A 144,179-nucleotide genomic window follows, 5' to 3' on the forward strand; every position below is an offset into this window, starting at 1 on the left:
ATCAAATTAAGAAGGAGGAGGACAAATCAAAGAAGGATAAGGAAAATGAGTCCACTTGTCACATCAATAGCAAGACATGTCACTAAAAGAAGGATTTCCTTGACCAGGAGCAGAAGGAAAGGAAGAAGAAGGAGAAATCTTCAATGGATTTTGGAGCGGTGGCTAATCCCTCATCAGCCGCTTTCCTCCACTTGGAGGTGGTTGAGGAATCAACCCTAACGGCTTGATGCTACGTTGATAGCCCCATCCACTCAAGAGTGGATTGCTGACAATGGTGCCTCATGGCACATGACTCCTTCTTTAGCAAGTGTTGCTTATTTGCGGCCTTCATAGATTCTCATTGGTGATAGCTCTTCTATTCCTATTCAAGGATGTGGTGACATGCATCTTATTCCAAGTGGGTGAGGTGGTGCCCTTACATCTGAGGTGATTTATGTGCTAGCCTTGGGATACCATCTACTTATGGTGCACAATATTTGTGCTCTTGACCTCTTGGTCAAATTTGATGTGGATTATTTTCGGATTCTTAATCGTGGATCGATACATGTTTCTTTCTTTAGGTTATGAGGAGAATGAAGTCTACAAATTGTGGTCTTCTTCTGCCTTGACTTCTCTTCTTCTTGCCTCTCAAACTTAATCCAACTTTTGGCATGCTCAGTTTGGCCACCTCAATTATGATTACCTTCGGAAGGCACCTGAGGGACAACTTGTTTGAGGTTTGCCAGATATTGCGGTGAGCTTGCAGCCTTGTGTATCCTGCATTTGTGGGAAGGAAACTCACGATACTATTCCCAGCAAGGCTTCAAGGTGGTCTTTAGCACCCTTGGAGCTTGTTTCTATTGATCTTTGTGGACTGATGAGGATGGAGTCCCTTAGAGGGAGCTTGTATTTCATGCTAATTGTGTATGATTATAGCAGGATGACATGGGCTTATTTCTTAAAGTTGAAGTTGGAGGCTTTCTCCAACTATATAGATTGGTTGCTCTTTGAGGAGAATCACTCAAGTTGGCAATTGAAGACCTTATAGCCAAACAAGGGTAGAGAATTTGTTTCTAATGAGCTTGCTTGTTTTTGTGCGAATTGTGGTACCAGGAGTTTGCCAATACAAACATCCCTTATGAGAATGGCGTATTGGAGCATAAGAATTGCTGTGCGATTCAAATGACTTGTACCATGATGGATCATCATTAGACACCTCAATGTCTATGGGCTAAGGCTATGGCTACTGTGATTCACATTCTTAATTGATTCCCTACCGCCGTTGTAGTTGGTGTGGGAGCTTTCACTCAACCCCCAAGACCCTTAGACCGCTTATTGTTTCAAGCGTTCCAAGCCGAGCACTAATGGCTACGTCTCACATAGCTAACACGCCATCCATATCTATGGGTATAGTGAGCTTACCTCCATGCCGATCGAGTTACCTCCTCTCCCACACACTCCGGTAGCTCCACAATCCAATTGCAAGCTTCAAGCAAGCTCCATCCTCAAGCTCCACGCTCCAAGCTCCATAGTCACGAGCAAGAGAAGAGAAGAGAAGAAGAGAGGGGAAGATGGAGAGCTTCTCCTCCCCGATCCCTAACCCTCACCCTCACACACTCACCCCCTCACACTTTCACACTCCCTCTCTCAAGCAAGCAAGCAAGAAGAAGAAGAAGAAGAAGAAGAAGAAGAAGAAGAAGAGGAGAGCCACTTTTGGTCACACACAAGAATGAGCTTCTCATTCACTTTTCAACTTTATATATAAAACCCTAAATCCCTTTTGACCGATCATCCCCTTATCCCCTTTTTTCCATGGCCGGCCATGGCCTAGGCCCTTTTTTCCATTGTCCTTCTATCTTCCTACCTTCCTTTCCACGCTACATTTACAAATTGCAAACGCTCCTTAAATTAAATCATGATGCGCTTGCACTCTTTTACAAAAGTATTGACTTGCACTTTTCCTTGTGTGCATTTGTCGTCTGTTTCACTTTGCCTTGGCCTTTGTCTTCTGCTTTAGCTTTTCCAGATTTTTCACCTTGTTCGTCTACTAGTTAACATTACCCCCTGCCTAGATGAGTGCCAGTCCCATGGCACTCACCATCATAGGTAGCAGGCTTTGGCATGGCATTGAAGACGTGGGTGGTAGGGAAATCGGTGGTTGCCATGGAGGAGTGTTGGTGGTGGTGTGGAGGAAGGTTGTTGGGGGCAGTTGGCGGCCTAGGTGGCTAGTGGTAGGATTGTTGGAGTTGGTGGTAGGGTTGTTCTTTGTTGGGGATTGCACTGATGGCCATCACAAGTGTTGGTTTGTTGGGGATTTTGCACATGACGATTCTTGGCGGGCTTGCAGGATGATAAAGGATAAGAATTCAGAGTTGGGTGTCGATGAAGAGTGAACGACACTTTCGTTGGAGTCTTCAATACTTGCAATTGAAAACCTTTCATAGGTGGTCTCTCCCTAGGGTAGTGCTAGTCTTCTCTATCGTGCACAAGACAGAGTTTAATTAGTTTGGGGGATAGGTCAAACTCTAAGCAAGCTGAGAGTATTGTCTTACACTTGAGGACCTAAATTGTGTGTATATTTTGGTGCAGATATTATGTGAGTGCTCGTGTATACTAAGATATTACGTAGTTAGAAGACCGCAGGCTAGTTTCTCGTAACAATTTGTGGATGAAGCAAAGTTGTCCATGTTGAGAAGAAGTACACGTGAAGGTGTATGAGACATCCTTTGCATTGTGATTGCATGATGTAACATAATTGAACACAGGGACACCACACTTTCAGTAGAGATGGGAGCTATTGGACTTGCTTGATGAGGACAATGTACTTTTCATGGCCATTCGTGCAGTGCTAATTACCACAATTGATTGCAATGGTATTAAGGCAGAGTGCAAGAGGGAATCGTGCAAATGGGTCAGGGTGACAGGTCTAACTAGAGGCAAGACAAGCTCCCTAGGGATGTCCTACCCTTGATGTGCCCTGAACAATTGTGGGTGATGCTAAAGGGCCAGGGGACTAGGGACGGAGCCAGCCGACCAAGGTCACTGGACGTACCTAATTTGAGGACCCGTAGGTGTTGTTCTGCGATCGTGGGTGCTTCGTATCTTTTCATTCTTTTCTTTTCTTTTTTCCTTTTCTTTTTTTTCCTTTTTTTTTTCTTTCTCTTATCTTTTCTCCTTCTTTTTTTTTTGGGACTTACCTAAGTACAATCATTGCAATATGTTGAGGCTATCAGCCTTTCAATGGGTTGAGAAATGTCAAACTTCGAAGGCTCAGGAAATGGATATTACATTGATGATTGTGTCCTAGCCTCGTTGATAGAGAAGTAGTTGTTGAGATGGGGAGATACACTTGAGATATTGCAACCCTCTTTGGAACATGTGATGTGGGTACAATTGAGGTAACAACTGCCATGAGTGCCTGACGTAGAGTGTAACCTAGAAAGAGGAAGTGGTTAAGATCATGCTTTGGGCCATGTGACGTGGGCACTCGCAAGGGTGATTTTTGCTTTCGGCAGCGTGGCCTTGTTGCGGTTCTTTGTGACGTTGGTGGTCTTGCGGTGACTTGGGCATTGAACACGTTTGTACGAAGACCTGCGTCGTCCTGCATCCACTTGTCACTTCATGAGAGTATATGCAAGTTGCATGCATCAAGTACAACGAATAGATGCAATCATGTCAAGATATTACTTTATCAAAATCCTATGATGTTGATTGCGATGCATATTCCAATGCTTGTTAAAGACATGGCATATGTTAGCAATAGGTAAGGAAAGTGTATACAGGTGGGGAGCCTGCCCCTTTAACCATTTAAAGACAAAAAGTTATGGCAGGATGGCCTTTGTTAAGTTTCTTATAGATCATAGGGGCTACTCTATTTGCATGAGGCGGAGCGAGTTCGGGTGGTCGAGCGACTGAGGCTCTGCTGATGAGGGGCTCCTGTGAGGCTGGGTGGGGAAGATGTCGGATGGGACCCGAATGGTATAGTCCCTGGCTCCAACTGTTTTCAGAATGTTTTAAACAATGCATCAAATTCTTGCTTGTCTTGAGCTGCCCTCTCCTCTTTCGAGCACCTGGTGCCCGAGCGTCTGGTGGTGGGGGCCCGCACGATCAATGTTGCCACGCCCCATGTGCTCCCTTGCGCTTTTATTCCCCTGGCCTAGGGATTTTTTGGCCTACGTCCAGGGCGGTGTCGCTTGGGGCCTCTTTTCTTTGGATACCTTTTAAGGGTAGATACGTAGCGTTCCGACGGAGGAGCTTGTGCTGCATGCTCCCTTTGACGGCGGATAGCATCCTTGCAAGCCAGCTGCACTGGGTGCTCCATGTCGGCTATCGTAGGGGAACTTGCAAAATGCGAATCAAGGATTAGGCCTTGAGGCAAGACAAAACTATTTGGATGGAAGGGATTATACAGTGGGTTATCAAGCGCATATGATGAGGAGGGGAGAGGTGAGGCAAGCGGTGTTTGTTGTAGAGGGATGGCCCCCATGATGATGTTCATTTTGACTCCAGCCATTAGCAGATCTTGGCTTATGCTAAGTTGCGTGGATTGGTTGTCATGGAGTGGGGCAGGGCTCATCCTCGGAAGGATAGACTGGAAAGGGGGAAAGGTGTATAGAAAGGGACAGTACCCTGTCTACACCATTAGAGATGTTGGTTAGGGCTTCCTATGGCGGTAATGAGGGTTGCATGCCCTCCACCTGGAGGTGGGAATGGTCACACAACTTCTAAATGTGTGGTGAGAGGAGGACATGAGGAGCTTAGCCTGTCAAACCCAACTCTTCTCCCTGCGCTTGACTATCATTGCTTGTGTGTGTTGATATTGTCTATACAGGGTCACAAAATTCATTGTTTATTTATATACATATTTACGAATCCATGTCATTTCACGAGGATAAAAGCCAATTGTAGAACTCCTGATTGTACTAGAGTGTGGCACACACATCTAGTACTTGTGGCAACTTACTCAATAATGATAGATATTTTGCAACATCGAGTAGCATGGAACCTTGTCCGAGTTTGTTGGCAACATGTAACTCCTCCTCAGTGAGAACCTTATCAGACAGAGAGTTCTCTTGGCTAGTTTCAGCTAAGTTTGTACCCTGAATGGCAGTCAGCACCACTCGAAAGGAAGTTGGTGCCACATAAGTTGGGTCTATTGGAGACCGCCATTCGGCCAATCGCTCCTCTAAGACTGTCATGATCTGGGCTCCTAGTTCGGCCATTGCAACGCAGTTTTCAAACCAACGTTGTTCAAATTGACTTCGACCCTCTGATTGTCGCTTTAGTTGCTTTATCTCTAAGAGATTTGGTTGGCAGAGCACATCATTGAAAGTTACAGTTAAGCGTAGTTCGTCGGCTTCCTCGTTAGAGGTGAGTCACATGCGTTCATGCAAGTAAGAGCCTGTGATAGTGCTTGTCAAGATGTTCTTGCTCTTCCCAGGATAGGGAAATGGCAAGTATTCTTCAAGCTGCTCTTTAGGGAATGCGCCCATGTCTGCTAGGACATAGACACTTGCGAACACTTTGAGCTTAGCATCCAACTCGGTTAAGCATTCTGTGACACTTCTATGTTCAATGAGGGCTTGCTCGGTTGCTATCTCATGCAAGGTTCTAGGAGTTTGCCTAGGCTTTAGTATAGCTGGGGGCTCAGGCCTAAACAAGCAAGATTGGTCAATGCTAGGATTTCTTATGCTCTTGGGGTTTCCATGTTTCTCCTGAGGCTTTGTTATTGTGTCATGGTTCTCCTTGGATGTGACTGGTATAAATTTGTCACCCTATTGTGACAGCGTTGTATCCACTCTTGATTGGTCAATGAGAGTTCTGTTGTCGGTGGATTGAGTGTTGCAAGCAACCGTTGATGATAACGACTACTTTGATTTTTCAGAGCACACGGATGTGCCTAAGGTTTCACCACTATTAGGAGAGACATCAATGGGTTCATTGGTGGATGGACTCAATGCTTTATCCCTCAGCTTTCCAGTGCCCTTGGTCTCAATGTTCTTGGGGTCCAGAACCACCTGTAACTGTTGTTGTTTTCGTTGTTTTCTCCTCTTTTTCTTGGTCAGTGAAGGTGCATAGCTTAATGACTCAGGACCATGAACTAGGACATCCGTTGATGTGCTTGGTTGGGCCTCAGCTTTCCCCTTCTCTGGTGTGTCCTCATGGGACGTAGCTGCACCCTGTTGGACAGCCTTGCTAGGTTGATTGGTCAGATGCGCCATCTCCTTGGCCACATCTTTGAGAGGTTTCTCCTCAAACCTAGGCTTTAGGTGCTTTGGAAGTGCTGGAGTTGTTAAGGATGCTGGTTGCGACACCTCCTCTCCAGGTGAACTACTAGGGACATGTTCCGCAAGGGTCGTTGTCACGGCTAAGGGCTGTGACTGCTGTGATCCTTGATTGGAACTCGTAGCGGCTAGTCCAGTGGGCTGGCTAATCTTGGTGGATTGCGATGTCAAGTCCGTAGGGCTATCGGAAGTGGCCGTGTCTTTTGTTGCCCTTTGAGCATTCACCTGTGTAGATCGAGCATGAGTTGATCTAGTCACATTAGGGTGCACAGGCATATCCTTGGGTCGAGAGCTTCGGATGATGTCATGTCCCACCTCTTGGACATTCGGAAGCTTAGATGGAGATAGAGATTGGGATTGAGCAATTGCACTTGATCACTGCTGTTGTGCTTACTATGTCCATTTAGGAAAAGAGGGTGTAGGAGACTTGGGACTCTTAAGTGGCTCCAACACTGGCTGGAAGATTTGCTCATGGCTATTAGATGATTTTACCATTTGCTTTATTGAGCATTCAACCTTGCCATGAGCAATGTTGTGCCTATGATGCCTGCTATTCTCTTGGGGAATCAAAGGCTCCTTGGGCACTAGTGGCTTTTGCGTATCCTTTACATCTCATATTTGCTTGTCAAGCATGCTAGGCTGAGGATCTACCCCCCGATTGGTCCCGTTTGGTTTCTTGATTTCAACCGTGAGGGGTTCGGTCACTCCACTGTTATTGACTCGAGACTTGGTTTTTCGTTTAGATCTCCTCCTATGCTTCTTTGCTCTTGATACGATCTAGCCTTCGGTCGACAAAGGAGGTTTAGCAGGGGGTTATGACACCCAAATCCATCGGTTACCTGCGTAATGCCCTTGAGCACGTAGCAACGATTTGGATATCCATCGCGGTGTTGTGCTGACCCTCCATCGATGCCTTTGTCTATAAGGCTTGGGCTTCTTTTGGCGTCTTCTACGATATTTGTAAGTCCAAAGGCCGTCCTTGGCATTGTCTCCTGACCTTCTTGTTTCAGGCATGGCCTCACTCACCGATTCTCATTGTTCGACATGTGCCTGTATCAACTCTTCCAACAAGTACTTGCTCTCGTTAGTAAGCTTGACTATTATGTCAGCACCTTCATTGCCTTTTCCTCGAGGTTCGATGAGGTCACCCTTGCTAAAGGTCGTGACTATCCTCGCACCCGGTAGTGTCAGGTGTATCCTTTGTGCTACATAGTCAGCCTCACACTTGGTCGCCCTTTTGAAGGGTCTTCCAAGGTGTGTTCCCTTCTCGTAATTAGCACTATTTGGAGGAACATGAAATAGGATAGGCAAGCTTTTAGTTTCAATTGTCGCAAGGATTTTGCACTTCCCTATGAGTGCTTGTGGGTGTCCCCTATAAGGGCTAAGAGTTGTATTAGTCGGTGTGAGCTCTGGTTGGCCTAGTAGGGTCCATGCTTCATAGGTCAAGACATTAAAATCTGCTCCTTCATCAATCAGAGTATCGATAGTATGCTCTCTTTTCATGGTGAGTTTGACCCTAAGATAAGCAGGTGGTACTATGTCTTCATCTTCCAGGTCTTGGCTTGTAAATTTAAGCCTTCTGACAAATGCCCTTGAGTCCCCAACTGCACGACCAGATGTGGATTCTCCAGTGGTGTCTTGGATCGTCAGTGCAATGCTATTCAAGGAGCATCTATCATCAGGACTATCATATCTAGTCATTCTCGCTATTGTAGCTTGATGTTGTTGCTTTCCGCTTTGACTAGATGCAGTCCGAATGCAACACGTATGTGTTTTTGCTGTGTGGCCTTTTTGCCCTTGTTGGCTAGATGGGCCCATTGAGGTTCTAGGGTCTTTGTTTGTCTCTGTTCAGGTACGAGCTTTTGGTTGCTCTTTTGCAAGTGAGAATCCATGCTCGTGTAGAGCCATTACTACACTAGGGTCTGTTTTAGAGGACCTGTCATGGCACACATTTTCTCTCCAACCTACTCGGGGGAGGTGCAGAGGGGGTAGAGCCCCCTCTGCGGGGGTCTGGGCGGGGCAGTCCCCCTAGCCCGCAGGGACGTTATGGTAAATGCCATACATGATTTGAAAGACTGTTTATAGCCAAATTTTGAACTACTTGCTCTAAGTTTCGGCCCAGTGATTGATCTATGATATGGTTTCGGCTCTATATGGTCTCTCGGTTAGTTTCACTGTCTTTAGGTTAAAATTTGAAAAAATCTAAATTCGGCCCAACATGTCCGAATTGCAGGGGCCGAGTGCCCGATTCGGCTCGTCCGAGGGCCGAACGTAACTGGTCAGAATGTCAAATTCGACCAGTTTGAGTCAAGTTGTTCGAGGGTTGAGTGGGTCGAGGGCCAAATTTCAAAGTTGGTCCGAATGCTCGATTCGGACGGGCCGAGCGGTGGGTGTTTGAGTCAAGTGGGTGGAGTCAAGTGGTCCGAGTAGTAGTTGGCCAAGGGCCGAATGGCCGAGCGGTCCAAGGGCTAATTCTAGGACTCGGCCCAGAATCACCGTCACTCAGACACGCCGAGCGCAGCGCGTTTTTTCACCGGACTTCAAAAAATTTGCCGCGTCGAACGTTGGAGATCTTCCCACTGGTCGAGCAGCTCCAGATCCAGCCTACTCATGTAGGGGAAGGTGTAGAGTTACGTGGGCTGGGTAAATAACTCCCGGATGGCCAAATTGAAGCAGATCCACTCAACAAGCTTTCTTCCTTTCCCTTGCTCTCTTGAAACCCTGCAATGCACAATGTGGCCTTTCTTGCCACTCTTTGCCTCTTATCACCTTATCCAGGCTTGCACTCACCTTAATCTTGCTTCCCTTACTAACATTCAACCCAAAACTTCATTTTTTCCCCTTCTTTTTCATGTTTTAGCCTATTATACAGCAACAGAAAACCCTAGTGTTTGCTCCAACGTTTTTCTCCTATCCTTCCCAAATGTAAGAAAAAACTATAAGGAAAATAGCTACACTACTCCATCATGCTTTCCCAAGTCCAAAACAACAAAAATCTATCTACTAAGGAGATCGAATACCTCTTCAAACTCCCTCGCTTCCTACCTATCTACCTCAAGCATTGGTTCAGGGAAAACCCTACTTCAATGCTCGATTCAAAGTGCTTAAGGCTTGAACCCGTTGGTCTCAGCAATAGAACCAAAATGTGGGAGCTTTTACTCAACCGCCAAGACCCTCGGACCGCTTATTGTTTCAAGCGTTCTAAGTCGAGCACTAATGGTTACCTCTCACATAGCCGACGTGCCATCCATATCTACGGGTGTAGTGAGCTTACCTCCATGCCGATCGAGTTACCTTCTCTCCCACGCACTCCAGTAGCTCCACAATCCAAGTGCAAGCTTCAAGCAAGCTCCATCCTCAAGCTCCACGCTCCAAGCTCCATAGCCACGAGCAAGAGAAGAGAAGAGAAGAGAAGAGAAGAGAAGAAGAGAGGGGAAGATGGAGAGCTTCTCCTCCCCGGTCCCTCACCCTCATACACTCACTCCCTCACACTCTCACACTCCCTCTCTCAAGCACAAGCTCAAGCAAGCAAGAAGAAGAAGAAGAAGAAGAAGAGGAGAGCCACTTTTGGCCACACACAAGAATGAGCTTCTCATTCACTTTTCAACTTTATATACAAAACCCTAAATCCCTTTTGGGCGGTCATCCCCTTATCCCCTTTTTCACATGGCCAGCCATGGCCTAGGCCCTTTTTCCCATTGTCCTTCTATCTTCCTAGCTTCCTTTCCACCGCCCGTTTACATTTACAAATTGCACGGGTGAGAGCCCGGTGCTCCTTAAATTAAATCATGATGCACTTGTGCTCTTTTACAAAAGTATTGACTTGTGCTTTTCCTTGTGCACCTTTGTCTTCTGTTTCACTTTGCCTTGGCCTTTGTCTTCTGCTTTAGCTTTTCCAGATTTTCCACCTTGTTCGTCTACTAGTTAACAGTTGGTATGACCCTTATGAGTCATACTTTGGGTCTAAGACAGATGATTCTTATTTCTAGGTTTATCCCCTACTTTTGATATTGTTGGTATAACCCCTTATGAGGTGCACTTTAGGTCTAGCATCACACCCAAAAACACAGCATGACAAATTTGAAGCAGCTTTCAAAAGACAGGTGTTTGTGGGCTACAACTCACATTCTCAAGGTTACCGATTGTATGATCTCATGAAGGGGAATGTCTATAGGAGCCGTGATGTTCGGTTCATTGAAATTCCAGCCTCAAATGGGGTGAGGAATGCCCCATTCTTAGAGAGCCTGGTGATAGCTAGGCACTTGTGACTATTCCTGTGGAGCCTGTGCCTCTTGAGGACTCTTCTTTGGATGAGGAGCTTAGTTCTTAGCCCCCAAACTCACCAATTGTGACCCAGCCCTATTGATGGTTGTGACTAGGCGGATCCAGCCTCCTCCTCATTGGGCTTAAGACACTCTTTGTGATGTAGGGATTGAGGGGGTCCCTAAGGAGTGGTAGTCGAGGAGGATGGCTTGCAGTGTTCTCAGAGAAACCAAGCACACCACATTGAGATTGTGTATATTAATTATTATTTGATGACTCATGTCATGTAGGATCAAGAGCCCACCTTCGTGAAGGAGGCTTTATATCATGATCATTGGCAGAAAGCGATGGAGAAGGAGTGGGAGTCAATTGAGAGGAATGGCACTAGGTACCTTGTGTCGAAGCCTCCTCATAAGGTCATTGGAGTCAAATGGGTCTTCAAGTCCAAGTATCATAGTGATGGCACGTTGGACAAGCACAAGGTTTGCCTTGTTGCTAAAGGTTTTGCATAGTACCTAGGCTTTGATTTCCATAATACTTTTTCCCCTATAGCTCAGATGGCTACTATTGGCACAGTTCTTGCCTTGTCTAGTCATAGGAGATGGTCGATTTATCAACTGGATATGAAGTTGGCCTTCTTAAATGGGAAGCTGAAGAAGGAGCTCCATAGGAGATGGCTGGTTTATTAGTTGGATGTGAAGTCTACCTTCTTAAATGGGGAGTTGAAGGAGGAGCTCTCTGTTGAGCGGCCTCTAGTAGGCTTCAGTTCTTCTGATGGTAAGGTGTATAGGTTAAGGAAGGCTCTCTATGGCCTTAAGCAAGCTTACTGTGCTTGGAATGAGAATATTGACTCATTCCTCCAAGAGAAATTGGGATATTGGCATTCCAAGGCCAATGACCCCCATGTTTATATTCACACCTCAGGTGGAGGTCGTGTGTTGTTTGTCCTTTATGTGGACGACTTGATTTGGGATAGGTGACCATACTCAAATGGTCAAGAAAATGAAGAGAGCACTTCATGTTGCGAAGTTTGAGATGACGGATATGGGAGTTCTTCATTTCTTCCCTAGGTCATGAGATCTTTTAGACTCCAATTGGGATCTTTATTTCCCAAGAGCGGTATGTAGAAGAACTCTTGACTAGATGTGAGATGGAGGGATACAACTCAAAGGATTGTGCACTTCCTACGGGGGACTCTTGAACTTGGGATCTATTATCCAAGAGGTACATGTGCTACAAAATTGGCACTTATAGGATGGAGTGATTTCGATTGGGCTAGTGATGTGGATCATCGGAGGTCCATGACATGTTACTTTTTTACATTGGGTGAGGTTTTTATAGTTAATCATACTTGAATCTTTCCATTTGTGTGCACTATGCACAAACAAGATTTCCCTTTCCAAACTATATATGTGTAATGTTAGCACCTTAATTTTCAACTTATTATGATGATTTAACCAACAAATTAAGTGTTTTGAGGTTTGAATTTCACTAGTTTGGGTGGGCTTTTAGTTGGATCTTCCTAATTGTGTGGTTCACTTCTTTCAATTGCTCAATTTCATGCTATTTCCCTTTTTGTTTGTGTACATGCCCTTCCCATTTTCGTTGTTGTTCTTGTGACTTATTTGATTTTCTTGGTTGTATGAGGTTATGCACATGTATATGGTGTGGTGATGTATTGTTTTTTGTGGATTATGTGCCTCTTCTATAGGTGAGAAAGTGCATTGTGCAAGTGCATGCATGTATGGGTCTACATGCAGTAGTCGTGCAATAGATGTAAGGTTTTAGAGGTGGTATGCAAGGGTATCTTATGATGTGGGAACGTGCTCTAAGCTAAGTGTGTGGGGAGTCGGCTAGGTATACTAGTGCACCATAGGTTATGTATGACGATTGTGCGTAGGAGGGTGTGGAAAGTGGTTGTGGGAAAGGTGAGCACACATGCACAAGTATGCATCATGCACATATGCACTATGTGCTAGTGTAGATGCACTATGCACTATGCATGTGTACATGTGCATGTGTGCATTGGGTTAAATTAGGGTGGCTATGTGCAATGAATTATGTGTGGATATGTGTAGATAAATGTCCTTGGATAGTCTAAGACAGGGTGTACTCATGCAATGTGCACTATGCGCATGCACTATGCACTTTATGTTAGTATGTATGCATATGTGCATATTCTCCAATGCATGCGCACTAACGTGACGTATTAGTGCACAATGTAGCACACCATGGTGCAATGAATTGAGTGTGGGTAGGTAAAGCTATAGGGATAAACAAGGATGATGCACTTTAGTGGGTTAGGGATTCATGTGTGAGTTTGTGTATGCTAGAGAGGGATGGTCACATTCTATTCTAGATATTTTGGGCATTTTATATTTATCATTTTCATGGCGTTTAGGGCATTTATTGTTGGCCGGCCTATCATATTCTTGGCATTTATTGTTCCCTATATTAGGCACTTCTCCTCCACAATCATCATCATCGTTCACCTCCTACAGGTTCTGGTAGAGAGAGGGAGCCAATGCTAGTGCCTTGACAGCTAGTGACTCATGTTGGATCTATATCGTCTCATATCTTGGTATATGGATTCCATTTCTTGAGCATCTCTTTGATTCTGAGTTCTCTATGCAATGTTCTTTTCTTTTTCAGTGTTTCTCTTTCCTTTGTCTCTTATTGTGTTCAATAGTCTATTATAGTATTTTTCCACACTTCCATCACTGCATCCACTTCTAACATGGTATCAGATTTCAAGATTATAGTTCCAACTCTATTGTTTTCTGATGGTTTATGTCTTTAACTTTTCATCTGCTACTCTTACCTATTCTTGTTGTTGTGACTACTTTGCAACCTGGTGACCATCCTATACCCATTTTCGACCTATTTTTATGTTTTCTTTCTTAGTGTTTTGTTATTTTCTATATGCATTTATAGTTTTTTGGGTTGTTTCAAGGTTGGGAACCTGTTTCTAACCCTTTCACATCTACATTTTGGGGATAGCAAAAGCAAAGGGGACTTGTTTTCCTACAGAGAGGAGGTCAGCTGCATTTAATGTAGTTCTTGATTGCATTTTGTCATCAACATCTAATATTTGCTATTTTGCTTTTGTGCAGGGTTGGGCAATAGTATTTTCAAGTTGGTTTTGGCGGGAAGAAGAAGTATTAGTGCTATTCTTATGGCAACAAGGGACACCTCCAAAAAATTGCTCGATATTAGCAGCTTTATGATAGGAGTAGGAGTGTATTGTGAAAAAGGGCAATGACTCTCTCGGTATATGTTCAAAGGCTAGACTAGGATGGCGACATATATTCAAAGCCATTTTTTTAGAGGATGGTCTTGTATGCTACTGTGAGACATTGTTGACAGATATTGAGAGCTGCTATGATTCTTCTCTATTTTCAAGAGCTGGTACAATTGACATTGACATTGGATTCTCTCTGAGGCATCTTGGTGGTGGCCTTGCCACTCACTACTTGGATATCCATGGTTCACTTATGGTGCTTATTATTATATGGACTTTGATGGGTTCTTATCATTGTATCATTCCATTGTACTAGCTCACCCATGATCTGAGAGAGGGTGTTAGCAGATATGTTAATTCATGTGTGAGTTTGTGTATGCAAGAGAGGGCTAGGCATGTTCTAGATATTTTAGGCATTTTATATTCACCATTTTCATGGTATTTAGGGAATTTATTACTAGCCAACTTGCCATATTCTTGGCATTTGCTGTGCCCTATATTAGGCACTCCTCCTCCACAATCATCATCGTCATTCACCTCCTACAAGTTCTAGTGGAGAGAGGGATCCGATGGTGGTGCCTTGACAACCAGTGACTCATGTTGGATCTATAGTACTGTCTCGCATCTTGGTATATGGATTCCATTTCCCAATCATCTCTTTGCTTCTTAGTTCTTTGTGCAGTATTCTTTTATTTTGCAATGTTTCTCTTTCCTTTGTCTTTTGTGTTTAGCAGTGTATTATAGTAGTTTTTCATGCTTCCATCAGTGCATCCACTTCTAACACCATGTGCACTAGTTCATTGTGTAGTCCATTGCGATTATATAGGTAGAGGATATCCTAAGATGGTGTGTATCAAGATAGATGCAAGGTGAGTTGATTAATTTGACTAATGCAAGGGCTAGGGCTAGTGGACTGTGCACGTGTGCATTATGCACTATGCACTAGCACTCGTATTATGCACTACGTGGTATGTGAGCTTAGAGCTAATGTGCTAGATGGGCCATAATGTGGAATGAAAGTGCATGTACTAGGCATGGTAAACAAATTCAAGTGCAAGTATTTGTGGGTATACATACTAGTATGCATGTGCACATGTGCGTGTGTGTATTGTATGTGTCCATTGTGCACTAGGATGAGACTAGAATTGGAGTGCAAGGTAGGCCAATGTATTAGTAAGCTAAATTAGAAGTCTAGTGTAGGATGAATGCCTTGGGTGATGCTAGGCAGGTTTACTAGAGGTGGACCAAGGGTAGCTACACAAGCGCATGTGTATACTAAAGAATGTGCACCAATATGTGTGCATTGTGCACTATGCACCAATGGGTGCACTAGTGCATGGTGCAATTCACTAGGTGAAAGATTGAGTATAACGTAGCAACAACCTTGTGCACTACGTTATGTGAAAGTTAGTCTAGTATATTAAATGTAGTGAACTACGTGCAGTGTTAGATGCAATGTACTAGGTCTAATGTGCTAAGTTGGGGTGCAATGTACATGGGCTAATGTTCACTGCTACATTGGTTCGATGTACAAGTGCACCTGGGTGCACAAGGATGCAATGGCATATTGGTATGTAGTATAAAAAGCTCTAGAATGACATCCTTGTGCATTATGTTATAAGTGCAAGGTTGTCTACATGTGGTTATCCTAGATCAATTGGGGGGTCATACACAAGTACACCACAAGATAACTTCCTTCTTCCTCACTCCCCTTAACCCCCCATTACGAATGGGTGTTGGGTGAGAGAGAGAGAGAGGCAGAGAGAACAAAGAGACAACAAGTAGGTGCATAAGGATGCATCCCTTCTTCGTGCATGGTGTGTGTGTATATGCATATGTGCACTAAGGTGAGCACACAGTTGGGTATATAGTCCATCATATTGTATGGCACTTGTGATGTGACCTAGGCTAACTGACTAGAGTCCATTACATTAGAGTGTAGTGAACCTATGTGCATTGCACTTACGTATAGCCTAAGATGAGTGCAAGGGTTGTGTAGTGACTATGATACAAGTTTCAAGTGCAAGGATCTCTTTGCACATGCAAGATCTAGCACAAGGTGTGTGTAAACTCGTGATGTTCTTTAATATGACTCCAACTACATTACTTCCTACATGGATTGAATTTCAACATCCAAGTGTAGTTGAGTAGTATTCCTCTCAATAATATAGATACTACCATTACACGAGCGTAGGAGATAAGAGTCATGATTACAAGCGGCCTATGCATCCAATAACCCAAGACCAATGCACCATTGATACCAAGGAAGGATCAATACTAAATCACAATGGATCCCCAAGACATTATTGTTCACCCAAGGTTACCATGCTAAAAACCAATGGATTTGGTGACCCAAGCTTCAATGACTATCTTTTCCTTCCCAACCTATCGAGGAAATCTTCAAAAGCAACTCAAATGATTCCACACCATCAACAACTACCCCAATAAAGCACACAATCTTAGGTGAAAATCCCTAATCCAATAAAAAGAAATAAATTAAACATGTAATTGTTTATAGAAAAAAGAAACATATAATTCCAACAACAAATACATTGTTGCAATCTCGTGTTTCATAGAGTCCTAAATAATGGCAAGTACTCCAACCATAATTGTTAAGCACAAAGAAGCCAATACCACAACAACCTCTACTTGTTGTCAAAACCTCAAATGTGCAAGAAAAGGGACCACTATAGTGACTAACCACCATTGCCAGGATGCCAATCATCAACTCAAAGAACAAAGAGAGAAGACATATAGTGAACAAAAAATTACCACCAATTCCCCCTACTCTTCTCATTATTCAATAACCTCTCCCTTTGGAAGGTGGAGTTGACAAAAACAACCACCACTAATGGATTAAATATTATTTCAATAATTTTTGTCTAGGCCAACTTCTTAGTCACTGATTAAATGTATTACTAGGCCAACTTCTTAGTCACCTCTTGCGAGGTATGAGCTCAACGCTATGGTGTAAAAGGCATGATGATAAGAAGCTCAATTTTTCATCATATTTTTCGATCTTTTGAGCTAGAATCAGTTGCATGATTATCTCAAAGTTTCACCAAGTGCGTGTGAGATAAAACAAGTGGCAAGCATTAATGACTCAAAGCTTGAAGTTGGCATTAGTAGAGCATTAGAACCTCTCCATGAAGATCCTAAGTTGTGAAATCATCAAGACACAAGACTAATTGGGGGCCTCAAATGGTCCAAGACATGCAAGAACCATGAACAATAGAGTCATAATTTCTTCAAAAAAGTGTATTTTACCTTCTACTTCAAATGACTTCTTTCTCAAAAGAAGTTACAATATGCTCTAATAAGAATAGAAATCTTTACCAACAATGAGGGTCCTTCTTCAATAGCATTTTCCCTTTAATATTTGCTTGGATTGAAGACAATAAACTTTGTTTCAATTGTTACTAGTTTGGTTGATTCACTAGAGAACCTTGCCCTACAAGATCTACTTGGATTGACTCAAAACTTGTCCATCCTATCCTTCATGCCTCTCCATGATATTCTTCAACCATCTCTTTTCCTTAGCAATGACAATATTTTCCATCTTCATCATCTTAAATTTCCTTGCTTCATCAACACCATCATCACTAGAAAGAACCCCATGAAGCTATCTTCTAACTATGTAATAGCCTATATAAGCATGTGCACTGATAGTGATTGCATCATAACCTATACAACATTTGGATCCTCAAGTTTGGAGCAATACTCTAGGCTTTCTTGGAGTTTGACCCCTCTACCAAGCCAAATAACATATATTGTGTGCATAAAAGAGAAGACCAATACTCCCCTAAGAAGAGAATGCATGTGAGGTTTACTTTGTCAGTACAGAAGTTTGTGGAGAACATTGAGCCGTTACCTCTACTCCAATAATAAATCTCCCATCTCTTACAACCTCCAAACCATTCCCATGCCTATTCAAATGCTTTCCAACAACAAGGAATCATTAGTCAAATGTACCAACATCATCCATGCCATCCTCTACAAGTCTTGTCACCATACAAAGAAGCATTCTTCATCCTCACAAGCAACAATTATCACTCCTCCAAAGAACCACCTCGCAATTGTTCCAAGAGTTCCATATCTATAGACCATGCAACATGCTACCTTTGATGATGGGGGCTAAGGGACTAGCACTCAATAGTGAGCCAAGAGAAATGTCCTTGGAAGCACTATCACTCCTTGATTTTTTTGCCTATTCCCAAGAAGTTATTATTATTTTTTATCTCCACATGAAAAAACACAATCACTTTGTTCTATTATTGAAATTGGTTGTACTCCTCATATGAGATCAATAGCTCTATCTCTTTCTCTTTAGCTTTGTCCACACAAAGTGGCAAGGCATCACATGCATCGATGAACTTGTCATCTAAAGTTTGAGTATCAACTTTAAATATTTCCTCCTTAAACTCTCTTTTTTTCAAGAAGCTCCTTAGACTCATTTTCAACATCAATGAGTCTATTAACAACTTCATAACCCTTCACAATTATTACCAAACAAAAATATTCTCTCAAATGGAAGAGCTTATGAATATTTGACACCAAAAAATGCTCCTTATCCTTGAGAAAGCTTAACAAAGTAGGCAAAATATAGTTTGGGTATCAATGTTTTCCACATCCATAACCATTTTTGGCATATCTGCCTCCCTTTCAAGATCAATCTTCTTGTCTATGTCATTTAGCTCTTCCACGTCCTTTAGGTAGAAACTAGAAGGGTACTTCCCCTCCTCTAGCTCTTCATCTCTTAGCAAATACTTCACATGAGCATAACCAATAAATGCAACAAACTTTGACTTACGTTACATATATTTTTGTGAATAGAATGGATTGCATCTTGTGTAAGAAACCTCTCTAGAGAAAAGAATCTACATCTTGTAAATGGGAGCTTCCAATTGAAATCTGAACCAAATCCTATGAAATCCTGAAGTCCAATTTCACAAAAGTTCCTACCACATGCTCAAACTCATTATAATCCTCTTTGCAAAAGTCTTTGCAATGCTTTAACACTTGATTATGGTCCCTCTAAAGATTAAATATGTGCTTTGAAATTGAGTAAAAGGATAAAGTCAACATCATTCTAAATTAGCAATTCAAGAAGCCTCCTAAAAGAAGAGACGTTCATAAGAGGCCTTGGGTCTTTGGAAAGGCTTCGACTTTCTTAGGGTTCTCTTTATTTTGCATGCACTTGGTGGAGAGCCAAAGGGTGGCCTAGCCAACATCAATCTACATGGTAGATTTAAAATCCTCTCAATGGGACAAACCTTAGTAATCAGGAAGAGGCTTGATGTCTTTGGGGAGGCCTTGACTTTCTTGGAGGGTCTCTTATTTGGCATGTACCTGTTGGGGGTAAAGGCACCTCTGCCTAACTGCTTGTGTATTCATTACACTAATAGTACATGTACACCTGTACACTGCAAGTAGCAGGCATCCATCATTGTCACTTCATTCTTTATTCTTTCAGTGACATTTGCATAAGGGAAGCCCTGTCACACATTGTGATTGTTGGAGTTCCCACATATGCTCTCTCTCTCTCTCTCTCTCTCTCTCTCTCTCTCTCTCTCTCTCTCTCTCTCTCTCTCTCCATCCGCCATAGCTCTTACTTTGCTTTTGCTTCTGCTTCTACTCTTCTACTCATGTGCTATCTTTCAACTACTATCAAAGGTAACCATTCAAGGAGCTTCTTCATCCTTTGCTTCAACTCGGATTCAAAGCATCAACTCCAGGTTTCGTAGCAACCATCGTTTCTTCCTCTCAAGGTATACATTGATTCTTTCCTTCTTCTAGCTTGTTCCAACTTGCTCCACACTTGTTGAGGAGCTTTCCAAGGCTTAGCTGAGCCATGTTGAGTACTCATTGAGCTAAGGAACAGTCATTTTATCCATTTTGAGTGGATACAAAGCATGCTATAGAAGTCATGGACAACTATGGCAGCTTGACTGCATTATCATATTTTGGCCATAATTTTTGCATACGATATTAGATCTAGGTGTTGTATAGCTAGAAACAAAGAGTGCAATGAGAGCTACAGATCTGTGTATTCATAGTTGATTCTATGAAATTTTTTGTTCTCTATTTCACATAGAACACAATAGTTCTTATATGGACAATAAATAATAAATTCCATAATGCATATTTGATGTTTCGGGAATGCTATTTTGATGCTCGGATGGTACAATTATGCTTTTGGAACTAATTCGATCTTGGAATAGCTCAGATTTCATGACATTTTAGTGTTGTAGTAATAGGGCAACAATCATTTATCAGTGAAAAGCTTATGCATAATGCTCATTGATGCTTTACAATTCAATTGTTATGTATACTTCCCAATATGTTATGGCATGCTTTTGAACTGAGATTTGGGATCTGTTACATTGATCTTGGCTATGGTTACATGCATTGGTTACTTCAGTGACTTATGCAGTTACAAGCTTGAAGAATCTATTGGGTTTTATGCTCCTAGCTTATGTTTCATGTACCTTAGATACTTGAATGCCATGTACTTGATATTTTGAGCTTGCATTGCTCATTTAGCATTTGATATTGTTCCAATGGGAGCTATCTACACTACTTTGGATGTTACATAGAGATTTGGATTTATGCACTTGAGCTTGAGCTTACTTTTACCAAGATCGTGGGACACTCACTACATGTACATGCTCTCTTGATATGTATTGGATACAATTATCCTACATTGGACTGATTTGATCACTTCCTTTGGGCTTGGCACTTATGTTTGTCATTGTGTTGTTGGTGATATTTATATGCTTCTAGGTTATGTATTGAGCTTTGCTCAATGGGTTATACATTTGGCAGCTCTCCTCTCTTTACCCTAAGATCTCCTATGTGCATGATGCCTATGCCTACCACATGTATGGTTACTGACACATTGCAATTGTGATAGCCTTCAATGACAGTTGCTCCTGGTCTTTCTTTCTTGGTTGCTCACACCTGGTTGTTAGCATATTGATGTAGTTTATTATAGCATCCTATTATTTTGCTTTTATGATTTCTATCTTAGGGCACTCACTTAGATTTGATAGTTACTTGATTACAATTAGTGGATTGCTCATCCTTCTGGTAGTTTCTCTTTCTCAGCCCTAGATCTGGTTGTGATATTGGGATTGTTTTATTGTCATTTATACCAACTTATTTGTCTTGGATTATGCTTTTATGCTCTTGTATTATGGCTAATGGGTTGAAGCTGACACAAACTACAACTATTGGAAGGCACAAAACTAGCATGTTCTAGTGCAAAAATTATAGATTAAGCAATTGAGGCATGAGGGCAAAAATCTTGAACGCTTTGATGCAGAGGATTGGGCTGAACTAGATGAGTTATGTAAATCTACAATCATTTTGTCACTCTTTAAGCAAGCTTATTATAATGTTGTCTATGACAAGCAGGCTGCATGGGAGTTATGGGGTAAGATTTGCAATATCTATGCCAAGCAGAGCCCTGTTTCTCAAATGTATTGGCTGAAGCAACTCATGGACCTTTGTATGAATGAGGGGACCTCCATGTCTACCTACTTGGATGAGTTTCATTCTATTTTTTGCCGCTTATCTTCGCAAGGAATTGAATTTAAGGATAATCTTCCTCCCTCGTTCTTGTTGGCTACATTGCTTGAGTCATGGGACATATTCCATACTACAATGTGTACAAATATGCCTATTGATGGGCTGAAGTTGTAGGATGTAGAGGGTGCACTCTTGAATGAAGAGGGTAATAAAAAGAATGTTGATGCTTCCCGCACCTATCATACTTGGACAGCCAAAGGCAATAATAGTAGGAGTGGTAATGACCACTATGGAAGAGACTCTCAAAAGTCTCATTGTCAGTCACATGGGCAGTCTCACAAAAAGTCATGTGGGACTGTAAGTCTACATTGACTTATCACTATTGTGGAAAGCAGGGTCATATTTTGTCACAGTGCCATAAAATATGTGATGACAAGCACAAAGAAAAGGGAAATGATAAAGTGCAAGAAAATAATGATGATTACATCATTGTCCCTAGCAAGTCCAATGTCAAGTTTGAATAGATTAATGTCATGTAGACTGATTCTGATTATGACTATATACTTGCAACTTCTTCTCTTGATGCTTCGCAATTGACAGATGCCTCATCTACCTATGATCAATGTTGGTTGCTTGATTGAGGGTCTTCATTTCATGCCACCCCTCATTGAGAGTGATTCCACTCCTATCGCAGCATGACAATGTCTGTTAGATTGGATAATGACTTGGCCTTAGATATTGTTGGTATTGGAGATGTCCAGTTATAGTTTTCTTAAGGGAGTATGTTTACTTTGCATAACATTCGCCATATTTTGGCTTTGACCAAAATCTTGCTTTTGGTTGGACAATTGGATGATGCATGTTATGTTGTATCTCTTAGTGATTCCTCATGGAAGCTTATCTATGGGAATATTGTCCTAGCACGAGGTGCCAAGTATGGCACTCTTTATCCTTTACTTGTATTTGGTTCTATCAACCATTTTTTAGCAATGGCTACCATACCATATATATCATTATGCCATCATTGCATTGGACACGTGTCATTAAAGGGAATGACAATGCATACTCATTTGCAATATCATCTGTCCCCCCCTTGACCATAAGTGTTTTGCTTCTTGTAAGCATTGTCTTTATGGCAAGCAAATTCATAACTTGCATAAGTAGTCTACCCATTATGCACATGGGTGAGCCTCTAGATCTTGTTCATTCTTATGTTTGTGGACCTATGCCCTACAAGTTGCTAGGTGACGCGAAGTATTTCATTACTTTCATTGATGATTACTCGCACAAGGTCTGAACATATCCCATAAAGCAAAAATCAGAAGTCTTGGCTATCTTTCAACATTGGCTTGCTTTTGTTAGGAATCAATCTAGATATAGCCTCCTAGGATTTGACAATAGGGGTATGTATCTAAATCCTTTCAACAATCTTGTGACGAGAGGGGTATTGAGTGTTAGTTGATCCCCCTATACACCCCACCCCAGAATGGTATGGCTAAGCGTATAAATATGGTGATTTAGGAGGAAGTTCGTAATATGCTTGCTAGGAAGACTTACCACAATACTTTTGGGCTAAGGCAGTTACTACAGTCGTACGTTTAATTAATCAATCTCCATGCATTGCTTTTGACTATCAGGTTGTAGATGAGATATGGCCTAGCAAACCTCCATCATATACTCATTTGTGTATCTTTGGTTGTAAGGCTTTCTACCATATTTTCAAGAACAAGCGCAATAAGTTGGATCCTAAGTCCATGAAATGCATCTTTCTTGGTTATGGGGATGCAAGTGAGATGGACTATCACCTATGGGATCCACAAGCTTGGAAGATCATCTGCAACCATGATGTTTTCCATGAGAAGAAAATGCATAAGCAACCTCAATAAGTTGTTGAGATGCACAAGGTGATATCGTGATGTTAGCCAGGTGATACAGGCCCCACAACCTATTTTGTGGTAGTCTACTAGATATTAACATTATCTTGATCAATTTGCACCCCCTATGGATCATGTTATGGTGACAGATGCTAGTGAGTCTCTTACCTATGGTGAGACTATGTGCAGAGGTGATAGTCACTCTTGGGAGAAGGTCATGCAATCAAAGTATAACTCGTTAAAAAATCATATGTGGGATTTAGTTCCTTTGCTTATTGAAAAATGTGCTTTGCCATATGTAAGTGGATGTACAAGTTGAAGAGTATCCGTGGATGCCCCAAGATAATCTATAAGGCCATATTAGTTGCTAAGGGTTTTAAGCAAGAGCATGGTGTTGACTTTGATGAAGTCTTCTCTCATGTCATCAAGATGACTATCCTACACTTGGTTTTGGCTTTGGTTGCACAGCTCAATCTAGACCTCTATTAGATGGATGTCAAGATGGCTTTTTTCCATGGGGACTTGCATGATGAGATTTATATGCAGCAAACTAAGGGATTTAAGAGGAAAAAGGAAAGAAACACATAGTGTGCAAGTTGAGAAAGAGCCTTTATGGTCTTAAGTAAGCACCTAGGGAATGGTACCACAAGTTCAATGCCTTCATGCACTAACACGGATATACCCACAATGATACGGATCTATGTTTATACACAAAGAAGGCTTGTGATGCCAGTCTTATGATTTTGGTGCTCTATGTTGACGATATGGTGATTGCTGGGAGCACTCATGAGGAGCTGAATGCCTTGAAAAATCAACTCAATAACAGCTTTGAGATGAAGGACATGGTACATACCTCACATATTCTTGGGATGCATATCACGTGCAATCTCTCTAAGGGTTTTCTTTACTTGTCACAGAAAGAGCATATCTAGAAGGTTCTTTAGTCGTTTCATATGTAGGATAATAAGCCTATTGGCTATCCTTTACCTTCTCATGTGAAGGGTAGTTAGGCTGATTGTCTGTAGTCTAATGAGCAAAAGACTGAGATGGCCAATATCCCTTATGCATCTACAATGGGCAGTTTGATGTATGCCATGATAGCACTCATCCTAACATAGCGTTTGCAATGGGAGTTGTGGCATGCTATATGGCTACATCTGGTAAGCACAGCATTGGGATGTTATGAAGGGTATCATGAGGTACCTGAAGGGCATTACAGATACATGCATATGTTATGTTGGCCAAGATACATAAGTCGTGGGGCACACTGACTTTGATTATGAAGGATATGTGGACAGTAAGAAATCCACCTCTAGCTATGTCTTTATCTTTGCTGGAGGCATTGTTTCTTGAATATCCAAGATGCAGAAATGCACGGCTCTATCTACTACAAAGGCTAAGTGTGTTGCAGCCATTGAGACTTGCAAGGAGACTTAGAGCTTTGTATTATTGATGTGGGCCCTACATTGCATTCAGATTTTATGAGTGTTATTCACTAAGCCGAGAATCTGATATCCCATGTGAAGACAAACCACATTGAGGTGTGTTACCACTTTATCCAAGACATCGTTGAGGAGAAGACCATTGAGCTTGTCAAGATCTCAACTGACCAAAATTCTACAAATCTACTCACTAAAAGTCTCTTAGTGGAGCATTTTGGCTTCCTCAAGAAGTTGATGGGCATTGAATGAGATTACGTATTTCCTCATCCTATTGTACTTTATGTACATTTGTATTTTGTCACTTTTTTCTTGTTCTCCCCTCACTAGGGACACATTCACCTTTAAGTGACAGGTTGTTGGAAGGCACATGTGCCTAACTTCCCATGTATTCATTACATTGACAATATCTACACATTTGTACGCTACAGGTGGCAAGCACCCATCACTATCACTTCATTCTTTATTCTTCCACTAACATTTGAAAAGGGAAGGCGAGTTACACATTGTAATTGTTGGAGTTCCCACATACAGTATCTCTCTCTCTTGCTCTTTTCGCCATAGCTCTTACTTTGCTCTTGCTTTTGCTTGTGTCCTTCCACTTAGGCTCTACCTTTCAGTACCTACTACTGGAGAGATGGGAGAAGAGGGTGGCTTAGTGCTTTGAAGGCCCTTTGGAGAAACAGGTGAAAAGGGGTAATCGGTCTTTGGAGCCTTTATGAAGCCTATTTGAGAGCCTCTTTCTTTTCCCTACACCTTCTGTACAATATGATTTTAGTTTTGGGGGGGGGGTTTTGCTTTTTGGGAACCTTTTGAGAACTTGGAAGAGAAGATTGGGTTTGAAACTTCGGAGCTCTTCCGTGCTAAAGCCTAGATAAAGAGACCAAGAATGACATTTGGGCAAAAGGTCAAAATGACATTTATTTTTTTTGGATGTTGCTGGGGGGAGGGGGGCTGTGAAGAGTAGAGATTGCCTCTACTATTTCTATTGTTAGGATCTTAATGGCAATTGCTTTGAAATAGGGAGGGAGGAAGAGGAGGGTCAAAAAGGTGCAAATATAAGGGGGTTATGACTACAAGCTCTACATATCGTGTTGTTGTGACTTTCAAATGTCACAATGAAGAGTGCAAATAAAGGTTTTGAGGGGCTCACTGCACCTTTAGATTGGAAAAAACAATAAATCATTTAACCAATCATATTTAACCATGTGGATGCATTTGTTTTGAAGGATAAAAGATCTTGGGCCAACATATAATATTCACCATGTGGATGTAGTCATTGGAGGGACAATCAATCTTGGGCCAACATGTCATATTTCACCATGTGGATGAAGTCATTGGATGGACAATCATTCTTGGGTCCATACATATAGCAACCATACACAACCAACTAGTGGATGACATGTCAACATAGGCATGGGGCATATATTAGCTCAATTAGTCCGATTTCCTCATAATTTGCCATAAGCACAAATGTGTGACATCTTATTTCTTGTGATTTCAAACTTTCCCTTCCTCCTATCCTTCTCAAAGCTCCTTGTAAACAAGGTCATGATGGCACAAGATACATCATACCCTTCACACCCCTCAAACCCCTAGTTCATATTGTTTTATTTCCTTTTTTACTTGCTTACACCCTTCAAGCCACTTCTAAAGAAATTTGCAATGATACAATATAGTAGGCACATTGTAGCCTTCACAAATCCAAACCACCAAGCCACTTCTAAAGAAATTTGCAATGATACAATATAGTAGGCACATCGTAACCTTCACAAATCCAAACCACCAAAAACATGATGTTTTGACCTTTTGCCTACAACCAATTTTACTTTGAATCTTTTGCTATTTCAATGTGAAAGGCCCATCAAGAATTAGAAAAAAGTACAGCTAAGAAAATTAAAGCACAAAGGTCATGGCAATGAAAGTGAGTCATTGACTAAAGATCCTATCAAACCCCATAAAAGGGCTCTAAAGACATGATTGTAAAAATTGGGAGATGTAAGTCAAAACAAAAATAAAAGCATCCATAGTATACTAAAGGAAATGTTTTACTTTATTAAGTCTCCATCCATTGGAGTTTCATTGCAATCTTCTTGTATGATATGACTCCCTCTTATTTGAAGGGATGCATTTCAGATAGATAGGGTCTCTAGAATAACAAGATATAATATACACTGTAGGCAGTAAACTTGAAATAAAACACTAACAATTACAAAGGGATAAATTATACATTAGGTAGGCCCCCTGTACAAACAGCAAGATCTGCAGATTGTGAGCAATAAACTTTTGCTAATTGCTAACCATTACATAGGGAGCTTTGTAAACTCCCTCAAGGCAACACAAGTGCAAACTCAAGACTAGTCCATCAACTCCTTCAACTGTAGTAACAATCATGCCCAAATCTCATTCTGTCCTACAAGAGGCTTATGCGTGACTCTGCATTCCCAACACATTTTCAATTGCCCTTGTTAGCTGCTCTGCCCTTTTGGACAAGTGGTTCCTTTTCATTAAGTAGTCAGGTGGTTCCTTTTTATGCTTGATAGTGTAGCTTCAGGGAGCTTGCTCATATCTGATTCTATCATAAACTTGTGCATAACTGCATCGCAAACCCATTTTCCAATCCCCAGCTTGACTTGGCCTTTTTCTACATCAAGTACTTCAAATAAAGGCTTGATATTCTAACCTTGAGCAACTTGCTCATGAAACACACAGACTCCAATTAAAACAGCAACCTGGGCTTTCTGTGCTACAGAAAATGAGACTTCTGGATGGCATAGCAGTTCAGACTTTGTACATTTTAAAATGTAACATTAACAATGTGCTATATACATAATGGGGCACTCAAAGAGTAGGGTTTGCCTCATGTTATCAGTTCAAGGTCTTTGGACGTAGAAGATGTGAATACTTGTTTTGATAGCACAACTTGGTTTGTGATGGATGCAATCCCATTTTTGCATGGCTAAATTGCACACACTGGCTTAATCCCATTTGAAAATTTTGATTTGACTGCTAAAAGCCAGACAACTCCAGGCACTTGTGGATCAGAACAGATAAGGTGATGTGCACCATTTGACAAACACACTGCAAGAATAGAGGAGAATGGGACCTCTTAAGAAAAGCTAAAATACACCACATGATTGTGAACAATGTGGAAAGGCTAACATTTCAAGCATTATATATTTCCTCGTTTTACACTATTGATATCCAAGCAATTGCAAACCTTGTAACTCAAATCCCTCGGATGAGTCATATCTAGTAAATTAGACATATCTCTATCGAAATGGTACACTGGTGATTTTTGGATCTCTTAGCTCTCCTCGACAAAAAAGTCCTTTCCAACAGAAAATTAATTGGTAATTAAATTATTGCTTTAACTTGCTCACACATGGAAAGCACATTCTACAGCATTCAATGTCATAGGACATGCTTGATTGTAGTATTATCCTGCAGCTCAGATAGATTTGTAGCCTCCCATTTCCAGCTGCGTGGCCAAAGAGATATCCCCTGTTTTTATTATCCGTCCATTTTCCTGATCATGCAAAATCAGTTCAGAACTTGGACAACATGCCATGACTAAGAGTCCAGAGTGTTTTTAAAAAAGAAAGCCTACCATGATATGAACAAATGTAGGTTTGATATAGTCAAGCAGACGCTGATAGTGTGTAATCATCAGAATGGCATTGTTTGTCTTTCTCAAGCCATTTACTGAATTTGCAACATCCCGTAGGGCATCTATATCAAGCCCAGAGTCAATTTCGTCTAGTATGGCTAGATCAGCTTCTAGCACCTGCAAGATGCATACATTGATTTCCTTACAAGACTTTGCATATATTTCAGAAGACAGAATGCACAAAACCTTCCCAAGAAGCAGCTACATGCATCAAGATTCAACAATTACCTGCTAAAATAGATTGCTGTGTAAACCTCGTTTATATTAGCATAATATGTTGCACATCAATCATCACTTGCCACATCTCTCCATTTATAGCCTAGGTCTATAATTAAGGCTAATATGGTATGCTTATATATTCTTAGAGATGTACATCCCTGACATGGGCTTTGTATGTAAGTAGAGATCATGGCTGTACACTCTGAAGAAAAAACAGCAGCATTCAAATCGGAAAAGTAGAAGACTCCACATGTTATATCCGATAGCATTCCACTTGTGAGTTATCCAATTATCATCCCCCCCAAGAAGGTGACTGACTGTACAAAATTGCAGGGAGAGAGCATACGTTCAAGGTGCAAACAAAGTGGCCACCAGCAGTGAGAATGCATCCAGCAGAGGCAAGAGTTCCAAAGTTCATAACTCAAGAATCGAAAACAGACTTTGTGCGGAGATAAGCTAATGTTTGCAAACAAAAACGGTGTAGCTGGAACAGTGAACACAAACAGTAATGCAAAACACAAAACTGAAGGATGAAGATATAAACCTAAAGAATGAAAAGTGCTGAATAATGAATGAATAAATAAATGAATATGTCACAATGCTCAAGGGCAGATGTTTGTCCATAGTTGATAGCTCCACTGGAGCGAGGTGTCTGACTGTGCCATCCACTGGAGACAGATCTTGAGTGCAGTAACCACCGGTCAGTGATGGATTTTGAGTGCAGAAACCACCAATATGAGCAAAGGATGATGTAGGAGTGGATTTTGAATGCAGAAACCACCAATATGAGCAAAGGATGATGTAGGAGTGGGTAGGCAGCCAAAAGGAGGAGTATTAGAGCAAGATGATCCACCAGGAGAAAGATGACAGCTGTTGGCCCTGATCAGGAGCAAAATGCACCTGTCCATCAAGGGCAGATCGGTAGAGTGGCAGCTCGAGAAGGCAGAACAGGTGCTGGAGATGTCGAGCATGCATTCCAACAGGCAGATGATGACCAGCAACCAGGCAACAGCTGAAGCAGCAAAAACACAAGCTGGTGTTGATGGCAATAGGGGCTGGAGAAGCTGGCAACACCAAGGCAGGATGAGGGGCAGCTGCTGAAACAGATGGTGCAGAAAACACAGCTACAGCAGTGCACAGACTCCAATAGATCAGGCCGGCAGCAGATGGGCAGCTTCAACAGTAGCAAACTGATTATGTCAGCAAGCTGGGAAAAAAGGCAGTCCACTGGACGATGACGGATAGCTGTAGGATGTCCCTGGCTACCTGGCAGTAGCTGAAGGTGGTGGGCAGCTACCAGTTGAAGGAGATGCCAGTCTCCATGCTCCTCAAGGATAAGGACGCAATATTGCTGGGCAATACCATTAAAAAAACCAGAAACCGACAATACAACCATTGCATATTAAGATGCTTTTAGTACTGTGCTAAAGCTCAAAATGAATCTGAGTGAGTGTATGAAGATGTAAGTAAAGGAATATGCAGTGGAAGACAAATAAAAGGATACTAAAGCAGGACTTAGTCTACGGTAGCCTAAAGATCTAGCTAGACTTCCTAAGAAAAGATGAGCCTAACATATCCAAAACAAGGGTAGCCTAACTAGCCTAAGGATTGTAAGGGTAGCCTGGAAGTCCTAAGACTCTAGCCTAATGATAAATAATGACTAAACCAGTCAAATAGATCGTAAAGCATTGATTGAGGGGAAAGATCTAGAATCCATTGCACCAATGGCCAGCCATTAATGAACACAGATACAAGGGGATAGTACAAGGGAATGGAGAAACTACGCTACCTCCCTAGGGAAGACCTATCCTTAGTTGTGTATGGTTGGATTTTAGGTGTTAGTCTAGGTCTCTTTGCCTTTGAGTGACAATTGTAATCTACATGGCCGAGTTTCCAGCAAAATGTACAATAACTGGTCTTTTTAGGCAAGTAATCTAAAAAAGATATTTGTGATGTTTTAACTTTACCGCCCCCTTTTCCTTAAATGAAGGAGATTGATCATAGGCTTGATGTTTAGGATCAACACAAAATTGGTTCCAAGTGTCTAGGTGATTCCTTTCCACTCCTTACTTTCTTCAAGGCATAGTCACAAGTGACACAAAATGGGATGGGGAATCGAATGTTGGACAAAAAGAAGGTACCATCCCTTCAATCCTCAAGTCCCAAAATGGCCCGTCACTAGTGACTATGCTTCAAGGAAGGAGGTGATTCATCCACACAAGAGGGGGCTCATGCTTTTAAACAACCAGGAAGGGTGGTACAGTACACTTGCTGGAGATACCCCACCCAACAAGAGGGGTTGGCATTTCCAATAACAAAGCACCAAAGTGCAAAGTGGTACATCTATGGGTGTCTAATGATGGCCTAAAGCCTAAGCGTGAATCAAAAACAATATGTGCTAAGATGGGACACCTTATTATTCGTATAAAATAAGGCCCTAAAGTTAATGTAGATGAATCTAAAAATGGATTCAAGAGTGGGAGGAAAGGGCCAGAATTGTGAGTGTAAAGCACCAAACTCATACTCACATGAAACAAAAGAAATAAAAACTTAGCTTTAGAGTATCTCTTATCATGGCTTTCTTCAAGTCCACATTGGTATCCATTTGGATCTTCACAATGATTTGTTGAGCTAAAAAAAGTATTACATGCTGAATTAACCTCTTAAACAGCCCCAAATTTTCTTAATTAATGAAAACCCTAAAGTGGTGCGGAGTTCGAGAGAGTTTAAAACAATGCATTGTACGAGGTCTTGAAAATTTCTACAAATAGGTAGGGCAGCTTCATGCCCTCTAGCTTCATTGCCCACACCCCTTTTACAAAGGACATCTTGGCTAAAGCTGGCCAACACTATCTACACCCTCTCGACACTTGTTTCCAACCTTCTCCACATAGTCTTCATTGTCCATCTGCTGCGAACGGCTAGATGACCTGTCCTACTGCAGTATTTGCTGCAGCCAGCTGCCGCCCTACTGCCCATGATCATCTAGAGTCTACATTTGTTGAAGATCTGCTGTGGCCCCGCTGTGACCCACCTCTTGGTGCTGCTGCCACCTAGCAGTCCTACACCATCTAGAGGCTGAGTTTGGCAATTTTCTCTCTATTTTGATCCAACATCACTGTTTGCTACTATCTAACATCTTGGAGGCTGCCTTGTTGCATTTCAAGATCCATCAAGAGTACAACATACTCTCTTGCTCTACACCTCGGTCCTTGAGACACGAGAGTTCAAGGTACAATTCTCATTCCCTGCACGGTTTGTTTGCTACATGAGCACTGTATATTCAATATTCAATCATTCGTACAGATTTTCACTATGTTCAATGACTCTAAGTTACCTTAACCCTAACTATATTTTATTGAGTTTATGCTTTGTCATACACTTTCATTTATGTTTCTGCGTTAGGGTATTTCTTCACATGGTAACAGAGCGAGGTTCTCTTTGACAAAACCTCAACCTTTGATCTCAAAGCCCTTTGCAAGAAGCAGGAACAATAGGAGGGCAAGATGATGACTTTGAACACATCTTCACCACATCATCATGATGCTTCCAAGCCTAGCACATTGAGACACGAAACGAAGTGGGCCTCACAACTTGCAACTCCTACTTTCGACATGGGGACTACCATGGAGTCCATAAAGACATTGATAAACATGGTTTTTAGCTTATCTTCCTCTGCAATAGCCATTTGGTTGTAACCAACAAAGCAATCCATGAATGAATAGATTTCCCTATCCACTAATTGATCTAAAATCTGATCAATGAATGGTAATGGATAGTAATCCTTAACTGTTTGCTTATTAAGCTTTTTAAAATCTATGCAAAGCCGACTTTGATTATTATTCTTCTTCCTGATAATGATTGGTGAACACACTAGAAATATTAGGACAACTTTCCGTAATTTTGTCAATTTCTCAAATAGCCCGTCTCTTAGTTCAAAAGGCATATGCCTTACTTTTTGATGCATAGGGCGGCTACCTTCCTTTAGGGGAATGGTATGAACAGCCAAGCTGGGAGAAATACCTATCAGCTCATCATAACTCCAAGCAAACATGTCACAGAATTCCTGATGGTTTTTCCCTTTAGATTCGGTACATCAGTCTAGAAACTGACATGGAGTACAAACCATTTTTCTCTCTACCGCAATCATCTCTATCTCTACTTTTTTCATCTTCTCCATACACTTTTCGACCTTCATTCACTCTTATGACAAATACACATATCAATACTTCTCAATCTTTTGAATTTACCTCCTCTTTTCTGCAAGATATTGGTGATGCTCAAGATAAAGGAACTCTTCATACCAAGTATTGGTTCATAAGCCCCGAAGAGGATAGATTTTTCCATTTGAACACAGGAAAAGATAAGCAAAAGTTGCAAGATTCATTGGTGAGTGCTCCTTTTTCATCTTTTCCTTCAGCTTTTACATCTCATGGTCAAATTGATTTTGGTAAATCATCTTTTTTTTCATTCGCATTTAATACATAAAAGGAACCTAACTCATTTCCCACTACTACACAAATGACAAATCCATTTAATCTCCCACCCATCACATCCACTAGTTTTGTTGCAACTTCCTTTTAGCCTCCCTTAAGTGCACCTTTCATGTCTTCACACATCACACCAAGGGTGTCCTTCACCCTTATGCACACCCTTTAGGACCTTGTCTTTTCCTCAACCAGGTGATGTCTCCATGATGGAGGTTCATCCTTCCATCCACACACTTGTGGGTTTTTCACGACTTAGGAATACCACCCAACCATCACCGAGTGTGGATCAGTTGGTACCACAATTTGCCTCCATGGCATTACCTAGTGAACCTTTTGGTCATTATACTATACCCCACCCAGCTGTTGGACAGGTTTACATGTCTCGGTGTCTCCATCGACACTTTATGGAAACATTCAAGTACCAGTACCTCTGCATCAATTAGCACCCATTGGACATTTTCAGCATATTTGTGCCTATCCCCCTCTACCACCTCTTTATCCATCTTATTTCACATATCCGACGTCTCATGGTTCTTCCTCCTCTCATCAACCAAACATGCTTTTAGTGACAAGACTCATTTTAATGGGTCGAACTTCACTAGTTGGTTAAAAACCTAATGAGATATGTCCTTGACTCATAAAACCTATGGAATCTTGTGCAAGGGTTGAAACCCCAACCTGATGCCACACTAATTTCATACAAGATTGTCTACTCGTGGAAGGCTAGGAATGCCTCCGCTATTGTCAAGTTGATGCAAGGTCTATTACTTGAATTTCCTTCACAACTTCAACATTTTGACTTAGCATCCGAGCATTGGGCACACTTGATTGATCGTGTTGCGACTCGAGATAGAACCCATCGCATCAATTTTGGATCATGAGCTCCAAAATTTTAAAATCACTAACCAAGATGACTTAAAAGTCAAGTTGCCTGAGTATACCACAGGAGCTCCTAAGTCCTCTCACAATCAAGTCACATTGTTTCTTAACAAGCAGCTAAGAAAATAATTTTATTTCCTACTGCTAGTGATCTCACAGCCCACTATGCCCACATTCTATGAATTTAAGTGTCATCTACTTCGTTACGCTCGACTATTCGATCAGTTTCAAGTTTGACCTCTGTAGAGGGGGCTCTTGTTGCTTCTTCTCACAAGGGGCAACAAGAAAAAAATAAACAAAATCAAAACTCTAATCAAAATTAAAAACAAACTCAAACTCAAAATCAAACTATGAGACCCAAGGAAACTCCTAATCATCTCTAAAACCCGGGTGGCAAATTGTACTAAAGAAAAATGGATATTGTCAACATTATCAAAAGTTTAGTCACTTTGACGACAAGTGTTGATCAAAGGCATGAGGTATAACACCAAAAGCTAAGACTTAGACCCCCTCCCCTTAGTCGGACAACCCCTAACAGGAACGGCAAGGTGGTAGCAACCCTCACCGGGGGCAATGGAGAGGCCAAACCCACGCTACTACTCGTCAACCATCACAATCGACAACATTCTCAATGCGAGAGGGCTTGTTTGATTGGTCTACAAAGGCCCACATTGTCTCCATAGAGACAATTGAGGATGCCAGTCTCATCTACATTTGCGAGTTGCCTCCTAATGAGGTAACCACAAAGACCCACTCGTCAGAGTATAGTACTTCAACTACTCCTTGGATTGTGGACACCAGAGCTATTCACCATATGACCCCAATCTAGGACATTTTCATTTCCCAAGCTCTTGCAATCAGGCAAGTCCCGATTGGAAACAACTCCTCGATCAAGATTCAAGCTCATGGTCATGTCAATTTGCCACTAACCAAGGCCCGGATCGCGCCCTATGTTGAATGATATATATACTATGTCCTCCAACTTGGGGTGAACTTGTCATCCATTCAACAACTTTGCCGGTTGGGTTAAACAATCTTCTTCATAGAAACCACAGTTGAGGTCCTTCACTCTTAAGACTGGTTTAATGATTGCTCGCAGTGAGGCGCAACCTAAAGGCCTATACGACATGACACAATTTCTTTCTAAGCCAACAACTGAGGGCTCTGAATTCCACCACTTCCAAGCTTTAGCCGCTACAAGGAGCCTACAAGCACTGAGCATCTTTGGCACTTTCATTAGGACATCTCTGATATGCCTCTCTTTATGAGTTGTCACATTGACAAATGGTTCATGGCCTTCCACATCTAAGGCTATTGTGGAATATCTGTAAAGCTTGTAAACTCAGTAAGCAACAACATAACCCATTCCCTCAACCATCTACATATAGAGTTGAGACGCCTCTTAGATTGATTCATGTTGATCTTGTGGGCCAACATCCACCAGTGCCTCAAACAATACATTGTACTTCTTTTTTATTGTGGATGATCATTCTAGATACATATGGGTGTACCTTCTCAAGCATAAGTCTAATGCCTTCACATATTTTTCTCCTTGGGGTGATGCTGGTGCATAACCAAACCGGTCGTCGTGTAGGATGCATGAAGAGTGATAGTAAGGTGAGTTCACCAAAAACCCCCCCCCCAAAACGTGTTTTCTGAGTTCCTACAAGAACATGGAATCTTATGTCGGCTTACCTTTACCAACTCTCCTTCATAAAATGGAGTCATAGAGCATAGGAGTCAAACCATCATGACCATGGCACGCTCTATGTTGTTTGCAGAAAAGCTTTCTGAGCATCTTTGGATCAAGGCTATTAGCACTTCAGTATACATCCTCAACTCGTACTCGACTACGGCTGTCCCTCAAAGGACGACTCCATACGAGGTATTTTTTGGCTCTTCGCCTATAGTTTCCAACTTTAGAGTCTTTGGAAGACGTACCTACACACACCCCTCCCCCTGATGATAAGATAGGCAAGCTCACTCCTTGAGCTGATCTCCTGATTTGAGTAGGATACTCCTTTGAAGCGAAAGCCTATTGTTTATTCGATCCTTGGACAAACAAGGTGATCATTAGGAGAGATATAGTGTTTGATGAGAGGGACATCACGTACAGTTCTACACCAAACTTCGAGCCCTTTCCTCCTATCATTCCCTCGAATATAGTGCCTTTTGGGCCGGCTAAACTATTGAACAGTGCTTCTGCTTCAACCACTCTCTCCCACCACTGTCAATCTATCTAGCAACTATCAACACTCCAGAATCCACCAACGTGCTTTCCAAGAAGCAATCAGTATCCAAAAATTTGGCCCTTTTACCTAATTTGAGCTCCCATATGCATATCTCCATCGAAATTGCCAACATTATGCACTTTCTTCAACATTGGTACGAGAAATTTAGGGCTTTTCTAATTTTCGAGTCCTACTGCCACAATGAAGTGAAATTTTATTGATTTGCTTAGAATTTAATTAAAAATTAATCAAATGTACAAATGTGACTTAGATATATGAGGTGTACGTCAATTATTTCACAACATGGGATCCAAGACCTTGAGATATCAATTGGTATCAAACACAAAAGTTGTAATAAGTTATGCCTGATAGATACTAGGTGATACCTAGTGTCGGATTTGGGCCTAGACCAATTTATGGGCTACTAATGTCAATGGTGACATTAGAGACTAGGCATTAATTAATTAATGAATATCAATCTAAGAATCAATAACTACTCAAGGATACTTGGGAAACAAATTGGCCTAGCTAATATAATTATTATTTGATAAAATTAATTTTTTTAGTGCTAGAATAATTATTAAATTAATTTCTTAATAAGATGGATAATGCTAGAAAATGGGATTAAAAGGCTATCACTTGGCAAAACTTGCCCATTTAAGTCAGAAAAACGTTTCTAGAGGCTAGTGAAAATCTATTCCAACCATTGTGAGGAAGAACGAGGTTGTTGGAGAGAGAGAAGAAGCTATTAAACTATTCTACAGCATTGGAGACTTGTCCAAAAACTAAAACAATTGTTTGAAGGCCTCCAAAATAAGCAAGTGACAGAAGTTGGAGCCTAGTGACAGCCTTTTGGACTCCCAAACTAAAGATGACTATAGGTTTGACTCTCTTAATCAAAGTAACGACAAATTGGAGGAGGTTTTTGCAAAAAAAATCAAAAATTTCTCTGTCTACAACATTCTCTCTATTCCTCTAACTATTTCTCAAGTTATCTCGACAAAATCCAATCATTAGAGATCGAGATATTGGTTAATATCTATTGTAGACCCTAATTTACACTAGAAATTAGGATTTGACACTTTTCTCGCAATGCGTGCTCAAAATTAAGGGCCTAAAACTCGGATTCCAACAATTGAAATTGAAGATTTTCAAGGAGATTCAAGAGACTAACCAACCAATATCAAATTTGGCACTAAATTTGTCTCACAAGGAGCAAGTTGAAGACCAATCCCCAAGCAAACCAGGGGGCAAATTGGTTTGAAAGTTGCCGGTTATTTATAATAAGCACTTGGATTAGCAAAACCAATCAGAGAATCTCAATTGTACTCCATCCATTTACAATTGAAGATAAAGAAATATTGCAAGAGGTGTCGATTTTCAAGCCCATATGCCATCCATTGTCCAAGATTAAAGTGGTGAAGTGTATATTTCAATTTATGTGATTTGTTTACTTGCTATAATTATTGATTAAGTAGGTTATTACAACAATTTCCGTGGAGAAAGGCTCATTTCATAGTTCCATTGCCCAAGATACCATCAAATCCCTTGACTTGGAGAACCCAAGGCACCTAATTCAAGGTTAGAAGTGTTGCTCTAAGTATTGGAATTGTGTTTAGCTGAGCATTTACATCAAGTATGTCATCTTACAATGAGATGGGGTCAAGCAGTGATGATGTATCCCATTCTAAAAATGAATATAATAAAGGGAAAAATGCAATGTCTAAATCTTGCAACAAGCCTATCACATGGACAGTGAGAAGAAAATGTGGTTACTGACCAAGAAGTGATGCAAATGACCAACAAGGAGATGAAAAATATAATAACCAATTCAAGGCTCAGTTGAAGGCAACAATTGACATCTTTGTTAAATTGGCCAAAGACAAGGTGGAGTAGAAAGAGATGGAGGAGGAGGAGGAGGAGGAGGAGGAGGAGATGATGGGGCATGTGAGGAGGAGGATACAGAAAAAATGTGGATTGTAATATAAAAACAGCATGCATGTTTTTTTAATAAAAGAAACTATTTAAAAAACTTTCTCATTTTGTGACCTTGTTTCTATGAGAGTGTGCAACAAAAGAAGGAACACGAACACAAAGAGAGAGCAAAAAATAAAGGAAGAAATATTGCACTCCCTGAAGATGAATGCTGAATACAATGATGTGGACTGATCAGTCCTTGCATGCAACCCAAGGCATCAGTGAGGGCACCAAATTAGACTGACATGATGGCAACACCAAGTCGGAGAGTGTCTGGGAGCCAAAGTGTAAGGCCTCTAAAAAATCTGGCTAACCTGCTGAAATGCGTGATATGACTGCAATAAATGCAGTCCAACTGCACATTAAAAAATGGAAAAATAATGACAATATATCCCAGGCAATCATGGAGCAAGTAGACACTGTCATGGGGTGGAATCCAACTGACAAACAAAGAAAATGCACAAGGAATGTGCCTAAAATGGAGGAAATGCATGGAAATGCGCACTAAATTGATAAAGCTCCAATGTCTCCATCAAACTCTGATAGGAGCTTACAAGCAAGAGATGAAAGACTGACATGACTAAATAGGGCAGACTAACACCCCCTCTTAGATCCTAGGAGTGTCTAAAGACCCAACAATCTCATATGATGAAGCATAGAAGCCTTGGGCAAAGGCTTCGTGAAGAGATCTACCGCATTGTCCTCCGTGGAACAATAGGCCACTACTAGCTCAAAATCCACGAAATGCTCACGAAAATAGTGATATTGAACCTCAATGTGTTTCATGCGGGCATGAAACACCAAGTTTTTTGCCAGAGCAAGGGTACCCTAGTTGTCCACGTGTCGTAGATCCTGTCTGTGGAAAGCCAATCTCCACCAACATAGGATGAAGCCAAATTGCCTCCATAGCTGTCGAACAAAGGGCATGGTACTTAGCTTTTGTAGAAGAAAGATCCTCAATAGGCTGCTTCTTGCTACTCCAAGAGACAGCTCTCGATCCAAGGGAGAAGGCATAACCTCCATAGCTGTCGAACAAAGGGCATGGTACTTAGCTTTTGTAGAAGAAAGATCCTCAATAGGCTGCTTCTTGCTACTCCAAGAGACAGCTCTCGATCCAAGGGAGAAGGCATAACCTGTAGTGGACCGTCTCGAATCCACACCACCTACCCAGTCGAAGTCACTCCATCCAGAAAGAGTAACCCCCTATCCATACGTGATCCCATAGGATCAAGTCCCCTTTAAATACTGAAGAACACGCAAGGCTGCTCTCTAGTAATCCTGTGTAGGAGTCTTCATACAAGACAACAGAGCCATCACAAAAGAAATATCCGGCCAAGTGTGGATGAGCCACATAAGGGAGCCAACAAGGCACCTATAGCGGGTAGCATCTAAAAGGGAATCTTCTACTACCACAAGTCTGGACTTAGGGTCTGCGGGGCAAGGGGCAAGAAATAGACTAACACTCTACCATACCAAACTCCAAAAGTAACTCAAGATATATCTATGCTTCAAGATAAAGATGCCCTATGCCCAATTGATAATCTAATCAACCTCCGTAGAAGCGCTCTTTGTGATGATAAGTCCATCCACATATAAGATAATCAAAACACACCTATCACCCTCAACCTTAGAGTAAAGGTTAGGGTCATAAGTTGATCTCTGGAAGCCACTGTCACTAAAGAAGCAATCAATCCTCTGGTACCAAGCTCTTGGAGATTGCTTCACGCCCTAGAGAGCCTTCCGCAATCGATAAGCATAGTTCTCCTTTCCTCGCACAAGAAAACCTGGAGATTGAGGGACATAAATCTCCTCTTCGAGGAGACCATTCAAGAACGCAAACTTGAGATCCATCTAATAGACAAACCAATGTTGATGGGCTGCAAGAGCCAAAACAGCTCGAATGATAGACATACGAGTCGTAGGTGCGAAGGTCTCAAAATAATCCAATCCTGCCCTTTGTGCAAAACCCTTAGCAACAAGCCTAGCCTTATGCTTATCCAAGGAACCATCTACAAGATACTTAGTCTTAAAGACCCACTTCACACCAATCACCTTCCACTGCAGCCTGCTGAGGGCGCGGAACCAACTCCCAAGTCTAATTTTGCTCGATAGAATCAAGCTCATCTTGCATAGCCCATGTGTCACGTGTAGTGACGAGAGAGGCACGAAGATCGAGACAATCAATCGTTACGCGCAATGAGAGACAAAGAGAGTGAGATAGAGCAAAGTAGAGAGTGAGCACGTTGGTAGGTACAATGACGAGTGTGTACCTTTAGGTTTTTAGATAGATATATATGTGTAAGTACAAGTGCTAAGGGTGTGTTCACACCCGAGCACATTTAAAGTCACAAGGCCTTTATTCCCAACAACCTCCCACCTAAAGGCAATGTACCTTTAGAGGAGAAAAGAATCAGCTAAGTCTAGGTATGTACAAAGCAAAAATACATATATCTATCCAACTCCCATCATCTATCGGCAATGAGTAACCGCTCTGCTAGAAGACCCTTCGTGAGAAGGTCTGCAGGATTATCATCTGTATGCACTTTGACAAGCTCAATGCTCTTGTTGTCAAGTACATCTCTAATGAAGTGGTACTTCACATGTATGTGCTTTGTCTTTGCATGAAAGACAGGATTCCGTGCTAGCATGATAGCACTCTGACTATCACAATGGAGAATAAGTAACTTTGTGATGTCAAGCTCTCCCACCAAACATGAAAGCCATAAAGCTTCCTTGCATGCCTCAGTAGCAGCCACATACTCTACCTCTGTAGTAGACAATCTTTTGTAGCCTGGAGATCCAAGAGACTGCTCCTCTTGTGAAAGTAAACACATACCCAGAAGTGGACTTTCTGCAATCCACATGACCAGCATAGTCTGCAACCATAAAGCCAACAACAGATGTTTTCTGCTTCCGAAAGTAGATGCACAACTCCTTTGTGTCTCTGAGGTATCTCATAATACCTTTCACTGCATCCCAATGCTTCTTACCAGGATTTGCCATGTATCTGCTAACCACTCCCACTGCAAAGGCAATGTCAGGACGTGTAGCAACCATAGCATACATCAAACTGCCAACAGCTGAAGCATATGGTATCTTGGCCATTTCAACCTTCTCATCATCAAATGTAGAGTTGTCCTCTGCACTGAGCTTCACATATGGAGGCAACGGAACCCCAATTGTTTTCCCCCCCTCCATACTGAGCTTCACATATGGAGGCAACGGAACCCCAATTGTTTTCCCCCCCTCCATATTGAAACACTGCAAAACCTTGGAGATATACTTCCGCTGAGATAAATAGAGTAAGCCTTTTGATCTATCTCTGAGTATTCGCATGCCAAGAATGTGATTTGCATCACCAAGATCCTTCATGTCAAAGCTGCCATGAAGACTTTGCTTCAATGAGTCTAAGGCACGAGTATCCCTACCAACAATCAGCATGTCATCAACATACAAAACCAAGATAATCAAGCTGTCATCTGCTATCTTTTTGGTGTACAAGCAATGATCCACTTGACTTCTATGAAAGCCTTGAGACGCATTAATGTATCAAACTTATGATACCATTCTCTTGGCGCTTGTTTCAACCCATACTGTAGTGGGAGCTCACGCTCAACCACCAAGACCCACGGACCGCTTATTGCTTCAAGCGTTTCAAGCGAGCTCTAATGGCTATCTCTCACCTAGCCGATACGCCGTCGATCCTACGTGTGTAGTGAGCTTACCTTGATGCCGATGTGAGTAGCCTCCTCCCTCGCACACCTCGGTAGCTCCACGATTCTTGATGCTAGCTCAAGCATCCTCAAGCCTCCTCCATCTCCAAGCTCCATCCTCCATAGCCGCGCGCGCGAGAAAAGAGAAGAGAAGAGAAGAGAAGAAGAGAAGAGAAGAGAAGATGGTGAAGAGCTTCATCCTCTTGATCCCTCACTCCCACACACTCACTCTCTCACACTCTCACACTCCCTCTCTCAAGAGCACACACAAGCAAGAAGAAGAAGAGAGCTCTTGTTAGCCACACACCAAAGAATGAGCTTCCATTCACTTTTTGAACTTTATATACAAACCCTAAAATCCTATGGGCACCCATCCCCTTTTTTACATGAGCGGTCATTGTGGCAATGACTTTTTTCCATTTCCCTCTTCTAGTCTTACGCCTCTAGCCTATGCCTGTCTAATATTTTACAATTGGCATAGGAGGGAGCCTGGCACTCTTTTACAAGAGTTTTCCAAGTTTTTGGAGGCGCCTTTCATTTAAAATTGCGCCTTTGGTCTCGGCTTAGCTTTTAGAGGTCGCATGTGTGTCTTTGCTCTTCTTCCATGCTTTTTCCGCTTTTTTCTTCATTTTCTGCCATTTCGACTTGGGGTTAACATTACCCCCCTCCGAGACGGGTGCCAGTCCCATGGCACTTCTGTGTTGTTGTAGGGTGGTAGGCACTTGGGCAATGATGGTGTAAAGGGAAGGGCCACATGTAGATTCAGGTGCATGTGGAAGCTGATGTTTGTCGAGGAAGCCAGATGGATAGCGAGTGGTTGACGGGGGCCTCCGAAATTGGTGGTTTGCCGCTTGTGTGATGCCTAAAAGGAGAAGGTGCGGTGCTCTTCCTAAGGGGAGTGTCTACCTTACTGTGTTAGTGCAGTGTGCTCGTGCTAGTGAAATGGGGAGGTAGGTCTAACCGCAGGCAAGCCTGGGTGATGTCCCACACTTGAGGACCCCATTTGTGTTAAGGGAGGTGCGGTGCAAGTGGCTTAGGGTGACAGGTCTAACCATAGGCGAGTGTTAGCTCCCTAGGTATGTCTTGCCCTTGATGTGCCCTAAGCATGAAGTGGAGAAGCAAAAAGGGCTAGGGGGTTAGGAGCAGAGCCGACCAACCGAAGCCACCAGGCACGCCTAACTTGAGAATCCCTAGGTGCAGTGATAGTGATCTATGTGGTGTTTAAGTGCTTCTGCAAGTGAGTGCTTGTATGCTTTTTCTTTCATATTATTCTTTTATTTGCTTTGACCCCCTTTTTTTTTTTGCAATTGTGGAATGACAGCCAAGCCTAATTGTCTTTATCTGAATGAGGAGGGGAAGGGGGCCCGATGGATTTGCTCAAAAACTGGTGATTTTGCATGTAATCTTTCAAATTCATCCGGACATGAAGAGAAGTGGTGGAGAGGAAAGGGTGATTGCATCTAGTGAATTGGCTGTCATTCATATCTTCTAGGAGGGCTAGGCAAAAAGAGGGGAGGAGACTAGCCCTCATCATAAGATGAGCCATGGCGCAGCTGTCAATAGCGTTAGGGTCAAAGAAGAGGGGAGGTAGGCCACACTCTTGTGGAGTCGGGTCCTACTTAAGGAGTAGCTTAAGTAACCTAAGATAATTACAGGTTGTTACAAAGGCGGGGTCAGGACATGAGGAGAAATCCGCAAGAAAGCATGTCATAGAATCATCTAGGCTTTCGGAGGTAAAGAGAAAGGCATGCTCGAAGGATACTACATTAAAGTTATAAATAATAGGGAAGTCGTACCGCCCGTGGAGGGTGACATCAAAATCCACCCCTACCCTTCGAGTGTATGCCATGTAGGTGGGGTTGTTCCGCTCGAATGGCAGGGTGTTACAAAACGCCATCCAGGTGAGCATACTGATGTCGCATACTCGCCTCCTCCACAGGGGTTGGCTTTTGTAGCCCTGTACAGTGTGTGGGACTTCAAAAACTTTGTTTTGCCAGTAATCACCCGCTTCGGTGCCCTAAGAGATCGGGGTTTTTTCTCGCTCTTCTAGCCATCTTTGCCCCAACCTGCCACCGATCGCGATCACCTCATCCATTACCTTGAGCGGCAAGACCCTCCGCAGACTGTTGGGTAGGAGAAAACTAAAGGTGAATGGATCCTTTCCTTGTTCTTGTATCTCCCACAGCACCAGTTCTACGTGGAATCCCGCGAGGATATCGTCAGGGCAAGGTGGGAGGGGTGCGGACGGCAGCATGGCTGGTTTGGCTCTCAGCTGTTTCCTGGCTTCCTCTACTAGCTTTCTGCGTCTTTCCCTAGATGCGGCTTGTCTTTCCGCAGATGGGTCCTCTTGTGGTGGCTCTTGAGACTGCGGCGAGGGGGGTTGTGGAACTACATCCTCCCTGAATCGGTTCATGTCGATCTCAAGTTCTGCTTCCTCCCCCTGCCGTTATCCTTGTGGTGCTTCCTCTTCGAATCCGAGGGCATCAATTTCCAGGGGGGCTAGGCCAGCCAGCAATAGGTATTTTCGTTGCTCGTCCAAGCTCAGCCTAACCTCCGCAGGTAGGGGTGGCATCTGCAATCCAGCATATAAGGCTCTGCGTGCGATGTTGAGCTTTCTTTGCGTCACCTCCAACGACTCTCCTTGCGCTGAGCGGGTGGAGTCCAAAATGGTGTCGATTCCTGCTATTGCACTATCAGGAGCTTGTGCTCTCTTTGCATTTTCACTAGCTCCTGTGTTTCGTTCTTCAGTTGCTGTCTCCAGTGCTCCTCCATGTCATCCTTAGCCTTCATTTCTTGTTTGAGATCTGCGATCTCCCTTTGCTGCATGGCTATCATCCTCGTTTTATCTAGCTGGAAGGCGGCTACTGATTCCTTCTCAGATGCCAACTCAGCCACGGCTATCTTGCGTTCCTCCTTAGCTTTCTTCAATTGGGAGAGCAGCTCGGCGACGTACTCGTCGTAGTTAGCCGATGGTGTCATCGTTGTGTGGATGGGTGAGGTTGAGGCTTCTCCCTGGATTCCGCATCAATAGCTGGCCTCTTTTATCCTGTGGCCGTGGTTCCTGTGCTCTGTCCCTGGGTCATCTCTTTGTTGATGAAGTATTGCATCCATGCCACGAAATTTGACACGTCGGCACTGGTCGGGATGCTAGGGGTGATGGTGGCGGGTTCAGTGGAAGACACCAAGAGGATAGAAATTGGATGAATTGGGGCCTTGCCCTTGCCCTCAGTGACTGCAGCTGGCACGATCTCCAGCACCTATGTGCTAGACCCTGGCCTTTCTTCTCTCTGTGGGCTCCAGTTCCCCAATTCATCAGCTCGGCTTTGTTGCTCGATGGACCGACGTGTGGCTTCAGCCAGGTCCTCTTCCTCCTTCCTTCTTAGTTCTTCCTTTTCCTCATCCGCCTTTCTTCTCCTTTCCTCCTCCGCTTTTCTCTGCTCTTCCTTCTTTTTCTCTTTTTCTTCTTTTTCCTTTCTTTTCTTCTCCTCTGCTTCCTGTTTCGATGCCTTTTTTGCTTTCTGTAATTCTTCTTTTTCCTTCTCTTCCTCCTGTCTCTTCTTCCTCTCTCTCTCCTTGGCCTCTTTTAGGGACTCTTTCTTTGCCCTTTCCAAGTCTTCTCTCTCCTTCTTTTTGCCTTCGTCGTCCTTCTTCTTTCTCTGCGTTGTCTTCTTCTTGGGCTTCTTGGTTGTCTTTTTGCTTGTCTCTCCTTCCCCTTCTTCCTCTGTCTCAATTCTATCGGTGGACCTATCCTTGTCCTAGTGAGGAGGCGACCTTTCTGGCGTTTCTCCTTCTCCTTCTTCTACATCCTGTGCTTCCTTCACTGCCTCCTGGATGAGCGCAGTCAAGACACCTCCATACCCGATAAAGGAGGCTTTGGAGGAGGCTTTCTTTCTTTCTGTAGCTTTAGAGGCTGGTGATTCTCCTCCTGCTGGTACACTTCCTAGGGCCAACGCTTTGGCTGCCTGGTCGATCGTTTTTCGCACATACCCGTTCCAGTCCACTACGTCTAGGGTATGGGCTGCTACATTCTCCAGCACAGGTACGCTAATTCGATGCATCAATGAATTGTAGCGCTGACTGGAGAAGAGCACATGTATCAGCTTGGCTTGCATCATGGCTTCTGCGTCGGAGATGTCTTGGATGCTTATGCCGTCATTTGTGAGCACATCTTCCTTCATTTTAAGCATGGCATAAATATCCCTTTTTTGTTTCCTCTCCTTCTTTGGCTCCAACCCCAAAGCCTTCTCCACCAAGGCTGGGTCTAAGCGGACCTGTACCTGCTTTGCATCTTCTCCTCTGTCCACCGTCACAATACCGCATTCTTGATCTGGGTTGTACGTTCTGAGGAACTCCACGCACTTCAGGTGGTCCGGCTCCTGCGAGAACTTTTCAAGATACTTCGTGAGGTTGCATTGTTCAACCACCCTCCTGGCTGCTTCCTCCTTGGCCACCACAACTTCTATGTTGTGGATGGTTCGAAATTTGAGCTGGCTGAAGGCGCGGTTCTCTAGGTGGATGCGGTATTGCTCTCTCTCCTCGTCTGTGAACGGGAGTCGGTGGACGCAATCTTGCTGCAACATTTTATGTTCCTGCCATAAATCGTAACTTTCATTAGTGCTTTCCACCTATTAATTCGCTGATTGCTGGAAAAGAAAAGCTCTATGCTTTTTTAATGAATTCATTAAGAAGCAATGTAGATTTTTCTTTTTAGACTTGGACTTTTTGCCCTTTAGTTCAAAGTTTTCATGCCCATTTTCCTATCCCATCCGTTTTTTCATAATATATGTTCATGTTTTTCACTGATTTTGCTTTGATTTATCCCCTTTGATTTATTTCTCATCTGATTCATTTCACCTTACCCCCTCCCCTTCCATCTTGAGAAGAATCCTTCCTAGGATTGAGGGTCAAAGGGTCAAGGGCTTTTGGCATGTTGGGGTAGGAGTTACTTGTGAAGGAGCCAAGTATAGAAATTTGGATTATATTCCAATTGAGTTGCGCGGTCCAAATCAAAGGGTCGAATTCCCACGTGCCTGATGTATGTGAGAACATCCGTGAGGAAGTCACCAGAGTCGACACGGCTAGCAATGTGTAGCTCTTCCTCAGTTAACAAGCGATCGAGGTAGGGGTGTCCTTTGAGGTGTTCTTCCATGGGTCGGCCCCGAAGAGTGGTTAACACTCTATACGAGGTGGGCACGACATAAGTGGGATCATACTCTGTTGTTTTGATGGCGCGGTGTTGCTCAACGTTGGTCATTATGCGACATCCGTCAACTTCCCATTGCAACCTAAGAGCGTACCACTGCCTCAAGAAGGGTGAGCCAGTATCAACGAGTTGTGATAACTCCACGATTTCTTGGTCAGTGATAGCAGAAGTGGTTCGTGGATCGTATGACGTGATAAGGCGTTTGATGATGGCTTGCTCCTTAGAGATTTCGATGTTAAGCAACTCAGCCGCGGAGTGAGAAGCTTTTGTGAACGCGAATTCAAAGGTTTCCCAAGAGCAAGGCATATTTCGCACTTCAGTTGCAAAGGGTTCTTCTAATAGACCCAAGTCCAAGCGGTCGTAGCTTAGCGCGAGTAACACGAAAGTGTCATCTAGTCTTTTAATACAATCCACCACGTCATCCCCGGTGTCCTCAGCGAGATCAGCGGCTAGCGCTAGAAAGGATTTCCGTTCATAGGAGGGCGTAAGGCCGACAGGTGGTTGAGGTTTGACAGAACAAGAGCTTTTGACAACGAAGATGGGCGGTTAGGAGGGTTCGTGAGTTTGTGGTTGGGCCGCTTGGATATTGAGTGGATTAGGAGCAGCCACGATGGACGGGCTGCTGCATTCCGGTTGGAGTCGGGGAGGCGGATTGACTTCGGGGGGTGATGACTTGTGACAGAGCCTACGGTTCGGGCTGGTAGGCTTGTGGGACTCTCTTGGGCCTAGTCGTGGATGAGGCGGATGGTTGTGGTTTGGAAGAGCACTGCGGCTTGTGGTTTTGAGGGTTTGTGGAACGCGGGTTGATCAAGCTTGAGAACAGTGTATGAATAGTGCCTTTGGCCGTGTGGGCCTTAGGAATCCACAGCCAGGTATTTCCCTCGTAGTAGCCTTGCGCACGTAAGAAGGCTTTAGGGACCCATCTTTGCTTAATCATACGGCGCTTTCTGTGACTGCGTCTTGACCTCCTAGGGTTAGAGTTTTTTGTCCTATGAGGATAGGAGTGTCGACTCCTAGGCGGCGGTTGCAGCTGCTTGGGCTTCCATTGAAATCTAGGCTGTTGAGCCTGATGTTTTGCTACTGGGGGCTGTGATTCCTGAATTCTGGGAGGTGGCGGCCACGCACTACCCCCCTCCGTAGATTTGGTCATAAAGAATTCTATCGGTGGCTTTGCAGACGGTGATGAAGTCGCGCAACCCTTGCTGAAAGCTGTGACAATGCGAATGTTGCCTATTGCGAGGTGGATGCGCTGCGACTCATAATCGACATTGCAGTGGGTCTGCTTTTTGAAAGTGCACCCTAGCAGCGACTCCGTGCCTGCGTCTTTAGCATTTGGCAACACGTAAAAAATCATTGCGTAAGTCTCAGACTCGATAGAAACGGCTACTTTGCACTTACCGAGGAGGGTGTAGGAATGGGCCCCATAGGGGCTTAATTTAGCATTCGTGGGCTGAAGTGGTGGTCTGCCAAGTTTGGTCCAATGATCGTGAGATAGGACATTGAAGTCTGCTCTCTTATCGATCAAAGCGTTGAAAGCGCAGGTTTGTTTTGCAGTGACCGTTACATGGAGGTATGCCGGCTCTACGGCTTTCTCATCCTCGTCATCAATCTCAGTAATTGTGGCCACTCGTACTTTGACAGGCGGTTCTAACATCGAGGGCTCGTGCAAAGGATGGGTGGGAGGGTAGTACTTCTTGACATGACTGCCATTGAAGAAGCCTATTCCCTCACCGTCTAAGGTTTCGAGTTCGACATTGCCCATGCAGCTGATTGCACGAACTTTGAAGGGTCCAAGGCCTCGAAATTTCATTTTCTCTTTATGTCCCTTAACGGAGTAGAGGAGCACTAAGTCGCCCTGTTGAAAGTCGCGCTTGACATGCTTGTCAAACCAACTCTTGCGACGAGCCTTCTCACATATAAGTGCATGGGTGGCTAGAAGACGAGTCTCTGATAAGCATTCAAGCTCGACTAGGTGCTGCGTCCATGCCTCCTTCCCTTCCCATCGTTCTTGAAGGGCTATTCTCAAGCTAGAAACAAAGAATTCTAAGGGTAGGATTGCTTCTGTTCCATAGGTCAGCCTGAACGGGGTTTGACCGACAGCCGTTTTATAAGCTGTACGGTAAGCCCACAAAGCCGCCATAAGTTTGTTGTCCCAGTCGCTACGTGAGGCTGAGACTACTTTAATCAGGACATTGACGAGAATCTTATTCGTGGATTCTGCCTGACCGTTCGCCTGAGGGTAGTATGGCGATGATTTACGATGGATAATGAGAAAGGTGGACAGGAGATGCACTATCACTTCGTTGATGAAGTGCGCGCCTTGGTCACTGACCAGTTCGATGGGGCAGCCGAATCGCGAGATCACTTGCTCCCATAAGAACTTGGCAGTGGTCCTCGCGTCGTTTTTACGTGTGGCTCTTGCCTCCGCCCATTTCGTGAGGTAATCCGTGGCCACAATGATGTACTTGGCTTGTGAGTATTGCGCCGCAGGACTGATGGGTTCTATAAAGTCGATTCCCCATTTTTCGAAAGGTTGTCGAGCAATAATTGGGGTCAACTCCATCTGATCCTTGCGAATCGGAACTTTTGTCCGTTGGCACTCGTCACAATGCGTAACGAATCGCGTGGCATCGCGAAAAAGAGTGGGCTACCATAGTTGGGACTGCAGCACCTTGCGTGATGTCGTGTCTCCGCTAAAGTGTCCTCCCGCAATGCCGCTGTGTACCTCCGAGAGCACATCGTGCATCTCATGCTCACATACGCATCTACGCAGCAATCCGTCCTGCCCCAGCCTATAGAGTTGGCCTGCAATCAGCTGATAGGGCTGGATCTTAAGGATCAAGCGCCTAAGTCGGGCTTTTTCTATTGGTCGCTCAGGTAGTCCGTGCTCAAGCACTTGGACTATGTCATCCGCACAATATGGCGTTAGATCAGCCTTAAATAAACGATGCCTTGTCCAGCAGCTTCTCCCGTGGGAATGCGTGACATATGGACAGTCATGTAGTGATGCCTTCCTTTCCGCACAACCACGGAGAAATCGAATTCCAAGAGCAAAAGGAGCCATCGACCTATGCGTCCTGTAGCACAAGGTTTGTTTACTAGATAGAGCAGGGCTTGATGGTCCACGAAAAAGATGAAGGGTGTGACCGATAGATAATGCCAGAATTTCTTCACAGCGAACACCATGGCTAATCCCTCTCTTTCTGTTGTCGAGTAGTTTATTTCTGTCTCAGTGAGTTATCTGCTAGCAAAGCTCACTGGATAATCTAAGTTGTGCTCACCAGATTGGCACAACATTGCCCCCACGGCAAACTTAGAAGCATCGATGTGCACGTGGAAGGTAATGGTCCAATCTGGGGCTCGTAGAATTGGTGCCGTGGTTAGAGCCTTTTTCAACTCTTCGTACGCTCATTGGCATGCCTCAGTCCACTCGAAGACAATCAGCAGCTTGTACAATGGTCTGGCGATCAACGCATAGTTCAGTACGAACCGCCGATAGTACCCCGTATGGCCTAAGAAGCATTGAACTCCCTTGTAATTAATTGGGGGTGAAAGGTCAACAATAAGACTTTCAAGAAGTCAGTGGCAATGCCGTTCTTCGACACCACGTGCCCTAAGATGCATCCGTGCTTTACCCAAAACTGGCACTTTAAGGGGTTCAAGGAGAGACGATATAAGCGACACCGTTCAAAGACTGTGCGGAGTTTGTCTAAGTGTTCGATCCAGGTCGAATGGACACACAGGTCGTCAACAAAGACTTCTAACTCCTTACGAAGCATGTCCTTAAAGATGGTGCACATGAGGCGTTGTCAAAGAGTTTACTGTTCATAATATAAATTATGGGAATCTTATAAACACAGAAGAGCTTCACTAAGAGTTATATGAGAAATTTGCATACAAAATTCAAACATTGTTATCCAATAACCACCTTAGTTACACAAGTTCTTTTGTATTTAGCATATAATTTTCAGTTATACCATGTATATTTATGAAAAATAAGTCTATGGAAACCTACAACTTGGTCAACTGGAAGTAATTGACAGTCTGCAGGATAAATCACATTAATACAGGTGCAAAAATATGGTCAGAACCCAAGAAGAATGCCAAAAGTTGCCAAAAGTCCACTAGGTCCACATGGAACCTGGAGTAAAAGACTTAAGTGACCAGCAAGTGACTTGGGTAGGTCAAAAAGTGACCAGGGGCTGAGCAGGGAGCAGCCCGCATTTTTCGGCGCAAAATGCGGGCTGCACAGTCTGAAGCAAATTGGAGAGAGCTGGAGCTATGGTGCATGATTTGGAGCATGCAAACTGAAGATCAACAGGCCCAACTACTGAAGATGTAAACATGGTGAGAGCTCCACTTCTCTGCCTCTTTGGTCTGACGAAAATGCATGCTGAAACAGTCTATAAAAGAGGGAAATCTGAGAGAAAAGTATTCAGCCTGCTCTTATGCACGACTTCTCTCATTTTGTCTACCATATTCTTAGTCCAATGAAGCCCGACTTGTACCCAAGTACTTGAGTGACTTTGGGGCAAGCAAAGGGTGAGGATATTGAAGGCATACGGGCTCTTATGGGCTGAAGTAACCAGTCATAAACAGGGCAGCCCACTGTTATGGTCCATTTTTATGAGCAAACATGGGATTTATGTGATTGTAATGGAAGGAAATGACCTCTTTTCATCAGGACATTGTTCATCAATGATCAGAAGTGCTTCTTCTTGAGTTTATGCACTCATTTTGAACTTGATTATGGGCTGGAATTTTCTGTTTTAAAACAGGGCTGAAGCTAAAATTATGCTTCTTCAATTCATTTCATGTATCTTTGGCCCAAATCTTGAATGCATTTGAATCTATCAACAAAATACTTGTCCCAAAGGGTTGAAATCCATCCATGTACTTGAAATAAATGCCATTAGATCTTGCATTTGATATTCATAAATGAATTGAGGATCTGAAAATATCCTTTATGATATGATGTATGTAACCAGAGGCATTTGATGTAATCAAGATAGACTTATTTCTTCCGTTTATGTATACTAAGTACATAGTGTAAAAGCTTGAACTCTTCTTCCGTACCTAAATCATTTTTAAATCCCGAATCTTATTAAACCCCAATCTATTTTCCCCTCCTGAACCTTGAATCCTAAACTCCTCTTCTACACAAAGGCCCCGGTAGTAGACCTTCAACCCTTAACGCGACGACAGCGTTGGAAAGTGGCGGGGACGTTAGTCAACCCGAAGGGCATGACTATGTAAGCAAAGACGCCCCACTCAGTGGCCAAGGCGGTCTTGTGCATGTCCGCAGGATGCACTTGCACCTGGTTGTAGTACCCTGAGAAGCCGTCCAGAAAACTGTAGGCTTCCTTGCCTGCCACCCTCTCAAGCATATGCTTGGTGTACGGCAATGGATAGTTGTCCCTCTTCGTAGCAGCGTTCACCTTCTTGTAATTGACACACACTCGGATTTTTCCATTTCTTTTTCATCACGATGACTATGGGTGATACCCAGTCTGTGTACTCAATTTCGTAAATGAATCCCGCTCTCATCAGCTTGTCAATTTTCTCCTTGACAGCATGAGCATATTTTGGATTCATAAAGTACGGTCGCTGCTTGACCGGCGTTGCATCTGGCGTCATGGGTATGTTGTGAGTCACGACACCCGGATCTACCCCCTTAAGCTCTTCCAAGAACCAAGCGAATACGTCTATGTAATCTCGCAAGAGAGCGACAAGACTAGTTTCTTCTTCCTCAGTCAAGTCGTCGGCAATGAAGACTGGTCGGGGTGTTTTTCCTTCCTGGGCCAGATTCACCTCCTTGACCTTGACTGGTCCCTCGATTGGTTCGTTGGTTTGTCCTTGACGTTTAGTACCTAACAGAACCGCTACCCTATTCCCTTTTTTGAATTTCGTGAAGCGCTTAGGGAGGTCCTACGGTTTTCATTGTTCTTCCGTTCGCGTATCCCTGGGTTGTTTTACCTTTTCCTTCCTTAACCGTCTGCACCTCAGGTGGACGGGTAGGTCCCCCTTCGTGCGTCTAGTCGTGGGCGGCCTAGGGATTTCTGGATCACTGTCCGAACTAACCTCCAACTTAGAGTCGAACTCCCCGTCCTCGCTAGAAGAGGTAGTCTCCCTTGGTGGACGAAGTTCAAATGGTGATTCTGTCCTAAGGACCGGTGTCGTCCCTGGCTGGGCTAAGCCTGCTTGTTCAAGGTCTATTGCTCCTACATGTTCCAACCAGGCGCGGTCACATTTCCTGCGCATGACTCCTCGCTCTATCCTAAAGATATTTCTCTTCTGCGGCTCGGAGTCTACTCGTATTTGCTCTATTTCTTGTCCTTCAGTGTCGTATTCTAGTTGAGCGTGCAAGCTCATTTTAGTTGAGCGTGCAAGCTCATTTAACTCATCCCAATCGTCCTATTCCATATCTGTGGGCTTTACCCCTTGTGTTTTGATTGGCTTTGCCTGCTTCTTTTGCAACAGGATATTGTAGCAGTGCTTTTGCCAAACTGCAAAGTTATGTGCTCCTTCAAGCTTCTTTATGTGCATCAAATTACTATTGTCATTGCTGCCAGCCATGATTTTCAGCCCAAAAGTGACCAAAAAGCAGCAAATACAAGCCCAAAACTGTCACCCAAGTGACTAAGGTACAAAAAAGTAACAACTAGCAATAAATGACCACGTAGAAGCACAGATTTCAGATCTGTAATTAAATTTTCAGAAGCACCAAACCCTGTGCTACAGCATTCCACAACTGATTACAGCTGTTCCAAGGGCATATGCATCACGCTACATGAGAAATCCCAAATTTTAGCTGCAATTTCTGTTGTACATGTACCCACAGGCATAAAATTTGACACGAACGGTCAAAAGCCCCAAAATTTTGTGCTCAAAGCATCAATCACACATCTGCATTTTCTCTATTATGCATAGAACAGGCCAATTTTGCCAAAATAGAGAAATTTCAGCAAAACCCCCAAATTTTACCAAGTATTGATGCCCAAATCGCTTGAAATTCAACCTGCATGTACATAATCTGACCAAATGCAGCACAGATTTTGCCCTTGGAACAGCTGTAATCAGTTGTGGAGTGCTGTAGCACAACGTTTAGTGCTTCTGAAAATTTATTTGCACGTCTGAAATTTCTGCTTTTGTGTGGTCATTTGTTGCCCCAACTGCAAAAGCCCCAAATTGCACGGGGTCCAATGTGTATCAATGTCGAGAAATTGAGTAAATTTCAGCCCAATTTGTGCATGTACATGAAAAGCCCCAAATGTCAAGGACAAAATGTCACAAATTCTTGCAATTTCTGAGACAAATTTGTTTGTCCTGCATCACATTCCCCAAATCTGGGAAAAGCCCCAAATCTTCTGGACCACAGTTGCACAAATTTGACCTTTTGTACCTGGCGCACGAAACCCCATCAAGAAAAGGGGGGGTAGAGGTTGATTTTTTTTTACATTTTTCTTTTTTTTTTTAACGATTTTGAAAATAAATGTGACAAGAGGGGGGGGGGGGGGTGTTTTCACGTGACCTGGCGTTGCCTGCGCCTGCCCGCCACAAAGCCGTCATCGCTTGCGCCTACCCGCCATGATCCCTTCGTTGCTTGTGCTGCCCACTTGTCCCGTCCGTGAGCCCCCTACTGCCCGTCATGCCCACTGGTCCACGCTGAACCTGTTGTCACCAGTTGGACCTGCCATGATCTTGCCTGCCTCAACCGACTGCTCGACTATTTACTGACGTTCTTGACCTGCGCCTGCAACTTGGAACTGCTACTCGTTTCATGTCTACTGACGGTCACACACTCAGCAGCTGTACGCAAGCTGCCTTTGACCTCGGGGAGCGTACACTCTACGCTCTGATACCAGTTTGTAGTGACGAGAGAGACACAAAGATCGAGACAATCAGTCGTTACACGCAGTGAGAGCCAAAGAGAGTGAGATAGAGCAAAGTAGAGAGTGAGCACATTTGTAGGTACAATGACGAGTGTGTACCTTTAGGTTTTTAGATAGATATATATGTGTAAGTACAAGTGCTAAGGGTGAGTTCACACCCGAGCACATTTAAAGGCACGAGGCCTTTATTCCCAACATCACGAACATGCCATGATCAAGTGTAAGGATTAATTCTTACCCGTGCCACATGAATACACACCCCATGCGAACGCACCCTTAACAAGATATCCTCGAGCCAACCATGCAAACGCACCCTTGCCATGTCATCATAGAACCTTCTAGAAGATATGCCATGTCATCACCTACATCATCGATTATGTCATCATAAAACCTTCTAAAACATTTACCATGTCATCACCTATATCATTGACGATGCTATCATGAAACGTAATAGATCTTTAGCCGCCCTCCAACACCTATAAAAGGAGGGGCTCACCATAGAGCTTCTTGGTCTTGCCAATGCCAGTCTTAGGAGCTCAAGGAGTCAAAACTCCAGATCTCCAAGTAAGTAACTTCGAGTTCCAATTCTAGTTCTTGTCTAAACATGGTATCTAGTCTTGTCTTGTCTTCCGTTATACTCATGTTGTCTTGTTACCTTGTAATCTTGTAGTACAAGATCTTGTCTAGTACTGTCTTGTATCTTGTTCATCCTCGTCAAGAAAGATCTTGTAATCCTCATATCTTGTTTCCATACCTACAGTCCCGGATTGTGGGATCCTTTATATCCTATCGAGTCCTGTTGTCCATACATACAGTCCCGAGTTGTGGGATTTTCTGTATCTTGTTAAGTTATCATTGTACCTTGTGCCCCTACGTGGAATTATCTTGAAATCAAAATTCTTACAATAATAGCTTGTCTCCAAACATGCTGCGCAAGAGCCTCATCAACTAAAGTAGGCTCACTATCATGAAGAATCTAGGTCATAAAAACATAGTTCACACAAAGCAAACTATCCCACCAGGCATGTAAACGAGCTGATCCGCATGGACCTGTAGTAGTAGTAGTAGAAAAATGGGTAACACCTGCATCCTCCATGAGTCATTGATACCACCGAGGAATGGTGATAGGCTCATCATGCGACGAGAGAGGCTATGGAGCCTCCGCTACCTACAAAGCACCTATCTGGAAAAGAGACAACTCCTCACTAAGTAAAGGTACAACCTCCCCGTCCAAAGGAAGCTCCCTAGCTAATAGTTGTGCATCCCTACAAGGCTAAGGGGATGCAAAAGGGGGGTAGGGGTACTCTTTGAAGTAGTAGAGGAACCTGCCAATGGTTGTAGGGAAGCTATGAGAGGTAAAAAGGGTAGGGAAGGGGCAAGGAAGAGGCAGTCATATGACGAAGAATCACCTACACTAGAACCATCAATCGAATCCTCGGAGGCCGCAACCTCATCGAAGATCACATCCCTGCTGGCCTCAATCTTCCGTGTCATAGGATCATAAAGCTAATATCCCCTTGTGGGAGTGTAGGACCCCATGAAAATGAGCTTTCTTGACTTAGAGTCGAGCTTGGTCTTCCTCTTGTTCTTATCCACATGGACAAATGAATCACGCCCGAAGAGGCGAAAGTGAGACACAAAAGGTTTTCACTCAAAGAAAGCCTCCTATGGAGTCGTGTCCTGCAAAGCTGAGGTAAGAAAACAATTGCAAATGTGAACCGTAGTCACCACAATCTCACCCCAAAGGAAATGAGATAATCCTAAATGCTCCAACATCGATCGGGCCATCTCCAACATGGTCCGATTCATACACTCCACCACATCGTTCTCAAATGGTGTGTTCGAATGGATATACTCCACCCGAATGCCAAGATCCCTACAAAATTGAGAAAAGAGGTGAGAAGTAAACTCTCCACCATGATCAGATCAAAGACAACGAACTTCGAAGGTCATCTGCTTCTTAGCAAACACCTTCCACTCGCAAAAATGAGAGTACACCTCGCTCTTGTACTCCAAGAAGTACAACCACACATAAGGACTAAAGTCATCAACAATCAGCATCAAGTACTTGGCCTTCCCAAGGGAGGCCAAGCCCATAGGTCCGCAAAGATCAGTGTGAACCAAATCAAGTAATATAGAAACCCTCCGAGTGGCAACCTGTGGATGTGGCTGCCGATGTTGCTTGCCCCTCAAGCAGCTAGGGAAAAGGGTGTGAACACAAGGGAAATCTATAAGTCCCTCCACCATCTATCTTCCTCGGAGAAGCCTATTGGATCACATCCATGTTCAAATGACCATACCGAGCATGCCAAAGTAGCCCAAGCTCGTGGGAAGATCTCGTGGCTAAGGTTGTAAGCATATAAAGTCCACCCTCCTATGTGCCTATTCAAAGAGTTGCACCTATAGAATCATCCTCCCTTGTAACTGCATCTCTGGTGAAGACCACACCTGTACCTAGCTGGGTAAGACCACAAACATACAAAAGGTTAAAACCCAAACCAGGTACATAAAGAACTTTAGCAAAGGAAGATTGTATGTCTAGTAATAGGGAAATGGTCCCCACTCCACAAACTGAAATGTAGAGTTGTCACCAATGGTAACAGTGCCCCCTCTAAAACTCAAGTCTTGAAACAAATCCCGCCAAAAGGTCATGTGAGAAGAAGCTTCACTATCCACGAGCCACGGCTTCTCCTATGTGGAAGAAGCAAGGGTTGTATCCTGCTTGACAAAGATAGGCACAAAGACAGACTCTATCATGGTGGGCGTGGCCTTCGAATCCTTCTCCTTTGGCTTCAAATGGGGATACTTCAGCCAGCACTTCTCCTCAGAGTGAGTGCCCTTCTCACAATGTGGGCACTTCGGCTTCTTCAGTAGTAAAAGCCTCGGAGGAGCTAAAATCTTTAGCCCCTACCTCTCTGAGTTGCTCGTCGTGCTCAAGGACAAGCAGTGAAAGCTCCTCCCATAAGAGTTGCTCCTCATGTGCCAACTATGTGAACAGGATCATAACCATATCCTCATACGATATCTTCTGTCCAAGAAAGACAAGCTCACCTCTCATGTCCTCCATCTTCATGATGTGCTCCTTCATAGAAGGAGAGTGATCAAGACTGAGATGCGCAACTTCATCTGAAGGAAAATCTTGTGGACAAAGGTCTTAAGTTGATACAAAGACGAAAGCTTACACCACACCTCCACCACGGCCTTCAACCTATGGACATGAACTAGGACAAAGTCTTGAACACTCAAATAGAAAGGATTGGGCTCGAGAGTTGAGCCGACCCCACAAGGCAACACGGTCCAGTGAGACACCATTAGCAGGATCCTCCTGAGGGTGGGGAATAGGCTCAAAAATGAGCTCCCAAAGATCAAAGGTGTCAAGGATGCACCTCACCTTGCAAGACCACGATGAGTAGTTAACACCGTGGAGTTAACCTTCTTTGGGTAAGGAAGGAAGAACAAGAACCCTAATAGAGGGTATCAAAGAGGACATCTTCACATCAAACAGAGCCTTCAATTCAAATGGGGCCCTCCATGAAAGATGAGTAGGAGAGGGAGGGGTTCAGGAGACTTCTCCCATCGAAACTCCCAATAATCACATCTCCGTGTTCAAAAGAGTGCTGAGACAAAAACTCCTCTAAGTCATCCAAGCCTGTAAACTGGTAAGTCATCTTCCAAATCTACAATCACCCAACAAACTGTGTGCTGATGGAAATAGTGCGAATGTTAGAAAACAATCAGCTACAAAAAGTATAGATGTGCCACCTGAACAAGGAAATAATGTCGCCTACAACCACAAAAGATGTCGTCGCCGCTAGATGATGACGATTGGCTGAAGAAGGCTGTCACTGAGTAATAAATGCTGCCACCAGGGGTCGCCAAGCTGAAAATGCAAATGTAGACCCACCAAATGTTGCCGCCTCCTCCACAAATAGCTATGTTTGCAGCAAATGCAAGGCTGAATGGCTGTGTTTGATGGTTGGACTACTCCTCCGCAATAGATCTGGACTCTGTGCTCTTACTTAGGTGATGATACCATGTGAGAGTTCGCAATGGAAGGAACACAAACGCACAGAGAGAGAGAGCGGAAAATGAAGGAAGAAATACTGCACTAACTAAAGATGAATACTAAATACAATGATGTGGACTAATCAGTCCTTGCACACAGCCCAAGGCATCAGTGAGGACCAAATCAGGCTGAGATGATGGCAGCACCAAATCGGAGAGTGTCTGGGAGCTAGAGTGTGCTGAAATCTGCAAGAAGTATTCAGCCAAGTGTGGGTTGTAGCTATATATAGTGAAACTCCTCTAAAACTCGCAAACTACTAAAAAGGCCTCTAAATCTGGGCCACCTGCTGAAATACATGATATGACTGCAGTAAATGCAGTCCGACTGCACATTAACAAATCGGAAAATAATGATAAAATATCCCAGGCAATCGTGGAGCACATACGCACTATCAGGGGTTGGATTCCAACTGACAAACAGAGGAAATGCACAAGAAATATGCCTAAAATGGAGGAAATGCATGGAAATGCGCACTAAACTATCAGAGCTCCAATGTCTCCGTCAGACTATGACAAGAGCTCACAACCAAGAGATGATAGACTAACATGACTAAATAGGGCAGGCTACCAGTTTCATAAAGCGAAACAAAGTAGGAAGAGAGAGAGGAGATAATTGAGCACACAAGAAGGGTGGAAAAAATACAAAATGTAAACGAAAAACAGCCCACGTATTCTCTTCAATAAAAGAAAAGTTTTTTTTAATTGTTTCGCAAAAAAAAAATCATTTCACGACCATCTTTCTCTAAACTAAATGAAGTGTTTCGGCATCTTTCAAGGTTTCACATTTCACTGTTTTTTTGTTACTATAGGACATACGAGTGAAACTAACTAGTGTCAATGATGTCTTGGCCCACGAAACATTGACTATTCCATCAAACTCTAAAGGGAGCTTATAGAGCACAATCCCCACAAGATAAGCCTCTGGAAGCGCGGACTACATGTGCCAATGCTAATCCTATAACTACGTAATACAAACCAAAAAAAACTGAACATTATCTTTGGGCTCAAGCAACCATCTGCTAGACTTGTCCATAGAGGGTCATGCACACATAGACGATGGAGTCTCATAAAACATCTGAAGTTTCTCCTACAATGCTAAAGTTGTTCTGTAGGAGGTGACTGCTTGTAGAACCTCTTTAGAGATAAATTGAAGAAGAGTAGAATATGCACAAGCATCATCATAATGCCATGTGAGCATAGCTTCCTCATGGTTGACAATATTCCAATCATCTGGATTGGAAGTGGGAGATTAGGGCCACTCAATAGCTCTTGAAACAACGTACCATAATTGCTTTTCGTAATCACTTTTATACAAACCATGCTTTCATAACATCACTCCAAGTTAGGTAATCAAGGCCATGAAGTTTATCATGAGTGGAGCAACATGGAGGTGCCACTTGGAGAGGATAAGATGAGAAGAAGAGAATTTGAGAAGGAATATAGCCAAAATGTAGCACAAATTGCACTTGACACAAGTTCACAAGCAGTGTACCGACAATTGATCTCAAAATGACTGCTAATTGCAGAAAAATCTGATCAAAAACATGAAAAGTCAATCGCCCAGCCATTAGGAGGCAAAAAACCACCGAAAACACAGATGTCGCTCAGCAAATCGCAAATAGTAGGAGCATTAAATGCAACAAGAAATGATTAATATAATTCAGAGAGCCGAGCACAAAACGCAGGCTGCAAAGCAAGAGAAACAGGCAGTTTCACTCCTCAAATGAAGTCACCTAGACAACAGCTAGCAATAGAGGACTGATCACCACCAAAAAAGTGTGAGGGGAGAGTAGCCACAACAAAAAACAGCACCCTCAGCCCAAACGCGGACATCTGATACCATGTCAAAAGTGGGTGCTGCGATGGAAGCATAGAAGATTGTGTAATAGACTACACAACACAAGAGAAGAGAGAAAAACAAAGAACAAAAGGACATTGCAAAGGAAGAACTCAAAGATATGCTCAAGAAATGGATTCCATATATAGAACATGAGATAGTCACACGCAACATTGAGTCATTAGCTCCCTCTCCAACTGGACCTGCACATGATGAATGACCGAAGAAAAGGAAGCCCAGCTATAAGTAGCCCTAAATCTAGGAAAAGTTGGCCAGCTGAATAAAATAAAATATCCTAGTCAGCAGGTCAGCAAATAACCAATAAAAAACACTCAGTCAGCAAAAAAGAAATGCACGATCCAGCCCACAAAAACCACACCCAGACTCACTCATGAGCTAACTAATCTGCTAACAGATTTACAGTCCCAAGAGGACAATGCAGCGGATCTCTTCACAAAACCTCTATCTCAGGCTTCTAATGCTCCATCATGCATTTGATAGGCCTTCAACACTCTCAAGATCTGAGAGGGGTGTTAGCATTCTATGTATTCACAGTTGTTCATCTCTTGGTTGTGAGCTTCATTAAAGTCTAACTAAGACATTGGAGCTCTAACAGTCAATGCATTTCATATTCCAGGCTATGTCCACATCATAGAGAATAGAGTGCATTTCATTTTTGAGCTAGTTTCCAAGTGTGTTCACACTGGTGGCAGCTGGTTTGATAGGGCAGCTGTATTTTTGTGCAGATCAACTGCATGAAATGCCCTGATCCGGCGCCCTCACCGACACATATCAAGTGCATGTACAGACTAATCAGGCCGGTTACACACTGCCCTGGACAGCTGGAGCAGTGTGTAACCGGGCAGTGCAAAAACTGTCTGTCTATATGCTTATACACAGTGCAAAAACTGCCCGTCTATATGCTTATACAAAGGCTTTGGCCCACTAGTTGTAGGGAATATCACTTAATTCTATTGGCTAGAGTTCAATACCTATCAGGCGCTCCTTTAACTTTTTGTGGAAAAGGAGTTGTCATTTAATGGTTGCCCACAGACGAAAGTCTGGGCAGGGGAGATCCCCTGCCCAAATGTGTCCTCCAAGCACAAATTGCAGGCCCAATGGTATTCAAACACATAGGCCTCAAGACACTTTCTTGTAGCATAACAACCTGTCCGTCCGCCCTGTGTGTAAGCACCCTCAGTCCAGCCTTGTATTCAGAACTCTGTTTCAGATCAGTTAAGTCCATTCCTTCATTTTTTTCTACGTTCTACTTAGTCTCTCTCTTCCTTTCTCTCTCCATGTTTGTATTTCTCTTCTGTTGCACTCTGATAGGTTTAAACCTCCTAGACTCAACACAATACCACAGAAACAAGAGAAACACACTTGTAATTTCTGTATACTTTTATGAAACTAATTTATTTTTAAAAAATACGCAAAAAGCATGAATCATTAGTTAGTTTATTAAGGCACATGCCACAATCTTTTTAAAGTCCTTACTGCAAGCTGCAAGATTTCATTCCGTTTCTTTTCACCTCCACTAAATCCTTCATTCACATTGCGGTCCAAGAAGGTTGGGTTCATATTCAGAGCTTCAAGTTTTGGGGAAAGAAATCCATAAAACTGCAATATCAAGGGCATGCTGAGTATCTGTAACATCTCAACTTTCACATGTTTCCTAACAGCTGACTCATATGTTGAACCAACCTCCAGAGGCCCCAGCTCCAGAAGACCCAGTGCTGAACGCCGAGCATTACAAGCCATGCGCAGAAAATCCATATTGCTGACCCCAGGTACTTCGACAGGAGACTGAAAGCTCATGAATAAACCAGCATGGCTTCTCTCTTCCGGCTCCTTATCAAAGAGATTTTCACCCTTGAAGAGGGCAGTGCCAGCTGTCACTTCATAATCTGGATGCCCTACAAGGACCTGTTTCAACCATGAAAAGCAGGCTCAGCAGACAAGAAGAAGGAAGGACAAGCCAAAAGAATAGCTACATAAACAACAATATTACACAGTGCAATTGCTGCTGGCTTAAGGTGAAAACCTGGCATGATCACAAGACTAACCTTTGAGAAAGTACTCTTTCCAGAGCCATTCTTGCCCATGATAGTATGAACCTGTTTGACGGGAGGAAAACACCTTGAATCAGCTGCAAACATAATATTCTGTTTCTTTTATGCATTGCTCGCTCATGAGATATTTTACATGCTAATGATCAGGTGCCTGAAGAGACCTAATCCTTAAATTATCCTGTTATAATCCCAAAATACTAATTGTTCAGGCAACACAAAATGGCTGTATCAATCTCGTATTTCAAATGATTCAACTAAGCTCAATACTAGTTGTGCAGTCAACATTATGCGATAGTACAATAAAAGATGTTTATTTGTAATATAGTAGAATGCTGCGTTTTTTCAGATGCCTGAAGTTACTTTTTTATCCTTCTAAACAGTTGTAGACTAATAAGCATTGTCAGCCTCCCAATATACCAGTCATGCTGAGAAATAATACAATAGTAACCTGTCGTCATGCATGAACACAATAAGACGGTACCTGTATCATATTTCAATACCGGCATGATTTCATAGCTCATAATGCGCATTGCATTTCGCGGCTAAGTGTTCGATTGCTTGACGTCACTTAATCTAGTGAAGCATCATGATTATTTATAACTTGGAAATTTTAGTACTAGACGTAATTCGCGACAAGAAGTCACATCACATATTCGAGTAATGCTCCTAATTCTAGTGATCGGGACGCAGTCCTTGATATCCATACCTCGCCTTCGCGTATGGTTAAGTCCACTCCTTGTAGGATTTCTTTCCCGGTACTAGCAACGACGGCAGAGAGGCCTTGGACATGGAGAAGGATTTTCGGCGGGCCATCGTCAGGGGACAAGGATGAGGAAGAAGAAGCTTCCTCTTGCTGTTCGGCAACGGCAATGGTGGCGGAACAAACGGGGAGCAGGCGTGGGCGTGCAGCAGCACAAATCGAGGACGAAGAAGAGAAGGCGGAGGAGGAGGTGCTGGTCACGCAATGGAGGCTGTTATAAGGATGCGTGCGGGGGCAGTGACAGGACTGAGGCCATGGCACCTGCGGCTTCTGGACGGAGGGAGAGGCCCTCACGGCAGGGAAAGAGGCCTGCAAGCAAGCCATTTCCTCCTGCCGCTTCTGTTTTTTCTTTCTCTTTGAGTCTTATCAGAGATGTTCACATGCTTTGCTTTCCAAAATGTTCTTGTACTATTCTATCCTAAACCATCCATGATCCTTCTAAACTAATACTAGCCATGCTCCTTCTAAACTAATACTAGGGTAAGGGAGCCAACTACGGAACGGGTGCCAAAAAGCAAACAAAGGCTAGTAATTTACAAAAAAGAGGAATATGCTGAGAATTTTGCTTAGGTGTCATTCCGTTATTTGCCAAAAAGTGTTCCATTGTTGGCCCTTAAGTGTACCCTTACCTCCCAAAATTATTTTTTTAATTACATAAAATATTTTAAAAATAAAAAAATCGATATTAGACTCGTTCAATTTCTCTTTATACCCCCTACATGCTCATATATTCAAATCTCAAAAATTTTGCAAACTGTGAAATCCCCCCCCCCCCCAAACATACATGTTTTTTCTGAAGTATTCTATAGTTGGTCCCCTTACCCTAGCCATTATAACTCAAGTCTTTCCTTACCAAGTTTTCATTTAGTTCATTAGCATTACTAGTAATCCAATCATTATTTAATTCAAGTATTTCCTAGTTTTCTATAATGCAATGTTTCTATTACATTGAAATAATAACAAAGGCTATTCACATCACTTGAGAGGCTTTTAAGCCACAAGACCCTTCTAGCAAGCACTTTACACACAATTTTAAATTTATGAGCTCTCTTTCTCAAAACTTTGAGTATCATTAAGCTATCTTTCCTAATGGCTTGGTATAGATCAGTAGTAGGGATTTCATTTTCCTTCTTCATTGACGTTTTATTCTAGTTGTTTCAAGTATGTTTGATCATCACAACTCTCACTACATTCCATAGCTTCAAGGTTTCTTCATCAAGTCTTCCTTGATCCCTAAATAGCATTGTCCTTATCTTCATCATGCCATTTAGACTTGCGTTCTTAATGTCAAAAGTGGTGCAACAATGGAAGCATAGACAAGTGCTGAAATAAACTATTGAACACTAGATGTGCTCAAGAAATGGAATCCATATACCAAACATGAGAATGATGCATACAACAATGAGTCATTGGCTGCATGCACATTGGCACCAACTCCTCTCTCCAACAAGAAGACCACCTGAAGAATGATGATGATCGAATGAGAGAAGGAAGATCCACATAATAAATAGGCCCAAAACATGCCAAATATGGCAACTAGTTGGTTAACATTTAATGTTGGTCAACTGGCATAAAATACCACAAATGTCACACAAAAAATCACTAAAATAATACCTAAAATACAAGTTAAAATGCCGAGCCCATATGGCATGCACAGACTCACACATGAGTTGACAATCCTGGTAACACCCTCTCTCAGATCATGGGTGATCTAATACAATGAGAAAGGCCAATCATAGTCCATACAACAAGGAACCGCTAGAGTAGAAACATAGATATCCAAGCACTTGGTGATCAAGCCACTACCAAGGTGCCTTGAAGAGAACTTGATGGTGATGTCAATCATACCAACTCTTGAAACTAGAGAAGAGTCATAACAAATCTCTGTGTCCATCAACAATGTCTCCCAATGGCATACAAGACCATCCTATCAAGAATGCCTCGAAACATATGTAACCATGGATTCCCCACATTTGGCCAAGACTACCAAAGTGTTCCCTCATGGGAGCTCAGACTAGGAGCCAATCCCACTCTCCGTCAAATAACGGCCCATCATGAACATGGATGTCAATCCCAACTCCAAGGTTTGAATCTGCCAAACTTCAACCGATGTGTCAAGAACATCTCTCTCTCTCTCTAGAACTTGTGCACCTATATACCTATATAGATGAGGCTCACCGACCCCATCTCACCATCCTCTCACACTCCCTCTTTGGCAATGGAGAATCGTGAGGGATGATCGCATCATACCTAGAGTAGAAAGAAACAAAAGAAAGGGGCAGTCAAGCCCTTCCCTCAATCTAAACAAGTGGATCCCTTTTCACGCCTTGGACTTCACCTTGGTCAGAGGATCTGAGTCGAAGCCTAAGGAAAAGGATGACTCATTGTAGGAGTTCGCAATCCCACTTTTTCTTCTTCTCCTCTATCTTTCATGAGGCTGCTAACTCCTTGCAATCTTCTACAAGTGTCCCCTCTTACCATAGTGATAACACAAAGCCTTTGACTTCTTCTTCTTGTCACCCCTCTCTGAAGTTGTAAAGGTCTCACTAAAACCTCCATAATGAGACAAAAGCCTCCCCTGTAAATGCAAAGGTGCCTCATGCTCAAGCAGCATCGATGACATATATGGAAAGCTCACAAGTGTAAATGATGTCTACACCCTCAAAGCATTCACCACTACAAACTCCGAGGGAAGCTTGTAGAGTAGTGTTCCCACAAGATGTGCCTCTGGAAGGGCATACTGCATGTGTCAAAGCTAGTCATGTATACATATATAACACGGAGCAAAATGGATTGAATGGTGTCCTTTGGCTCAAACTTCAGCTAATGAAGCTATCCATAAAGGGTCATAGCATGCATGGGGGAAGGTGCCTCGTACAACAATAGTTGAAGCTTCGACCATATTTATGGTGATGTCTTGTAGGAGGTAACCATCAATAGGCCTTCTTTAGAAATACATCGAAGCAATGCAAAATACACATGTGCATTATTTGAATCCCACATAAGCATAGCTTCCTCATGGTTGTCCTCATTAAAATCATCGAGAAGAGGAAAAGGATGTTGCGATCAAGCAATAGTTCAACTAACAATGTACCAAATTAATTTCTACACAAACTAGGCTTTCATCACAGTAGTCCATGTAACTTATCATATGTAGAAGTGCATAAGGATCCATTGGGAGAGGATAAGAAGAGAAGATAGAAGATGTAATGCATACAAAGAGGGAATATAGCCAAACCAACAACAAAGACTTCATAAAATGAAAGTTCACATGCAGTATAATAAAAAATGAAAGTTCACATGTAGTGTAATAAAAAATCTAATCAAAAATGAAGGCCAACTGTTGCCAAATGAAGAAAAACCAATCAAAAACTACCAAAAAATAGCAAAAATGGCTTGGACAAACACCAACCACAGTTAAGGGTAGAAAATGAAAAATGTAGGCTCGTGGAGCATTTAATGCAACAAATTGATGCGTGTAGGCTAGAAACCACATGCATGTTGAAAACACATGTTACTAGTCTTAAAAACATGGGTCTAATCAACATGGGAAAGAAAGACCTATAATCAACAAAAAAGTCACATTAGGAATCTAGATCCTACAATCTGATATCATGTTAGAAGTGGTGCAGCAATGGAAGCATAGACAAGTGTTGTAATAAACTGTTGAACATAAGACAAAAAAGAAAGAAAGCAAATGAACACTGCAAAGGAAGAGAACTCATAGATGTGCTCAAGAAATGGAATCCATATACCAAACATGAGAATGACGCATACAACTGTGAGTCACTAGCTGCATGCACACTAGCACTGGCTCCTCTCTCCAACAAGAAGACCACCTAAAGAATGATGATGACCGAATGAGAGGAGGAAGAGCCACAAAATAAATAGGCACAAAAAATGCCAAATATGGTAACTAGTTGGTCAGCATTTAATGTTGGTCGACTTGCATAAAATGCCACACAAAAAAGCACTAAAATAATACCTAAAATATGGGCCAAAATTCCCAACCCATCTGACATGCATAGACTCACACATGAGCTGTCAATCCTACTAACACTTAAACTAATCTTTTAGCTCCTTCCATATGGCCATGGCATCCCTATAAGACCAAAAAGGATGTTTATGTGTGTTTTTTTTTTTGCATAGCACAAAAGATGTAGTTTGTGTTTACTTTCTCCATCCTCCCCACCCTATCCTTAGTGGGCGATTTTCGTGCCACAACTTTTCAAAGCAGCAGATCTAGCTATTGGCTTGGAGTTTCCTTCCAAGCCTTAGTGAGTCTCCTCTTTCATGTGCCAACACTCAAGTGCAAGTAGTAATCCTTCAATTTGTTGAATGCCGTTGTGGGGATTTCCAATACACCCTCCTAGAAACCTTGTCGTATTCTCATCTTAACTACATGCTAGCCTTTATAGTTCCTAAGATAGTGCCAAATCCTCTCTTGATTGATGGTGGCAATGAGACTGAACCTTCTTCTTCATTATTTCTTCCAACCAGCTACTCTCTTATGCTTCTTGGTTAAACTTATCTATGATTTCCTCTATGGAGCCAACGTCTACTTTTTCTTCATTCCATATATCTATCCACTTTACCACACCTTTAAGTGCTATTTTGTAGGCTAGCTTTGGGATTGCTATTGATGGGTGGGGCCTTATCTTCAAAGGCTTGAGGGAAAGTCCACACACATTGGACCAATGCCCCATCTCCCTTCCTAGATTCCTCACTTTTCCAATGCATGCCCTTGATAACCCTTTTCCAACCATTAACCAAGTTTCTAACTATCTCACACCTTTAATGGTTGTTTTAGTGGTTAAGACTAAGATATTGTCTTTCCATGCTAGTGCCGCCCATCTTCCTTTGGGAAGGGTAGCTCTACTAATTACTGCTCTATTAATTCTTATCCACCATGGCTCGTTCTCTTCTAGCCTCATGAGGAGTTTGAAAGAGTATGACCCTTTCCCCCAAAATTTCAAGCCCTAGCCCACCATTCTATTGGCCTTTATTACAATGTTCAATGTTATGGAGTACCAATTTTAAGGATTTTACTACCTTCTCCAACCACGACTATGCATAACTATCGCAACAAACATGGTTATAGGCATTAATATTTTGTCTATTGCTATCACATGGATCTGTATTCTTAATGCTTAGCTTTGGCATTATTGAGTTGTGCACATGTGACATGCAAATGCGAAGCACAAGTTAGTCAAGTCACACTGATGACCTAAGTACCCTAAGTGATTAGTGGATGGCATTGGCAATAGTTGTGTACAGTTATGCTGGATAGGTGCTTGTGGGTACCTAGTGTCAATTTGGGTCTAGGCCAATAATTGGGCCATTACTAGTCCAACGGAGATGTTGGGGGACTAGGCTTGATGCTAGTCTAAGGCCAATAAATGGTGGGACAATTAAATGTCCCATGGGGGGGTTACCACATTAAATATGAATGGGCACTAGCTAGTTCTTCGACAAGGACAAAGGAAGAATTCATTAATTTTCAAACATTAAACCAATTAATCGTGGATATTATTAAATTAGAAGGCTATCGAGTGGCAAAACAAACTAGCACTATAGTCAAACATTGATTAATTGATGCTAGAAATTAAATTAGAAGGCTACCAAGTGGAAAAATAGGCTACAATTGTCAAAATTACCCATGCAAATTGGATAAGGATTATTTGGGGCTGGTTGAGGGTCCATTTAGAGGCTTATGGAGACCCGAGAGAGAGAGAGAGAGAGAGAGAGAGAGAGAGAGAGAGAGAGAGAGAGAGAGAGAGAGAGAGAGAGAGAGAGAGAGAGAGAGAGAGAGAGAGAGAGAGAGAGAGAGAGAGAGAGAGAGAGAGAGAGAGAGAGAGAGAGAGAGAGAGAGAGAGAGAGAGAGTGTGTGTGTGTGTGTGTGTGTGTGTGTGTGTGTGTGTGAGAGTGAGGGTGGGTGTGTGTGTGTGTGTGTGTGTGTGTGTTTGTGCACATGCCATCCAAAGAGGCTTTCAAGGTAGGTGATAGCTCCTAGGGGGTGGCCAACTAGGCAATTGCTTCTTGGACCAAGTGGGATAGCATTAGAAGCCTCTAGATAGCTAGGCTACAATTACTACAATTTTATTGCACGTGACTAATGGATTAGGCATTTTTTGGTGACAAGAATAGGAAATTTCTTTCTCATTCCCAACAAACTCTCAATAGTTCTTAGTCAATTCTAGTATTAGTTGAAGAGCAATTGAAGAAATTGCTACTAAGACCCCTAATTTACAACAAAAATTAGGGTTTCCACAATCACCTTGAGATCTATGGCCAATTACTAAACTCCTCATATTTGATTTAGTAGCTAAAGGCAAGAAGTTGAGTAGCCCATTCTCAATCTACTATGGTCCACATGTGAGAGATAGAAGATGCAATTGTGCCTAGATTGTAGAAAAAAAGGGGAAATTTACTTTTATGGAGTGTTGGTCATTCTTGATAGTAATTGTATTGAAAATTGATGGAGAATTGACCAAGTCTCAATGTACTTCAACGTTGTACTGATACAAGACACATAAATACTATAAGGACCACCAATTGTTGGGGTCATTCGGTGTCAATTGTCCCAATTTAAGTGGTAAAGTCTGCATTTTCAAATTTGTGTACTAATTGCTTGCTATAATTTGTGGCAAATGAAGTCATTCACCACCCTTGCCAAGAAGGAAGGTTGGTTAGTTACTATAATCTACTCCCAAACGATAGAGGAAGTTCACAATATCTTGAAATTTTCTACTCCATCTTAGAGATGAGCTATTCCATCTTTTGCATCCCTGATTTTGCCAACCTAATGGATGTACCTAGATACCTTAGGACCTCCTCTACTTTAACTATCTCGATTCCTAACCTTTACACCCAATTGGGATGATCACCTAGGCCTACATACATCATTTCTATCATTGGTTTTCTTATCAAAGCACCTAACACTCAAGTGTATTGATCATACACATGTAGCAACTTCTCCAAATTATATTCTTTTGCCCTAACCACATTTAGATTTGTACTATAGTGCTTTTACAAAGCATTAGCTACAATAGCAAAAGTAAGGGTGTGAAGGGGTCCCCTTGTGTGACAGACCTTTGAAGATTGGATGTGACATATATCCATTTACTCCTACATTTGTTGTGGCATTTGTGAAAAGTGTTCTAATGCAAAAACTAGGCTCCAAATCCAAGCTTCTTCATCATGGCCAGTAAGAAATCCCACCTCAGCTATAATAGGCTTTATCCAGATCCATATTTACCAATATAAAGTCCCCCATCTTAACTACATGCTCAATGGCTACCAACATATTAAAGATGGCATCTTGTATCTTGCGGCCATGTACAAAACGATATTAGGCCTTGTGCAAGATTCTTGAAAACAAGAAATTCATCCGAAGAGCAATGGCTTTGGAAATTATTTTGTAGGACACATTGAGCATTGTCAATTGTCTACATTGTGTAGGCTTACTTCTTACCACTCCTTTGGCCAATAGTTTAATTCTTCCTCGATTGACAAAGGCTAGAATTTCCACCCTCCTCATGCATCCATTCATAAAATTTGTTGTGTCTTTTCCACATGTTGACCACAGTGCCTCATAGACTTCTACAAATATGCCATCAAGGCATGGGCATTTATCCCTCTGCATCTTCTCTACTATAGATTGCAATTATTTTACTAAGAAGGGTTTGGCTAGCAAGAAAATTCTTTTGTGAGCTTACTTGGGTGAGATTTTTCAAGCTAATTGATTTTTTGGTGAGCTTTTGTATTAATGTTTATATCTATCTCATCGTGGTAGGTGGCAACTCAAATTTTTGGTTGCCATCATATATCTTACAAATCTTTTTCCATTGTGACATTGGCCTTTAATTCTTGTATCTTTGCTTTGAGGATAGTAATAGTCTCGCTCTCAAGTATCATGTTGATAGCAGTCACTACAATGACATACTACTCCTCTAATTGTTAACCCTAGCTCGAGATGAAAGAAAAAGAAGTAAAATATGGAGGCAACGGAAGAAGCAGAATGGAGAACAAGCGAAGGCGCAAGGATGGCCTCTAAAATCAAGCTAAAGGCAAAAGCGCATTTTTAAGTGAAAGGCGCCCCAAAATTTTTGAAAAAGAGCGCCAAGCTCCCTCCTGTGCAAATTGTAAAAGGGTAGACATGCATAAACTAAAGAAGTAGGCCAAGTGTAGAAGGGAATGGGAAAAAGGATCTTGCCACAATGGCCAGTCATGTAAAAAAGGGGATGGGTGCCACATCAAATTTTAGGGCATGTATATAAAGTTCAAAAAGTGAAAGAGAGCTCATTCTTTGGTGTGTGGCAAAGTGGACTCTCCTTCTCTTCTCTTCTCTTGCTTGCTTGCTTGTGAGTGCTTGAGGGAGGGAGTGTGAGTGAGTAAGGGAGTGAGTATGTGAGGGTGAGGGATCTTGGAGGTGAAGCCCCCCAACATCCCCTCTCTTCTTTTTCTATTCTCTTCTCTCATCTCGCGCGTGGCTATGAAGAATGGAGCTTGGAGGAAGAGGCTTGAGGACGCTTGAGCTTGGATCACGAATCATGGAGCTACTGGAGTGCTTGAGAGAGGAAGCAACTCAATCGGGCATCAAGGTAAGCTCACTACACTTGTAGAGAGGGATAGCGTGTCAGCTATGTGAGAGGCGGCCATTAGTGCTCGCTTGAAACGCTTGAATAATAAGTGGTCCATGGGTCTTGGCGATTGAGCGTGAGCTCCCAACATTTTGGTTTCGTTGCCGGGACCAACGAATCCAAGCTTCGAGCATCAAAGTAAGGGTTTCATCCCCGAACTGGAGCTTGAGGTAGGTAGGAAGTTTGGGGTTTTTAATCTTCACAAAAAAGTAAGTATTTTGGTTGTTTTGATGGTTGGGTGAATAGGAGAGTAGGAGAAATCAGTCCAGTACTTTGCTTTCGATTCTTGTTGCATTTAGAGTAGGTTAAGGTTAAGAGATCGATTGGAAAAGCATAGGGTTTGCTGCCAACTCAGAATCACTTGGCGCGACAAATTTTTTGTCATTTCGGAAAAAATGTGCCACGTTCGTTTGAGCTACTCAACCCTGGGCCGAGTCCCAGAATCGGCCCTCGGCCCACTTGTCCTCGACCGTTCGGCCCATCCAAGTCATTCTAGCACATTCAGACACATCGTCACTCGGCCCCCCCACCGTCCGAGTCATCCACTCGGCCACTCGGCCACTCGGCCCATCCGAACCTCATATTTAGGTGTCAAACCCATTCGGCCTTAGATTGCTTGACTAGGCCCAGCCCCGTTCGGCCATTGTGCCTGTCTGAGTCATTCACTCGACCCCTACAATTCGGACCTGTTGGGCCGAATTTGAATTTTCCCAAAAATTTTAGATCTTGGACCAGACACACCTAGAAGCCGGCCGTACAAACCCCCAAAAACCATATAGACACTTGAAACGCCTTTTTTGGTGCGAGGAATAGAAGAATCTGCGAGACACAGACGTAGAGGCGACGCTAGTCGACCATCTAGCGATTCGGCCCAATAGTGACATCAATCAGAGTCATAGACCCCCAAACGAGTCTTGATTGATTAGCGGAAGGCATAGTGAGAAACCCCATAAACCAGTGAGGACAACCAGAAACCAAACATACAAGCCTAACAAGCTAAACCCATAAACTAGAGTGCAAGAGCCGTTTGGACACTATTTTCTCACTCACTCTGATTTCTAGCACTGGAAACACAATTGAGAAGAGCTAAAAGCCTAATTGTGCACAGTGAATGGAAAAGAGTATATACGCGCACACACACATAGAGTGAGGGTAAGTTGAGGGCTGGTTGTTGTAATTAACAAGGAACTCACCCAGACATAAAAACGTAAAGGAACCCACTGGTAAGAGAAGATTCCAATATATGGACGTGTGATCGAATCCCCGAAAGTAGGACCAAGCGAAGAATGCAATTGAAGAGCTCGACACAGCAAGGATCGACACTATCGGGGAAGTGGATCTACCCGACCTCATTAACCTAATCGACAACTTGGCAAAACATGAAGCCTTAGACATGGAAGAGGGTAGCTCAGGCCTTGAAGCAAATAAGAACTTGACCTAGGAGATTTTCATGAGGCAATCCAGCAATTAGTGAGCAAATATGATGCTCAAATCCGGCTAGAACACCGTGATAGACCTGTGGAGGACATCATAGTGGATCTGAGGAGAGGAAGTTGGCACGTAAGGCTCTGCAAGGCGTAGTCACGTACAATCAAGATCACTAAACTAGGAGCTTACGCTAGAGCATGGAAATGTGAGAGATCTAGAGAGGGCTAGCCCTAACAGGTAGAAATCGAATGACAAAGGGCGAGAGAGCGGTATAAGGGGACCTCACATTGAGCGAGCTTTTGATGAAGCGGCTACTAAATAACACGTCAGTAGAGCAAAGCGCTGTAGGGTTCACAACATCGCTACTGGCAGGATTAGGAGTCAACCAAGGCTCTAAGAGCCAATCAAAAATTCCGTGGTAGCGAAGCAGCTGGACAAATACCAAGCAAACAACGATCCGTATAGCTTTGTGAAGCAGTTCGAGCAGGTCTGCGAGGCCAACGGCCTCATTGATCCCACTCAATGCTCACAAGCTTTTGGTCTGTGCTTGGGTGATAAGGGTCGGACCTAGTACACGAATCTGGAGAGTAGTGTCCACGGTATTCATTAACGGAATATGAAGTGAAGAGCTCTACAAAGCCTTGGCTGGCAACTTGAGCTTATAATGAGATGCACTGGCAAGGGTCTTTGAAGAAGCTATTAGAGTGGATGACTAGCTCAAGGAGAGAAGCTCCATCAACTTGAATGGAGAAGAGCCCAACATTAGGAATTCGGAGAGGGCTTCAACGTCGAGTGAAAGATCAGGCCCAAGTGCTCAGGATAAAGGGAAGGACACTGATTTAGGACAAGAGCTAGCAGAGATGAAGATGGAAATAGCCAAATTGTAGGAGGATGAGACGACCAACGCGCCCACACATCCAATGCATGCATTGTGGTGGAAATGACCTTCCAACCAAGTGTTAGGACCCTAGGTCATGACCTTGCGCTAATTGCGGTAGGTTCAGCCATGATACCATGCATTGTCGACTACCTTGAAGACTCCCATACCCATAGCCTTACCTTATGAATAGGCCACCAAACTTCTTTGGAAGGGGAGCCCCATTGGCCCTCCCAACACCTAATGACCACCTAGACCCTATGTAACCCATCCATCGAGTGATACTCTAGTCCACTACATGGAGGGCCGAATGGCAATGAGCCTTATGTAAACCCTTATGTATTGTACGATGAAGAAGGCAACACAGTCCTTATGGACTACTGACCAATACCGGTGATGGTGTTAGGTAGAGGGAGAGGCAGAGGCCTAGGAGGGCAGGCCCAAGAGCCAATCGTGTCTTGAACTTGCGGTCACCTAGGACACGTTTCTTCGTATTGCCTCGAGAGGGAGCAAGCAAATAGAGATAAGACTGACCTAAGATGCGCTGAGTGTGGAATCACTCATCTCTTTGTTGATTGCCCTAGATGGAAGCCATCCTCTAGTTCGGCAAACAAGTCGTCAATTCCATTGGGGTTGTTCAATGTTGAGACACTTGATGGGGAGGCCACGCTTATCCCATTGCATGTCATGACCTGCACATAGACAAAGTAGGTCGGTATATCATTGCAAGGGCCTAGCAACCTTGATGCAACCCCAGTTGGAAAGAGAAGTCAAAGACGGAGGAAGAAAAGGCTAGATACTAAGGTCACTCTCAAAACCGAAAGTGTCACAACACTGCTTGTTGGAAAAAAAGTCACTAATGCAGAGGCAAAAACGTTGACTCCACAGATGACTGAAAAGGAAAGTGCTAAGGTTAGGGAGTACCCCAACCCAAAGCGCCAACTTGAAGCCATTTAGAAAGTGAAGGAATGGGTGAAGGAGACCCAAGAGCACCTAAAAGAAGTTGAGCCCATACTAGAAGACAATATCAATGATCTCTCAAGCATAAGCATGCCAGTCTCTCCCCCACAACCAAAATCAAGGGATGCGATGGCACCATAAGCAATGCCACCTAAACAAAGTCGAAATGCTATGGGCCAGCAAACTAGTCAGGGCCATTGGCCAAGACCTGCAGAGTTAGAAGAGAGGTAAGTAGCTAGCACCTCCTTAATACATTGGTGACCACCCCTGTGACTCTAAGCTTAGGCGACCTGCTTAGGTAGCATCCAATGCTATGACAAGAGCTAAAACAGTGGGTTGAAGAATCAAATGAGCCAGTTGCCACTGACTTGCTTGAGCACAATGCAGAAACGCAAATATTGAGTCTGGCGTTTGAAGGTGAAACCATTCGTGTTGAAAAATTGGCCAGTAAAGATCATAGGAATCCAATTCTTTGTTGAGTTTATAGTCATGAAGGGAGTGGACTATGACATCCTGTTAGGCTGACCCTAGATGTGCAATGCAACAGTCGTAGAAGACTGGGGCAATGATCTTATCTTCTTGGGCAATCGAATAGAGGCTGTAAGAGTAGAGATGGACACTTGGAAGACTATGCTAGTTGGCCTAAATGCCATCTCCAGCATGCTGAAGGATGACGACTAGATTAGGAAATTTTGTGGGGCCTTAACCAAGTATATCCCGTGCCCTGAGGACGAGTGAGACTAGATGCATGTTCTTGCTACCATCAACTGGTCGTTCTCGGACAATGAGGAGTACAAACAAGCCATCAAGGCAATTGGTAAGCCCAAGGACACACCCTTAGCACCAATTTGCATGATAGCTAGAAACTTACTTGGGAAGCCCAACCCTATTACATTCCAAGTCCCGAACAATAGACAAGAGCTCCTGGAAATCCTCAGATATCTAACCGATAAGTTGGATGGCAATCCAACAACAAATCTCATGCCGCTCCACGATCTCTTGGATGAGCCTGAATGGCAATGGTCCAAGGTGCACGATTTAAACTTAATGTACAATTGGGCTTTAGTCCTCGACCAACAAGAAGAGATGTATCAGAACTTGGAGAATGATAAGCAATCACACAAAGACAACTCTGATGATGAATATGAAGACTGCTATTTCTCCAGTGATGAGAGTGAAAGGGGAATCAATACTATAGAATATAACACGGGGGGACATGTAATCAAACAAATATGAGTTGACTCCAGACCACGCAAGTAGAACGCCTTCAGTCATGTGCATGGATTATGACTGAACCTGGTTGGAGCACATAGGCACAATTGACTATGAGCAAACAGGCCTAACCCAACCAAGCAATATGCCATTACTAAGAACAGACTCACCTTGCCAGCTACTACCACCAGGAGAGACCCCCTCTTCTAGCGAAGATGGGGAGTTTGATTCTGAGTTGGAAGTTAGTTCAAAGAGTGATAATGAGATACCTCGATCTCCCAAGACTAGATGCACCAAGGGGGACCTACCCATCCACCTAAGACACTGATGATTAAGGGAGGAACAATGGAAGCTACCTAAAGAAACACAGATATAAGAGCAACGGAAATTGCAAGACCTACCAAAGCGATTCATGAAATTCAAAAAAGGAGATAGGGTAGTGATCTTGCTGGGAGCCAAACGATAGGGGCAAGCAAGTGAATCGATCGAAGGACCTGCCAAGGTCAAGGAGGTCAATTTAGCCAGAGAAGGGGAGACACCCCGACCTGTTCTTATAGCTATTGGGAGCCAAATGATAGGGGCAAGCAAGTGAACCAATCAAAGGACCTGCCAAGGTCAAGGAGGTCAATTTAGCTAGAGAAGGGGAGACACCCCGACCTGACCTTATAGCCAATGACTTGACTGAGGAAGAGGAAGCAAGTCTCACTGCTCTCTTACGAGAGTATATAGATGTCCTTGCTTGGTCACTAGAGGAGCTCAAAGGGGTAGACTTGAGTGTAGTGACTCACAACATACCCATGACACCAGATGCAATGCCGGTTAAGCAGTGACCGTATCCCATGAATCCAAAGCACACCCACACATTAAGGAAGAAATTGACAAGCTAATGAGAGCAGGATTCATCTATGAAATTGAACACACGGATTGGGTTTCGCCCATAGTCATTGTATTAAGTAAAAATGGAAAGATTAGAGTGTGTGTCAATTACAAGAAGGTAAACATGGCTATGAAGATAGATAACTATCCATTGTCGTGCATTGAGCACATGCTCGAGAGAGTGACTGGCAAAGAGGCCTATAGTTTTGTGGACGGATTCTCTGGATACAATTAGGTGTAAGTGGATCCTAATGACAGGCATAAGATAGCATTCGCCACTGAATGGGACGTCTTTGCCTACATAGTCATGCCTTTTGGGTTGACTAATGTGCTAGCTACCTTCCAACGACTGATGTGCACAATATTCAAAGACATGCTTAGAAAGGAGTTAGAGGTCTTCATGGATGACTTATGTGTTCACTCTACTTGGAGGGAACACTTAGACGATAGACTCTGAGCGGTCTTTGAACGGTGTCGACTATATCGTCTCTCATTGAACCCCTTGAAGTGCCAGTTTTGGGTGAAGCACAAATGCATCTTAGAGCATGTAGTGTTGAAGAACAGCGTTGCCACAAACTTCTCAAAAGTCAGGGTCATTGTTGATCTTCCACCCTCAACTGATTACAAGGGCGTTCAATGCTTCTTAGGCCATAAGGGTATTATTGACAGTTTGTGTTGAACTATGCATTGATTACTAGACCTCTATACAAGCTACTGATTATATTCAAATGGATCGAGGAATGCCAACGTGTGTATGAGGAACTGAAAAAGACTTTGACCATGGCACTAATCCTACGAGCCCCATATTGGACACTCACATTTCGTGTGCACATTGATACTTTGAAATTTACTTGGTGAACACAACCTAGATTATCCAGTGAGCTTTGCTAGTAGACATCTCACTGAGATCGAAAGGAATTACTCAACAACGGAGAGAGAGGGCTTGGCCACGGTGTTTGCTATAAAGAAATTTTGGCATTATCTCTTGGCTATGCCTTTTACCTTCTTTGTTGATCACCAAGCCTTGTTGTATCTGGTTAATAAACCTTGCGCTACATGACGCATTGCTCGATGGTTACTTCTACTCTTGGAATTTGACTTCTCCGTAGTGGCATGTAAAGGAAAGCAGCACTACATGGCTAATCATATGTTTTGCATCCCCACAGGAGAGTCCGTTGGATAAGGCATTGTAAGACAAACTACCAGATGCAGAGCTGATATGATGCCATATCGGGAAGATGACATAGTCCAAGTGCTTTAGCATGGACTACCTGAACGACCAATAGAAAAGGTCTGACTTAGGCGACTCATCTTGAAGATTCAACCATATCAGTTGATAGCAGGCTAACTCTATAGGCTGGGGCAAGACAGATTGCTGCGAGAATGAAATGCATGACGTACTCACAGAGGCATACGATGGAATTGCAGGGGGACACTTCAGTGGAGATACGACAGCCCACAAGGTGTTGCAATCCCAGTTGTGGTGGCCTACCCTTTTTCGAGATGCAGTAAGATTCGTAAAGCATTGTGATGAGTGCCAATGGACTAAGGTCCCTATTCGTAAGGACCACATGGAGCTTACCCCAATCATTGCATGACAACCCTTCGAGAAGTGGGGGATTGGCTTCATCGGACCCATTACTCTCGCCACACAATATTCACAAGCTAAATACATTATTATCACCATCGATTACCTAATGAAATGGGTGGAAGCACGTGCTACAAGAGAAACGATGCTCGAACCACTGCCAAGTTCTTATGGGAGCAAGTGATCTCTCGATTGAGTTGCCCCATCAAACTTGTTCGTGACCAAGGCACACACTTCATCAACGAAGTGATAGCTCATCTCTTATCCGCATCCATTGAAAGACTTCATGTAGCGACTGGGATAACAAGTTGATGGCGGCTTTGTGGGCTTATCGCACGACTTATAAACCGGTTGTGGGTAGACTCCCTTTAGGTTGACCTATGGAACTGAGGCAATTTTACCCTTAGAGTTCTTCGTTCCTAGCTTGAGGATGGCCTTTCAAGAGAGATGGAATGGGAAGGAGGCATGGACGAAACGCCTGGTTAAGCTCGAATACTTATCGAAAACTCAGCTTCTAGCCGCCCATGCGCTAATATGCGAGAAGGCAAGACATAAAAGCTTGTTTGACAAGCATGTCAAACAACGAAACTTTGAACAGGGCGACTTCGTACTACTATACTCAGTCAAGGGACATAGATAGAAAATGAAGTTTCGGGGGCTAGGTCCTTTCAAAGTTCAAACATCAGCCAAACTAGCAACATAGAACTCGAAACCCTAAAAGGTGAGGGCATATGCTTCTTCAATGGCAGCCGCATAAAGAAGTACTTCCCTCACATGCACCTACTGCATGAGCCTCCAATGTTAGCATCCCTTGTCAAAGTACGAGTAGCCACTCATCGAGATGGACAATGAGGACGACGACACTGTAGAACCAGCTTACCTAAGCATAACGGTCATTGCCAAGCACATATGCACCATCAATGCATTAATTGATGAGGGAGCTGACGTTAATGTCTTAACTCATGATCATTGGACCCAAATTGAAAAATTGCAGTTACAGCCTACTAACGCTAAGCTTAGCCCGTATGGGGACCTATCATACACACTCTTGGGAAAGTGCAAGGCTGTAGTTTCTATCGAGTCTGAAAGCATGCCAATGATCTTCTATGTGTTGCCTACTAACACTAAAGATGCAGGCATAGAGTCACTGTTAGGACGAACTTTTAAGAAGCAAGCTCATTGTAATGTCGACTATGAGTCGTAGCGTATCCACCTAGCCGTGGGCAACATCCTCATAGTTACAACTTTTAGCAAGGGCGGCATGACTCCTTCTAAGTTTGCAAAGCCACCGGTAGAGACACCCACCGTTGAATCTAAGGAGGGGGGTCGTGACTCGTCACCACCCGCCAAGCCTCAATGCCAGCAAATCGCTGAACCCAACACTGAAGCCCATGAACCCCAGTTCAAATGGGTACCTAAACATCAAGGATCGCCACCTAGAACCAAAAACCCACAATCGTGCAAGGCTAAGGACCCACACTCAAAACTTAGGAGGTCAAGACAAAACTATAAACATCGATGTACAGTCAAGCTGCGATGGGTTCCCAAGACCTTATTGCAAGCGCAAGGCTACTATGAGGGTAACACTTGGATTTGGCTACTTAAAGCCAAAACAACCAAAGGCCCTACTCAAACACCACCCTCAAGCTTAACCACATGAAATGTTCAACTAGAGACACTCGGGCCACAAGAGAATTGGGCCGCTAAGTCCATAGAACCTCCAAAGCCTAGATCGACAGGGCCTAAACCTATGTATCGCCCAAAATTGCAGCCTACTACAAACCGCCCAAATCTAGTACCGATGGTGCCCCTTAGACCTTAGAAGCATCTAGTAGCGTGACAACCACAGCTACAACCAAACCTATCGAACATGAGGCCAAGCTACAATCTCAGGAGCAAACCAAGCAGTAATCATTAGTTGCTGAACTCTCTAGTTCTGTCAAACCTCAACCACCTCTACCGGCCTTAGACCCTCTTATGAGTAGTGATCAGTTCTAACCTTGGCCGCTGCAGACTTAGCTGAAAATACAGGGGATGACTTGGTTGCTTGCCTTAGATTCTTGGATGCGACTTTCATGACACTCGCTAGAAGCTACAATTAACTAGACTTAGGCCTCTTGGAGGAACCTATAGCAATGGAAGTGCGAACAATCCCTTGCTCTTGGGAGGAGTCAGAATTTGTATTCATTAAGGGTTTCGAAGCAGTTGAGGAGTTAGTGGCAACTGAGATATTCAGGGAACATGCAATCAAATAGTGTCTCATTATGTCGTATAACAAGAACACGATCATGGCCCACAGACCAAGAAATCGAGAAGTTGAAACAACTTGTTGACAATGACTCCTCTTTCTTGTGAAAATGGTATACTCTTCGATTGCAATGGGAACTAGAGGGATGCCAAATAATGACAAATGTTGAGTAGCAATGTGTAATCAAGGCATCGGAATACGACCCAACCTATGTAGCTTCCACTTCATATAGGGTGTTGACTACCCTCTATAATCGACCCCTCAAAGAACACATTGAGGGACATCCTTATTTAGATTGTATCCTCATTGAGGAGGAGCTACATGTTGCTAGTCGAGTGGACTTCGAGGACTTCTTACTTGATGTCCTCACTTACATTACGCATGTAGGCATCTGCCCTTTGGACATGGACAACTATGATACTTTAGAATATAACCCGAATTTCTATGTTTGGCTCATGCGACACTAAAATGCTAAGATTACTTGCTAAAGGCCCTTTATCCTTTAAACCTTTAACCCTTGGAAGGATTTTTATCTGAAAATGGGGAGGGGGTAAGGTGAATCAAACCAAACACATAAGGAAAACAATAAAGGAAAAGCACACATGGGGAACCTCAATGGTAGGATGAATCAACTTGTGATTGAGAAAATTGTCAATAAAATTTGAAATAAATAAACTATTTGGAAGAAAAAGTCTAATTTTATACTAAAAACATTTTAATTTACCAAGCATGAAATTTTTTCTTCCTGCAAAGTGACTGTTTTGAAAAGCACTAATGACAAATCATGGCTTATGACAGAAGCTGAAGATGTCGCAGCAGCAAGATCGAGCTCATCACCTTCCCTTCACGGAAGAGGAAAGAGCAAAGTACAGCCTCTCTCTTGAAAACCAGGTGTACATTCAGCTCAGATTTAGGAGCATTCACAACATTGAAGATGTGGTGACTAGTGAGGAGGCTGTCAAGAGGATTGTAAACCAGTGCAACCTCGCCAAGTACATCAAAAAGTCCTAACCACACTAAGTGCATGGAATTTCTGAGGACATATAACCCGGACAAGGAGTGTGGGATAGTACCCGTGGGAAGCATAGAAGGAATCAAGCAGGTGCAGGTCTTGCTTAGCATGGCCTTGGTGGAATAGGCATTGGGATTGGAACCAAAGGTGGAGAAGAGGTAGAGAAGAGACGTCTATGCCATGCTGGGGATGAGAAAGGAGGGTGTCTTAACAAACGATGGTAGAAGCATCTAGGACATTCCCAACGCGGAAGTCAAATTGCAGGCCAAGGTGATCCACTCCCTCTTCTCCAACCAAAGGTACAACTTGCTTATGCATAGGATCAGTGTGCCCGTGCTGGAGAGTGTGTTTGGCGGCTCATTCGTTGGATGAGGTAGATTGGAATGGCTATGTGCAGAAGACCCCACTAAAGCACTAGACCTTGGAAGTAGATGGCGGGTGGAGAGTCCCCAGCATCAAAAGAAATTGGCAGAAAGAAGCCTTCAACCAAAGCCTTGTTTATAGGATATGGAGGAATTTTGACCACCCTTATCCAAGAGTGATAAAAGAGGCACAGGATGCATAAGAGGGAGCAGATGAAACACTTGATAGGTCTCCTCCTCGTCAGGACAAAGAACAATTAAGTGAGAGCACGATCAGTGAAGAGGAGGGAGAGCAAGAAGCTCAATCCAACAAAAGGAAAGCAAGGATGCCTAAGAAGAAGAAGACGCAGAAAAAGCAGGAGGAAGAAAGAAAGAAAAAGGAGAAAGCGGACATGCAAAAAGCCAAGACAGAGTTAAAAAGAGCTGAGGAAGAGAGGAGGAGAAAGGATACTGAGTAGGAGGAGGAGTTGAGATAGAAGGAAGAGGAAGACATTGAGCTGGCCAAACGCAGGTCAATAGAGCAACAAGGCAAACAAGGCGAGATGGACAACTTGAGCCCGAGAAGAGAGGAGGGCCCACGTTCAAGCACTCAGGTACCTGAAGATGCACCAACCACATCGTAGGGGGCCAAGGGCAAAGCCCCTGTCCATCCCATTCCGCCCCTCATGGTGTCTATCCCTGCAATGGCAATGCCCACCCAGAGCACCCAGACCATGGTGGATGCCACTAATCTCATGGTCTGGGCACAATATTTTGTTAACAAGGAGCTAGCTTAGGCAAAGAGCATGGAAACCCTAACTATGGGGCAAAAAAGACCGGCAACAGTAGCAAATACTGAGTCAAAGCAAGACCTTAAGCAACAAAAGGTGGGAGCCTCCACGACTCTCATCCCTACAACTGTGATGCCACCCACTAACTACGATGATTACGTCATGGAGCTACTTTCTCAATTGGTGAAGGCCAAGGAGGAAAAGAGAATAGTGGTGGTTGAGGTCAGTGGCGGCCTTCTAGCTGGAAAAAACTCGGCAAGTGGCCATGTGCCAAAAAGAAATTAGTGAGCTAAAGGCCAAGCTCAGCACCAAGGAAGAAAATAGGAAGAAAATGAGAAAACTTGAAGGTAGCAGCTCGAAGATGAGAACCAGGAGTTGGTTGCGCTACAACGCGAATACAAAATCTTGATGCTACAACACCAGGACCTGGAAGCTTAATTGCAAAGAGTCCAATTGGGCATGGAAGAGCTTGCTGAAAGAGAAGCAGAAAGGAAGCAGGAACAAGAGAAGCATCACCAAGAGGTCGAAGACCTCATAGTTAGGGTGTTCCTGGAAATAGATGAGTAGAAGAGGCTGGTTAGAGAAATCGAACACTTGGAAAAAGAGAAGAAGGGACTCACCCAGAACGGGAAAGAACAAGAGTCGATCATAACAACCCTAACACAGAGGTAGGGGGAGAGCTCTAAGGTGATGACGAAGAGAGTCGAAGAGTGGGCAACCTGCAATGAAGGGAGGATAAGAACCCTGGCGCCCCATCTGGCTCAAGTAGAGAAAGACAAAATACTTGTTGAAAGTAGAGGGGAGGCCTCCCAGGTGAGCTTCCAAACGTAGCAACGCACCTTCCTAAATACCCTATTGGACATCACCCAAGTAGAGGATGGAGAGTCCATAGGAGCCATCAAGAAGAAGTTGGGAATGGCATGTAGGGCCCTAAAAGTAGGCTTGTAGATGCCGCCACAACCTAGGGGAGTTGGCCCAAGCCTGGAAGAGCAATGTCACTATCTCCTGTTGGCAGGCCTAACCCCACATAAGAAGTGGACGTGCTTGGATTCACCAAAGAAAAACAACAAGAGCCAAGGCAGGAGGAGGAGGTGGACATGAACTTTGAAATGGGTCTACATGAGGAAGAGCTTGTCCCGCCACCTCCTTCCCCACGATGGCCTGACGAGCAACAACACATAGATACCTCCACAGAAAGAAAGGTGGCGCTGAGGGAAAGAAGAAAACAAATGGTGGAGGAAACAAGAAGAAAATGGAATGCCAAAGGAGTGAGGGCACCCCATGCACCTATCCCACCATGTGAGGACGATTCCCTAGCAAGCTTCCATATCGACCTTGTAATCTGGGAGAGGCAAGAAATGGCCAGGAGCCCCTTCGACTTTAATTTCCAATTCCCCACCACCCTGCGTAGAGTTTTGCCCATCAAAGTGGTGGAGGAGGTGATTAACATCGGAGGCATGCTCAAACAAAAGCAATTGAAGGAGAGAGAGAAAAACCCCACACTATGGGGTACTGAAGAGGCAAAATTTTGGCAAAATAAAGTTTTTGAAGTACCAAGGTCTGTGCCTAGCTACGAATGTCAACCTACATGGAGAAGAAGGGTCTGCGATGCCAACATGGACACTTGGATGGCCTTTTGCAACACTCAACCCTTCGAGCGGAATGACCCTGTTAACCCTCAAACGAACGAAGGTGGAAAATCCGGAAAAGCTAAAGCAGAAGACAAAGACAAAGGCCAAGGCAAAGAGAAACGAAAGACAAAGACGCACAAGGAGAAGAGTCCTAAATGAAGGAGAAAGGCGCACAAGGAAAAGCGTGAGTCAAAACTTTTGTAAAAGAGCGCAAGCGCATCATGGGTTAATTCAAGGAGCGCCGGGCTCTCACCCGTGCAATTTGTAAATGTAGATGGGCGGTGGAAAGGAAGCTAGGAAGATAGAAGGACAATGGGAAAAAGGGCCTAGGCTATGGCCGGCCATGTAAAAAAGGGGAAAAGGGGATGACAGCCCAAAAAGGGATTTAGGGTTTTGTATATAAAGTTGAAAAGTGAATGAGAAGCTCATTCTTGTGTGTGGCCAAAAGTAGCTCTCCTCTTCTTCTTCTTCTTCTTGTTCTTGCTTGCTTGAGCTTGTGCTTGAGAGAGGGAGTGTGAGAGTGTGAGGGAGTGAGTGTGTGAGGGTGAGGGACCGAGGAGGAGAAGCTCTCCATCTTCTCCTCTTTCCTTCTCTTCTCTTCTCTTCTCTTGTCTTGCTCGCGGCGATGGAGCTTGGAGCGTGGAGCTTGAGGATGGAGCTTGCTTGAAGCTTACACTTGGATCGTGGAGCTAGCGGAGTGCGCGGGAGAGGAGGTGACTCGAACGGCATCAAGGTAAGCTCACTACACCCGTAGAGATGGATGGCGCGTCGGTTATGTGAGAGGTAGCCATTAGTGCTCGGTTTAGAATGCTTGAAACAATAAGCGGTCAGAGGGTCTTGGCGGTTGAGTGAAAACTCCCACATTTTGGTTCCGTTACCAAGACCAACGGATTCAAGCCTTGAGCGCTTGCGCGCTTCGAATCGAGCATTGGAGTAGGGTTTTCCCCGAACTGGTGCGTGAGATAGATAGGTAGGAAGCGAGGGGGTTGAAGAGGGTATTCGATCTCCTTGGCAAGTAGGTTTTTTGCTTTCTTGAGATTTATGTTGTGGAATGAAGTAGTGTAGGTATTTACTTTGTGATTTGTATGCATTTAAGGTAGGAAAAAAACAAAGAAAAAGAAGCAAACAGTAGGGTTTTCTGTTGCTGTATAACAGGCTGAACAGGAAAATAGGGGCACAGATCCTTGGAGCGCCGCTCGATTCGAGCACCATAGTGATTCCAGGCATGTCTGGCACTTCCTGGTATTGTTTTGTACCTATCTGGAAGGCGCTGGCTGATTCGGTGCAGTAGACGTCAGTTTAGAGGCATCGCGCACAACTCGCGGGCCGTCAGCCCCGTTGTTAGACTAGGCCGTTCGAGTCCCAGAATCAGACCACCAAGAATCGGACCAATCCAAGAATCGGACCCGTCCGACTACTAAAGTCGGACCAGCCCTGTCCGATTCTCAGAATCGGACAATCCGATCGGACGTGCCACGTGGCACTCGGACCACCAAAATCGGACCAGATCTTAATCGGATCATTCTGTCCGATCGGACCACTCGGACCAACTCGTCCCGGACACTCGGACACTCGGACCACCCAGAATCGGACCAGTCAAAATCGGACCAGTCCGGAATCGGACCACCCTGTCCGATCCGATTCCCAAAATCGGACCACTTGTTTGATCCGACTCCTGGAATCGGACGTGACCAAAATCGGACCACTAGACCGATCGGACCAACCCAAAATCGGACATTCGATTCTGATAATCGGAATCTTGAAAATCGGACATCTGAGAATCGGATAGAAAATTGTCAAAATCAAACAGGTATCTAGAACACGAATTCTGACGCATCTAAACCCCAAGATTAACCCCAGAGACCGCATAGAGCTAAAGGCACATCACAGATCCTCACTGGGCTAAAATTTAGAGTATGTAGTTCAAAATTTGGCTATAAACGGTCCTCCAAATTGCATATGGCGTCTACCGTAACGGCCCTGCGGGCCGGGGGGGACTGCCCCCCTCCAAATTGGATCTGAGTGTAGTAATGGCTCTACATGAGCATGGATTCTCACTTGCAAAAGAGCAACCAAAAGCCCATACCCGAACAGAGAGAAATAGAGACCCTAGAATCTCAACGGGCCAATCTAGCCATCAAGGGCAAAAAGGCCACACCACGAGAACACAAAGACATTGTGTTCAGACCATGTCTAGTCAGGGCGGAACGCAACATCAGCAAGCTACAAATGCCGGGATGACTAGACATGACACTCTTGACGAGAGATGTACCTTGAGCAACACTGCACAGACAACCCAAGACATTGGTGGAGAATCCATGTCTGGTCATGCATGTGGGGACTCAAGGGCATCTATCAGAAGGCTTAAATTTACAAGCCAAGGCCCGGAAGATGAAGATATAGTACCACCTGCTTATCTTAGGGTCAAACTCACCGCGAAAAGAGAGCATACTATTGATGCTCTAATTGATGAAGGAGCAGATTTTAATATCTTGACCTATGAATCATGGACCCTACTAGGCCAACCAGAGCTCACTCCGATTAGTGCAACTCTTAGCCCTTATGGGGGACACCCACAAGCACTCATAGGGAAGTGCAAAATCCTTGTGACAATTGAAACGGAAAGCTTACCTATCCTATTTCATGTTCCTCAAAATAGTGCTAGCTACGGGAAAGAAACCCTCCTAGGAAGACCCTTCAAAAGGGCGACCAAGTGTGAGGCTGACTATGTGGCACAGAGGATACACCTGACACTACCGGGTGTGAGGATAGTCACAACCTTTAGCAAGGGTGACCTCATCAAACCTCAAGGGAAAGGCAAGGAAGGTGCTGACGTAATAGTCAAGCCTACTAATGAGAGCAAGGACTTGTTGGAAAAACTGATACAAGCACAGGTCGAACAACAAGAACCAGTGAGTGAGGCCAGGCCTAAAAAAAGAAGGTCAAGAGACAATGCCAAGGATGGGCTTTGGACTTACAAATATCGTAGAAGACCCAAAAAAAGCCCAAGCCTTATAGACGCAGGCATCGATGGAGGGTCAGCACAACGCCGGATGGATATCCAAAGCGTTGCTACGTGCTCAACGGTACTACGCAGGTAACCGATGGATTTGGGTACCAAAATCCCCTGCTAAACCGCCTCTATCAGCTGAAGGCCAGATTGCATCAAAAGCAATGAAGCACAGAAGGAAATCTAAGAGAAAATCTAGGTCTCGAGGCAAGAAACCAGACATTATTGTTCGAAGGAAAGAGCCTCAGCCTAGCATGCTAAATAGACAGATGTCATATGTAGCCATTGAGCATGCACGAACATCATTAGTGCCCAAAGAGCCTTTGATTTCCCAAGGGGAGAACAAGCATCATAGGCACAACATTGCTCAAGGCAAGGCTGATCGCTCAACAAAGCAAATGGCACAATCGTCTAATAGCATTGAGCAAATCAGTCAGCCAGTGCCAAGTCTACCTAAGAGTCCTAGATCTCCTACATCCTCTTTTGCCAAACAGACACATGAAGCACAACAGCAGTCATCAAGGGTGGCTGCTCAATCCCAATCTCCATCTCCATCTAAGCTTCCAAATGTCCAAGAGGTGGGACATGACGCCATTTGTAGCTCTCGGCCCAAGGATAGGCCTGTGCAACCTAATGTGACTAGATCAACTCATACTCGATCTACACAAATGAGTGCTCAAAGGGCAACAAAAGACACGACCACTTTCGATCACCCTAGGGACTTGACACTGCAATCCACCAAGGGTAGCCAACCCACTGGACTAGCCGCTACTACTTCCAATCAGGGATCACAGCAGTCACAGTCCTTAGCCATGACTACGCCCCTGGCGGAGCGTGTCCTTAGTAGTACACCTGTGAAGGAGGTGCCGCAACCAGTGTCCTTGACAACTCCAGCACTTCCAAAGCACCTAGAGCCTAGGCTTGAGGAGAGACCTCCCAAAGATGTGGCCAAGGAGACGGCGCATCTGACCACTCAACCTAGCAAGGCTACTCCGCACGCCACGACTAGGTCCCATGAGGACCCTCTAGAGAAGGAAAATACTGAGGCCCGACCAAGCACATCAATGGTCGATGTAGCCCAGGTTCCTGAGACGTTACATGCACCTGCATTGACCAAGAAAAAGAGGAGAAAACATCGAAAACAACGGCAGCTACAGGTGGTTGTGGACCCCAAGAGCATTGAGACCAAGAGCGAGGGAGAGCGGGGGAATAAAGCATCAAGTCCATCCACCAATGAACCCATTGATGCCTCTCCTAATAGCGGTGAAACCTCAGACACATCCGTGTGCTCTAAAAAATCAAAGCAACTATTGCCATCAACAGTTGCTTCCAACACTCAATCCACCAACAATAGAACCCACATCGACCAATCAAGAGTGGATACAACACGGTCACAACAAGGTGACGAACTCACACTAGTCACATCCAAGAAGAACCATAACGCAACAACGAAGCCTCTAGAGAAATATGGAAACCCCAAGGGCAAGAGCAATCCCAATGTTGACCAATCTTGCTCATCTAAGCCTGAGCCCCCAGCTAAGCTAAAGCCCATGCAAACTCCTAGAACCTTGCATGAGATGGCAATCGAGCAAGCCCTCGCTGAACATAGAAGTGTCGCAGAATGCGTAACTGAGTTGGATGCTAAGCTCAAAGTATTCGCACGTATCTACGTCCTTGCGGACACGGGCGCATGCCCTAAGGAGCAGCTTGAAGAATACTTGCCATTCCCCTTATCCTGGGAAGAGCAAGAACATCTTGATGAGCACTATAACAAGCTCTTACACAAACGCTTGCAACTCATCTTGGGCGAGAAAGTTGATGAACTGCGCTTAACCATCACATTCAATGAAGTGCTTTGCCGACCGAATCTCGTAGACGTAGAGCAACTAAAGCGACTAACAGAGGGCCAAGTCAATTTGAACAGCATTGGTGTGAACTCCGCGTTGCAATGGCCGAACTAGGGGCTCAGATCATGACAGTCTCTGAGGAGCGATTGGCCAAATGGCGATCCCAAAGGGACCCAACATATGTGGCACCAACTTCCCTACGAGTGCTAACTGCCATTCGGGGTAGGGACTTGGCTGAACCTAGCCAAGAAAACTCTTTGTTTGATAAGGTTCTCACTGAGGAGGAGTTACATATAGCCAGTAGACTCGGACAAGGTTCCATGCTACTTGATGTGGCAAAATATCTATCGGTATTAAGTAAGCTGCCACGAATACTAGACGCGTGTGCCACGCTCCGGTACAACCCTGAGTTCTACGCTTGGTTCTTATCCTCGTGAAGTGACATTATGTATATAAATAAACACTGATTCTTGTGTCACCTTGTATAAATAATATCAACACACACAAGTAATGATAGTCAAGCACAGGGAGAAGAGTTGGTTCTAATAGGCTAACCTCCTCAAGTCCTCTCTTCTCATCACACATTTAAAAGCCGTGTGACCATTCCCACCTCCAAGTGAAGGGCATGCAACCCACGTTACCGCCATAGGAAGCCTTGACCAACAACACTGATGGTGTAGATAGGGTGCAGCCCCTTTCTATACACCTTCTTCCCTTTTTGGTCTATCCTTCCGAGGATGTGCCTTATCCCACTCCATGACAACCAGTCCACACAACTTAGCATAAGCCAATATTGGCTAATGGCTGGAGGCAAAATGAACATCATCATGGGGGCCATCCCGTTACGACAAAACACTGCATGCCTCACCCCTCCCCTTCTTGTCACATGCACTTGATAAACCACACTAAAATCCCTTCCATGCGAACAGTTGTATCCTGTATCAAGGTCTAACCCTTGGATTGCATCTCGCAGGCTTCCAGACGGAACACATGGAGAACCATGGATATCTGGCATGCAAAAATGCTCTTCACAGACGACGAGAGCATGTGGCACGCGCCCCTCCACCGGAGCGCTATGTGCCCACCATCAAGAGGTATGCCAAGAAGCGAGGCCCTAAGCGCCACTGTCCAGGGCGAAGGCCGAAGAATCCTCGAGTCAAGAAAGCCAAGACTCAAAATGCACAACGGGTGGCAGCACTAGTGGCACGAACCCCCAGCTCATGCCCAGGCCCCAGATGCTCAAGGGCAGAAAGGGCAGCTCGGGAAAGGGAAGAATTCAATGAATTGTTTAAAGACATTCTGGAAACGGTAGCGGCCCGGGACTACACCATTCATGTCCCGGTCGACATGTTCCCTACCCAACCCCACAGGAGCCCCACGCCAACAGAGCCCCAATCAACCGGCCACCCAGACTCGTCCCGCTTCGTACAAATAGAGTAGCCCCATGTCGTATAAAGGGCTCATCAAATGCTACATGGCCATAACTTTTTGTCTTTAAATGGTTAAGTGTTGACATGTCCCCGAATTGTATGAAACTTTCATATCTGCGTTTAATGTATTTCACGTCTTTTACAAAGAAAAAGCTAATTAAGCGCAGGTGATAAATGTCCAAATCAACACCATAGAATTCAGATAAGCGGTGTCTCCTTGCATTGCACTGGTTTATTATAGTTGCGGCATATACCATGCATGTACTCTCATAAAGCGACAAGTGGTTACAGGATTCGACAGGTCTTTGGGCGAAAGTGCTCAATGCCCGATCGCCGCAAGACCATCAACCCCACAAGGAGCTGCGGCAAGGCCACGCTGCCGAAAGCACCCTTGCCGACCACCCACATTGCATGGCCCACCGCACATTCATGGATCACGCTCCCTTTCTGGGTCAAGCTCTATAGTTGGCTCACGGCAGTCGTTACCTCAAATGTGCCAACATCGCGTGTGTCGCAAGGAGGTCGCAATATCTCAAGTGTATCTCCCCATCTCAACAACTGCTTCTCTAACAACGAGGCTAGGGCACAATCATCACTGTAATATCCATTTCTTGAGCCTTCGAGCTTGACATTTTCCAACCCACTGAAAGGCTGATAGCCTCAACCTATTGCAAGGGTTGTACTCAGGCAAGTCAAAAAAAAAGAAAAAAAAGAAAAAAGAGGAGAAACAAAAAAATAAAAAGCACAAGAAAAAGCAATAAAAATGAAAATAAACAAAAAAAAGAAAAAGAGAGAGAGAGAGAGAGAGAGAAAGAAGAAGAAGAAAAGAAACGAACGAAAAGGACCACCCACAATCACAGCACAGCACCTAGGGGTCCTCAAATTAGGTACGTCCAGTCACCTTGATCGACTGGCTCCGTCCCTAGTCCCCTAGCCCTTTAGCATCACCCACAATTGTTCAGGGCACATCAAGGGCAGGATATACCTAGGGAGCTTGTCTCGCCTATGGTTAGACCTGTCACCCTGACCCACTTGCACAATTCTCTCTTGCACTCTGCCTTAGTACCATTGCAATCAATTATGGTAAGCACCGCATGATTGGCCATGAAATGTACACTGTCCTCATCAAGCAAGTCCAATAGCTTCCAGCTACCGAAAGTGCGGTGTCCCTGTATTCAATTATGCTATATTGTGCAGTCACAATGCAAAGGATGTCTCATATACCTTCATGTGTACTTCTTCTCAACATGGATAACTTTGCTTCATCCACACATTGTTACGAGAAACTAGCCCACAATCTTCTAACTACGTAATATCTAAGTATGCACAGGCACTCACATAATATCTGCACCGAAGTATATACACAGTTTGGGTCCTCAAGTGCAGGACAATACTCTCAGCTTGCTTAGAGTTCGACCTGTCTCCCAAACTAATCAAATATGTCTTGTGCACGATAAGAAGACTAGCACTACCCCTTAGGGAGAGACCACACAAGAGTTTTTCAAATTGCAGGTGTTGAAGACCCCAACGAAAGTGTCGTTCGATCTCCATCAATAGCCAACTCTGAATGCTTATCCCTTACCATCCGACAAGCTCGCAAAGAATCATCATGTGCAGAATCCCCAACAAACCAACACTTGTGCTGGCCATCAATGCAATCCCCAACACAAAATAGCCCTACCACGAACTCCAACAACCTTCCACCAGCCAGCTTGACCACCAACAGGCCCCCCGGACCTTCTTCCACACCACCACTAACACTTCTCCACGGAAACCACATGCGTCCTTGTCACCCACGTCTTCGGTGCATGCTACAGCCTGGTACCTATGACAATGAGTGCCATGGGACTGGCACTCATCTAGGAGGGGGGTAATGTTAACCCTCAAACGAACGAAGGTGGAAAATCCGGAAAAGCTAAAGCAGAAGACAAAGACAAAGGCCAAGGCAAAGAGAAACGGAAGACAAAGACGCACAAGGAGAAGAGTCCTAAATGAAGAAGAAAGGCGCACAAGGAAAAGCGCGAGTCAAAACTTTTGTAAAAGAGCGCAAGCGCATCATGGGTTAATTCAAGGAGTGCCAGGCTCTCACCCGTGCAATTTGTAAATGTAGATGGGCGGTGGAAAGGAAGCTAGGAAGATAGAAGGACAATGGGAAAAAGGGCCTAGGCTATGACCGGCCATGTAAAAAAGGGGAAAAGGGGATGACCGCCCAAAAAGGGATTTAGGGTTTTGTATATAAAGTTGAAAAGTGAATGAGAAGCTCATTCTTGTGTGTGGCCAAAAGTAGCTCTCCTCTTCTTCTTCTTCTTCTTCTTGTTCTTGCTTGCTTGAGCTTGTGCTTGAGAGAGGGAGTGTGAGAGTGTGAGGGAGTGAGTGTGTGAGGGTGAGGGACCGAGGAGGAGAAGCTCTCCATCTTCTCCTCTTTCCTTCTCTTCTCTTCTCTTCTCATGTCTTGCTCGCGGCGATGGAGCTTGGAGCGTGGAGCTTGCTTGAAGCTTACACTTGGATCGTGGAGCTACCGGAGTGCGCGGGAGAGGAGGTAACTCGAACGGCATCAAGGTAAGCTCACTACACCCGTAGATATGGATGGCGTGTCGGTTATGTGAGAGGTAGCCATTAGTGCTCGGCTTGGAACGCTTGAAACAATAACGGTCTGAGGGACTTGGCAGTTGAGTGAAAACTCCCACAGACCCAAATTTTATGCCCTACCCTCCAAGGGTGGGAGTGGATTTTGACTCCAGTTTCCACGGCCACTATGATTTTCCAATAATTCATAATCCACATTGCACTACATATGCAGATGCCCTTCATATCAGAAAATTTGTATGATACCCTAATCCACTTCACCAACGAAATCTCTTCATGCCCTGACCTTGCCTTTATTACCAGTTGTAATTACCTTAGATTGCTTAGGATACTCCTTGGGCAAGACCCCACTCTGCAAGAGTGCGGCCTATCAGTCCTCAATTTTGATCCTAATGCTATAGATAGTTGTGCGATGGCTTGACTAATGATGCGAGATGCTCTACTATCTTTGTTTTGCTTAGCTCTTCTAGAGGATATGAATGATAGCCGCTTCACATGTTGCAATCATCCATTCCTCTCCACCACCACCCTTTAAGTCTACCTAAACCTCAAGGGTATCTCCAAAGCCACCAATTCCTTAATAATTCTATTAAGCCCCCTTCTTGACCTCACTCTTATTGGGGGTAAAGGCGCCTCTGCCTAGCCGCCCGTCTATTACTACACTAACATTACCCGCCACTGCACACTACAGGTGGAGTGACTTGCTCTTGCTTGATTCTATTCATCAATGGATGAATCTTGAGTTTATCACTGGAGGTTTGAGTAGTAATAAAGGCTCTCCAAGATAGAGGCCAGGAAGAGAGGAGAAATATGGCTTGTAATTCTTATGAGATGGCTAAACTAGATATTATGGGTTCATCTAGCAAATATTGCCATTGTTCTAAGAACTTAGTGGTAGACTGATCTTCATGCATAGTGGCAGTAGATAGTTTTCTAAACATGGCCATTTGATAAGCAATATCTGTGAGTTCATAGGTATTGTTGAAGAAATCCCAAATACCTTTTGCAGTGGGTATTGTTCTTACTAGTTGTACTTGTCAATCTCCATAATGGACAAGAATTTCCATTCTTGCAGCTGCATCTCTTTACATCCAATCTTCCTTGTCTGCTCCTTCTTGTTCAGGGTAGTCTTCCTTGCCATTGATAATATTCCATAGGTTTGGTTGAGATAGGTAAAGTTCCATCCTTAGCTTCCATACTTGATAGTTGCTTCCATTGAGTTTGTCGATCTTGATGTGTTGGTTGTAGGAGGTAGTGGCATTGACGAGAGCAATTAGAAGAATGAGAGTAAAGGAGAACTAGTAGTTTGTGATTTTTAGGAGAATATGATAAGCTAGAAAGATAGGATCTGGTGCTCTGATACCATGTAGTGAAAACTAGGAACTTGTAGATAAGAGGATACTGTGCACAATAAGAGAAAGAGATAGAGGCAATATAGAAATGGAGTGAATTGTAGTTGAACATTTCATTGCTAATAGTTGTATATATACATGGTACATTAAATGAGGTAGGTGAGCTTTATCTCTAAATATCTGAGATATTTACGAAGTGGATATCTATGGGATCCTTTTGTCCACATACTGGTTTATCATTATCTTATCCAAAACTTTATCCTTACACTAAGAGGTTTGTTCTTTTTGGCATCTTACCCGATTGAATCACATCAACAATGCCCACATGTTATGAGCTTGCACCCAGAAACAAAGGGTAATCATCAATGTGCTTGAGGTAGAGGCATTATGTCCAGTGTGAATATCATTGTTTATCATGTCTTGTCCCTTACTTGTGACACATTTAGTAGCACACTACCTCATTTGTACAACCTCATATTTAGCAAGCGAAAAGGGAGGAGTCATGCACATAACACTTGTTTCCTTAATACCCCACTCTCTCATCAAATTGGATTGCAAATCTCCATCAAATATGGCATTGAAGGTTGGCAGACCTCCTTGTTGGTGGGTAGAAGACCTTGTAAGAATGATCTCATGGTAATAAGCCCTCCTTACTACAAAGGCACTTGTTCCATTCATAAATGTGCATAGAGAGGTAGCCATTGTCTATATGTGTATAGAGTGGCAAACACTATCTAGATGTGAAGGAATGGAGAAAAGTGTGTCTAATAAATAAAACTTAAGTAGAAATAGAGGAATTGGAGGATAATGAAGGTATTTGCAAAGTAATAGAATGGACAAAACAAATGGCAATAGAGTGTAGAATCATTGGTTGCAAGAGAGAATGAGGACAAACAACAATACTGTTAGGATTAAGACAATCCAATGCTCTTCAAGATAGGGTAGTGATGGGGGGAGAAGAGAGTGTTGAGATTGGTAGGTTGCACAAGGTTAGGACATGTGATAAAAAATGAGAAATTCAGGCATTAGACAGTTAAATATGTAAGCATGGGAGGAGGTGGAGTTGTAAAGCCATCAATCATTAGTAGATTGCCACCATCTCTTTGTATTGCCTTATCATGTAAGCATACTATCTTAGGTCCGTCATCATTACTTAGTTACCCTCTTTTCTCTCTATATATATCTCTTCCTCTCCTACTCTCTCTCTCTCCCTTCATATTTCTATCCCCTTTCTCTCCATCTTTCTCCCTCAAATTTCTCGTGCACATCACACTCCCTCACACACACACACACACACACACACACTCTCTCTCTCTCTCTCCAAATAGAGCATGGTCATCTCTCTTAATGTGCACAATCATCTCTCTCTCTCTCTCTCTCTCCAAATAGAGCATGGTCATCTCTCTTAATGTGCACAATCAATTGGCTTTCATATCATTGGATTGCATTGGGTGATCATTAATTTAGTCATGCTTTGACATGATAAGTTAGGCTAGTTATAAGGAATACATTTGAGTACTTACATAGCTCGAAATACTCTTGAAGGCACTATCTCACTAGAAAGCTATCCATATAAGTATCTCAATTAACATTGCACAGAACAACAACCATACTTTAAAGAGTTATCTCAAAAGTAGCAACCATATTCTATTTGTGATACTGAAGGTAGCTATCAAGTGACCCAACCATTTTATGTATTCTATGAAAGAGTGATATGTAGCCCTATGTAACTAATCATTGGACACCATTTTGGGGCTCTAGAAGCTCTAAAATGGTATGTGCAGACCCATTTTCAGCTCCTAGAGACCCCAATGGGGTCTAAATATTTGAAGCCATGGAAATCATGTGACCCACCACCAACCATTGGTGTGGCACCTATAAAAGTAGTAAGGAATTTGACTCTGCCCTCGGCCTCAACATTGCACACCCATAAATGTGGTAAGGAATTAGACAACACCCTTGGGCTCAATATCACACACCATACATTAACTGGATGTGGAGGCATCATCGTGGAATTTGAGAGGCTCCACAAACTCTTCTAGGAGCAGATCGGCCTAGATAGAGATTGGGGGAGGTAAGTCCCCATGGGTAAATGGTCAAGGTTTGAAGTGCAATAAGCTAGGACAGAGATAGGAAGCTTCCCGGCATGAGTGAGCAAGGTAAGAACCACATTCATGGATATGGAGGATGCACAAATAGTGAGGGCAATGCTAGGCCTACCTAGCACCTATGTTGTTGCTCAACCTAGAATCAGTGTCCCTCACCCTAGATGTGGTTGATAATTCCTTATTACTAGTTGCCATGGGGCATGATACAAGTGTCACAATGGTGGTCAAAAACACCTTGGCACCCATGGTCATTTCATTTCCATGCTTGGGGACCAACATTGTCATCTATAGCCTCTTGAAGTATACCAACATCAAGGCAATTGTTGTCATCATGAGCACAGTGTGTGGGCCTTCATCCCTCATCAACTCCATGATGGGCCTCATTCCTCAACATCATGGGCACATGCAAGATGGTATAGGTTCATCAATTATATCTAGAACAAGGTGCGATTCAACTGCATGGCCATGAGTTTAGGCTACTACATGATCCTCGTAGTAGCCCTAGCCCTACCACTAGTAGAGTAAGCTTAGCCTAGTAGAGCAAGTGCTTACCAACATCAAGCCTAGACTTGTGTGCATGTTTGTGGAGAGTTGTAAACTAATGTTCATGCTGCACAAATGAACCATTATTATCTTGGAAAAAAATATAATAACCACTATATTTTGTTAACCGATCCTAGAGTGGTATGAAACTAACATGATATGTGAGAGCTGCTATATATAAGAGGTGGATAAAGAGAGGATGAAATACAAGGCTACCACCATTTATTCTTGTACGAAGGATTCAGTTCCTTTGTCGTGTCGTGATTTCAAAGACTTCAACTACACGAGACTCCTAGTTTTATATTTTCACAAGCATTAGATGGATCTAACCTAGCTGCAAGAAAAGGTAGTGGCTATATAACATATGAGACAATAGACACTTGTGTGGCTATTTAGGGTCACAACCCCACTATTTACACTCACTTGTGTGCCTATTTAGGGTCACAACACCACTAGTATAAGCTAGGCCATCTGCACTAGTTCCCGTAGTAGAGGACTCTCTAGGGTTACTATAGATAGAGTCATGGAGCTATGCACAATTAGGGGTTCTTGTGCTTGAGTTAGGAAGCACCCATAGCAGTACCAAAAGATCCGAGCTATATAATTTCTCACCTCACAATTAGACATTCTCAAGGGGATTTAACTCATTGGACTCTATTGCAACAGTGTTGATATCCCTACAACATAACTCATGATGGATCTCATATATGATAAGAGAGACATAAGCTCTTATATATATATTGGTTATCACATTTATTATTACATTAATTCTCATTGTGATTTTGCTTATTCATGACAAAGCACATATTGGATTAGTTCTACTTACAATAAGCATTATGTGACCATCATGGTTGGCAAAATCCTAGCTAAAGATATATGGAGCAACACTTGTAGTACAACTATGTGATAAAGCAAAGAGGGAGGTATTTTAGCCCATATATAGGTTGGAAATTTGAAGTGAAATTTTCATATTACATGATATTTACTTTGATGATCTAGAAGGCCAAGGTATAGAGCTATACACTTCATTATTGCTTTGTAAATCTTGCCAAAGTTTTTAATAGAATGGCATGGGTCAGCCTTTCGATAGGTTTTAGATGCTAAGAATATCGTTAGATATGATATGGGGGACTAATACAAGAGTTTTGGGGTAAAATAGATGTGTAATGGTTTGTTAGAGGAGATAAATAGCATTATGGGGTGAAGCAATGCAATTGTTTGTCTATAAATAGATAATCTATATAAATTGATAGCCTATAAATACACATAGATAGCACCATTTGTGAAGCAATGCAATTGTTGGCCTATAAATATGGAAGTGACAAAACTCATGTATATACTTTGGTGTCACTTTTATGGAGCCATGTTTTTATGATGTAAGCATTGGAAAGTTCTAGAATTAGAGGACACTATACTTTGATAGATGGAGCAATAGTTTCATTGGGCCTTTTTTCAGGCTAACCCTATGGCACAACCATCTCTGTACCCCTCCCCCCATGCCCAAATGACCCGCCAGCCAATTTCCATGCGGAGTTCATAGTTTGGGAAAGACAAGAAAAAGAGAAACAACCCTTCAACTTTAGCTTTCTCATCCCCAATGCCCTACGCAGAGTCCTTCCTCCTAAAATAGTGGACGAGGTGATCAACATCGAAAGTTGGCTAAGCCAAGAATGGCTGGAAGAAAGATCGAAGAATCCCACCCTTTGGGGCACCAAGGATGCGAAGTACTGGCAAAATAAGGTTTTTGAAGTGCCTCGATCAGTGCTCAAATACGAGTGCCAACCACTGTGGCGGAGACGCATCTACAATGACAATGTGTTTGCATGGATGGTTTTTTGTAATAGCCTCCCTGTTGAGAGAAACAGCCCCACTTACATGGTGTATCCTCGTAGGGTAGGGATATACTTCGATGCAAACACTCATGGCCGTTACGACTTCCCTGTCATATATAACCCCTGTACTACCACCTTAGCCCAAGCCCTCACCTTCACCTCTGACAGCCTAGATGCCACCTTGACTCGCTTTATTGCTGACTTCTTCTCTTGTCCAGATCCTGCCTTCATTACCACATGCAACTATCTTAGGCTATTAAAAGTTCTACTTAGGCAAGACCCCACCCCGGCAAATTATGGCCTTCTCCCACTCTTTTTTGACCCTAACGCCATTGATAGCTGCGCGATGACCCGCCTAATGATTCAAGCCAGCCTTCTACCTTCCTTTTGCCTCCCTATTCTTGAAGACATGAGTGACAGCTGGTTCACCCGCTGCAACCACCCATTCCTCTCCACCACCCCTCTCCAGGCCCGCTTGAACCTTAAGGGTTTCATGTAGAGTCGACAATTTTTGAGCCACTCCATTAAATCCCCTTCACCACTAGATGAGAACTAGCAATTAGCTACTACCTGAATCTTGTACCTTAGCAAGGCTATTAAAAAAAAGAAGAAGCCCGTGACATGTCCACATGCAAGTCGCGGCATATAGCTCATAGTCACTGCACCTAGGGGTCCTCAAGTTAGGCACTTTGGTGACCTCGGTCAACCAGCCCCGTTCCTAACCCCCTAGCCCTTTTTGCCTCCCCACTTCATGCTTAGGGCACCCCAAGGGTAGGATACATCTAAGGACATAACATTCGCCTATGGTTACACCTGTCAACCTAAGCTATACACACCTCACCTCCCTTTGCACGAACAGGGTCCTCAAGTGTGGGACATCACCCAAGCTTACCTAGGGTTAGACCCAACTCCCTCTTCCACCAACACGAGCACCGAGCACTGCACGACTAGGTAGACACTCCCCTTAGGTCGAGCACTTTCTCCTTTCAGGTACAACAAGATGCTGCAAACCACCAACTTTGGAGGCCCCTATCATCCACTCGACAAACCTTGGGTTCTCCATCCAAATCATTACCGAAGCTTCCCAATCACACGAGCCCCCTAGTAGTAGCCCAGAATCCACCCTTCCACAACAGAGACCTTGACGTGCCATGGGACTGGCACCCATCTTGGAGGGGGGGAATGTTAACCTCAATTCAAGATGGCAAAAAAATGAAGCAAAAAGCGAAAAAATAACAAAAAAAGAGCAAAGACACAGAGGCGGCTCCTAAAAGCAAAGTTGAGGCAAAAGCACAATTTTAAATAGAAGGTGTCTAAAAAGAACTCTAAAAACTCTTATAAAAGAGTGCCAGGCTCCTTGCTGTGCCATTTGTAAAGGAATAGACGGGTGTAGGCTTATGGCATGAGGCAACAAAAGGAAAATAGGAAAAATGACCTTGCCACAAAGGCCGGTCATGTAAAAAGGGATGGGCACCCATGGAAATCTAGGGCTTGTATATAAAGTTCAAAAAGTGAATGGAAGCTCATTCTTTGGTGTGTGGCTAACAAGAGACCTCTCTTCTTCTCTTCTTCTCTTCTCTTTGCTTGTGTGTGTGCTCTTAAGGGAGTGAGTGTGTGGGAGTGAGGGATCAAGAGGGTGAAGCGCTTCACCATCTCCTCTTCTCTTCTTCTCTTGCTTGAGGATGCTTGAGCTAGCATCAAGGATCATGGAGTTACTAGTGTGTGTGAAGGAGAAGGCAGCTCATTTCGGCATCGAGGTAAGCTCACTACATTCGTAGGTTAGAAGGCGCATCAGCTATGTGAGAGGTAGCCATTAGAGCTCGCTTGGAACGTTGAAATAATAAGGGGTCCATGGGTCTTGGCAGTTGAGTAAGGGCTCCCACACCCACTTCGAGGCTTGGCCTTGACTCTTCAACTCACCTTTGCATTTCCTCTCTTATGTGCTCCTGTGGCCCTACTTCCTCGGGCCCTGTTACCTATGCTTGGATGTGCAGTCCGTGTCTCACGGTCCTACGGGCGGTTTCCAAATTTTCCCTTAATGATTCAATGGCCTCCTCCTCTTCAGATTGCATGGCATCTAAGAGAGTGTTAAGGAAGGTGCACTGTTGGGCTTCCAAACTTATTTGTGCGGCCTTTGCCCTGCTTTCTGCTAACACCTTGTCGCCTTCTACAAGGGCTAGCCACGACATGCCAAGTCTCTCACCCTTCCTTCTCTCCTATCCACCCATTCATCCGCTCTTCTCTTCATTTCCTCTAAGCTCTCATTATGCCTTTGGGATAATGCCCTTAGCCTCCTCTCATGTTCCTCAATTTCTCTTTTCCAAATGTTTTTGCTCTTCTAGCTCCGAGTCTACCCTCTTTTCCAAAACTTCTATGTGCTTCTGGTGCCTTCGACTTCTCTATTCTTCTGCTGTAATATCCCTCCCCGCCCGCAAGATTCCGCATAGAAAACCCTCCCTCCCTAAATAGTTAAAAAGTAATTGAGATTTATTTTTTAAAATCCATCCCCCAGTCGTTGCCGAATAGGTGGTGGCGGGGAGGAAGATGGAGGTGACGTTGGATGCCGTCGACATGGGGAGGAAGCCATCGAATGAAGACACGGAAGGTGTGGAGGAAGAAGACGACAAGGAAGAAGAAGAAGGTGATGACATTGCCGAAGAAGCGGAAGACGGTGATGATGAAGAAGAAGATGATGATTGTGAGTCCCCCCCAAGCACACCATGCCCAATCCACTGACTCCCCCTACCATCATGCTAATAGACAGGTGGTGGGTGGGGTGAACACTACCACCACCACCACCACCACTCCATCTCCTCCCCACCTCTCCAACTATCAACCCCCTCCCCCCCTCATAAGCCAAAAAGAGAAAAAAAGGTCTTAACTCCTGCGACACGCTGCTAGAAGCATAGAAGAGAGCCCTAAAATGGCACACTAAGGGAGAATATACTACTTTCTTTTCCCCCTTGCTGCTGGGAGAAAGAGAGGGAATTATCACCTCTTGGCCCCCAATTGCTGCCGGCATGAGAGGAGGGAGAGATAGAGGGAGAGGAAGAGAGGGAGTGAGGGAGTGAGAGAGAGGAGAAGAAGAGGGGAGAGAGAGAGAGAGAGAGAGAGGAGAGAGAGAGAAGAAAAGAAGAGAGGTGAGTAGAAGAAGAAGAAGAAGAAGAAGAAGAAGAAGAAGAAGAAGAAGAAGAAGAAGAAGAAGAAGAAGAAGAAGAAGAAGAGGGAGAGGGAGAGGGAGAGGAGAAGAAGAGGATGAGAAGAAGAAGAAAAGAAGAAGAGGAGGAGGAGAAGAAGAAAAGAAGAGAGGTGAGTAGAAAGAGAAGAAGAGGAAGAAGAAGAGGGAGAGGTAGAGGAGAAGAAGAGGAGAAGAAGACGAAAAGAAGAGAGAGAGAGAGAGGAGAGGAAGAGGAGGAGAAGAAGAAGAAAAGAAGAAGAGGGAAAGAGAGAGAGTGAGATTCTTTCCTTTCCCCTCCAAAGAGGGTGGCCACATGTCTCTCTTTTCCCCATGGCTGCAAACCTATACCTATCTCGCAGGATTATCCACCACTCGCAAATGGCCCCACTACTCGAGCACAAGGTGCAAAAATCTTACACGACTCGCGATGATCGAGAATGGCCCCCAAGCGGAAAATGACACACGTGGATGGAAACCTCACAATAAGCAACGAAGGCTCACACAAGGACGTCACTGCCAATCCACATGTGATACCGGTTGTAAGTAATGTGTTTCCAAAATTAATAGATGCCTACTTTGAATTTCCTCATGAGGAGCATTAGACCCCTATCATGCCATGCGAGAATAGAACCTTAAAAAGGATAAACTGTATCACAAGTACTCGAAAGACTGAATTCCTTGAATGCGGGTATCAAGAGAAGACCATTGTGTTTGAATGCTATACGATGAATTCATAAACATATAAAGACTCAAGCATTGTCAACTTCGCATCCTCGCAATAATAGGTGTGTTTTCTTTGCTTTGAAGGTATATATTGCAACTTGCATGCTTGAAGGATTGCATGGCAAACATCTTAGTCTAGAAAAGAATCATTATTGAAGCTCTAGACCATTGTCCAAGCTCTCGTTAATAGCTTACATTTGATAGATTGGGAGTCTTGATGTTGTGCGTGGTTAACACAAGCAGCGATCATAAGGGCTAAAACTGAGTCGCTTTTGAGATCCTTTGATAGCTGCGATGATATCAATCCTATTCAAGGATTAGAATGGATACAAACAGCTCTAGGCCTCAAAGGCAAATGAAGAGCTCAAGAGTTAGGAAAGCCTAAGTCAAAGAAAAGACCGATGCTTTTGTACTCATTAGGATGAAGGTTCGATTATCAATCAAAGTAAGGGACTATTAGAACTCATGTCTCGAGCAAATGTCCTAGCTGAGTAGAGGAAGTGTTAAGTAATTTCCACATGGAAACACCAAGATCCCAAGGGGGAGAGCAAACACGCGATAGGAGATTATCATGACTATTCTGGCAATGTTTGGAAAAGGATACCATTGTTTTGTGGATTGATTGGATAATGTTCTAAATGCTTTTGCATTAAACTAATTGTGGATGTGATTTGGATGATTATTCCAAGTGCTTGTATGGTAAACACATGGCAAGGGTCTGTAATGACAAGTGCCATAGGAACAAAGAAATGTTCTTCTTGGAAGATGATATTAGGTGGTTGATTGCCTTGATTGTGCTTGATTCTTAATTGGAATAATTAAGAAATGATATTTTGCGTGGGTGGATCATCTCCAAGGTCACATTGCATTTCTCGAGAGGACACTACTCGATTTACAGGCCGAAGGTCGAGTGGTGAAAAGGACAACCATGGAAAATGTGTCTCACTCCTGGGTCGCTTGGGGTCAATGGAGCTTTGGACACCCCTTGCCAAGTTCGGAACGGAGCTGTAAACTGTCGTGAGCCCAACATTTGGGGGGCATTGGAAGATTCTATTCTAGATAAAGGATGGAAATTATGGTGCCATGTGATTTGGATCGGGTACTTCTGTTGGACACAGAAGGGATACATAATTCTCCTATATGGGAAGGAGACAAAGATTAACTTGAAGATAAGTTAAGGAACTTTTTTGTCAAAAGGACTGCTTGTTTTATTTTTGTGTCTGTGCTATAAATTACGTAAACAAATCGTCTTCCCTAAAGGTTTAATTAAGGAAGCTGATTTCAAATGTCACCATAAATGTGATAGGACCTAATTAGAAAACTAAAGCTATCAAGGGAAGTGGGTGGGCACAACCTTGACAGATATGTCCTTCTATAACAGGGTGGTCCCAGAGAACTGGGAGGCTTCTCACAAGGTTTTACCATTGTTTGACCTTTAGGTATGGATAAGCTAGATCTTGATTCATGCCATTTTAGGGGACTGGGATGAGACCATGCCCTATAGGTAGAGAGGTTGAGCAATGCATCCCTCTTGTTTCCCATTCTCTTTGAACCAAGTGCGGTATGGATCCGCTTCGGATTGGGTATCACTGGGGAAAGTAGGATGTCCAAAACCCGATGCTAGAATGTTGTTAGGAGACCTTGACCCCTAAGAACCCAAATTTTAGGTCCATCCTAGTGCGTTCGACCGTGAATGTTCCATTGTAAGGCGGACGAACACTCCTCTAAACCACCGTCTTGAACACTCCTCTAAACCACCGTCTTGAAGCATTGCATCCAACGGACTTGCAAGATGCGTTACTTCAAGCAAAGCCAATCATCCAAGAACTCGGATTGGGAAATTGTGACAAATAAGTTTCTCGAGAGCAGGGCAAGAGATGCCGTATGTGCGGAGAGATATGGCACATCTGATGGAGATGTCCCTACCGTCAATGCTTCCACTGCAATGAGCTAGGATACATCCAAACTGATTGGCCTACTGACTTAAGTCTGGAAGACATTGAGCCTCCAAGGAAATGAAGCTACACAAGTGTAGTCTTTGGATATGTAGAGGAATTAGATGAAGACGAAGACCTAGAGCCTAGTACACCTTTTCAAGGTGATTAGTGATCCTAGAAATTCTATCGGCATGTAATACAACTTATATTGGAAATAAATCCTACTCTTGTACCTATGATTAATTGCAATAATATGAGTTGTACTATTTGAGTCATTAAGAGTGGCGCAGTGGACGCATGGTGGGTCTTAACCCATAGGCCTTAAGCTCCACTAATGCTTCTCGTCCCCAGTTTCTTCTGAGATGAGGACATCTCGAGTTCTCTAAGGGGGAGAGGATGTAATATCCCTCCCCACCCACGAGATCTTGCATAGAAACCCCCCTCCCTTGATATTTAAAAAGTAATTAAAATTTATTTATTTTTACCCATTCCCCTAGTTGTTGCTGAATAGGTGACGGGGGGGAGGAAGATGGAGGTGATGTTGGATGACGTTGATATGGGGAGGAAGCCATCGAATGATGACGCGGAAGGCGCGGAGGAAGAAGACGACAAGGAAGAAGGAGAAGGCGATGATGTTGTCAAAGAAGTGGAAGATGGTGATGATGAAGAAGATGACGATGATTGTGAGGGGGAGGCCACGTGTGCCCCTCGCCAAGGACATCATGTCTAGTCCATTGACTCCCCTTGCCGTCATGCTAAAAGACAGGTGGTGGGTGGGGTGAACACTACCACCACCACCACCACTCCACCTCCTCCCCACCTCTCCAACTATAAGACCCCCCCTCTCCCCATCGTAAGCCAAAAAAGGGGAAAAAGGTCTTAACACTCACGAGCATAGAAGAGAGCCCTGAATTGGCATGCTAAGGGAGAATATATGACTTCCTTTTCCCCCTTGCTGCCAAGAGAAAGAGAGAGAATTATCACCTCTTGGCCCCCAATTGCTATCGGCCTGAGAGGAGGGGGAGAGAGAGGGAGAGGGAGAGGGAGAGAGGGAGTGAGAGAGAGGAGAAGAAGAGGAAAATAAGAAGAAGGGAGTGAGAGAGAGAGGAGAAGTAGAGAAGAAGAAGAAGGGTGAGAGAGAGAGAGGAGAAGAAGAAGAGAAGAAGAAGGGAGTAAAAGAGAGAGGAGAAGAAGAAGAGAAGAAGAAGGGGGAGAGAGAGAGAGAGAGAGAGAGAGAGAGAGAGAGAGAGAGAGAGAGAGAGAGAGAGAGAGAGAGAGAGAGAGAGAGAGAGAGAGAGAGAGAGAGAGAGAGAGAGAGAGAGAGAGAGAAAGAGAGAAAGTTATATTAACGTCTTCTAAAGACCAAAACTGGCCTATGAGACAAACTGTGATACAATTGATGAGGTCCAGCTATCCAAAATAAAAGTGCTGAATGAAAAGCTAAAAACTGGAAACTGAAAATATGGTGCTGTGAGTGTGATAATGTCGTGTATGTGTATGTGCGTATGTAGCTCTGGTACTCCAGATAATGGCTACAAAAGGGGAACAAATGTCGGCTGTGATAGGGAAACAATTGTCGGCTGTGATAAAGTGGTGCGATGTGTATATGTAACAGATGCAGGGAGATATACTATCCTGGGATGTAGTAGCAGTCGTCGAAGTCGCTAATAGCAGGTGATCCCTCCTGGATGCAGGATGTGGTACATCGGCGGTGGAGAAAGAGCAAACTGGAGATCTGAGATCCAATGTGTCGAGTGTCGTCGGATCTTAGTCTGCTGTCGATGTAGATCAAGAATCCTCTGGATCTCCTATCGGTGTGGCTGTGGGGTTCGAAACCCATGGATCCTCGTGCGGCGTCGGGTACGCTAGTCCTCAGCCTACTGTAGTGTGAGCCCGGAGGTCTGGCTGGAGGCTAGTACAGTAGCTCTCACTCTGTTTGTCGGAAAGAACTGTGTAATAGTCGTCTGGGTGGACCCCTCTCTGACTGGGACCCGCTGTGTGCTCTGCTCTCTGATGTGCCATGCCTCTCCCAGAAAATAGCCAAATGATCTCTGATCCATATCAGTCATACATCCCTGAAGTGAGCTGCTCAATGTGTATCTAGATCTCAACTCTGAGTATGCCGGGCATCTGAGAACAAAATGCTCCTCACTCTCCACCTCTGATCTGCAAAGGGGGCATATCCTCTCCTCCCACGGGATGCCACTGGCTCTGCCACTCTCAATCATAAGCTGATGTGATGATACCCTGAGTTGTCCAATAAGAACTCTCAATCGATGTGGCATATAGATCTGCATATATCTCGGAATCTATATGAATCCCTGCTCTGATATCCTCAAGAACTGTGTATAATAATGTGCCATCTTCGATGGCAGTGGCTGTGCAGGGCTGACCCATGTCCTCTGTATATAAATATGCCATATCTCCTGTCTGATGACTCTGTTCCTCTCAGAGAGAGAGGGGCTGTAAGTGGGAGCCTGAGTATCATATAGAAGAGGTGGGAGTCTATCAATGTCCAGCCCATGTCTGTCAAGCCAAGCTCTAGTCTGTGCATACCATGATGTGGTATCCCCCGCTCGAGCCATCTCCTGAGATGCCATATATGCTCTATATGCAATGCGATCTCTGTCCATATCCTGAAATCTGTGTAGGAAGCAGACTGTCTGAAATAATGCCTCGACTAGCATGGGCGGTGTGGCAAGCTCTGCTCGCACAATCTCATGTGGGACTGAGGCCTTGCTGTGAATCAATCTAGATATCATGATCACCTGAGGTCTCTCCATCAATGTCCATACATAATCGGCAAGGACTGGCCCCCATATAGCTGCTCCATACATCAGTGCTGGAGTGACTAGAGTATCAAAGAGCCACCCCTTGGTGCGGGGCTCCTAGAAATGTGCCTGATGACACTGTCGCTCCATAAGAGCCAATGCCGAGTATCCTCTAGTGAGGCGGTCACGAGCTGCCTGTGTCATCGAGAAAGTCCTTGAAGCTGCTGTAAAGGTGACTCCCAAATATACATATGATCCAGTGACCTCAATAGAGAGAGAGAGAGAGAGAGAGAGAGAGAGAGAGAGAGAGAGAGAGAGAGAGAGAGAGAGAGAGAGAGAGAGAGAGAGAGAGAGAGAGAGAGAGAGAGAGAGAGAGAGAGAGAGAGAGAGAGAGAGAGAGAGAGAGAGAGAGAGAGAGAGAGAGAGAAGAAAAGAAGAGAGGTGAGTAGAAAGAGAAGAAAAAGAAGAAGGAGAGAGAGAGGGAGAGGGAGAGGAGAAGAAGAAGAAGAAGAAGAAGAAGAAGAGGGAGAGGGAGAGGAGAAGAAGAAGAAAAGAAGAGAAAGAGCGAGAGAGAGAGAAGAGGAAGAGAGAGGGGGAGAGAGAGAGAAGAAGAGGAGGAGAAGAAGAAGAAAAGAAGAGGGAAAGAGAGAGAGTGAGAGAGGAAGTGAGATTCTTTCCTTTCCCCTCGAAGAGGGTGGCCACACATCTCTCTTTTCCCAATGGCTACAAACCTATACCTGTCTCGTGGGATTATCCACCACTCACAAACGGCCCCACTACTCGAGCACAAGGTGCAGAAATATTACATGACTCGTGACAATCGGGAATAGCCCCCAAGTAGAAAATGACGCATGCGGATGGAAACCTCACAATGAGCAATGAAGGCTCGCACAAGGACGTCATTGCCAATCCACATGCAATACCGATCGTAAGTAATGTGTTTCCAAAATTAATAGATGCCTTTTATGAATTCCCGCATGAGGAGCATTAGGACCCTATCATGCCACACAAGAATATAACCTTAAAAATGATAAACTGCATCCCAAGTACTCAAAAGATTGAATTCCTTGAATGCGCATATCAAGAGAAGACCGTTGTGTTTGAATGCTATACGATGAATTCATAAACATATAAAGACTCAAGCATTGTCAACTTCCCATCCTCGCAAAAATAGGCGTGCTTTCCTTGCTTTGAAGGTATATGTTGCAACTTGCATGCCTGAAGGATTGCATGGCAAACATCTTAGTCTAGAAAAGAATCGTCATCGAAGCTCTAGATCGTTGTCCAAGCTCTCGTTAATAGCTTATGTTTGATAGATTGGGAGTCTTGATATTGTGCATGGTTAACACAAACAACGATCATAAGGGCTAAAACTGAGTTGCCTTGAGATCCGTCCGATAGTTGCGATGATATCAATCCTATTTTAGGGACTAGAATGGATACAAACATCTCTAGGCCTGAAAGGCAAATGAAGAGCTCAAGAGTTAGGAAACCCTAAGTCAAAGGAAAGACCAATGCTTTTGTACTCGTTAGGAAGAGGGTTCGGTTATCAATCAAAGTAACGGACTATTAGAACTCATGTCTTGAGCAAATGTCCTAGTTGAGTAGAGGAAGTGTTAAGTAATTTCTGCATGGAAACACCAAGATCCCAAGGGGGAGAGCAAACACACGATAGGAGGTTATCGTGACTATTCCGGTAATGTTTGGAAAAGGATACCATTGTTTTGTGGATTGATTGGATAACGTTCTAAATGCTTTTGCATTAAGTTGATTGTGGTTGATTATTCCAAGTGCTTGTATGGTTTACGCATATGGCAAGGGTCTATAATGACAAGTGCCATGGGAACAAAGGAATGTTTTTCTTGGAAGATGATATTAGGCTGATTGCCTTGATTGTGCTTGATTCTTAATTGGAATAATTAAGGAAGGATATTTTGCACGGGTGGATCATCTCCGAGGTCATGCCGCATTTCAAGTCGAGAGGGCACTGCTTAATTCACGAGCCAAGGTCGAGTGGTGAAAAGGACAATCACGAAAAGTGTGTCTCACTCCTGGGTCGCTTAGGGTCAGTGGAGCTCTGGACACCCCTTTTGGAGTCTGGAACGGAGCTATAGACTACCGTGAGCCCAACGCCTGGGGCATTGGAAGATCCTATTCTAGATAAAGGATGGAAATTATGGTGCCATGTGATTTGGACCGGGTACTTCTGTTGAATAGAAGGGATACATAATTCTTCTGTATGGGCAGGAGACAAAGATTAACTTGAAGATAAGTTAAGGAACTTTTTTGTCAAAAGGACTACTTGTTTTGTTTTCGTATTTGTAACTGTAAATTACCCGAATGAACCCTATTCCCTAAAGGTTTAATTAAGGAAGCTAATTTTAAATGTCACCATAAATGTGATAGGACATAATTAGAAAGCTAAAGCTATCAAGGGAAGTGGGTGGGCAGAACCCCGACGGGTCTATCCTACGATGATTGGGTGGTCCCAGAGAACTGGGAGGCTTCTCACAAGGTTTTACCATTGTTTGAACTTTAGGTATGGATAAGCTAGATCCCAATTCATTGCCGTTTTAGGGGACCGGGATGGGACCATGCCCTATGGGTAGAGAGGTTGAGCAATGCATCCCTCTCGTTTCCCATTCTCTTTGAACCAAGTGTGGTATGGATCCACTTTGGATTGGGTATCACTGCGGAAAGTAGGATATCCAAAACCTGACGCTAGAATGCTATCAGGAGACCTTGACCCCTAGGAACCCAAATTTTAGGTCGATCCTAGTGGGTTCGGCTAGGAACATTCCGTTGCGAGGCGGACTCGAGAAACCCTAGGCAACAAACCTTGAAACATTCCATGGGAGTGCCGACAGCGACACTTAGACTCGTTTCTCGATGGACTGCTAAAATGTGATTGGATAGAGGCACGTTATATCTGCTGCGCTAGCTGCTCCGTGATGTCTTGGATCTTTTCATTCTCATTTTGCATGTCTTTATACAATACTACTAACTCATCATAATGGCATTGTAGACTCATGAGGTTTTGTGTCTCTGTAGCGAGCTTGCCACCTTTCTTCTTCTCCTCCCTTGGCCTTGGGCTCCTCCTTTAGCTCGTTTATTTCTCTTTGACACACGACCACTTGGTGGTTTTTCTCTAGCTGAAAGGTTGCCATAGTCTCTTTTTCAGCTTCAAGCTCAGTAATAGCTATTTTCTTTTCTTTTTTTCCCCTCTCCATTTGTGACAGGAGTTCCTTGACATAGTCATCGTAATTTGTAGACGACGGCATCATTGTAGGAGTAGTCATTGTGGATGCTTCTATCTTCTGGTTTTTGGGGTTTTGTTTGGACTCCGCATCTGTAGTTGTCGGTCTTTTTGTTCTAGTCACTAGGGTCCCTCCACTTCCACCTTGAACTATTTCTTTGTTGACCACAAACTGCACCCAAGCCAGAGGTTATTGGCATCCATCATGGTAGGAGAGGCTTGGGTGGGTGCAAAGACTGGGGTGGTGGCCACTGGGACAGGTGGGATGGGGTTAAGTAGATCCTTGAACTTGCCCTCTTCTTTGGGGGGTGGCATGCTTTTGGGTGCTTGGGAATTCTTCTTCATGAGGGCTCATGGGAGCAAGCTTTTCTTCCCTTGAGGGCTACTCCAGTGAGAGATAGATGGCTAGGGTTATGTCTTCTTCTTCCTTCCTCCTTAACTCCTCGGCTTCTTGCTATGCTTTTCTCCTTCTCTCCTCTAGCTTTCCTAGATTCCTCTTTTATTATTTTTTCCTCCTCCTTTTCTTTTCTCTTCAATCTATCCTCGACATTTTTGGACTCTCTTCGGGCTATTTGCAGGTATGTTCTCTCCTTCTTCATGCTCTCTTGCTTGTCACTCTTTGTCCTCTTGCTAGATTGCTCCTATTCTTGGCGGGGAGGGGACCAGTCTAGCATCTTGCTGACTTCCTCGTCTTCTTGTGCTTTCCCCAAGGCCTCTCTGATGATGGCTGTCAATGGTAGAGGCCTTCGACGATGACTTCTTCTAGCTTTGGAAAGGCCAGGGATTCTCCCCTCGCGGGTCTTCCACCTGTGGCCAATGCTTTCACCGATGTTTCTATTAACTTCCACACGAAGCTGTTTAGGTTCACCTCATTGAAGGACTTGGCATCGATGCTTTCCAACATTGGCACATTCATCAATGTGTTGTACTGTTGGCTAGAGAACAAGGCATGCACCATTTTGGCATGTAGTTGGACTTCGGGGTCGGGGATGTCAGCTAAGCCAATGCCATCATTGGTATGGACCATCACTTTGTCCATTCCCAACATGCTATACACATCGCTTTTTGTCCATCTTTCAACTTTGTTGGTAGGTCCAATACTCACTGCACCAACTCGGGACTCGGCTCGATTTCCACTTGGCGGGTTTCATTCTCTTGATGCACCGTGACAGTGCTGCGGTTCCTATTGAAAGTTTAGAGGAATTTTGTGCAGTTCTTGTAGTCCATGACTTGGCCCACCTTCTTCACATACTTTTGTAGCTTGCATTGCTTCACGATTTGCTTGATGACAGGCTCCTCCATGACTATGTCTTTCAAATTCAAGATGTGCTTGAATTTGAATTGGTCGTAGGCCCTTGTCTCCACTAAGAGGCTGTACTTTGCCTACTCTTCCTCCGAGAATGACAGTTTGCTAGTTTTCTCTTGTCCTGCCATTGTAGGTGCCTGTCATGAAGCCATAGCTCAACATCATTATTGTTTAGATCATTTTTGCAGAAAGATGTGTAGGAGATGAAAGAAATGCTTATGGAAAAAGAAATGCTTAAATATAGAAAGAGAATTTTTCTTTAAACAGTCCATGCATTTCAATTTTTTTTTGACACTTTTACTCAATCATGAGTTGATTTTTACGCATTCTTTTTCATTTTTGAACATTGATTGAGGTTTTAGGGTTTGTTTTTATGTTTCACACCTTTTATGTTACATTATGTTTCATACCGTTCACACCCTTTCCTTTAGAGATGAGAAGAATCCTTCCTAGGATTAGAGGTTGAAGGGTGGAGACCATTCAGTGCATGCTCACTATGTTTCACCTTCTCATGAGCCAAGCGTAGAAGTTCAGGTTGTACTCCATTTGAGCATAATGGTCCATGTCAACAGGTTGGATGCTTACATGGGTGAGGTAAGTGAGGACATCCGTGAGGAAATCACCTAAGTCCATTCGACTAGCAATGTGTAGCTCCTCCTCAATCAACATGTGATCTAAGTAGGGGTGAGTCATGATGTGCTCTTCAAGGGGCCGATTGCGGATGGTGGTTAATACCCTATAGGAGGTTGGGGCTATGTAAGTTGGGTTGTATTTCGAGGTCTTGATTGCATGTCTTTGCTTAGCATTGTTCATGATTTGGTAGCCCTCTTGCTCCCGTTGAAGTCTGAGAGCATACCATTGTCGCAAGAAAGAGGAGTCATTTAGCAACTAGCTGTTTAAGCTTCCCAATTTCTTGGTCGATATGGTAGGGACCGTGCCCTTTGCATAAGATGTAATGAGGCATTGCTTGCGTGCTTTTTCGTGGGAAATCTGGGTGTCTATGAGTTTCTCAGCTGCCTTGGGAGCCTTAATGAATACAAATTTAGATTCTTCCCCATGACTAAGGCAATGTGTGTATCTCCATTGCTAAAGGCTCATCTAAGAGACCGAGGTCTAATCAATCATAGCTTTTAGCAAGTGTGGTAAATATGGCATCCAAATGTTGAAGGCAACCAACCAAGTCATCCCTTATATTTTCAGCTAAATCTGCAACCAAGGCAAGGATCGATCGCCGTTCGTAATAAGAAGGTTTAAGGCCTATTGGGGATTGGGGTTTGACTGGATTCGACATCTTAGCGACGGCTAACGTTTGCGGTTGCGGCTACTCTAGAGTGTGTGGTTTGGCCTCTCGTACACTAAGCTTGGTCTAGGATTCTAACTTTGTGGTGCCATATGTTAGTGAGGCTTGAGTAGCACTAACAGTGCTAGGTTGAGTTGGTTTGGAGTCAGCAACCTACAGTTTTATTCGTAGACTCATTGAGGTGTTGCAGGGTCAATTGTGTTGGACTCTAGGGGCTTCCAGCTTGAGCTTTTTGCAGTTTTAGTACCTAATCTGTCGTGCGACTTTGTATAGGGCTTGTGGGTGGCATTTGAATAGAGCTGATGTCCCTCTTGGTTTTAGGTACCCATATCTAGGCATTGCCCTTGTAATAGCCTTGTGCTTGCAATAAGGTTTTGGAGACCCATCTCATCTTGACCATTTTTCAGCGTCTATAGTTGCTTTGTTGTTTCTGTTGAAAAATAGACAAATGATGTATGCTCTAAGAAGAGATGTCCTAAATCCCATATGCATAGTGAGGCGATTGGAACAACCCAACTTCTATAAAGCATTGTACTTGACTATCACTTCATAATGATGAATACAATATCATGATGCTTTCCTCTTTTAGTTAGTGTCATTGTCAGTCCAATACACAAGATTGTCTTTATGAGTCCAAGATTCCATCTTGGAACCTAATTCACTTGTGTAACAGTTGTCTACTCATTGTCCATGTCAACATGAATTTAGTCTTCATCTTCCAACCTCCATAGCTCCTGCCTTGCTCTAGATCCGACATTCTAACATGGTATCAGAGCTCAACTGAGCATGGCCAGCTCCTCACTCTACTTCTCCAACTCGCTTTCACTTTTGCCTAGCTTGGTATCAGCTCAAGTCTTCATTTCCTACTCTACTTCACCTTCACCTTCACCTTCACTAGAGCTTTCATGGCTCCCATGGATAGCAGTACCCTATCTTCTTGCAGCACCTAGATCTCTCTCTACAATCAATATCTCCACATGATTTCTTCTAGAGATCTTTCCCTCTACTTAGGGTGCACCATCCTATCACTTCATATGTCGACATTGCATACTGCAGAAGTTGGAATTGTCAAAATTCTTCCTCACTGTCATGAATTGCACCCCTACTGATCGTACGACTACCATCATCTCCAGGCTGTGCAATCTGTGCTTCCACCATAGGACTTTGGTAGCCCCCCAAGTGGGCTAACCTCACTCAAGAGGGTTCCCCAAAATACTCTCTCGATTGATCGCAATCTGAGAAACCCTAACTGTCATCTCTGTGGGTAGCCATACTAAAGACTCTATCACTCTAGTCTTACTGAGCACTTAACTTCCAGTAAAGCATCACACTAAATCAACAAAAGAAAGAAGAGATCAAGCATCAACATTCGACATTGAGCTCCAAGATAGTATTTTTTTAATACTCATGCAGTGTTGTTAAACACTAATCATCTTGTGTCTCTTGACACATTGAAGTACAACTCTTTTGTTGGCTCATTTGCTGCTGATAAAAAATGGTAGAGTTCAAACAAATAGCAAAGTTCAATGGAGAAGGCTTCCATGCCTGGAAGGAAAAGACCATGTACTATCTCATAAGGAAAGATATCTGGGATCTCTTTGAAGATTATAAAGGTGATGTAGATGGTGGGAAAGAAGATTCAAAAAGTGGGATCCTTGCAGTAGCTCCATCAAAAACCAAAGAATGGAAGAAGATGAATAACAAGGCACTAGGAATCATTGTCTGGGGACTAAGTGATGATGTGCTACATCATATCTCTCGCATCAGAGATGTTAGAACTGCTTGGGAGGAACTTGATAGGATCTTTGGTACACAAGCAAAGAATTCAAAGGTAAAATTACTCATGCAGTTTTATAAACTGGATATAAAAGATAGTACTTCCATGACCATAGACATTAACAAGTTCAAGAGCCTAAAAACCAAGCTTACAACTCTTAAGAAGAATATTGATGAAGATGAAGCAATAGTTGCACTGATTGCAAGTGTAAATAAGGATCCATATGAGAATCTTGTGTCCACCCTATGTAATGTTCCAAGTCTCTCACTTAAAGATATTGAGCACTCACTACTTGACGGAGAAAGAAAAGTTAAAAGCAATGATGCAAAGGAACACACCACCAACAACAGTCTCTTGTACACCAAGGGCACCTATGGAGCAAGAGGCGTGGTTGAGGACTCAACACCAACAACAAGAAGGATCAAATTATATGGCATTATTGTGGCAAGAATGGCCATACAACTACTGAATGTTTCCACAAGAAAAGAGCACATCAAATGCATAATGATCACCACCAAAACCAATTCATGAATGAAGAAGAAGATGCCTCCGCTATCATCAACAACTCTGACAGATTGTTCTAAAGAATTTTCATTGTATCTTTCATATGTTTTTCCCATAGTGGATCTCTATTTTTTCCTTAGTGTATTTTCTTTGTAAAAAACCCTTTCCAAAGATGTAAAGCTTCAAGCTTTAACTTGACTAGGCTACCTATGAGCTAGTCTCTCAGGCCATGTCACCATGTAGGGGGGGGGGGGGGGGGGAAAGCCAGCAAGTGTAGGGACTCATCATTTGAGGGGGGGTGTTGAGAAATAGACAAATGATGTATGCTCCAGGAAGAGATGTCCTAAATCCCATATGCACAGTGAGGAGATTGGAACAACCCAACTTCTATAAAGCATTGTATTTGACTATCACTTTCATAATGATGAATACAATATCATGATGCTTTCCTCTTTCAGTTAGTGTCATTGTTAGTCCAATACACAAGATTGTCTTTATGAGTCTAAGCTTCCATCTTGGAACCTAATTCACTTGTGTAACAGTTGTCTACTCATTGTCCATGTCCATGAATTTAGTCTTCATCTTCCAACCTCCATAACTCCTACCATGCTCTAGATCTGACATTCTAACAGTTGCCTCTCCCAGGTTTCGAGCATGAATTCCTAGTTTGCAAGGTCGTGGTTATATGCTCCTAGGCAGCAAGTTTTGATGTTTAGGCACCCACTTGAACTGTGGTCATAGCTTTGATCTCAGTGGTGTACTGACAGTGTGGTGTGGTGGGTCGTGACAAGTCAACCCCCCTTTTTAGACTTGGTGGTGGGTTTCTCTACCAGTGCCTCAGGAGCTTTGATGGAGCCGCACTGCCCTTGCTAAAAGTTGTAATTTATGGAGGAAAGAAGCAGACTAGCTGCTAAAGCAAATCATTGCAGGAATAAGAAGTCAGGCTCTGAAAAGATAGTGCCATTCAGCTGGATACAATAAGTGATTCTATTGATTATGATTGACTGGTGTGATTGTACCTTGTGTGTGCCTCAAGTGTGTTCCTAAGTGTGCACGTGTGTGGTGGTCTCCATCATGTTTGCTATCCCAACTCATGGCTGCTAATCACTGCAATCTTTGCCCAGTTTTTGACCTTAACTGATCAGTTTGTAGCAAGTGTTGATCAGTCAGAAACATTAATTGGACTGTGTGTGGTGGTCTCCATCATGTTTGCTATCCCAACTCATGGCCGCTGATCACTGCAATCTTTGCCCAATTTTTGAGCTTAATTGATCAGTTTGCAGGAGGAGTTTCATCAGTTCGTGTCTCAAATGAGCCAAGATGCAATATGCAATAATGACTTCATGTACTTTTCGAGCCAAAGTGTGGGTGTTCCAAACCACATGCCAAGCCACACTGCCGTTGGCAATATCCATGTAAATGTGTTTCCATAATAATGTAATTCTTTGTCCAGTTGCACATAGTCCTCAACATGGTCCCTCGGCACCACGACAACAAGAACCACAAGCAATAAGTTCTTGTGAGGCCAACTAGGACATGTGTGAAGAGGTTGACTTGGTTTAGGCTCAAGAACCAATTGTGCCATCTTTCGAGAATGTCAACAAACAACGTCCACGACGAACATTATCGGAGTCTGATGCTCCTAAATCTCCTAAACCAAAGAGGGCGTGGAAAGGAAAGAATCAAAATGACGGTCTTGAGACACAAGATCATTCAATAGCCACAAAAAAACCGTTTGCGCAATGGAAGGATGCATGGACAGTACAACTCGTTCACATCAGAGGATCCATGAGTGTGGAGTTCTCAAAGCCACCGAAGCAAGGAGTGGATATATGGTCCAAGGTTGCCACCCAACTAGCATTGCTATTTCCAGAGTTCGACAAAGATGGTGAGGCATGCAGAAAACGTTGGGGACGCGTTTATGAGTCATATAGAAAGGATAAGGCCCACAATGCCATATCAGGCAATGATCACAGGATCATTTGTCAGTGATATGATATTGTGGATGAATATATGTGGAATCGTACCAATGTTGTTAGCGATGCACATGCCTCGTCTGTTGGTGGGTTGTCTTCATCAGAAGACAACAATACATCAATCTCCAATGATCAGGGTGACCACACCCAAGAAGACATTGGCTCCAATGAGCCTTCGAAGATCGTGCATGATCAAACAACCAACCAAGGAGCACGCAATAAAAAGGGTAGAAAGATAGAGGAGTCTCTCAGTGACATGGCTAGCACCACCCGATCAATGTTAGCCAACCAAAAATCAAACTAGAGGAAAAAAAAAACATTTGAAGAGCACAAGCTCGTTATCATGGATACACTTGCCTCCTCGGTATCTGGTCTATTAGATGTAATCAAAAGTCTTAAAAAGGAATGATAAATTCAACTGTAGATGAATTTGGAACTTTTAAAAAAACAAGTTTTTTATTCTACCTTTACATCTCTCTTCAATTGTCTCATAAAGTTTGGTCAAATCTTTTGATAGGTGAATGGACGACGAAAGTCTTTTGATAATGTGTGTCATCGATGTTGTAGTCGTTGTCATAGCAATGTTTCAACTATTGTTGAGTGATTTGGATGATGGGGATGATGACAGCATGCTATTGCATACTTTGATGGAGTGCATAGCTCGAGGTTACGTTGCACATCGAGCCAGGATAGGTCAGCGAAGGCACGATCGACGGTCATGTTGGGCCTATCCAAGACCACAAACTTTTATGGAGCAGGGGCTTAACCGAATGTTTAAAAGCAAGTTACGAGTTAGCAGGAGTACATTTGAATATCTCGTCACGAAATTAGCACCACAAATGCGACGCAAGAATATGAACTATAGAAGGGCAGTACCTGTGGAGAAGCGGGTCTGTGTGGCTTTGCATCGCTTGGCGAGCGGCTCAAGTTTGGGACTAATAGCCGATTTGTACAGAGTCTCAACTTCGTTTACACAACTGCTGTTTTGGACTTTTGCGATGCACTGGGTGCTTCTAGATTGCATGGTATGTATGTAAAGTGGCCAATGCAACAACAAATGCAAAAATATGCTGGTGCATTTCAAGCCCTTCAAGGCATACCGTATGTTATTGGTGCAGTAGATGGTAGTCATATACCCATCATTGCCCCAAGGGAGAACCACAAAGATTATTTTAATAGGAAGGGCTTCCACTCTATTATTCTACAAATAAGCGTGGTAGCCAATTGTGTTGTTTGGGACTATGACGTTGGCTGGGCAGGTTCTATGCTTGATTGGAATGTTTTTCAACGTTCAAACCTAGGAAAATGATGCACAAACAAAGCTCTGGGACAATACTGTCTACTAGGCGATTGTGCTTATCCTGCATGCTTTTGGATGCTTCCTCCTTTCAAGGGTAGTAAGGATGGGCTATCTCCAGAACGTTATTATTGGAATTACATACAATCAAGTACTCGTATGCCAGTTGAAAGGGCATTTGGCATCCTTAAAGCGCGATTTCGTATATTGTTAAAGAGATGCGACATGCATTTACAAAATGTCCCAAAGATGGTGGCAGCATGCATTGTTCTACATAATATATGCATTGTGCATGGAGATGGTTTTGATGATGCATGGATACATGAAGCGACAGCATAACTTGATAGAGAAAGTAATGCGGCTCATCAAGACATGGACCAGCAAAATAGTTTGAGGAATGGATTAGCAGAGGTTGCTATGCTAACTAACACAGGTACCACACAAGCAATACAAAGAGCTCAAGCAGCAGAGCCAACACAAGAGGCAATCCATCTTGGGGGGGCATCTTGAAGAGACAACATTGCTCGAGCCATATATCGAGAGAGGGAGAGTGCAAATGTGAGAACAATCTTTGGTGATTCTGACTCTGCAGAGGAGATGGACGACGAAGACAACGGTGAGTAAACACATTCCGACTCTGCCTATTATTCAGCCCATACTATTAAGCACAATCACATCCAAGTAAGTAATTTTTAGTCATCCTTGCATGATTTTTTTTAAGTTTTCAGTCATCCTTGCATCTGCAGCGCAAGTGGAAAGGTGGAAAGAGGGGTGGTGTGCTAAAAAAATTTCCCTCTTTCCACCTTTCCGCAAAGAGCTTGGTAGAGCCATGCCTCAACAACATGGTGAAGGGGTTCAACTCCCCTGCTCTCTTGGAAGTGAATGAGCTTCCAAAAAGCAAAAATTGGTCAACATCAATTAGAGGAGGTGGAGCTAGGTATTTCCCCTTCTATGTAATTTTACATCCATTGCATTGGATGTTATCCGAAGGAGCACAAAGCTTTCATTATAATTTGAGAAGCAAAAGTAAAGCTCTCACCTCACTCTAATTCAAGATGTTATCCGAAGGAGCACAAAGCTACAATATATTAGGGCACACAATTTTCTGGTTCATGGTTTGTAATTTGTGATATATCTGCTATAAGGACAGTTGATGCACATCTATTGTTGATAATCGCTAGGTAATGTAAATTTAGTGTTGTGTTGTCCCCAACTAGTACGCTTGATTTCATTTTTCTGGTACTCAAAGATAAATGATTTATTGTGTTTTGGTATCTGTCAACTATTGTGGCCTCACATCTAGTGTGTGCCAGGAAATCACAGAAATTGCAGCAGCAGCAACTCTCTTTGCAACAACATCAACTTTGTTTGCAACAAAATACTCCGTCACTGCTTCAACATTAAGTGCGCAATCACATCCAAGTAAGTAATTTTTAGTCATCCTTGCATGATTTTTCTAAGTTTTCAGTCATCCTTGCATTTGCAGCGCAGGTGGAAAGGTGGAAAGAGGGGTGGTGTGCTAAAAAAATTTCCCTCTTTCCACCTTTCCGCAGAGAGCTCGGTAGAGCCATGCCTCAACAACATGGTGAAGGGGTTCAACTCCCCTGCTCTCTTGGAAGTGAATGAGCTTCCAAAAACATGCATAGTAGTCACCATAGAAACAAATATATTGGCGCAGAAAGCAACGAGGCAATAAGGTCATATTCTTGGAGTTCTTTGGTAGGAAAAACTTCAGATTCATGCTTTTAGTTTTATTGGTGACTTTCTTTAAAGGTTTATTAGTCACTTTAAAGTGTTTAATCAAGTATTCTAAAAATAATTATTATGAGAATGATGATCAACATCCGTAGTGTCCCTTCATTCACATGTGATTCAGAAAGTGTTCGGTGCGTAGGTGGTGGCCAGTGTGTAAATGATTGTGGACGGAAGATGGACGGACACTTATTAATAACGAAAAGTGTCCACTGTGTAAGCAGGTGGCGGACAAGTGACCGCCCAAATCAACTTTTCCTATGCCCACAAACTGGGCACAGATTGGGCGGGTAATGGCGGTGTGTAACCACCCTTAATGGGTTTATGGCCTCAGAGAAGTATATACATCACAAGCACAAATATAAAAAGAAAGTATAAAACAAAAACCCAAAAGAGAAAAAATTAAGTATAGAAGAAACAAAAAGAAAAAACCAAAACTATCATCATGAAAGAGAACATTATAAAATACAAGCAATACTAAAAACAAAAAAGTTTAACAAAAGTGAAGCACATTTTATTGAAAGTAACCATGATACAAAAAGAAAAAAAAAACTAACATGAAAGAGGACATAATGAAATACAATCAAAATTATAAACAAAAAGGTTTTTAAAACTTCAAGTATATTTTATTAAAAGTAATCATGATCTAAAAACAAATGCAAAAGCTTTCTACTCAAAAGATAGAAGCAACTAAGGGAAAAACAAGTTTACCATAGAAAAAGGTTAAACATAGAGAAAAGACACAAATTTTGCATTTAGAAAAGTACAATAAATGCATTTGAGAAGAAAAAAAAAGTACCAATGAAAAAAAGTAAAAAAATAAGATACTAAAAGTGCAAATAATGCATAGTGACTTCAATATCATCATAGGCCATAAAAAATCAATTACTTCAATGAGTACATAAATTTATTGCAAAATCGATGAGCAAATTCCTTGTGCTATGTATAAATGTCGATGCGCTTTTTCGACTCATAAGTCCATGCTCTCGGTGAACTCCATATTGGTGAACTTAGAAGACCAGTCACTCAATAAAGATTTTCATTAATGCATCTAAACTCTTAATCTCTAAGCGATTATGTAGCTTACTCTTTATCATAGTTAAAGTGCTAAAATCCCTCTCACAAATAGCAATGCTTGAACATTGGATAAGAGCAACTTGACAAAGAGTAAGAATATTTGGATAAGCATCCCTGTGCATCCTATTACAAGCAAGTGCTAAAGTTAACTCTGGCAATGTGAATTGTATCTAATCTTTAGAGGCTTTATGCTTACAGGTTCTAAATTCTTTCTTGAACTCATCAACCTCTATCTTTGCAAGGAATTCCTCTATATTAAGCTTTTTAGGATAACCACAAAATGAAGTTATTTGATCTATCTCTTGGATTCCATAGATTTTTAAGGCCTTCTCACGTATTGGATGCTATGCATGGACACATGTTTTTAAACAGTTAAGCATGTAATTATCTTGAAATCAAGAATTCAAATTACTAACCATCACTAACTTGGCAAAAGCAACTTGAAATTTTAAGGCCATAGTCTTCTCCATCAATTTTATGTTGTATATAAATACCCTTTTTCAGGCCCATAGTATGGAAGGATATCATAACCATATCCTTGAATAGTTAAGGCATTCATATTAAGAGGAGGACAACCAATGTAATATTGTGTTATAGATGCAATTTCATTATTCACAAGACTATCTATGATTGTGATATCTACAAAGTCTTTTTGAAACATTTGGCTTAGAGTTGTTAGACCTCTTAAAATGTCAGCTAAGAAATGCAAGCAATAGATGCACTTAAAATCAACCAATTCCTCATAAATATGCAATGTCTCTTTTTTTGTGATCTCAAGTATGGCATCTAAAGACTTGCATACTCTACTAATAGTTCTATATCTATTTAACCATCTCACATCAAAAGTATGCTCAAGTCGAAGAATGAGATATGCCAAACCCAATTGTGTAGCTTCCAACCCTTCTAATCTCTTTGTGCTAACATTAAAATGCAAACCTATAGTATTAATAAGTTTTCCTAGCTTTTTGCAATAAGGCATTTCTTTTGCTACACCAAATACTGCAGGGACACTATGATGTGCACCACAATGGATAGAAGTTAAAAATGGATTAACATATTTTTTAAATAAGGCATGGATACCATTCTCCTTTCCTACCAGTTTGAAACATTCATCAAAGCCAAAAGCAATGAATCTATACAAATCTAGCTTATATTTCTTTAACTCAGTAATAATAGCCTCAAACAAAGATCTTGCAGTGCCATCATGCACACGTGTAATGCCATGAAAACTTAATTTAGGAATGCAATTAACCTCAAATTATGATAAATAAATAGCAATATGTCCATGTGAGGAGATATCATTAGACTCATCAATTAAAATACCAACCCATACTGTAGAACTCTTCATTCAGCCTTTCATATTATTGGAGGTTAAAAAGGTCTAGGACTAACTCTACTAGGGATCAAGGAAAAGAGAAGGCAGATGAAAGAAAGAGGAATAAGAACTCTTGAATATACTATAGATCACAAGAAATGGATAAACCCAACAAGTAACTGTATTAATCTTCTGTACAATTGTAATAAATCACTTCAAGCTACATACATTGCACCTAAGATGACAACTTAGGCAAACTCTGTCTGACACGATAGCTTAGTACCACTTTTTGAGCCCAAAAGAAATTACAATGGCAAGTACAAAGGAAAAATTTTAGTCCTCACCTACTATCAATAGTAGGTAAAGAAATCTTTATATTTGTCCCAAAAATAACCTCTTACAAGCACACCTTTCTAGGCTAAAGGAAGCCACAAAGAAGCAAAATCACTTTTCTTTTACTTTAGCCCTATTAATCATAGTTGTAAATCACTTCTTTATTCACCTAGACTTGTACTAGTGGCTCAAATATCTATTTATAACCATTTACAACATTCAACACTTCTTCAAAAATATCTTCTTTATATAAATGCATCACTTTTTGATATTTCTTGTACAACTCAAAATAAGTCATGATACACTGATAATGGTCTCTAACACTTAATTTTGGTCACTAACATGTCTAAGATATAAACTGGTACTTTATATTATGTCATAAACTAGCTTACTCTTGATAGGTCACATTGATTGTTAAATAACTCATCCCATGTACACACACTAAAATCCTGTAACATTGAAGAACTTGTTTGTTTTCACACTTGACATAGTGTCTTGACATCTGCCCCCTCTAAAAACTTGCACATCCTTTGGCATGTACCACTTACTCTACTACAAGTTTGAGATCTTGATCACCTTCTATAAGCTCTAAATCTTCTTCTTCAATGTCTTGCTCTGCCTCTACATCTTCAAGCTCTAGCTGTTCATATTCCTTTGATACTCTTCTCTTGAGTATCTTGATTCTTTTACCTGCAAAACTAGAACACTAAGCTCTGTCCCATCAAGTTCATACAAGGCATAGGTAGCATTGTTAAAAACCTACATCACAATGTATGGTTCATACCACCTCTTGAATATCTTCTTGAGCATACTATATTGTTTATCCATACCATTGTCATATACCAACACCCAATCACTCACCCTCTTCAATAGCCTTGGGACTGAACTTGTGTCTCCTGTCAAATCTCTCTTTGTTCTTTAGTCTTGCCTCTTTTAGTCTTTGCATTGCAACTTCAATATCTTTTGGTCTCCTCTCTAGTTATTGGATCCTAAGAGCTAAGAGCTATTATCTAGTCAAACCTTCTTCCCATGGAATCATGCTCCATGTAGCGGTTAATATCTCTGTAGGCATCACTAGCTTTTGCCCATACATGAGCTCAGCTAGCATTTAACCAGTGGTAGCATTGTGCTTGGTATGATCTACCCATAACGCAAAATGTAATAACTGTGGCCACTCTTTGACTCTTCCTCTATAAGCCTTTAAGGCCTTCACTATGGGCTAATGCCCTCTCTCACTCTTCTCATTACCCTTTAGATTATAAGTTGAAGTCAATGCTAGTTTTACACCTAGTCTTGAAAAGATCTCTCTGGCTTCTTATGCATCTAACTCTCCTTTGTCTGTAGTCCCTTTTCCTACACATCCATACCTGCAAAAGTCAACTGCAAGAAGAAACTTACATATTGTATTGATATTCTTGGTGCTTAATGTTCTTACTTCAACTTGGTTAGTTAGATCTTCTCTTGCAAGCACTATGTATTTCATTTGCCGCCATAACCCTAAAAGCATAGTAAACAATATCAACAACCCATTTATAATGCATGCATAAAGGATATGTAGGGTGTAACTCATCTCTCTGACGTACTGAAGAGTACATCTAGCACTCTCTACAAGTCTCTACAAACTTTGATACATCCACATAGATCCCCTTCCACCAATGGCACTTTTTAATCTTCTCAAATATAGTTTTTAGTCCTCTATGTCCAACTCACAAGCTTTTGTGCAAATCCTTCATAATCTAAACTTGTGTATCTCCATCACAAACTATCCTCAATGGTGATTCTCTTTTCTTTTTGGATGTTTCTATAAGAAATCATCTTTTAAGACGTAGCCATGAGTCTTCCTTCTAGTCCTCTTGAATTTTTCCTTTGTTAATTCATCTCTCTTGGCCAATATTCTCAGGTATTGGCCGATCTCTAGGCATTTACCCTCATACAATTCCTCTATAAAAGATTCTGTAGAAAATGCCTAGCATTCATAATCCATTATGGAGACTAAAATTTTAGCCTCATCATCCTCTACTATCATACCCTCTTCATCCTTATATCTGGCTCTAGATAGCATGTCTGCTAATCAGGTTCTCTTTACCTGCAATATGTTTGAATTTTTGGTTCATTGACTTTATATAAGCATTCCATTTTAACATGGCTATATTCGAAGTAGAGAAACTAGTAATCATGCCTAGTAGAGGCTATCTCTGCTATAGCTAGAGCACTAATGAAGTACTCTTTATCACACTTTAATGTAGTCACAACATCCCATAGCCCTCTCTTGATGTATAGGTATCTCCTTTGTCTTTCATTTAAAACTTTTGCACCAAGCCTTACTACATAATTGTTCCCTTGTTCATCATCTTGAGGCTATAGGTCAAGCAACTCCTATTGGACTAGTGTCCAATATAATAATGATAGGATTCTCACTTGCATAACTTTTCTTAATGTGGGTGCAATTCTCAGAAGTTTCTTCAGTTTTCTTATAGTTTTGGTATATCACTTGTCCCAAAAGAATTTTTTCCCCTTTCTTAACAACTAGTACAAGTCATGTGCAAAAAGTGAGCAAAAAAAGAAAATCCAAATTAAGTAAAGCACATATGCTCCAAGAAACCATATGAATTCAAACACTAATGAACATATCTCTTCTATCTCTATTGCCTCCACTTTTGCAAGAGAAGGTTGCCTTCTATAAGGCCCACACATATGACCACTATTAATACTTCATTGACCCCAAATATTGATTTCTAACTATAGAGGATCAAATTCACTTCCTCTAACCTAGTAATGATTTTCTCACAATATGATATATGATCTTTGACAAACTTTTTGCAACCATGTTCATCTAGCTCTTCATCCTTATCTTTCTCTACACATCCCTTAATGGGCACATCATCCAAGAATGGTATAGTTAGAATATAATCCTTGAGTACCTTGTTCATGGCATTCATTATATGAGCCACAAAGTTTGTAGCTCCTTGCAACAATATACACATATGAACCAAGCCAAGTGGAGTATCCATTGTAGCCAAGTCTCTGCTCTCCAATGTAAGCTAGAATTGGTCATATCCTGAGTATAGATCTCCTAAGGAATAAATATCTCTGTTAGGGAATGCTTCTACAAATTTATCCACAACTAGTCTTGCACCCATATTTTGGATGGTTACTTTGTTCACTAGTTGGAGATCATGCATAAACTTGAGCGTATAATTCTTCTTAGGCATTATGAACAACTTGTTAGAGTATGGTGTAAATGAAGGCTCTAGAATGCCCATTCTTATTCTTTAGTTAATATATATATGAGCTTGGGCAAGTGTGCCTGGGCACTGGTATAGGTCACAAGTTCCTGGGTATGCGTGGTATGGTAAAAAATACCATGGGTGCTACTACTCCTGGATTTGCATAACCTATTTCATGTGGTTAAAATGTGAACGCCATGCCATGCTTGGATAACATCTCTATGAATCTCTCTCTCTCTCTCTCTCTCTCTCTCTCTCTCTCTCTCTCTCTCTCTCTCTCTCTCTCTCTCTCTCTCTCTCTCTCTCTCTCTCTCTCTCTCTCTCTCTCTCTCTCTCTCTCTCTCTTTCATGCATCATAAATTTAGCAATGACTTGAAGCATATCCAAAGAATTTACATGTATGATGGTAGACCCAATACTTTGCTATGTTTTTAGCATAGCTCAAATCTCTGCAATTGTGTTTACAAAAGATAGCCCATCATATAATCTTGCAATCCTCTCATCATCTTGCAATAAACTCTGCTCTTTCACAACCTTTTCTACCCTATAAACATACTATTTGGGAGCTTTGTTTATTTCTTCAATCCTCTAGAATTTCACGGAACCTCTTGCTAAGAATCCTATCAAGCCCAAAGTAAAAGCATATTCACACAACAATAGGTGAGAAATTTATCCTTTCAGTACCATTGTAGTCTCGTATTATAACAGTACTTGTTGAATACCTGGCTTGCAAAACTCTCTAGTATTGGGAGGCAGTGGATAATCCCTCAATGTATATGTGTTTCTTACGTGATTGACAACCATCCAACACTTTAGTCTCCATTTGTGCTGTAGTATAAATGGATACCCTAAGATCACTGGGTATAATGAGAAATCCTACACAAAAAAATGGTGATCATCTTGTACATCTTTTATGGTAATCTTCACATTTGGACAGGTGGCATATAGGTCTCTTGTGGCATTGTTAGCTACCCGCATTCTTCATCCATGGCCAATATCTACAATCCATCTTTCTTTCTCATAAACACTCCTCACCATGGCATTTATCTCTGAGCCATGACTATCAATGTAGCACATAGAGTTTCTAGCTCTCCAAACTTCACTATAGTCTCTGTGTGGTAGCACAAGCCCAATGGTTCCTGGAATAATGACTATTGAGTGTCACCCCTAAAGCCACTTCATCCTCTACTATATATCGTAGTCTTCTATGCAACAGCATTCACTTAAGTACTATCTACAATAATCTCCTCTACTCCTTCATGGGCAACCTCTCCACTTGCATCATCTTTAGAAACTCACTATATGCATTGTAAACCTATTTCTTCTTCACTTTGTATCATAGCTTGAATTGACTCATCTCACAAACTGTCTTTTTCTTTTTATAATGTCTATAATTTCTCCAATTAGATTTCTTTTTGCTATTCCAGGGATTTTTCCAAATGTAAACTCGACTATACTATTTAGAATTCTCTCTTCCAAAATCTTTTTAAGATTCATTGTTGTCTCTATGTTAGAGAGTAGCTTGTATCTTGGTTTCTTTCCTTTTGGCTTTTCCTCTTTTGTTTCTTTTTGCTATTCCTTCTTCCTAGGCATGTGGTGTCAAAGAATGGCATTGCCACTGACTTCTCGAAAGTTAGGGTTATCGTCGACCTTCCACCACCAACCGACTACAAGGGAGTTCAGTGCTTCCTTGGCCATATAGGGTACTATCGACGATTTGTGTTAAACTACATATTAATCGCTAGGCCTCTATACAAATTGCTGGTGATATTTGAATGGACCGAGGAATGCCAACGTGCATACAAAGAGTTGAAGAAGGCTCTAACCACAACACCAATCCTATGAGCCCCAGACTGGACCATAACCTTCCACATTCACATTGACACCTTGAAGTCTGCTGCCATGGGAGCTGTGTTGTGCCACTTGGGTGAACAAAATTTAGACTATCCAGTTAGCTTTGCTAGCAGGAAACTCATGGATGCTAAGATGAACTACTCCACCATGGAAAGGGAAGGGTTAGCCATGGTGTTTGCTGTAAGGAAATTTTGGCATTACCTTGTGGCCACATCTTTTGTATTCTTTGTTGACCACCATCAAGCCTTGTTTTATCTTGTTAACAAACCCTACGCTATGGGACGCATTGCTCGATGGTTACTTCTACTTCTCGAGTTTGACTTCTTTGTGGTTGTACACAAAGGGAAGCAGCACTACATGACCGACCATATGTCTCACATACCCAACAAGAGAAGCCACTAGACACAGCATCACAAATGGCTTGCTACCTAGATGCATATGCGAACATGAGATGCGTGACACACTTGCAGAGACACATGTATGAATTGCAGGAGGGCACTTCGTGGAGACACGACGACTGGCAAGGTGCTGCAATCTCAATTGTGGTGGCCCACTCTTTTTCAAGATGCAGTATGCTTTGTAAAGCACTGCGACGACAAGTGCCAATTGAACAAGGCACCCATTCACAGGGATAAAATAGAGCTAACTCCAATCATTGCAAGTAAAAATTTTGAGAAATGAAAAATTGACTTCATTGGGCCGATTAGTCCTATGGCACAGTACTTAGAAGCCAAGTACACATCGTTGCTACTACAGACTATCTCACAAAGTTGGCAAAAGCATGAGCCACGAGGAAAAATGATGCTAGAACCACTACTAAGTTTCTTTGGGAGCAAGTGATCTCAAGATTTGGCTACCACATTGAACTAGTTAGTGATCAAGGCATGCACTTCATTAATGAAGTAATTGTCACCTCTTGTCGAGCTTTCTAATCATCCATAAAAAATCCTCACCCTACTACCCTCAAGTGAAGGGCCAGACTGAGTCTACTAATAAGATCTTAGTGAACGTCCTAACCAAAGTGATCTCTACCTCGCATAGTGAGACTAGGACAACAAACTAATGCTAGCCTTATGGGCCTATCGAACAGCCTATAAAACAATGGTAGGACAAACTCCCTTCAAGTTAACCTATGGGACACCATTCTACCTATAAAGTTCTTTGTCCCGAGCCTGAGAGTAGCCACCCAAGAGAGATGGGACGGAAAGGAGACATGGACTGACCACCTAATTGAGCTAGAATGCTTATCGGAGACTTTAATTCTAGCCACCCATGCGCTGATTTGTAAAAAGGCACACCACAAGAGTTAATTTGACAAGCACGTCAAGCAACGAGAATTTGAGCAGGGTGACTTAGTGTTGTTGTACTAAAAAAAAAGGCCATAAACAGAAGATGAAATTCAGGGGATTAGGGCCTTTCGGGTCCGCACTATTAGCCGAACCGGCAATGTAGAGCTTAAGACCCTAGATGGAGAAGGTTTTCAACGAGAGTTGCATAAAGAAGTACTACCCTCCCATATGCATCCACCGCATGAGCCTCCCATGCTAGAGTCCCATGTGAAAGTCCACGTCGCCATAATAATGGAAATTAAGGAGGAAGATAAAGAGGCAGTAGCACCTGCTTACTTGCGCATAATGGTCACTGCCCAACAGACACATTCCTTTGATGCATTGATCGATGAGGGAGCTGATTTCAATATCTTAACTCACGATCATTGGACTCAAATTGGCCACCCACAACTACAACCTACCAATGCTAAACTTAGCTCGTTTGGGGGTCGATTGTATGCTCTTTTAGGAAAGTGCAAAGTCGTAGCCTCTATCAAGTCTGATTATTGTATGATGGACTGATATATAGTTATTTCTTTTATTGCAAAGTCCGTTTGATGCTCCTTTATAGTGGGACGAGCTTTCGGATGGTGAGGATCTATAGCTCGTGCTTGGATCCGAGGAGTGCACATCCTCTTATTTTTTAGTCCTATGATTTATATAGGCATTTTCTATGCACTATGTTATTATCATCTTTTGTATCTTGCCATGATTCCATGAGTGCTTTCATTAAGCAATCTTGTATCTATTTAATGTATTAGTCTAGTTGTGTATTCAAGTATACTTTGCCTTCATTTTGACCACCATTGTACACCTTACTATAACTCATTTGTACAACCCAAATACAACACCTTTTTTTTTTCTCTATAATCATCGCTATTAGCGTCACAAATTTACTGCAAGCATCACTATTTGCATCGCAAATAGCAAAAGTTCTATGGCGTCGCTAATATCGACGTGTTTAGCGATGACAGGGGTAAGTTTTATAAAGAACATTTTCGTTGCTTTGAACGTCGGTATGAGGCCTGTATCTTGTAGTGGTGGAGGTGAGTGTAAGGGCTTTGTAGCTATACCATGGCATTGCTACCAAAAACATCTAGATAGGGAGTAGTAGTGACTCTGAGCCTTGCTTGGTTTCCACTCTACATGTGATTTTCTATACCCAGTGGTGAACCCTCACATATGCGGCATCAGGAGGGTGTAGTCCTGGGATGTGCTTATGTTGTACCGTCTCTTTCATTGAATAATACAAGAGTATACCTTGATTTCATATATCATGTTACGTACTCTTTGAATTAGACAATTGTGCTTCATGCTTGAGATGAATTCCCCAACATTCGATGGTTTATAAAACATTACCAGGTCAATCAAAGAGAGAGAGAGAGAGAGAGAGAGAGAGAGAGAGAGAGAGAGAGAGAGAGAGAGAGAGAGAGAGAGAGAGAGAGAGAGAGAGAGAGAGAGAGCATACATGTGAAGCCTGCGATTCACAGCTCTGATAAAGACCTCCGCCTCCGATTCAGAGCTCTGATAAAGACCTCCATTGAAGCTTGCGAATCACCTGTGAAGCCTGCAAATTACATGCAACCAATTGGCCATGATTAAACCCTAAACCAGTTTCTGGAATAGAGAGAGACCTGGCTGGATGCATGATCATCAAAGATGCCTTCCCACCTTCACGATGTGTATATTTTCATGCGAAGAGAGGGATGATGAATCCTGAAGAACACAGAGAGATGAACATGAATGCATGGCAACCCCTGGCATGACATTTATACATGTGGAGAAATGGGCAACACAGGGAAGCATCCTGTGTAGCAACGGCTCCCTGTCTATCAACGGCCACAGGGTGATTACACCTACCTGAAGCCCACTCATGTGGGCAGAAAATAGAGAGAGAGCCTGGCCTCCAGAGATACTTCACAGGAGGTGGAGAAACGGGCTGTAGCAAAATGCCCTTCGTAGCAACGGGCTGTAGCAACGGGCATGTACAGAGGGAAGCCCTCTGTCCTGGAGCCCACGTATCAACATAGGAGCCAATCAGAGAGCCGTCGAGTCCGCAGGACGAAACAAGACGGGGGAGCTCCCCCACCTTGCGGAATGCTGAAAGGGGGCGGGGGGAGCATTGAAGACCCCCTTTCGGGAGAGATGCCGGGCGCCCCCAGTGTGTAAGAGGGGGGCGCCCATTTTCGAAGATCCGGCCTTCTTATTGGCCGGATCTTGACAGCTTGGGCGGCCGCACTTAGGTATGTAACCACCCTAAGACAGATAGAAACCACTTGCATACATTTGTTTTTGACTATTAAATTTTAGGGAAGTAATGTGGATCAAGTTGCTTAACGAAAACTAGTGTTCCACGTGCACTTTGGCTGCTTCATGGCGACATGAAGAAGTGGTGAGCGAAGTTGTCATGCTACCACTCGACAATCCATTTCTCTTCTTTCTCTCTTCTCTTTTCCTTCTCTATTTCTAATTTTTTTCCCTCTCTCTCTCTCTCTCTCTCTCACATCAAACATAAAATTCTCTCTCTCTCTCTCTCTCTCTCCTTTTCTTCTCTCTCTCTCCTTCGGGAAGAGAGAGAGAGTGATTAAATGGGAAAGAGAAGGGGCTTTGTTAAAAAAGGGAGGTATGGGAAGGGGGTTGGTTTGAGAAGTCGTCTAGAGGTTCAAGGCTTTGTGAACCTACCACCAAAATAACATAGTAGTAAGATAAGGGTTTTCTATTTCTAGGATATAAGAAATAAGTAATTGAACAAATTCTAAGGGAAACTTTGAAATATAAACTCTTTCAAATAATAGGAAAAACGATGTTTATCCTTTTAGTAAAGATTCATAAAAGAATTAGGCCAATTCAATTCATGAGACAAAAGAGTATAAGGCGGATTCAATTTGGAAAGTAAAGGTCTTAGATGATTCAAATTATGTGGGACCTCCTTAGGCTAAGACTAGAAGGATATATGTTGAGTTCACCAACAGAACACTCACTGCTCCCCAATCTTTGCCCCAACCACCCTCTGCCTGCCTTCTGTAGGCTTCTTAGGACGGGAAGCAAGCATCTCATTCTCAGACTTCTTCACAGCCCGCCTCCTCTTTCTGTTGATGTCCCTTCTTCCCTTCCTCCTCATGACTCTTGTCTGGTTTCTTCGGACAGTTGCAGGTCAAATTACCATTCTCATGGCACACATAATAGCAATCAAGAAACGAAAGAATTTGACGCTACAAGCTACCATTACCCCCGAGGCATCCAGTTGCTCCAACACCTCAGGCGGGTCCACCCTCCTGTCCAACAGTATGCATACCTTCCTCTCTCCTCTAGGATTAAATTGTATGGGAGGAACATAAAGAACCTTCTCCAACAGTGTCATGGGATCATCGAAAAACTCCCTCAGGTGAGAAACCCACAGACTATGGTAGACAATGTACCAAATCACCCCGGCACCCAATGGAGCATGAGAAAAGCCAGTATCTCTCTTTAGCAGATCCCAGCATTAGTTGATAGAAGCCATGGCCGATGAACTTTTGTTAAGCCATAGTACAACGCACTTGAAAGGCGGCCACAAACCCATCCTCCGATGGATTTCCCCCCCACTAAGCACATAAAAACACCTGCAGTAGCAAAATCGAAATAGTGATTGCCACTGACAAGGCCATCTGTGCTGTATGTGTCCTCTTTACCTTCTTCAAGCGCTCGTCTTGGGGCTGGATTGATCCCCTTGAAGTCTTCTGCTGCTTTGAATTTCCATCATTTGAATTAAGGGTTACAGTACCTTCGCAAATTATTTCCAAAAGCAGAATCCATGTCAGAAGGTAAGGTGTAAGGTTTATTGTTGAAAGTATGTTACAAGATGTGTGTAGTTCCCGACCCCTTTCCATGAAAGACTCCGACAGAACAATAGCACAATGCAGGAACTTGGAAGCCATGTTACTTACTTGCGCTCACACCAGGTTTCCTGGCTTGATTTGTGCTTGTGATAATATCACAGATTTTATTGTTTCTTTCCGCACTCCTTTGGAGCATCTAACATCTGCAAACTACAACATAATTGTTTGGGGTAGAGGTCTCATCCACTGCTAAAAATATCTACGTTCGTAAACTTTCGGCTAATTGGTCATAGTGAAAGTGTTTATTGCTTTTCTCCGATCTAGTTGTAAAAATCTGACACGATTAGAGGCTATCGGTCCTCTCCATTGGTGAAAACCTCGAGTATTTGTCAGAATTATGAAGGGTAGAAAAGGTTATTATTCTCTGCAGATATATTTTCTATGTCGTGAATGCATGTCAGGGGAGTTATTTAGTAAAGCAAAGGTTTATTGTTCAAGGAGGATCTTAATCTCGTTTTTTAACAGTAAGCTTTCAAGGAAGGAGCTGTCTTTACCGACTGCCTTTAAATTTCTCAATCACAGTTCAGGCACTACCTATAACCATTGCTTCAAGCTGTGATCAGATAGCCAAATTTAGTCTCTTATGCCAATTCAAGGCCTTTGAAGAACCAATGCTTTGCAACCCATAACCATTGATACAAGCTGTGATCAGATAGCCCAAATTTAGTATTGTATGGTACTTCAAGCCCTCTGAAGAAATGTTTTACGACCAAAAAGTTTATATGCTGAGATGGGATACGATTGAACATTCCCTGTTGCAGGGGTTAAATCATGCTGAACTTCATTGAATTAAATAATTTCCAGGAAAAAGCTCTTGAGTGTTCATGGCAAATAATTCCTTGACAGCAATCAATAACTGAGCTTGAACTTGCAGTTGTTATGCATTAAATTGTTGAAGGTATTAGTTATGTAACATATCTGGTGCTCACGCTTTCAACATAGGGAATCCATCACTGGTTCGAAACACGTGGTATAGTTGGTACAGTTGGCGTTTAAATCTGACAGTCCCTCTTGATTTAATTCTCGTTATATGTTAGGGAAATACTTCGACCATTTCAACTTACAATTTTAAGGCTTTTGATCCACGTACCGTGTGATTCTAACATACAACCAAGGCAAAGTGTGATTGTAGCACATATATGAGAGGATCAGCCAGTTGTATTGAAAAAAGGGTTGGCATCCAAACTGCCTGTTTATTTTCTACAGGTTCCATTAAAAGGATTCTTGTATTATTAAACGGTAGTATTTCGTATTTTGAAGAGCACAATACTTGGCTGTTAAAAGGTGTAGTTGTCACAACTATGGAAGCCATTAGTCTGACATTCGAATTTTAAACATTGGGTGACTGCAAGGTGCATGAGGATATTGGAGGTAAATTTCAATGTGACACAAGGTAAAAGGCTGATCTTGCACCAAATTGAAGCCAGTTGTTATACTCCATATGCATTCATTTATTGAAATGTTGAAAATAATAGTGACAGTTACAGTGAGATGTGAGAGAGGCCCTACCACTCTCTCTAACAAGCACCAGAGTAACTGGTACAATAATGCAGCAATATATTAGACACAACACAAATCTTTTGCCTAGATACCTAATCCTTATGATTGATGGCATCCAAATTAGCTCCTGTTTGGTCAATAGATTACATAAAGAACCATTGCCATATGGGCCAGAATGAGTTGATGGAGAAGAAGCTGTTGAAAACGGGTAATGTACACTCACTATTCTTCACAGTATGCGAGGAACGATCTTCTCTATTGTTTGGAGGCATAAAAGAGAAAGTTCCAAAAAACACATACATAATGGAGATAAATACCTGCCAAAATAGAAAACTTAGATCCATGCCAAGCAGAGACTATCACAAGGCCATAAGGAGTCCAGATTATGAACGAACCTCAACGTGACTTTCCCTCACTGCCTTTGCTCCGGAAGGAAGACAAAGAGAAGAATGATCTTGGAGCTGAAACAAGTCAAAAGCTAATATAGTTAGCTTGAGCTAATTTCATTAACTGTTCTTCAAGTGCTCACCTTACTATACACTTTCCTTTCAATAAACCACACATATGTGTGCGCACACACACAGAGACAGAGTATTACGCCTGGCACCTTTGTACTGTCATGAGATAAATACATATTAGGTAGAATCATGAGGGTTTTTATAGGGATGTTAATATTGTCTGTCTCTTTATTTATTATAATCAAGTGGCTACCCGAGTGGGAGGCCACTTCAATTATCAACCCGCTGACCCAGGTTCAAATCACCCTTATTTATTCCTTTACTAAATGACCATGCAGATGTAGGAGTTGAACTCAAGACCATATGGTCACCATGCGATCAATTCAATCAACTGAGCTACACCCGTTTTGTTGGTCCCTTTCCCCCCGCCCCCCCCTCATTTCCCCAAGTGATATGCATTAGAATAATGGGTATTGTGTTTCTTTAGAGATGTTAATATGATCTCTCTCTCTCTCTCTCTCTCTCTCTCTCTCTCTCTCTCTCTCTCTCTCTCTCTCTCTCTCTCCATAATCAAGTGAAGCCACTTGTTTTATCAACCCGCTGACCCAGGTTCAAATCTCGCTTTTTTATTCCTTTTCTAAATGACTGTGCAGATGTAGGAATACAAACTGAGCTACACCCATTTGATCCGGTCCCTCGGGCCTCCCCCCCACCAAAAACTCATGAGTAACTGTGCACACACACCACCACCCCCGTCCCTCACCGCCCTGCACCACCCTCCCATAATGAGTAAATGTATTTAAGTATAGTTTGTACGAGTCACACGACTACCAACTATCAGATAGAATACTGAGCAGATGTTAATCTCTCTCTCTCTCTCTCTCTCTGTCTCGGAAAACGTACACAAAACAAGGCATGCACAACAAGGTGGCATCTGAAAACGTGCACAAAGTGTGTGAATTCATGTGAAAATCTCAAGCCATGCAGCAGCATCCTGGATGATGACACCTGCAAAGACAATGGTAAGCTCCTAAGGTGTCCAATATGACCATGAATACCATAAACTAAACCAAAGAGAAAAATGTTCCTAGGCCGCCAAATGTGCAAAAGTCTGATCCATTTCATAGAATGAAACAGGTGAGAATGTTGTAGATGTGAATTGCACCCCCACCTGCCTAGCTGCTGGGCGTGAAATGAAAAGATGGGGGGTGTTAACACACACAATGCCCACTAGCAATCTTGTAGTACCATACCATATCATCTCTGGGGGGAGAGGGGGGCACCAAAAAGAGCTCTCCCATCAAAAACCTGACCTTGATAAAGAGTCCTGGACTACCATAACTGGACCAATCTATTATCTATCACACAATCTTTTACAGCCAGCTCTTATCTTCAACAACCTTATAGTAAGTCTCCTTAGCACTTTGTTCCAAAAATCATAAGAATTAGCAAGCCCATTCCCTCCAAGGTGTCTGGTCCTTAAACTTCCATAACTCTAGCAATCTATCTCACCATGTTTCATGCTCCTTTTTTGGCCAGACCTTCACGACCACATCTTATTTTATCTTCAACAATCTAATGGCAAGCCTCACTAGAAATTTGTTCTTAAAAAATCATCAAAGTTAACAAAAGTCCATGCCCTCCAAGGTCAGGAGTCCTCATACTGAAGATGTGAGCTATCTTATCTTCTCTCTCGCAATAGCATGTACCATGGCACTGTGAGAGCATCCTTGCCTTATAGATTTCCCATGCAACAGAGGGGCATAAAATCAATGTTACATTGAGATGCCAATCATACAACCAAAAAATGCCACTCTTTATTTTTGGCTCAAATCCCATTTTGGGACATGCAATGGATTGCCATTGCACAGCATTAAAAGCTTTTCAAGGCCAACTTGCAGTGTGAGTAGATCTCATTTAGAACATTCAATGTATTGGATGTAAAATCCATGATTTGACCCGAGTGACAAAATCCTATCCTGATTCCTAATCTAGAACAAGACTATTGCATGAGCATGTCTTTGGGAGGACAAGAGCCACCAAGGACCAAATGTGTTTACACACTCACACACTAAGAGATGTGTCCAACATTACCCCTTTGTGGTCATGGAAACTGAGGATGTGGAACATTTTTGCAAGTTCTATGAAAAGGTCCTACCTTGGGAGAGCAAGTGTCTTATCTTGATCAAAATGCAAATGCCAAGGAGAAGAAGAGAGAGGAAAACAAAGAGATGCAAAAGGAGAAGGCCAAGGACAAGTTTGAGGATGCGTAGTAGTAGGAGCAGTAACAGGAGGGGGAAAGAGTAGTTTTGCATAATGGGTTCAAGTGAGGCTGATGAATAACTCACTGCAAGCAAGGTTGAGACTGATTTCTGCTCACTGCAGTAGTAGTTATTTTGCATATCAAGGGCCAGTGAATAGCTCACCACGATGTAAGATGGACACTATCATTTCTGCTTACCAAAGAGTTCAGAAACCAGTTCCTAAAGGCAACATAGCAGTGTTAAATCATCAAAGGAGAGAGAAACATGGACAGAAAAACACTTGTGTGTGCTACGTTCACAGCAATGGGGCAGCATCATTCTTTTTAAGCAGCTACACCCAGACAGATCAAAGCTAATCCTTTGAGCAGCTACCTGTTTGGAGCATTATGAATATGACAGGGCATCTTATTCCTGATGAACAGCATGACCACTGTGCTAAATTCAAAAAGACAGCAATGTTAATATGAAATACTGAAGCAATGAGGAGGACATGCGAGATATGCCCAAGGAAATGTTAAAGAAGCTGAATCAAGGTGTGAACAATTGTGCTGCAGCCTCTGCAAGAATCATCAAAGTGAAGATCTGTGCTCAGTGGCTCCAAAGTGAGAAGAAGTTCCTGTTATCAAGTGCAAGCAGCTCTAGCTTGATGGAAAAAAGGGCGGATTGGCACTTTGGCTCAGCACTGAGAATGCTTGCAGATCTGCAATGCCAGTCAAAAAGCCGCACTTTGCATCTTAGCAGCAGCACGAAAGAGCACTCATTACAGCAATTGAAGGTTTGTGCTTGCTAGAGCGAGGTTCATATTTTTTTTAATCATGATATGGAATGTGTAAGCTATCAGTGCCTTTCCATCGTGGAAAGGATGTAGCAGAAGTGATGCTTAGCTTCATAACTTATGCCTGGACTAGATCACAGCCTTGTCCAAATGGTCTCCTGTATAAGAGAACTTATACAGACAAGCTCCAATATTAAGCGAAATCTGTTAAGATGAAAGTTTTAAATCGGCATTAATCATATGTTTCAAAACTGGAAGTTTCAAATCGATCACCATCAAATGCTTGAACCTTGGATCACAGCTGTGATCTGAAAATGAACAGCCTGTTCGACTCAAAAGAAAATGAGCTGGAGTAATTGGAAAAGAAAAAGGAACACATAAATTGTACCTTTCAGTAAGTTACCACCAGATAAATAATCCTCGCGAGGTTTATAATTAGCTGGGGGTGGTGGAATAGAGCTCCCAAGCATATGGGCTAAAAACAAACATGCAACATAAATCAAACAGTGGCAACTAATGTTTCAACATGATTGAAAACCTTAAAGCTCCCCTTTAACTTACATGCTCCTTGATCATTAACACTATGACTTTCTCCAGCATTCCCATATTCAAAACCCCTTCTCAGCATCCTCCCTCTTCGAACTAGGTCCTCAGAGGATAGACCTCCAACCTCTCTAATCTCCTCTGTGTCATCATCTCCCTCAGATGTGGTTGATACGGAGACACAGTCAGCGGTAGCTGTTTCAGATGTACGGACTTTCCGCCCAAACTGAAGCAACCTTTTAAATCCCTTTGATGGTTCTTTTAATGGCTGTGATAACATTGAACCATGTTTTGTAGAACCAACCAGCTGCCTTGCTGAATGTATTAACTCAGATTCTGGATACTTGGCTTGAGAAGAGTTCCATAAAGCAGGGCTGCCCATTGGTGAATCAAGAACAATGGATGCCGGCGGACTAAAGTAGCCAGAGACAGCACCTCGTTGCAGCATACTAGGATTGCCCTGTGAGGCAGATGAATTATCAAAAGGATTCATCGCCTGTCCATGTGGTAGACAACCTTCCCGGAATGACATGGATGATGCTACCAATGTAGCATTGCTCTGAAAAGCCTCTGCATTTTTCTGTGCAAGAAGCTGAGAGAGGGAAGCTGACATTGATCCTTTCTTCTTATGACTTGGGACTTGCGAGAACGACCCTTGTGGTGATGGAACTGCATCCACAGATGAGGTCTCCTGAAAACTTCCTTCAGATAATTCATCAGGAAAGTAGGTAGGTTGAACCACATCAGTATGCTCTAAGGTATTGTCTGGGAGATAAACTGACCCTTCTTCTACTGAATGTGCGGAATGTTCTTTATCTGATCCATCCATATTTGCAATGTGCATGGATGGTTGAGCTGAACTGACAGACATCTCTTCTATCAGACCCAGGTCAGAGTCATTAGTATCAGAAGGCTCAGTCGACTTGTTTGCTACCATCCTAAGATCCTCTGAATCTTCTGTCTCTTCATTTAACTTGAGATCTGAAGGCATATCATTATCACTGATTTTTGAAACCTCTGTAGATATTGATGCCTTTTGTTTCATGATACCGGGTCCAGCACCAGGGCCAATACCATGGCCTTTTCGCAGAAATGGCTTCAGTTCTTGTGGTGCATTTTGTCGTCCCTTGCTCTCAACTACCATGTCTGTAGTCCCGTGTTGCTGGCCCAAAGGAGACCCCAATCCTACATCTGTGGATGAATTTCTGAGCACAGATATAGGTGCCAGAATGTTTTTTGTGATTGATGCCTGGTGTCTGGAATCGTCTATCTCTTTATCATCATTAGTCAAAAGGTTGGAGTCATCATCAGCTGTTTCCATGGCAGTTTGCACCTGACTATCGAGTTTTGGATGAACTTTTGCTGAGGCTGTTGCACGTGTTGTGGATGGCCTAGTAGGTGTCTCTTTCCTCCAATCAGTGGGATTAGGGGCGGCTTTGATGGATGAGTTATCAGTTGCCCCACTGCTGGGCATACCTGACTTTCCTTGGCTTGGTGTCCCTAATGGGTTCTTTGAAGCCATGTTTGGTGATAGTGCTCCAGCATTGCGAATGGAACTACGTTGAGTAGCTGAAGGTTTTAAAAGAGTTGGAACAACTTTCTTAGGAGCACGTGACTTTGTAGAAGAGACTTGATTCTTTGTTGAGTGAGGTGTTGATGCTGGTGAGCTCGGGTTGCTGTATTCGCGCAAATACCGTACAGAGTAATCTTCTTGGTCAGTTCCATCCTCATCATCCTTCACTTCTTTCTGCTAGAGGTAGTAGAAAGACAAAGTTTTAGCGAGCACAATCCAAAACAATTAGAAGATGGACCAACTCGGACAGTGGAGCTGGTTTTAAAAGAGCAACTATATTGGATTTGTTGTCAATAGCAGCATTTCCTCAATAGCAAGTTGGTAGAGCAAACAAAGACACCTAAACAGTTGTTTCAGGGCATACCTGTTCCACCTGTGCACTTGAACAGCTGGCTTTTTGCGCCAATTTCGGCTGTGCTTGTAATTTGCGGCCGGACTTTCTGGTCAACCTGGATGTTCTTTCTTCCATCTCTGCCTTTCTCCTCTCAAAAGTTTCTTGCATTGATTTAAGCTTGGCTTCCTTCTCCGCCCTCTTTGTTGGGTTCTCATACCTTAGCTTTGCTTCTCTGAGTTTGGAATAATGTTCGTAGAACCTTCCACTGATAGAGGGTTCACCACCTGCACTTGCAGAAACACGGTGCTGATTTTCAACCATCTTAACAAGAGCCTGCATGTGCAGATCCACAGGGGCACTCCACACATTATTGGGGATCAAGTTCAATTCTTTGTGACTAGACTTCCGTCTCAATGCAGCATTGTACGCAGATGGACTGCTGATACCAGATGTGCCCTTAAACTCAATGGTTTGAGATTCTTTGACAGGATAGTTTTCTTGTTTTGTGGCCACTCTCTGATCTATTTTTTCAGGTTGTTTGTTGGCACCTCGGGCTGCAGTTTTAACTTTGGGAGGAACTGAAGTATCCAAAGCAGGATTCAAGTCCTCTGCAGTAACCTGGCCATTCCAGTTCAGTTTGTCCTCCTGCCCATTGTTTTGCTTTGGGTCTAAGGGAGTATTATTAACAATTGGAGTGACCTGCGCTTTTTGATCAAGATCCACATATTTTGATGACTTTATGGAAGTCATAATGGAAACATTTGCAGCATCTATGTTAAGTGCTGAAGCTGTGATGGTATCCTCTCTGTCAGCATGTTTAGAGTCCATTGTAGAAGGCTGTACTGATTGTACTTGTGCTTCTGAAACTGTTGATACACCATTCCTCCCGGAAGGATGCTGTGAGGTAGTAAGAAGTTGCACAGGATCACCTTCAGATGTTTCAAGGCTTCCTCTGGAGTGGACAAGGGGCCTGACTTCAGATGTTTCAAAACTTCTTGATTGAACAAGGGGGCTGACTTCACTTGATTCAACACTTTTTCTTGATTGGTCAGAAATTACAAGCTGGGGATTACTCATGGCTGAAGAATCCTTAATTGCTCCAACATTATCCTTTGCTGCAGCTTCAGACTCTGATTTACTCTCAATTTCTCCATTGCTTAAAACATTTCTTTTCTCTTGCACACTGCTTTCTCCTGAGCTTGGCTGATTCATGCTGCTCCATCGCTTTAGTACAGATTTCTCAGAAGGGGAGTTTCCACTTTCAACAGACATTCTTCGAACTTCTTGTTTCTTTTTAACGGGAGATTCATTGGAGTCATTCTTCTTACTTTCAAATAGGCTGATAGCTGCTTGTACACTTAATCTTCTGATGGGAGCTTCTTCTTGTTGTGATTCTGTACCCTTCACTGACTCAGCATCATTGGTACGAACCTCCTCAGTTTTCTTCAAGGCCTTTTTCCCATGTTTGTCATCATCATGAGAGAAAGAACCACTTTCATGCTGAGCTGTTCCAGAGTCTGTGTTCCATGTGCGCGCACCATCTGTATTACTTCTCTGTGCAGGCACTGAAGAACTCCTTTCTATCAACTTTGAACCTGCAGGAGCACTTTCTTTCTCATTGTGACCCTGAGCTTCTCCCACCTGATTACCATTATCAGGCCTACAGGTATTTTCATGCCACTCTGCTTCTGAATCATTTACTTCTGGACTTGTGGAATGTGTGGCCCATCCAAATGTTTCATTTGATCTTGCTTCTACTTGTTGAGCCATTTGTTGCAGATTAACAAGGAATCTGTTACCTGCAGAAACAGTCTCACTTCTTTGATCCTCAGAGTTGTGTTTAAGGACAAGCTTCTGGCTTGAATTCAATTGGATAGGGTGGTTTTGCTCCAATCCAGAAGTAGATTCAACAACAGGAACCATTGTGTGAATCCTTTCTTCAGCTTGAATTCCTGCTAACAAGAGAAAAGTATAACTCACCATGGAAGTTATGAGTTAATCCAGTCAAAGC

At 43.0% G+C, this 144,179-nt stretch overlaps 2 protein-coding genes across 4 annotated transcripts in view; both read right to left on the reverse strand.

Annotated features, from left to right (window-relative positions):
- Positions 1-27,744: 27,744 nt before the first annotated feature.
- On the reverse strand, positions 27,745-64,024 carry LOC148040024 (putative ATP-dependent transporter ycf16). Its single transcript, XM_087695967.1, has 6 exons — positions 63,565-64,024; positions 62,853-62,903; positions 62,491-62,712; positions 62,284-62,406; positions 28,221-28,397; positions 27,745-28,139 (listed from the first exon to the last, which is right to left on the reverse strand). The coding sequence occupies exons 1-6, from the start codon at positions 63,940-63,942 to the stop codon at positions 28,062-28,064; spliced, it is 1,029 nt and encodes a 342-aa protein (XP_087552093.1). The 5' UTR covers positions 63,943-64,024; the 3' UTR covers positions 27,745-28,061.
- Positions 64,025-136,111: 72,087 nt separating this feature from the next.
- The window catches only part of LOC148040025 (uncharacterized), an 11,309-nt gene continuing 3,241 nt past the window's right edge, over positions 136,112-144,179 (reverse strand). Inside the window, exons 9-13 of one of the 3 annotated variants that reach the window (XM_087695989.1) lie at positions 142,199-144,120; positions 140,280-142,011; positions 140,107-140,193; positions 136,617-136,682; positions 136,112-136,476 (exon numbers count right to left, since the gene is read on the reverse strand). In XM_087695989.1, coding sequence (XP_087552115.1) covers positions 136,618-136,682; positions 140,107-140,193; positions 140,280-142,011; positions 142,199-144,120 — 3,806 coding nt within the window. In that variant the 3' untranslated portion in view covers positions 136,112-136,476; position 136,617. Of the gene's footprint in view, positions 136,539-136,616; positions 136,683-140,106; positions 140,194-140,279; positions 142,012-142,198; positions 144,121-144,179 lie in introns of all 3 variants that reach the window. The other 2 variants (XM_087695998.1, XM_087695980.1) reach the window with 2 other exon arrangements.

Source organism: Lygodium microphyllum, chromosome 2, assembly GCF_053477565.2.
Source record: "Lygodium microphyllum isolate KBCC chromosome 2, Lygodium_microphyllum_v1.1.10, whole genome shotgun sequence".
NCBI lineage: Eukaryota > Viridiplantae > Streptophyta > Polypodiopsida > Schizaeales > Lygodiaceae > Lygodium > Lygodium microphyllum.

What these genes read in the sequence shown, in the direction of transcription:
- LOC148040024 (XM_087695967.1), bottom strand. Translation starts at nt 63,942, where the DNA reads ATGGCTTGCTTGCAGGCCTCTTTCCCTGCCGTGAGGGCCTCTCCCTCC. An exon ending in TGGAGCTGGGGCCTCTGGAG is followed by an intron (nt 62,407 to 62,490) that starts GTTGGTTCAACA and finishes TTGATATTGCAG; the next exon opens with TTTTATGGATTTCTTTCCCC. An exon ending in ATGAAATCTTGCAGCTTGCA is followed by an intron (nt 28,398 to 62,283) that starts GTAAGGACTTTA and finishes TGCATCTTGCAG; the next exon opens with GTGCTAGAAGCTGATCTAGC.